This window comes from Cetorhinus maximus, chromosome 33 (genome assembly GCF_964194155.1).
Source record: "Cetorhinus maximus chromosome 33, sCetMax3.hap1.1, whole genome shotgun sequence".
In the NCBI taxonomy this organism is placed as follows: Eukaryota; Metazoa; Chordata; class Chondrichthyes; order Lamniformes; family Cetorhinidae; genus Cetorhinus; species Cetorhinus maximus.
Genome location: NC_135911.1, coordinates 12,517,073 through 12,640,603, shown reverse-complemented (window position 1 = coordinate 12,640,603; position 123,531 = coordinate 12,517,073). Strand labels below are relative to the sequence as shown.

At 48.3% G+C, this 123,531-nt stretch overlaps 3 protein-coding genes across 3 annotated transcripts; 1 reads left to right on the top strand and 2 right to left on the bottom strand.

Moving 5' to 3' along the window:
- Positions 1 to 1,841: 1,841 nt before the first annotated feature.
- On the bottom strand, positions 1,842 to 6,963 carry LOC144671586 (protein BTG3-like). The gene is made up of 4 exons (XM_078533545.1): positions 6,791 to 6,963; positions 4,362 to 4,499; positions 3,498 to 3,705; positions 1,842 to 2,181 (listed from the first exon to the last, which is right to left on the bottom strand). The coding sequence occupies exons 1-4, from the start codon at positions 6,961 to 6,963 to the stop codon at positions 1,978 to 1,980; spliced, it is 723 nt and encodes a 240-aa protein (XP_078389671.1). The 3' UTR covers positions 1,842 to 1,977.
- A 5,535-nt stretch (positions 6,964 to 12,498) lies between these two features.
- LOC144671565 (V-set domain-containing T-cell activation inhibitor 1-like) lies at positions 12,499 to 66,384 on the top strand. Its single transcript, XM_078533518.1, has 6 exons — positions 12,499 to 12,572; positions 24,892 to 25,277; positions 26,654 to 26,692; positions 64,190 to 64,292; positions 65,200 to 65,316; positions 65,596 to 66,384. The coding sequence occupies exons 1-6, from the start codon at positions 12,499 to 12,501 to the stop codon at positions 65,816 to 65,818; spliced, it is 942 nt and encodes a 313-aa protein (XP_078389644.1). The 3' UTR covers positions 65,819 to 66,384.
- Positions 66,385 to 74,685: 8,301 nt separating this feature from the next.
- LOC144671568 (protein BTG3-like) lies at positions 74,686 to 79,888 on the bottom strand. The gene is made up of 4 exons (XM_078533522.1): positions 79,716 to 79,888; positions 77,026 to 77,163; positions 76,162 to 76,369; positions 74,686 to 75,023 (listed from the first exon to the last, which is right to left on the bottom strand). Exons 1-4 carry the CDS (start codon positions 79,886 to 79,888, stop codon positions 74,820 to 74,822), a joined length of 723 nt encoding a protein of 240 aa, XP_078389648.1. The 3' UTR covers positions 74,686 to 74,819.
- Positions 79,889 to 123,531: the final 43,643 nt, after the last annotated feature.

The following is a 123,531-nucleotide window of genomic DNA, read 5'->3' as shown; positions in this document are numbered from 1 at the left end:
AGAGGAGCTCAGCACTCATCCAGGGACAAAGCAGCCCCGCCTGATTGGCACCCCACCCACAAATGTTCACTTTCTCCACCACCGACGCACTGTAGCAGCAGCGTGTGTACCATCTACAAGATGTACTGGAGAAACTCACCAAGGTTCCTTAGACAGCACCTTCCAAACCCACCACCACTACCATCTAGAAGGACAAGGGCAGCAGATAGTTGGGAAGACCACCACCTGGAAGTTCCCCTCTAAGCCACTCACCGTCCTGACTTGCAAATCCATCGGCCGTTCCTTCACTGTCGCTGGGTCGAAATCCTGGAGCTCCCTCCCTGACAGCACTGTGTGTGTACCTACACCACATGGACTGCAGCAGTTCAAGGAGGCAGCTCATCATCACCTTCTAAAGGGGCAATTAGGGATGGGCAATAAATGCTGGCCTGGCCAATGACGCCCACATGAATGAATTAAAAAATCCCCCTCCCCTCCCCCACCCTAACGAGTGACCAGTTTGTTCCATGAAAGTCCCAAAGTGCCTCAGCCGATGAACACATGAAGTTGTCCAAAAGGAGGAAATCAGTATTCCAATCTTTACAGAAACTCACACCACCCTGGGAATGTTGTTTGAACAAAGTGGTTTAATTTATTTTACACAAAAGAAAAAAGAAATTTAATGAGACATTCAGAATAAGCCATTTAACTCGCGCTTAACTGACGGTCAATAAATACTGAGTTTTATAAAAGTTTCTCCCATTCACCAGTTGGGGAGCAGTAACACTGTGTTGGTCGGCTGTGATTTCTCTCCAATATCTGTAAAGACCTGGAGAGACATGAACTGGGTGAGGGTCTGGGTAAGGGGCTTCCACTCACCCCACTGGGGAGCTTGTGTCCCTGGGTTACTGGGGTGGAAACACAAGTCACTGTTTGAGTGTGGGAATGGGCAATGGCAGCAGGAGAGCTGACCAGGGGTTCACTGTGTTAACACACTGCGGCCTTTGGTATGAATTAACACAGCAAGCTCATTCAGGAGGCCATTCAGAGATAGGGACCCTTACCCTAACCTGGGAGAAAGATACAGGAACATGGGAATAACTATTCCCACATTAAGGAAGAAGAGCTAAAAAATCCCAGGGATCCAGAGTTGTTCCTCAACACCTCATCCTCAGGAAACAATTCCCCAAATCCCTTTTAAACAATTTTTGGATTTAAAAAATTTAAATTGCTCAATGTATATTGCACAGAAAACACACTCTTTTGAGTGCTAGAGTTTGTCCTAATGTCTTCAGCAATCCATTCGCCAGGCACCTTCTGGAGCCTCACTCAGTGGATGTTGATGGGCTATTTGGCTATGATAAGCATCACAGCTAAGTTTCTTACCCAAGAGAGGCTCTGAGATTTCAACAGGAGCGAATGGAGAGTGATCAGCAGCAGGAAATAAAATAAAAGTGCAAAAACATTAAATATTCCACAAGCCAGATAGATGATAATTTAACAAATACATATTAACAGAGACTCTGGGGTATTTCACACACTCCCCCTGTAAACATGATAAATAACAATCACCTGTCAGGCAATGTGGACACACCTCATATTTTCAAAGATACCTGAGTTTTTAGTACAGATTAATAATACAGAGACGGCTTCAATTATATATAAAGTATACACAGACCCACAGGAGCAGCAGTGTAAACACGACAAACACACATAGGCAGTGTGGGCCTTACACACACACGTGAGTAGTGAATGTTATATACAGCAACATTTCACTCTGACTCATTCACACACACACACCTCGCTCACACATGCACACCGCGCTCACACACACACACACACACCTCGCTCACACACACACACACACCGCGCTCACACACACACAGCTCAGCCACTTGCAAACATGCCCATGGGTGTTAGAATGGAGCAGTTAAGCACAGGGTTGGCACAGCTCAGTGTGAGCGAGGTATCCGATCCCTCTGCTAGCCAGGACCTTCATCACTTGTGCCTTTTGCCGATCTTCGAGCAGTGGGCCTGCACCTGAGGCAGGAGGAAGCCTGGGGGAGGTTGCAGGGCCTTGTCCAGTCCGGGTATCAAGTAGTAGCTGATGAGGGGGACGGGTTGGTAGAATGTGGCATACTGCACCGGCTTGTGAGGGTACAGAGGCCACGCAGAAGTGCACTGGGAGAAACTTCCAGAAACCTAATGGATAAAATTATTGAATCAATTAAACATGACAAATCAAACACACAAGCTCCATTTAATCCCCAGCCCCGTCTCCACAGGCCATGTGCAAGGACTTGCATTTCTCTAGCGCCTTTCCCCACCTCAGGACGTCCCAAAGTGTTTCACAGCCAATGAAGTAATTTATTTGAAGTGTGGTCACTGTTGTAAATAGAGGAAATGTGGGCAGCCAACAATTGCACAGCCAGTTCCCACAGATAGAAAGAGAGACAGACTGTGTTCGGGAGGGAGTGAGTGAGTTTAGGGAGGGAATTCCAGAGCTTAGGGCCCCCAGGCAGCTGATGACATGGCCGCCAATGGCAGAGCGATGGGAAGCGGGGGATGGTCAAGAGGCCAGAATTGGAGGAGCGCAGAGATCTCGGAGGGTTGTAGGGGCTGGAAGAGGTTACAGAGATAGGGAGGGTTGTAGGGGCTGGAGGAGATTACGGAGATAGGGAGGGTTGTAGGGGCTGGAGGAGGTTACTGAGATAGGGTTGTAGGGGCTGGAGGAGGTTACAGAGATAGGGAGGGTTGTAGGGGCTGGAAAAGGTAAAAGGTAAAAGAGATAGGGTTGTAGGGGCTGGAGGAGATTACGGAGATAGGGCGGGTTGGGGCTGGAGGAGGTTATGGTGATAGGGAGGGTTGTAGGGGCTGGAGGAGGTTACAGAGATAGGGTTGTAGGGGCTGGAGGAGATTATGGAGATAGGGAGGGTTGGGGCTGGAGGAGGTTATGGTGATAGGGAGGGTTGTAGGGGCTGGAGGAGGTTACAGAGATAGGGTTGTAGGGGCTGGAGGAGGTTACAGAGATAGGGTTGTAGGGGCTGGTGGAGATTAAGGAGATAGGGAGGGTTAGGGCTGGAGGAGGTTATGGTGATAGGGAGGGTTGTAGGGGCTGGAGGAGGTTACAGAGATAGGGTTGTAGGGGCTGGAGGAGGTTACAGAGATAGGGTTGTAGGTGCTGGAGGAGGTTACAGAGATAGGGTTGTAGGGGCTGGTGGAGATTACGGAGATAGGGAGGGTTCCAGGGGTTTATAGAAATAGGGAGGGGTGAGGAAGGATTTGAAATAAGGATGAGATTTTTTTTTAAAAACGGAGGTGTTGCTGGACCAGGAGCCAGTGTAGGTCAGTGAGCGACAGGATAGTGATGGGTGAACGGGACTCAATGTGAGTTGGGTCTGGGGGCAGTTGAGTTTTTGATGAGTTTCCAGGGGTAGAAGGTGGGAGATCGGCCCGGAGAGTATTGGAACCATTCACTCCGACCCCTCCCAGCACTGGGTGCTCAATGTTCTCTTTACCTTGCCAGTAGCTTCAGCTGTTTTTGCTGCAGTTTCCTTCACTGTTTGACCTTTGGCATGTTCCCCTTCATCTGACGAAGTCTCCGAGTGGCAGTCAGGTGTGCTGCACTCCGAGGACGCGCTGCCTTGCTCAGAGTCTAACGACGCCGCCCTCCTGGAGTCTTGTCCAAACTGAGCGACAGTGAAAGGCAGACTCCCATCACTACACCTGCAGGAATTTCAAATGAAGATTTAGTGGGAATCGGGTCAGGCAGCAACACGCGAGACACAGCCACTAACAACCTGGTATAAACAACAAACACCCACACAAACTGGCAGAACACAGCCGAGGGAAGGTTTACCGTACAGTGAAGGAGAGACAGAGAGCACAGCAGTGAGAGAGAGAGACAGACAGACACAATTCCCCCTTTGGAAGTTCCTGTTGAATCTGCATCCACCCCCCTTTCAGGCAGCGCCTTCCAGATCACAACAACTCGCTGTGTAAAAAAAATTCTCATCTCCCCCTCTGGTTCCGATTCCCTTCAATCTGTGTCCCTCTGGTTACCGACCCTCCTGCCACTGGAAACACTTTCTCCTTATTGACTCTATCCAAACCCCCTCATGATTTTGAACATCTCGATTCAATCTCCCCCTTAACCTTCTCTGCTCTAAGGAGAACAATCCCAGCTTCTCCAGTCTCTCCACATGAACTGAAGTCCCTCTTCCCTGGCGCCATTCGAGTCAATCTCCCCCTCACCCTCCCCAAGGCCTCGCCTTCCCTCCGAAAGTGTGAGGCAGTCGGAATCGGACACAATTCTCCAGATGAGCTCCTTGTGTTTGTCTCTGCGGTGACTGTGTTGCTAAACCATCCAGGTGAAGACTTACCTGCAGCACACCTCCTGGGGATCAATCCACAACGTAATCTCTTTGGGCAGTCTCAACTGGTTATATTCCAGATCACAGTCTTGACAAGCGAGCAACAAGGATGGGTCTGCTTTATGTTTCCTGTTTATCCGAATGCATCTACCAGGGAGAGAAAAAATATACTGAAGGATCCAAGAGGACAGACATTAGACCATCCAGAACCCTACTGGCCCTTTTCCCAAGTTGTACCAAGTCCTGTTCAGCCTTCACCCCGTCACTCACTGACATACATTAGCTCCCAGTCCAACAACGCCTCCATTTTAAAACTTTCATCCTTGTTTTCAAAACTGTCCCCACAACCCTCCCTATCTCTGTAACCTCCTCCAGTCCCTACAACCCTCCCCATCTCTGTAACCTCATCCAGTCCCTACAACCCTCCCTATCTCTGTAACCTCCTCCAGTCCCTACAACTCTCCCCATCTCTGTAACCTCCTCCAGTCCCTACAACCCTCCCTATCTCTGTAACCTCCTCCAGTCCCTACAACCCTCCCTATCTCTGTAACCTCCTCCAGCCCCTACAACCCTCCCCATCTCTGTAACCTCCTCCAGTCCCTACAACCCTCCCTATCTCTGTAACCTCCTCCAGTCCCTACAACCCTCCCTATCTCAGTAACCTCCTCCAGTCCCTACAACCCTCCCTATCTCTGTAACCTCCTCCAGCTTCTATAACCCTCTCTATCCCTGTAACCTCCACCAGCCCCTACAACCCTCCTTATCTCTGTAACCTCCTCCAGTCCCTACAACCCTCCCTATCTCTGTAACTTCCTCCAAGTTTCTATAACCCTCCCTATCTCTGGAACCTCCTCCAGACCGACAACCCTCCAAAATCTCTGCCTTCCTCCAATTGCAGCCCCTTGAGCATCCCCTGATTTCCATCGCTCCACCATTGGTGGCCGTGCCTTCAGCTGCCTGGGGCCCTAAACTCTGGAATTCCCTCCCGAGACCTCTCCACCTCCATCTCCCTTCCTTTAAGATGCCCCTAAAATTTCATTGTCTCAGCTTTAAAGGGGCTTTAAGCGGTTCAGCTGCTCATCCAAATTTAAAACTGAGCAGCGGCGCCACCAGGTGGGTAAAGGGCGGTATTGCAGGGACAACTTCGAGCAACTTTCAAAACAAAGACAATCAATGAACTCTCTCCTCCATCCCCACCGCCTTTCCGATCCCCCTTTTCTCCAATAATTTATATAGATTTTTCTTTTCCCACCTATTTCCATTATTTTTAAATGTATTTCCATCAATTGTTTTATCTCTTACCTTCTAGCCTATTTCGATCCCTTCCCCCCACCCCACCCCCACTAGGGCTACCTGGTACCTTGCTCGTCCTGCTTTCTACCCTTAATGTCCCCATTAGCACATCCCTTAGATAATATCACCACTGTCACCACCTCTTTGCCCTTTAGTCTATGACATCTTTTGGTTATCTCCACCTTATCACTGGCCCTCTATCCAGCTGTACCTGTCCCACCCCCTCTTAAACCTCCTTATATTTCACCTCTTTTCTATTTTTCCTTAGTTCTGTTGAAGAATCATACGGACTCGAAACATTAACTGTTTTCCTCTCCGCAGATGCTGCCAGACCTGCTGAGTTTTTCCAGGTATTTTTGTTTTTGTTTTGGATTTCCAGCATCTGCAGTTTTTTGCTTTTTTCAAAACAAAGACTTGCATTTCTCTGGCGCCTTCACCACCCCAGGATGTCCCAAAACCTCTCACAGCCAATGAAATACTTATTCAAAAGTATGTTCACTGTGTAATGTCGGAGACATGGCGGCCAATTTGTGCACAGCAAGCTCCCACAAACATTATTGTGTTAATGACCCAGATCATCTGTTTTTTTAGTGATGTTGGTTGAGGGGTAAATATTGGCCCCAGGACCTTCCCCCTGCTCCTCTTCCAAATAGTGGCCGTGGGATCATTTACACCCACCAAGGAGGCAGACGGGAACTTTGGTTTAAAGTTTCACCTGAAGGCCAGCATCTCCTTTGGCACCGACCCTCTGACAGCGCGGCGCCCCCTCGGCACTGGCGCTGTGGAGTGTCGGCCTGGATTATGGGGCTGAAGTCTCTGGGGTGGAGACTCAAACCCAGGACTTGTTCCATCTGCTCTCGCAAGTGGATGGACAATGTCCCTCAGCACAATGCAAGAAATAGTGAGGAGGGTCCTCCCTGGTGTGCTGTCCAATATTTTATGCTCTTTCAGGGGGAAGCTGGATAAAAACATGGGGGGGCGGGGGGCAAGGAATAGAAGGATATGGTGATGGGGTGAGATGAACAGGGGGTGGGAGGAGGCTCGTGTGGAGCAGAAACACTGGCATGGAGCAGATGGGCTGAATGGCCCGTTTCTGTGCTGTAATATTCTAGCCAGTGTACTGGGCAGCTCTGCTGTTTGCTTACCTGTATGCTTGTCCTTTGCTGGGATTGGCTGGGTACCAGTGATTCTGGTATTTTCGGTACAGTATCGCAGTGAGCTTCTCCCCAAACTCCTCGATCTTTTCCTGATGTAGCCTGCTGCGATTCCTGACCATGCTGACCAGGAAGGACACTCCGGCTCCGATCTCCTCCTTCATCGTCTCCTGGTGTATCTGCGGGGGGAAGGTGGGGGTGTTTAGAGATTAACCTGTTCAGAGTGTGTTACAGTCGGGGATGTTGGGGTTGGGTGAGGGAGGGGGGTGGGGAGAAGGGTGATGGAATATAGAGATCATGGTCTGGCTGCTGGAATGACCCCTTTGTGTCAACAACATCCCACCCCCACCACCAGCAACTCTTTTACCTGCCCTCCCACAATAGTGCTGGCTGGCGAGCTATTTGACTGTGGTAGGCATTGCTGACAAGACCCTTCTGGAACACGCACCTGGATACAGACAGACTGTTTCCTCTTGTGTGTGGGGGAGACCAGAACTAGGGACCATCGATATAAGATCATCACTAATAAACCCAATGGGGAATTCAGGAGAAACCTCTTTACCCAGAGAGTGGGGAGAATGTGGAACTCGCTCCCACAGGGAGTGGTGGAGGTGAATAGTATCGATGTATTTAAGGGGGAAGCTGGATAAACACATGAGGGAGAAAGGAATGGAAGGATAGGGTGATGGGGTGAGATGGAGAGAGGGGGGTGGGTGGGAGGAGGTTCGTGTGGAGCAGAAACACCGGCACGGAGCAGATGGGCCGAATGGCCTGCTGTATATCCGGTGAAGAACTCACATTTCTGTAACGCCTTTAACCGCTGCAAGATATCCCAAGGAGCCTCACAGCCAAATGACTCCCTTCCATTTATGAAGTGGGGGTCACCATCGTAATGGGGGGAAAAGCAAAAGCCAATTTGCGCACAGCAAGATCCCACAAAGGACAATGCGATAGTCACCCAGATCCGATTTTTATTTGACAGCGATATTCATTGGGGTGAATATTAGCCCCACAACATTGAAACGGAAAACGTTATAAAGGTAAATGGGAGGACGTGGAGACAGGGACAAGGAGCCAGTCCTTACTCCAGATGTTGTTCATAGTCACACAGCAGGAGAAGGACATCCCTCTCTCGGACAGAACACTTTGCATTCAATGTCCGAGCGTAAAACAGTAAAAGTGAGAGTCAATCTCACATCCAAATTGCACTGAAGTCTGCCATCCTTCAGATTGTTAAAACTGTCCTCAGGTGAAACAGCTGATTTTTGTAAACATGTTGTTTTGTTTCTAACTGCGGTGGATTCAGAGACACAAGCTCCATGGAAGCCCTGTCGGCCCAGCAAAGTGAGTCAGTGTCTCAGTCCGTCGCACACTTACTTCTGACTCACAGGGTTGTGGGCACCAGCCTCCCAGTACAAAGACCAGGAGCTCACAATCCAGACTGACATTCGGCCAAGGGAGGCGTCGCGGGGAGATCCCACGGCCACTATTTGGAAGAAGAGCAGGGGGTGGGGTGGAGGGGGGGGGGGGGGTGGGGGTGGGGGGAGTTCTCCCCGTGGTCCTGGGGCCAATATTTATCCCTTAAACAACATCACTAAAAAAAAAACCCAGATGATCTGAGTCATTATCACATTGCTGTTTGTGGGATCTTGCTGTGCGTAAATTGTCTGCGTTTCCTACATTACAACAGTGAGCTCACACACAAAAAAAAAGGTCCTTCGTTAGCTGTGAAAGGCTTTGGGACGTCCTGAGGTGGGGAAAAGCGCTACTTTCCTTGAGTAACTCTGGTGCCACTGTCCAGGAAGGTGTCCATATCAAACATCCTCCCCCAGTGTCCATTACAGGCCCCACAGAAACCGCAACTACCCTCAGTCTTCAGGTCACACGGGGGCATTTTTGTTTTTCCAATTGCAGGGCGGAGCTAACACTTCCTGAGGGGCCGAGTAAAAGAAAACCAACTCTCTCCTGTTCCTCCCTGGGAGAAAATAACTCCCAAAAGTACAGCATCAAATAGAAGGAATTTAATAAACACACTCTCTCTCTCACACACACACATACTCTCTCACACACACACACACTCTCACTCTCTCTCACACACTCTCTCTCACACACACGCTCTCTCTCTCTCACACACTCACTCTCTCTCACACACATCTCTCTCTCTCACACACACACATACTCTCTCTCACACGTACACACGCTCTCTCTCTCTCTCACACACACACTCTCCTGGACTCAAAAATTGGGATTCCCCAAACACACACCAATATCTAACTTTCATTTCGAACTCTTCAGACCCGCGCCCCCATCCCCCGACCCCCACCCACCAGAGCTGGCAGCAACCCATCCACCCTGAGTGATCCCGAATGAATCAATCAATCACTCTTACAAACTACAAGCAACACAGTATAAACTTCAAAACTGGAAACCAAGTCCGCGTGTTCACCTAAGGGACCATCTCAAAAACATCACCTTTTCTAAAAAAAAAAGTGGGGAGGTGCTGAACCATGAACTGTGCCTTAACGAAACCCACTCCCCCACTGAGAAAGTATATCATTCCTCTAACGCGGCCATCAATTCTGCTTATGTCTCCCAACCTCCTCTCCTGGAGACAGTGCCGATTGTTCGATGGTCCCTAAAATCAACCCGTGGCGGCAGAGACAGAGAGTTTGTATTCAGCGTTGGGACACAGCACATTAAACTGACCCGCTGGCCCGAAACGTTAACTCTTGATCTCTCTCTCTCTCTCCCGCCAGAGATGTGCTCAGACTTGATGGGTTTTCCCAGCTATTTTCTGTTTTTGTTTCGTGTGCCGCTCAAAGTTCAGTTCGGAAGAAAAAGTGATTGTGGCACCTTCCATCAACAGGCACAACTTTAAAAAGCTCACCAACTAACTCTGAAAAAAGATATTTTCTCCTGCAACATGGTTTAAAAAAAAAGAGACTTACAGATGTAAGTAACCAGGTTACTTACCATTTGATAGCCAATTGCAAACCAACACTTCTCTGGCAGGAAAAAGTTTAAGGCCAACTTCTGAAAAACTTTTCTAAACTTGTTTCCTGTTGTTTTGTTCACTAATATATGTCTACATATATATATTATATATATTTAAATCTCTACTCACCAGAGATGCTTTCGCCTCCTCGATTCACGTCCAGACTTGTGGCTGCAAAACGTGTGAGAGATTTTATCAAACTGCCCTCACTCATTCCCAGAAATTTACATCAAGAAGATGATTCAAACTGTGTCCCCAGCCAACGAGAGGACGTCCCTTCCGACACACATCAATGACCATAGAAGGCAGGGGCTGACGTCAGCCGCGCCCCGCCCACTTCTTAAAGGCGCCTTCGCCACTGTTAAGCAGCAAGAATAAGTGAAAGGGGGACATGCATTTATCTAGCGCCGCTCACCGCCTCAGGGCGTCCCATCGCGCTTTATGGCCCCAAACAATGAAGTGCTTTAATTTCTGAACTCTGCTCACTGTTGTAATGCAGGGAAACCGGTAGCCAATTTGCACACAGCAAGATCCTTCATCAATCTGAGGATAACCCAGGTCATCAGTTTCTTTTTAGTGGTTTTGGTTCCAGGACATGGGGAGAACCCCCCCCCCCACCCCCCACTCTTCTTAAACATAATGCCCATGGGATCTTTTACACCCACCTGAGACGGCAGACGGGGCCCAGCTTTAATGTCTCATCTGAAAGACGGCACCTCAGGCAGTGCAGCACCCCCTCAGTACTGACCCTCCGACAGTGCAGCACGCCCTCAGTAGTGACCCTCCGACAGTGCGGCACACCCTCAGTACTGACCCTCCGACAGTGCGGCACTCCCTCAGTACTGACCCTCCGACAGTGCGGCACTCCCTCAGTACTGACCCTCCGACAGTGCAGCACCCACTCAGTACTGACCCTCCGACAGTGCAGCACCCCCTCAGTACTGACCCTCCGACAGTGCAGCAACCCCTCAGTACTGACCCTCCGTACTGCAGCACCCCGTCAGTACTGAGGGAGTGCTGCACTGTCGGAGAGTCAGTACTGAGGGAGTGCCGCACTGTCGGAGTGTCAGTACTGAGGGAGTGCCGCACTGTAGGAGGGTCAGTACTGAGGGAGTGCCGCACTGTCGGAGGGGCAGTACTGATGGAGTGCCGCACTGTCGGAGGGTCAGTACTGAGCGAGTGCTGCACTGTCGGAGGGTCAGTACTGAGGGAGTGCTGCACTGTCGGAGGGCCTGTACCAAGGAAACGCTGCCTTGTCAGATTTGTCATCTTTCAGATGAGACATTAAACCCCCGTCTGCCCTCTCAGGTGAGTGTAAAACATCCCATGGCCTCTATTTGGAAGAAGAGCAGGGGGGAGCTCTCCTGGTTTCTTGGGGGCCAATATTTATACCTCCAACAACATCAGTAAAAAAGCAGATGGTCTGGGGCCATAATCACATTGCTGTTTGTGGGATCTTGCTGTGTGCTGCTGTGTTTCTTATAACAGTGAGCTCACTGCAAAAGAAATCCTTCACTGGCTGTGAAATGCTTCGGGATGTCCTGAGGTGGGGGAAAGGCGCTAGAGAAATGCAAGTCCTTTGTTTACCATGAGTTTAGGTCAATCTTAATCCTACATGTGCATGTATACACAACCAAGGGTATCTTACACAAAGGCACAGTGTTAGTGAGGATGCTCCCTCTCTCTTCAATTCCACCTCATCCCCACACTCTCTGCCATTGCCTTATCTTGACACCATGGGCAGAGCCTGTATTGTACATTTAAAGGAATTTATTGATGTCAGCCTGGTCACTGGTTTCATTTTCTGGAAAACCTGGGGTTTGATCCCAAGGGGAACAGAATTAAAACTCGCTCCGTTACTCCTGGATAAGAGAAGGCACTTTGTACAGTGACATAGACAGGATTTGATGACACAGGATTTCATATATGCGGCACAGAAACAGGCCATTCAGCCCATCTGCTCCGTGCTGGTGTTTCTGCTCCACACGAGCCTCCTCCCATCTCACCCCATCTCACCCCATCGCCATATCCTTCTATTCCTTTCTCCCTCATGTGTTTATCCTGCTTCACCCTTAACTACATCGACACTATTCACTTCGACCACTCCATGTGGGAGCGAGTTCCACATTCCCCCCACTCTCTGGGTAAAGACGTTTCTCCGGAATTGCCCATTGGATTTATTAGTGACGATCTTATATGGATGACCCCTAGTTCTGGTCTCCCCTCCCACCAGAGGAAACACTCCCTCTGTATCCACTCCATCCAAACCTTTCTGAATTTTAAATACCTCGATGAGGTCACCCCCCTCAGCCTTCTCTTTTCTAGAGAACAAAGACCCAGCCCGTCCATCCTGTCCTCATATAAACTCATGTGAGTTTACCCTCACATTTCTGGGATCATCATTGTAAATCTTCCCTCTCCAGTATCTCGATGTCCTTTCTGTAATATGGTGACCAGAACTGCTCGTGGTAATCTGAGTGCTGTCCAAACAAGTTTTGATGCAGGCTTACCGTCACTTCCCTACTTTTCAATTCTATCCCTCCAGAAATAATCCCTAGTTTTTGGTTTGATTTTTGCCTTGCCTTGCTAACCTGCGGGGGCAACTCCCACTGTGTGGTCTTATTTGCACTCTGAAGGTGTTGGGGGAAACCTGCGCATGCAGTTAAATAACTCCTCGTGATTCAGGCTCGAGTGTATAGTCCAAATGCAAGGTTATTACTCAGGCATCAATCGTATAGTGACGATTACAGTTATCGATTCCAAACAGCCTGACTTATTGTAGGCTGGAGCTGATCCGACAAGGTGTCTGTAGATGTTGGACTCCCGACTGTACTGTGACTTCTGAGCTTAAGGGAGCTGTTCCCTGGTATATTGTCTACTTTTTCCGTGTGAGTTATATTACACGGTAACCAGGATGTACGTTGAACTGAGTTGCTTCTCATCCACCCTCCAGAGTTGACATCACCGCCGTCTTGAGGATTTAACTGTTTAAGAAGTGAACACTAGAAAGGGAACAGACCGACCGAGACAACCTCAAATCATTAAATGTTACTGGGTGGTGGGCGCTCCCGATATTCTGGCCAACCCCCAGTATTCGCACCAGATTTGGGGGCACATCCAACGTGTCTCCTGGCAGAAACAGAACGTGCTAGAAAAACTCAGGAGGTTTGTCAGTGCGCTGCGCAGAGAAAAGACAGAGTTAACATTTTAAGTCCGTATGGCTCTTCTCCAGAGCTGAAGAGATGTAGAAATGTGATGGTCAAAGGAAAGAACTGTGGATGCTGGAAATCCAAAACAAAAACAGGAATACCTGGAGAAAGTTTTTCCAGGTATTTCTGTTTTTGTTTTAGAAATGTGTTGGGTTTTTGTTGGGTTCTGCCGAAGGGTCATGAAGACTCGAAACGTTGACTGATTTCTTCTGCACCGATGCTGCCAGACCTGCCTAGTTTTTCCAGGTAATTGTGTTTTTGTTTTGGGTTTTTTTAATACTGTTTAAGAGAGTGGGGGCTGGGTGGAACAAATTAGAAGGACAGAGATAGGTGAAAACTCAGGTGAGATTTGACAAAGATGTGTTGGACACAAGACAAATGGAGTGCTAATGATTGTGTTAAAGACGAAAGCAGGTGTTAATAATGGCATGAGGTCAGACATCAGTAGGTGTTAATAGCAGAACAATGGGTCAGTGCCTCTCTGAAAGCGAAACATGGGAACAAATTGCAGACTGGCACTTGGTGGGGGTGGAGGGCGGGGGAAGGGGGGTGAAAAACCTCCTGACAGTTTCTCCTCCCATTTTTCGGGCCAATAACTGATGTTGGCAAAATTCAAACTCTGGTAATCACATTGAGATGTGATTAAATATTCGACTCGAGAGAATTCTAACAGTTGGTTAAAGAATTGGTTTCCATACATGGTTGACAGTCCCAGGTGAATGAATATTTAGCCAGAATCTGTTACAATCAGAGTCCAGTTATATTAAGAAACAATGACTGCATTTGTATAGCATTTCTAACATAGTAAAACAACCACAAAGCCTTTCACAGGAGCCTAAATGAGACAGATTTTGACATCGAGCTGCAAAAGGAGATATTAGGAATGAGCATCACCAGTCAAAGATGTACATTTTCATAAAGGATGAGAGAAACAGAGAAAGGGGCGGAGAGGTTTAGGGAGGGATTTCCAGAGCTCAGGGCCCCAGGCAGCTTTAGGCACGGCCGCAAATGGTGGAGCGATGGGAATCGGGGGATGGTCAAGAGGCCGGAATTGGAGAAGGGCAGAGATCTCGAGGTGTTGTAGGGGCTGGAGAAGGTTACAGAAATAGGGAGGGTTGTAGCGGCTGGAGGAGGTTACAGAGATAGGGAGGGTTGTAGGGGCGGAGGAGGTTACAGAGATAGGGAGGGTTGTAGGGACTGGAGGAGGTTACAGAGATATGGTAGGGGCTGGAGGTGTTTACAGAGATAGGGAGGGTTGTAGGGGTCGGAGCCTGTTAGAGATAGAGAGGGTTGTAGGGACTGGAGGATGTTACAGAGTTGGTAGGGATGTAATGGTCAGAGGTTGTTACAGAGATAGCGAGGGTTGTAGGGGCAGGAGGGGGTTACAGAGATAGGGAGCGTTGTAGGGACTGGAGGAGGTTATAGAGATAGGGAGGGTTGTAGGGGCTGGAGGAGGTTACAGAGATAGGGAGGGTGGCAGGGGCTGGAGGAGGTTATAGAGATAGGGAGGGTTGTAGAGACTGGAAGAGGTTACAGAGTTGGGAGGGTTTTAGGGCTCGGAGCTTGTTACAGAGATAGGGAGTGTTGTAGGGATTGGAGGAGGTTACAGAGGTAGGTAGGGTTGTAGGGGCTGGAGGAGTTTACAGAGATAGGGAGGGTTGTAGGGGCGGCAGAGGTTACAGAGATAAGGAGGGTTGTAGGGGCAGGAGAAGGTTAGAGATATAGGGAGTGTTGTAGGGGCGGAGGAGGTTACAGAGATAGGGAAAGTTGTAGGGGTTGGAGGAGGTAACAGAGATAGGGAGTGCTGTAGGGGCTGCGGAGTTTACGGAGATAGGGAGGGTTGTAGGGACTGGAGGAGGTTACTGAGATAAGGAGGTTTGTAGGGCCTGGAGGAGGTTACAGAGATAGGGAGGGTTGTAGGTGCAGCGGAGTTTACAGAGATAGGGAGGTTTGCAGGGACTAGAAGAGGTTACAGAGATAGGGAGGGTTGTACGGGCTGGAGAAGGTTAGAGAGATAGGGAGGTTTGTATGGGCAGCGGAGGTTACAGAGATAGGGAGGGTTGTAGGGGCTGGAGAATGTTACAGAGTTAGGGAGGGTTGTAGGGGCTGGAGGAGGCAACAGAGATAGGGAGTGTTGCAGGTGCTGGAGAAGGTTAAAGAGTTAGGGAGTGTTGTAGATACTGGAGGAGGTTACAGAGTTGGGAGGGTTGTAGGGGTCGTAGGTTGTTACAGAGATAGGGAGGGTTTTTGGGGCTTGAGGAGGTTACAGAGATAGGGAGTGTTGTTAGGTCTGGAGGGGTTTACAGAGATGGGGAGGGTTGTAGGGGTCGGAGGTTGTTATAGAGATAGGGAGGGTTGTAGGGACTAAAGGAGGTTACAGAGATAGGGAGTGTTGTAGGGTCTGGAGGAGTTTACAGAGATGGGGAGGGTTGTAGGGGTTGGAGGTTGTTATAGAGATAGGGCGGTTTGTAGGGACTAAAGGAGGTTACAGAGTTGTGAGGGTTTTAGGGGTCGGAGGTTGGTACAGCGATAGGGAGGGTTCTAGGCACTGGAATAGTGTACAGTGATTAGGAGAGTTGTATGGACTGGAGGAGGTTATTGAGATAGGGAGGGATGTAGGGACTGGAGATGGTTACATAGATAGGGAGGGTTGTAGGGGCTGGAGGAGGCAACAGAGATGGGGAGGGTTGCAGGGGCTGGAGGAGCTTTCAGAGATAGGGAGAGTTGTAGAGACTGGAGGAGGTTACAGAGATAGGGAGGGTTGCCTGGGCTGGATGAGGTTACAGAGATAGGTAGCGTTGTAGTTACTGGAGGAGGTTACAGAAATAGGGAGGGTTCTAGGGGCTTGAGGAGGTTACAGAGATTGGGAGTGTTGTAGGGTCTGGAGGAGTTTACAGAGATGGGGAGGGTTGTAGGGACTGGAGGAGTTTACCGAGATAGTGAGGGTTGTAGGGACTGGAGGAGTTTACTGAGATAGGGAGAGTTGTAGGGACTGGAGGAGGTTACAGAGATAGGGAGTGTTGTAGGGGATGGAGGATGTTACAGAGATAGGGAGGGTTGTAAGGAATGGAGGATGTTACAGAGTTGGGATGGTCGTAGGGTTCGGAGGTTGTTACAGAGATAGGGAGGGTTGTAGGGACTGGTGGAGGTTACAGAGATAGTGAGGGTTGTAGGGACTGGAGGAGTTTACTGAGATAGGGAGAGTTGTAGGGACTGGAGGAGGTTACAGAGATAGGGAGTGTTGTAGGGGATTGAGGATGTTACAGAGATAGTGAGGGTTGTCGGGAATGAAGGAGATTATAGAAATAGCGAGGGTTGCAGGGGCTGGAGGAGGTTACAGAGTTGGGAGGGTTGTAGGGGTCGGAGGTTGTTACAGAGATAGTGAGGGTTGTAGGGACTGGAGGAGTTTACTGAGATAGGGAGAGTTGTATGGACTGGAGGAGGTTCCAGAGATAGGGAGGGTTGTAGGGGCTGGTGGAGTTTACAGAGATAGTGAGGATTGTAGGGACTGGAGGAGGTTACAGAGATAGGGAGTGTTGTAGACGCTGGAGAAGGTTACAGGGATAGGGAGGGTTGTAGATGCGGCAGACATTACAGAGATAGGGTGGGTCGTAGGGGTGGAGGAGGTTACAGAGATAGGCAGGTTTGTAGGGGCTGGTGGAGGTTACAGAGATAGGGAGGGTTGTAGGGGCGGCGGAGTTTACAGAGATAGGGAGGGTTGTAGGGACTGGACGAGGTTACAGAGATTGGGAGGGTTGTAGGTGCTGGAGGAGGCAACAGAGATAGGGAGGGTTGCAGGGGCTGGAGGAGGTTACAGAGATAGAGAGTGTTGTAGAGACTGGAGGAGGTTACAGAGTTGGGAGGGTTGTAGGAGTCGGAGGTTGTTACAGAGATATGGTGGGTTGTAGGGACTGGAGGAGGTTACAGAGATAGGGATGGTTGCAGGTGCTGGAGGAGGTTACAGAGATAGGGAGGGTTGTAGAGGCTGGAGGAGGTTACAGAAATAGGGAGGGTTGTAGGTGCTGGAGTAGGTTACAGAAATAGGGAGGGTTGTAGGGGCTGGAGTTGGTTACAGAGATAGGGAGGGTTGTAGGGCCTGGAGGAGGTTACAGAGTTGGGAGGTTTGTAGGGGTCGTAGGTTGTTACAGAGATAGGGAGGGTTGTAGGGACTGGAGGTGTTTACAGAGATAGGAAGGTTGTTGGGGTCGGAGGTTGTTACAGAGATAGGGAGGGTTGTACGGACTGGAAGAGGTTACAGAGTTGGTTGGGTCGTAGGGGTCGGAGGTTGTTACAGAGATAGCGAGGGTTGAAGGGACTGGAGGAGGTTACAGAGATAGGGAAGGTTGTAGGGATTGGAGGAGAGTACAGAGATAGTGATGGCTGTAGGGACTGGAGAAGTTTGCAGAGATAGGTAGGGTTGTAGTGGCGGCGGAGGTTACAGAGATAGGGAGGGTTGTAGGGGCTGGAGGATGTTAAATATATAGGGAGGGTTGTAGGGACTGGAGGAGGTTACAGAGATAGGGAGTGTTGTAGACGCTGGAGAAGGTTACAGGGATAGGGAGGGTGGTAGGTGCGGCAGACATTACAGAGATAGGGTGGGTCGTAGGGGTGGAGGAGTTTACAGAGATAGGCAGGTTTGTAGGGGCTGGTGGATGTTACAGAGATAGGGAGTGTTGTAGCGACTGGAGCAGGTTACAAAGATAGGGAGGGTTGTAGCGGCGGCGGAGGTTACAGAGATAGGGAGGGTTGTAGTGGCTGGAGAAGGTTACAGAGATAGCGAGGGTTGTAAGGGAGGCGGAGTTTACAGAGATAGGGAGGGTTGTAGGGACTGGAGGAGGTTACAGAGATTGGGAGGGTTGTAGGTGCTGGAGGAGGCAACAGAGATATGGAGGGTTGCAGGGGCTGGAGGAAGTTACAGAGATAGGGAGCGTTGTAGAGACTGGAGGAGGTTACAGAGCTGGGAGGGTTGTAGGGGTCGGAGGTTGTTACAGAGATATGGAGGGTTGTAGGGACTGGAGGAGCTTACAGAGATAGGGATGGTTGTAGGTGCTGGAGGAGGTTACAGAGATAGGGAGGGTTGCTTGGGCTGGATGAGGTTACAGAGATAGGTGGCGTTGTAGTTACTTGAGGAGGTTCCAGAAGTAGGGAGGGTTCTTGGGGCTTGAGGAGGTTACAGAGATAGGGAGTGTTGTAGGGTCTGGAGGAGTTTACAGAGATGGGGAGGGTTGTAGGCGTCGGAGGTTGTTATAGTGATAGGGAGGGTTGTAGGGACTGGAGGAGGTTACAGAGTTGGGAGAGTTGTAGGGGTCGGAGGTTGGTACAGAGATAGGGAGGCTTGTAGGGACTGGAGGAGGTTACAGAGATAGGGACGGTTGTTGGGACTGGAGGAGGTTATAGAGATAACCTGTTTCATTTTCTGGAAAACCTGGGGTTTGATCCCAAGGGGAACAGAATTAAAACTAGCTCCGTTACCCCTCCAACAACATCAGTAAAAAAGCAGATGGTCTGGGGCCATAATCACATTGCTGTTTGTGGGATCTTGCTGTGTGCTTCTGTGTTTCTTATAACAGAGAGCTCACTGCAAAAGAAATCCTTCATTGGCTGTGAAATGCTTCGGGATGTCCTGAGGTGGGGGAAAGACGCTAGAGAAATGCAAGTCCTTTGTTTACCATGAGTTTAGGTCAATCTTAATCCTACATATGCATGTATACACAACCAAGGGAGAAAGTTTTTCCAGGTATTTCTCTTTTTGTTTTAGAAATGTGTTGGGTTTTTTTAATACTGTTTAAGAGAGTGGGGGCTGGGTGGAACAAAATAGAAGGACAGAGATAGGTGAGAGATCAGGTGAGATTTGACAAAGATGTGTTGGACACAAGAGAAATGGAGTGCTAATGATTGTGTTAAAGACGAAAGCAGGTGTTAATAATGGCATGAAGGTCAGACATCAGTAGGTGTTAATAGCAGAACAAGGGGTCAGTGCCTCTCTGAAAGCAAAACATGGGAACAAATTGCAGACTGGCACTTGGTGGGGTTAGAGGGCGGGGGAAGGGGGGGGGAAAAACCTCCTGACAGTTTCTCCTCCCATTGTTCTGGCCAATAACTGATGTTGGCAAAATTCAAACTCTGGTAATCACATTGAGATGTGATTAAATATTCGACCCGAGAGAATTCTAACAGTTGGTTAAAGAATTGGTTTCCATACATGGTTGACAGTCCCAGGTGAATGAATATTTAGCCAGAATCTGTTACAATCAGAGTCCAGTTATATTAAGAAACAATGACTGCATTTGTATAGCATTTCTAACATAGTAAAACAACCACAAAGCGTTTCACAGGAGCCTAAAAGAGACAGATTTTGACATCGAGCTGCAAAAGGAGATATTAGGACTGAGCATCACCAGTCAAAGACGTACATTTTCATAAAAGATGAGAGAAAGAGAGAAAGGGGCGGAGAGGTTTAGGGAGAGAATTCCAGAGCTCAGGGCCGCAGGCAGCTGAAGGCACGGCCGCCAATGGTGGAGCGATGGGAATCGGGGGATGGTCAAGAGGCCGGAATTGGAGAAGGGCAGAGATCTCGGAGTGTTGTAGGGGCTTGAGGAGGTTACAGAGATAGGGAGGGTTGTAGGGGCTGGAGGAGGTTACAGAGATAGGGAGGGTTGTAGGGGCTGGAGGAGGTAACAGAGATATGGAGTGTTGTAGGGGCTGGAGGAGGTTACAGATATAGGGAGTTTTGTAGGGGCGGAGGAGGTTACAGAGATAGGGAGGGTTAAAGGGGCTGGAGGAGGTTACAGAGATAGGTAGGGTTGTAGGGGCTTGAGGAGGTTACGGAGGTAGGGAGGGTTGTAGGGATGGCGGAGTTTACAGAGATAGGGAGGGTTTTAGGGGCTGGAGAAGTTTACAGAGATAGGGAGTGTTGTAGGGGTGGAGGAGGTTACAGAGATAGGGAGGGTTGTAGGGGTTGGAGGAGGTAACAGAGATAGGGAGGGTTGTAGGGGCTGGAGGAGGTTACAGAGATACGGAGTGTTGTAGGGGCTGGAGGAGGTTACAGATATAGGGAGTGTTGTAGGGGTGGAGGAGGTTACAGAGATAGGGAGGGTTGTAGGGGCTGGAGGAGGTTACAGAGATAGGTAGGGTTGTAGGTGCTGAAGGACATTACAGAGATAGGGAGGGTTGTAGGGGTGGCGGAGGTTACAGAGATAGGGAGGGTTTTAGGGGCTTGAGAAGGTTACAGAGATAGGGAGTGTTGTAGTGGTGGAGGAGGTTACAGAGATAGGGAGGGTTGTAGGGGTTGGAGGAGGTAACAGAGATAGGGAGGGTTGTAGGGGCTTGAGGAGGTTACAGAGATAGGGAGGGTTGTAGGGACTGGAGGAGGTTACAGAGATAGGCAGGATTGTAGTGGTCGGAGGTTGTTTGAGATAGAGAGGGTTGTAGGGCCTGGAGGATGTAACAGAGTTGGGAGGGACGTAATGGTCGGTAGTTGTTACAGAGATATGGAGGGTTGTAGGGACTGGTGGAGGTTACAGAGATAGTGAGGGTTGTAGGGACTGGAGGAGGTTACAGAGATAGGGAGTGTTGTAGGGGATGGAGGTTTTTACAGATATAGGGAGGGTTGTAGTGTCTGGAGGAGGTTACAGAGATAGGGAGTGTTGTAGGGACTGGAGGAGGTTACAGAGATACGAAGTGTTGTAGTGGCTGGAGCAGGTTACAGAGATAGGAATAGTTCTGGGGACTGGAGGAGGTTGCAGAGATAGGGAGGGTTGTAGGGGCTGGAGGAGGTTACAGAGATAGGGAGTGTTGTACGGGCTGGAGGAGGTTGCAGAGATAGGGAGGGTTGTAGGGGCTGGTGGAGGTTACAGAGATAGGGTGGGTTGTAGGGTCTGGAGGAGGTTACAGAGATAGGGAGGGTTGTAGGAGTTGGAGGTTTTTACAGATATAGGGAGGGTTGTAAGGACTGGAGGAGATTACAGAGTTGGGATGGTCATTGGGGTCGGCGGTTGTTACAGAGATAGGGAGGGTTGTAGGGACTGGTGGAGGTTACAGAGAACGTGAGGGTTGTAGGGACTGGAGGAGTTTACTGAGATAGGGAGACTTGTAGGGACTGGATCAGGTTATAGAGATAGCGGGGGCTGTAGGGACTGGAGGAGGTTACAGAGATAGTGAGGTTTTCGGGACAAGAGGAGGGTACAGAGATAGGGAGGGTTGTAGGGACTGGTGGAGGTTACAGAGATAGGGAGTGTTATAGGGGCTGGAGGATGTTACAGAGATAGGGAGGGTTGTAGCGACTGGAGGAGGGTACATAGATAGTTGTGGTATGGACTGGAGGTGTTTACAGAGATAGGGAGAGTTGTAGGGATTGGAGAAGTTTATAACGATGGAGCGGGTTGTCGGGACTGGAGGAGGTTGCAGAGATAGTAAGGGTTGTAGGGACAGGATGAGGTTACATAGATAGGGAGGTTTGTAGGGAATTGAGGATGTTACAGAGATAGGGAGGGTTGTTGGGACAGGAGGAGTTTACAGAAATAGTGAGTGTTGTAGGGACCGGTGGAAGGTACAGAAATAGCGAAGGTTTTAATGGCTGGAGGAGATTACAGAGATAGGGAGGGTTGTAGGTAGTGGAGGAGGTTACAGAGATATGGAGGGATGTCGGGAATGAAGGAGGTTATAGAGATAGCGAGGGTTGTAGGGGCTGCAGGAGGTTACACAGAATAGGATGGTTGTAGCGTCTGGAGGAGGTTACAGAGATAGGGAGGGTTGAAGGTTCTGGAGGAGGTTACAGAGATAGGGAGGGTTGTATGGCCTGGAGGAGGTGACAGAGATAGGGAGGGTTGTAGGGTCTGGAGGAGGTTACAGAGATAGAGAGGGTTGTAGGGACTGGAGGAGATTATGGAGATAGGGAAAGTTGTAGGGGCTGGAGGAGGTTACAGAGATAGCGAGGGTTGTAGGGACTGGAGGAGGTTACAGAGATAGAGAGGGTTGTAGGGACTGGAGGAGATTATGGAGATAGGGAAAGTTGTAGGGGCTGGAGGAGGTTACAGAGATAGCGAGGGTTGTAGGGACTGGAGGAGGTTACAGAGATAGGGAGGGTTTTAGGGGCTGGAGGATGTTACGGAGATAGGAAGGGTTTTAGGGGCTTGAGGAGGTTACAGAGATAGGGAGTGTTGTAGGGTCTGGAGGAGTTTACAGATATGGGGAGGGTTGTAGGTGTCGGAGGTTGTTATAGAGATTGGGAGGGTTGTAGGGACTAAAGGAGGTTACAGAATTGGGAGGGTTGTAGGGGTCGGAGGTTGGTACAGCGATAGGGAGGGTTGCAGGTACTGGAATAGTTTACAGAGATTGGGAGAGTTGTATGGACTGAAGGAGGTTATTGAGATAGGGAGGGTTGCAGGGGCTGGAGGAGGTTTCAGAGATAGGGAGGGTTGTAGAGACTGGAGGAGGTTTCATAGATAGGGAGGTTTGAAGGTTCTGCAGGAGGTTACAGAGTTAGGAGTGTTGTACGGGTCGGAGGTTGGTACAGATATAGGGAGGGTTGTAGGGGCTGGAGGAGGTTACAGAGTTAGGGAGGGTTGTAGCGGCTTGAGGAGGTTACAGAGATAGGGAGGTTTGTAGGGGCTGGAGGATGTTACAGAGATGGGGAGGGTTCTAGGGGTCGGAGGTTGTTATTGATATAGGGAGGGTTGTAGGGACTGGAGGAGGTTACAGAGATAGGGAGTGTTGTAGGGGCTGGAGGATGTTACAGAGATAGGGAGGGTTGTAGGGGCTGGAGGAGGTTACAGAAATAGTGAGGGTTGTAGGGGCTGGAGTTGGTTACAGAGATAGGGAGGGTTGTAGAGACTGGAGGAGGTTATAGAGATGGCGAGGGTTGTAGGGGTCAGAGGTTGTTATTGAGATAGGGATGGTTGTAGGGACTGGAGGAGGTTACAGAGATAGGGAGGGTTGTAGGGGCTGGAGGAGGTTACAGAGATAGTGTAGTTTGAAGGGGCTGGAGGTGGTTACAGAGATAGAGAGGGTTGTAGGGACTGGAGGAGGTTATAGGGATAGTGAGGGTTGTAGGCACTGGAGGAGTTTACAGAGATAGGGAGGGTTGTAGGCACTGGAGGTGTTTACAGAGATAGGGAGGGTTGTAGTGGTCGGAGGTTGTTACAGAGATAGGGTGGGTTGTAGGGACTGGAGGAGGCTACAGAGTTCTTTGGTTCGTAGGGGTCGGAGGTTGTTACAGAGATAGCGAGGGTTGAAGGGACTGGAGGAGGTTACAGAGATAGGGAAGGTTGTAGGGATTGGAGGAGGGTACAGAGGTGGTGATAGCTGTATGGACTGGAGGAGTTTTCAGAGATAGGTAGGGTTGTAGGGGCTCTAGGGGGTTACATAGATAGGGAGGGTTGTAGGGTCTGGAGGAGGTTACAGAGATAGGGAGGGTTGTAGGGGCGGCGGAGGTTACCGAGATAGGGAATGTTGTAGGGGCTGGAGGAGGTTACAGAGATAGGGAAGGTTGTAGGGACTGGAGGAGGTAACAGAGATAGGGAGGGTTGTAGGGGCAGCGGAGGTTACAGAGATGGGGAAGGTTGTCGGGGCGGCGGAGGTTACAGTGATAGGGAAGGCTGTATGGGCTGGAGGAGGTTACAGAGATAGGGAGTGTTGTAGGGGCTGGAGGAGGTTACAGAGATAGGGAGGGTTGTAGGGGCGGCGGAGTTTACGGAGATAGAGAGGGTTGTACGGACTGGAGCAGGTTACCGAGATTGGGAGCGTTGTAGGGACTGGAGGAGTTTACAGAGATAGTGACGGTTGTAGGGACTGGAGGAGGTTACAGAGATGGGGAGGGTTGTAGGGGCTGGAGGAGCTTACAGAGATGGGGAGGGTTGTAGGGGTCGGAGGCTGCTACAGAGATAGGGAGTGTTGTAGGCACTTGTGGAGGTTACAGAGTTGGGAGGGTCATAGGGGTCGGAGGTTGTTACAGAGATAGCGAGGGTTTGTCGGGACGAGGAGGTTACAGAGATAGGGAGGGTTGTAGGGGCTGGAGGAGGTTACAGAGATAGGGTAGGTTCTAGAGCCGGAGGAGGTTACAGAGATAGGGAGGGTTGTATGGGTTTCGAGGAGGTTACAGAGATCGGGAGGGTTGTAGGGACTGGAGGAGGTTACAGAGATCGGGAGGTTTGCAGGGACTGGAGGGGGTGACAGAGTTGTATCACGGTGGGATTGAGGTATCTCAAGTGGAACATTATGTCAAATTTGAATTTCATTGCTCTTTGCGTAATGACCATTTTGAAATGATTTGGAATGTTCATTCAGAAATGTTTCTCCAAAACTATAGTTTATTCATTAAATAATGATCATGAGAGCTGAAAGGAAGGCAGTTAATGTCTTCAGATTAACCCCTGTGATGTGAACAATGGGATTTGTTCACTGAGCAACACTCGGTGACACTGGGATGGGTGACTGGGATCCCGTGGGACTGGGATAGGGTCCTCAGCACTGGGATCAGGAGTCTGCGACATTCCTGGGATCAAATAGAACTGGGAATGTCCAAGAACATGGGGAGTAGAGTCATCAGGACTTGGGATTCCAAACTTACATTTCAGGGTCAGTTTTCTGTTCCTGAGTTCCACCTCACATTGTGCACCCCCAGTCTGTGATTTTTCTCCCAAGGGGAGGTGACCAATATCCTGATGTGTTCTCCCAGCATGTGTACGAATGAAAAACATGTGATTCAAAGTGCTGTCCAGCTGCTCTGTGCTTACAAATCTCCAGCACAAGCTGAGTTTAGTTGAAGGCCCTTAATGCCTGAGCTTTAACCTTCTCACAGAAATGAAAGCAGTGAGTTACTGATCAGTGTTTCTTGTAAATCGAGCATCGCAGTGTAACCATGTGAAGCTTGGGATGTAATGTACCAGCAGGGAGGTTATATCTGTGGATAAATACTTTCAATCTCTTCCAGGTGACTCGTCTGTCCCAGTTTCTGGGTTCCTTGGGGAGCAGGTTGTGCTGCCCTGTACCTACAAAGGGAATGTCCCAGTCTCAGATTTACTGGCAGTCTGGGTTACAGCCAAGAGTGAAATTTTACACAAGTTCATCGCTGGGAACGACGATTTGACAGAACAAGATCCACGATTCAGAAACAGAACAAACCTGTTCAAAGATCAACTGGGACAAGGCAACTGGTCAGTTCTGATCTCTGACCTCAAGGAGACAGACCAGAACCAGTATATATGTCACATCTACAAGAGAATAGCTGCAGCTTTTGTAAGGGAGCAAACTGATATCATCCATCTTTCTGTAACAGGTGAGAGGTTTCTGTTTCTGACATTCTGTATTTAATCTCTGTATGGGTTCGGTAATTCAGTGGTTATGTTACTAGACTAGTAATACAGAGGCCTGGACTAACAATCCAGAGGATGAGAGTTCAAATCCCAGCATGGCACTTCCAGAATTTAAATTCAGTTTATTAAATAAAAATCTGGAAATATAAAGTTATTTGCAATAAAAGTGACCATGAAGCTGTTGGATTGTTGTAAAACCCCAACTGGTTGACGAATGTCCCTTTAGGGAAGGAAACCTGCTGTCCTTACCCAGTCTGGTCTCCGTGACTCCAGTCCCACAGTAACCTGGTTGGTTAAGCTGGCCGAGGAGGTCAGAGGGCAGATCAAAATGAATTGATATCAAACCATTGGAAAGAAATAATAGAATAAAACTAAATCATCACTGGCTTCATCCCAGGCATCGAAACAGGAAACAATACAGACAAATCCAGGCCAGTCGACATTGCAAAGTCCCCTCACTAACATCTGGGGACTGGTGTCCAAGTTGGGAAAGCTGTCTGGCAGAGTCATACTCACAGAATTAACCCTGAATCCCAGTCTCCTCTATCACCGTCCCTGGGTATATTCTGTCCCACTGGCAGGACAGACCCACCAGAGTTGTGGTATACAGTCCGGAGGGAGTAGTCCCGGGAATCCTCAACATTGACTCTGAACCCCATGAAGTCTCACAGCTTCAGGTCAAACATGGACCTGGAAACCTTCTGCTGATTATCACCTACTGCCCTCCCTCAGCTGATGAATCAGTACTCCTCCATGTTGAACACCACTTGGAGGAAGCAGTGAGAGTGGCTCGGACACTGAATGTGCTGAGTGGAGACAACACTGTCCATCACCAAGGGTGGGTCAGTAATACCATCACTGACCAAGCTGATGGAGCCCTGAAGGACAGAGCTGTCAAACTGGGTGATGGAAGGAGTTAATGGAGCTATCAAGCTGCACTCACTCTCCAGCAAAAAGCTCCATCTGTCTCCAGATTTTGGGGTGCAGGAGGTGGGGCATATCACACCTCTCAGGCAGCCTTTACAAGACCCAGTGCACTTACTGTGAAAGTGTATCCCAGTAGACCCAGGATCCTGGGGGGATTCCCTCCACAGGGGGATGTAGGCTGCTGGGAATGATCCTGCTCAGGGTAACTCTGGAAAACTTCCATTCTACCCCCCACAGTTAATGCAATCCTGTTGGATTTTTCACTCTGCCGACCATGCTCCCGACCTTTTCCGATCATATTGACCTGAGTCTCGTTCCTCCCAGGATGTGTTTCCCTAAAGCCTGTTAGAGTCTTTGAACATTTCTGCAGTTTGTTTCACACGCAATACTAAACACATGATGTTTTCTTTAGAGCGAGTTCGTACACCTGTACCGAACACACCTGTACCGAGTACACCTGTACCGAGTACACCTGTACCGAACACACCTGTACCGAACACACCTGTACTGAACACACCTGTACTGAACACACCTGTACCGAGTCCACCTGTCCCAAACACACCTGTACCGAACACACCTGTACCGAACACACCTGTACCGAACACACCTGTACCGAGTACACCTGTACTGAGTACACCTGTACCGAACACACCTGTACCGAACACACCTGTACCGAGTACACCTGTACCGAACACACCTGTACCAAACACACCTGTACCGAGTACATCTGTACCGAACACACCTGTACTGAACACACCTGTACCAAGCACACCTGTACCAGGTAAATCTGTTTCTAAACTGCTGCATGTGTTTTCAGCTCTTACATTTGATCATGCTGGATAGACAGGTAGTAACATTGGAAGGTTTGAAATGCTGTGTGATATTTCACCATAGAATGAGTCTGTGAGAATGAGCCCCTTCCAGTCCCTTCCTCCCCATTGCAGTGTTCAGTTTGTTCCCAGGAACAGGAGTCACTCATTCAGACACTGGAGTCTGTGCGGTTCCCTCTCCAACAATCTGCTGCTGTTCACGACTGGTCCTGTAAATCCGTGTGATCCTGGATCCACACAGAAAACAGTTAAAACCGTTTAACTGTCTCAATTCCCACTCCATAAATACTCAGTGCGTAAATCCTAGTGTTCCCAGAAAACACCACATCCCTACTGTGGGAGTGCTGCACTGTCTGAGGCTCAGTACTGAGGGAGTGCTGCACTGTCTGAGGCTCAGTACTGAGGGAGCGCTGCACTGTCTGAGCCTCAGTACTGAGGGAGCGCTGCACTGTCTGAGGCTCAGTACTGAGGGAGCGCTGCACTGTCTGAGCCTCAGTACTGAGGGAGCGCTGCACTGTCTGAGGCTCAGTACTGAGGGGGCGCTGCACTGTCTGAGGCTCAGTACTGAGGGAGCGCTGCACTGTTGGAGGGTCAGTACTGAGGGAGCGCTGCACTGTCGGAGGGTCGGTATTGGAGGAGGAGGGGAGGGGTGGGGTGAAGTGACCAAATGTACCATGTGGGGAAGATTTGGTAGTGCTGTGGTTCTCTTACCAGACTAAGGCTCCGGAGAATGAGAGTTCAAATCCCAACATAGCACTTAAAGAATTTAAATTGAGTTTATTAAATAAAAATCTGGAAATTTGAAGTTAGTTGCAATAAAAGTGACCGTGAAGCTATTGGATTGTTGTAAAATCCCAATTGGTTCATTGATGTCTCTTTAGGGATGGAAACCCTGCCATCCTTACCCAGTCTGGCCGAGATGTGACTCCAGATGTGGGGGTACTGCGCTGGCGCTCTCCCCTGATTTTCCAATCAAAAATAAAACTTAATTTCTACTTCACCCGACCTGTACGTTACAGCTTTCCTCTGAAGACACTGAACCACACTTTTCCCTGTCATTTTTGATTGACCTGCTCTCTTGCTGAATCCCTGACGAGTTCCCCTCCGCTTGTGTAGTAGCGTCCATCCGCCAGCAGAGGGTGGGGTTGTATCACTTTAACCACAAGATCGAGAAACGGGTTTGAGGAAGAGACACTTTGTCCCTTTTGAAATTCATTCACCCAGAGACAAATGATCTCTCGCTGCATCAGCCAGCGGCTTCTGAAATGACTTTATCACTCGCAAGGCCAAATCAGTTCTTCAAATTTTGTTTTCTCCCTGTAATTATCCTTCCCTTTGATAATTCATCCAATTTCCTTTTGAAAGTTAATTTTGACAGCAGCAGCTGATTCACAGAATGTGTGAGGGGGGAGTACAGGATAATGTACCTGTACAGATATCACAGTATCTTTACAGTGCAGAAAGAGGTCATTTGGCCCATTGTGTCTGCACTGGCTATCTGAAAGAGCAATCTGCCTAGTCTCAGTCCACTGCCTTATCCCCGTAACCTTGCACATTCTCTCTTTTCAGGGAGCAATCTGATTCCCTTTAGAATACCTGGATCGAACCTGCCTCCACCACCCTCTCAGGGAGTTTGTTCCAGACTCCAACCACCCTCTGGGTGAAAAAATCTTTCCCCATATCACATTTACTCCTTTTACCAATTATTTTGTATCTGTACCCTCTAGTTCTTGATGTTCTCCTGGGTGGGAACAGTTTCTCACTATTTACCCTGTCCTTACCCCTCAGGATCTCGAATTCCTCTATCAAGTCTCCTCTCAGCCTTCTTTTCTCCAAGGAAATCAGTCCCAACCTCTCCAATGTATCGTCATAGCTACAGTTCATCATCCCAGGAATTATCCTTGTGAATCTCCTCTGTATTCTCTCCAATACCTTCCCATCCTTCCTCAAGTATGGCACCCAGAACTGGACGCAGTACTCCAGATGAGGCCTAACTAGTGTCTTATTTGTTTAACATGACCTCCTTACTCTTGTACTCAATGCACCTATTAATAAACCCTAAGATACTATATGCTTTATTAACTGCACTCTGGACATGCCCAGTCATCTTCAATGACCAATGTACATATGCACCGAGGTCCCTCTGATCCTGCACCTTCTTTAGAAGATCTCCCTTTATTGTATACTGTCAGTTGTTCACCGATCAACTGGAACAAGGCAACTGGTCAGTTCTAATCTCTGACCTCAGGAAGTCAGACCAGAACCAGGATCAGTGTCAGATTTACAAGAGAACAGGTGCAGGGTTACACTGGGAGCACACTGATCACATCCATCTCTCTGTAAGAGGTGAGAGGTTTCTGTTTCAGGTGTTCTGTATTTAATCTCTGAGTTATGGGTTTGGTAGTGCAGTGATTATGTTACTAGACAAGTGATCCAGAGGCCTGGACTAATCACCCAGACAATGTGAATTCAGACCCTCTATGGGGAACTTCAATTAATAATGAATTTAAATTTAAAATCTGGGAAATATAAAGTTGGTCCAATAAAAGTGACCCTGAAGCTGTTGGATTGTTGTAAAACCCCAACTGGTTCACAAATGTCCCTTTAGGGAAGGAAACCTGCCGTCCTTACCCAGTCTGGTCTCCATGTGACTCCAGTCCCACATTAACCTGGTTGACTTTTAACTGTCCCCTGACTTACTCGGCCAATTCAATCAGTTTGTATCAAACCATGAGACAGAAAAAACAGACTAAAACTGAACGGATCACTGGTTGTGACCCAGTTATCGAATCAGGAAACAACAAAGACACACCCAGCCCCGTCAACTCTGCAAAGTCCCTTCACTAACATCTGGGGACTAGTGTCCAAGTTGGGAGAGCTGTGTGATATAGTCATACTCACATAATCAACCCTACATCTCAGACTCCTCTATCACCATCCCTGGGCATGTCCTGTCCCACCAGCAGGACAGACCCAACAGAGGTGTGGGCACAGTGGTATACAGTCGGGAGGGAGTGACCCCGGGAATCGTCAACATTGAATTCAGTGGAGAATCATATTGATCTGGGTGCAAACAGGTGACCCATCCAACCTCATGGCATTCCCAGCCAAAGAAGAAGTTATTTTTTGAAATTCCTCTTCTCTGTTTCAGCAGGTTGTTGGCTTTAATCAAAGGGGGGCTGCTGCTGGTCAGTGTCCAGTTATCTCTATTGGAAAGCATGTATCGATCACATTGTGGTACAGTGTGTGCATGCACGGAGCTGTGGGGTGGCCTGGTGTGTGTGTGATTATTGGTATCTAACCTCCCACATCCCTCCAGGACTAGAATTAACCAGGGATCTGTTTGTACTGGGGTTGGTTCTGAAACACTAGGTGCTGAAGGTCTCTGCTGTTAGTTTTGTTAGTGTGTCCCAGTCTGTTAATGTCTTAATTCTGTCTCTAGGTCCTGTACTTTGTACAGGAGCACGGCCTGGATTTGGATTTGGAATTGGATTTGGAATTGGAGTTGCTGTTGGTTTTTTTGTTGGAGTTTTGCTTTCTGGAATTGTGGTTTGCGTATTCCAAAGGCGACAAAAATGGTGAGTTGAAGAATGTTTCATTGTTTCCATTTTAATCCTGTTTTTGTTTTAGAATGTTTTCTTAAATGTTGCTGACATCTAAAACTATCCATTTACTGAGCTGTGAGGATGCTTCAATCCACCCTATCATTGAGTAGCATTATCCAGTCACTTCCAGCTTGTCATCCTGTAGCTGCTGAACATTCCCCATGGATTGAAAAGGAACAAATATTATCCCCCTGGGGGAACCAGTGGATGAGGAATATATTTGGAATTTCAGAAGGAATTTGATCAGGTGCCACACAACAGGCTGTTCCACAAGATTAGGGCTCACAATGTAACTAGTGCTGAACCATCAGTTATTCACAATCTAGATCAATGACTTAGGTGAGGGGATAGAGTGTAATATGTCCAATTTTGCTGATGATACAAAGCTCAATGGGAAAGTAAACTGAGGAGGATACAAAGAGGCTGCAAAGAGATATAGGCCGGTGAAGTAATTGGGCAAAAATGGAGGCAGATGGAGTATAATGTGGGAATTGTGAACATTTGGAAAATGGAAAAGTAGAATATTTTTCCAAGGCAGGAGATCAGTTAAAGACATTTGGAAGGATTTATACACAAATCACCAAGTTAACATGTGGATGATTTGGAAGGCAGATAGGATGTTAGCCTTTATTGCAAGTGTTTGGAGTAGAAGAGTAAGGAAGATTCACTGCACTTTATATAGGGCATGGATAGAACCAAACCCGGAGGACTGTGTATAGTTTTGGTGTGCTTCTCCAAGGCAGGTTATATGTGACTTGGAGGCATTGTAACAAAGGTTCACTGGGCTTAGTCCTGTGATCAATGGTGCTCGGCGAGCTGTGGACTTGGGTACAGGTGCCCAGAGAGCTGTGGACTTGGGTACAGGTGCCCAGTGAGCTGTGGACTTGGGTACCGGTGCCCAGTGAGCTGTGGACTTGGGTACCAGTGCCCAGTGAGCTGTGGACTTGGGTGCTGGTGCCCGGTGAGCTGTGGACTTGGGTACCGGTGCCCAGTGAGCTGTGGACTTGGGTACTGGTGCCCAGAGAGCTGTGGACTTGGGTACTGGTGCCCAGCGAGCTGTGGACTTGGGTACCGGTGCCCAGTGAGCTGTGGACTTGGGTACCAGTGCCCAGTGAGCTGTGGACTTGGGTGCTGGTGCCCGGTGAGCTGTGGACTTGGGTACCGGTGCCCAGTGAGCTGTGGACTTGGGTACTGGTGCCCAGAGAGCTGTGGACTTGGGTACTGGTGCCCAGCGAGCTGTGGACTTGGGTACCGGTGCCTGGTGGCTGGCTCTCTGCCCGGCCGTGGGACAGCGCAGAGACTGAGTGCCACTTTCCAGGCCGTAACTCCAGGGTGGGAAGCCAGATTGGTTCACTTTAAACAGCAGATGGAAGGGATCTGGGAGCTGCAGAGCCCGGTGTCAATGCCCCATCACTGGCTCTCTCTATGGGGCTGAACAGAGACCGAGTACTGCTTTCCAGGCCATAACTCCGGGCTGGACGATCGGATTGGCTCGCTCAAGCGGTGAGTACAAGTGCTGACCGAGCTGCGCAGTCCGGTGCGAGTGCCCTGCCGTTGGCTCTCTGCCTGGCTGTGGGGTGGCACAGAGACCGAGTACTGCTTTCTGGGCCATAGCTCCAGGCCAGACATAGTCAACAGCTGCTTGTGGGGCTTTTGTTATGAGGAGAGGTTGAGTAGGTTGGGCCTGTACACATTGGAATTTAGAAGAATGAGAGGCAACCATATTTGAACATTAAAGATTCTTCGGGGTCTTGACAGGGTAGATGCTGAGAGGTTGTTTCCCCTTGTGGGAGAGTCTAGGACCAGAGGGCATAATCTCAGAGCAAGGGGTCGCCCATTTAATACAGAGATGAGGAGGAATTTCTTCTCTGAGGGTAGTGAATCTGCAGAGGGCTGTAGAGGCTGGGTCGTTAAGTATATTTAAGGCTGAGATAGATTTTTAATCAGAAAGGGAATCGGGGGTTATGGGGAAAAGGCAGGAAAGTGGAGTTGAGGATTATCAGATCAGCCATGATCTCATTGAGTGGCAGAGCAGATTCGATGGGCTGAATGGCCTATTTCTGCCCCTGCATCTTATGGTCTTATGGCTTGGCCGGCTATGGAAAACGGTAGCTGTGCGCTGCCCACAGCACATTGCCTGGCCGAGCTAGAGCCCAGAGACCGGAGAGCGGTTTCGGTGAATAATTTTGGCGACCTGTGTCTGGACATTTTGCTGCATCGGAAGGTGCTGGTGGGGCACAAGCGGCGTCAAACGCTGCCAAAACCAGGGGAGGCTTATATTATAAGGCTTATAATCCTTATAACGGGATTTTTCACGCCTGTGGTCTGAAGTCTTTTCCTCCAAAACCACATGTGTGATCGTGGTCAGGCTTGTTGGAAAGAGCAGAGCCCCCAGTGGTACTATATTGGGTCACCGACACCAACCGAGCCCGGGAAAATGGTGAAACCTGCCGATGAACACCGGGCCTCCTCTCCTCTACACTCTGTGCTCCATCACCGTGCAGCTCCTGTGACCCACTTTCCAGCTGCTATTGGTACCCAGGATGTTGAGTGTAATTTAATCGGTCTGTGCTCCTGAACGGCTCCTTTCCACACTTGTCCAAAGTGTTGGATTCTTTTAATGTCACCTGAACTCTGCTGGTTTTTCTCTCCTAGGAATCGACACTCGAACAATCGAAATGAAGCATCTAAGGATGTCCCTTTGACAGGGGTGACCTGTCCAGATGAAACACGGGGCCTTGTGACAACAGCACCTGAGCATCAGGATGGAGCAGCTGGAGAACAAAACCTTCTGGGGAACGGGACTGTCCAGCACCGACTGAGTTTCCCCAGCACTGAGCCTGTGTCAGGGAGGGGAAAATCAGCCCAGAATGGATGATTGTTACATATGAACATATAACCCTCTGCGCTGTGGAGGCTCCCCCCCCAACACCACCACTGCCCTGCGGGGCCCAGCCCTCCCCCCATCTCTCTCTCTCCCCCCCCCACAATGAGGTACCGTGGACTACGTGCTGAGGGATGTATTAGAGTCTGGGGGCAGCCGCCACAAAGGCGCAATGGGGAAAGGTCGCTGTCTAAGACCTTTCAGCTACAGTGCACCGAGGGGCTGGGAATTGTATAGACCCCTCGGGCTGTACGACTCAGACGGAAAGTGTACAGTGAACACTAAATATATCATCGTTGTATTGAAGCACCTCAGAGTATTAACATGATGAGGGGAGCCCCCTTAGTACTGACCCTCCGACAGCACGGAGCCCCCTCAGTACTGACCCTCCGACAGCGCGGCGCCCCCTCAGTACTGACCCTCCGATAGCGCGGCACCCCCTCAGTACTGACCCTCCGACAGCGCGGAGCCCCCTCAATACTGACCCTCCGACAGCGCGGAGCCCCCTCAGTACTGACCCTCCGACAGCACTGACCCCCTCAGTACTGACCCTCCGACAGCGCGGAGCCCTCTCAGTAATGACCCTCCGACAGCGCGGAGCACCCTCAGTGTCGACCCTCCGACAGCGCGGAGTCCCCTCAGTACTGACCCTCCGACAGCGCGGAGCCCCCTCAGTACTGGCCCGCCGACAGCGCGGAGTCCCCTCAGTGTCGACCCTCCGACAGCGCGGAGCCCCCTCAGTACTGACCCTCCGACAGCGCGGAGCCCCCTCAGTACTGACCCTCCGACAGCGCGGAGCCCCCTCACTGTCGACCCTCCGACAGCGCGGAGCCCCCTCAGTACTGACCCTCCGACAGCGCGGAGCCCCCTCAGTACTGACCCTCCGACAGCGCGGAGCCCCCTCAGTGTCGACCCTCCGACAGCGCGGAGCCCCCTCAGTACTGACCCTCCGACAGGAGAATGTGTTAATAGCAGAACGAGGGTTTCCAGTCGGTGAAAGAACAACATGGAAGAAGTGACAGATGGTCCTTTGGGGTGGGGAGAGGGGACATTGGAAGCGAGAAGGATAGCAAGTGGGATAAAAAAGGGGATAAATCAATGAATAAAAATGAGCTATAACAATAAAAGCACTTTCATGACTGGAAGTTGTTGAACTCCATGTTAAGTCTGCTGTTTCTCCAGTTTGCTGTTCTGCTTTGGTGGCTCGGGTCAATTCTTCCACAAGTCCTTCAACCCTGGAATTGGGGAGAAATTGGTGCCTTCTCTCCACCCAGAAACTGAACTGGACTAGCCATATAAACACTGTGGCTACAAGAGCTGGCCAGGGGCTGGGAATCCTGCGGTGAGTAACTCACCTCCTGACTCCCCAAAGCCTGTCCACCATCTACAAGGTGCAAGTCAGGAGTGTGATGGAATACTCCCCACTTGCCCTGGATGAGTGCAGCTCCCACAACACCCAAGAAGCTCAACACCATCCAGGACAAAGCAGCCCCGCTTGATTGGCACCCCATCCACAAACGTTCACTTTCTCCACCACCGACGCACTGTAGCAGCAGCGTGTGTACCATCTACAAGATGCACTGGAGAAACTCACCAAGGTTCCTTAGACAGCACCTTCCAAACCCACCACCACTACCATCTAGAAGGACAAGGGCAGCAGATAGTTGGGAAGACCACCACCTGGAAGTTCCCCTCTAAGCCACTCACCGTCCTGACTTGCAAATCCATCGGCCGTTCCATCACTGTCGCTGGGTCAAAATCCTGGAGCTCCCTCCCTGACAGCACTGTGGGTGTACCTACACCACATGGACTGCAGCAGTTCAAGGAGGCAGCTCATCACCACCTTCTAAAGGGGCAATTAGGGATGGGCAATAAATGCTGGCCCGGCCAATGACGCCCACATGAATGAATTAAAAAATCCCACTCCCTCCCCCACCCTAACGAGTGACCAGTATTGTTCCATGAAAGTCCCAAAGTGCCTCAGCTGATGAACACATGAAGTTGTCCAAAAGGAGGAAATCAGTATTCCAATCTTTACAGAAACTCACACCACCCTGGGAATGTTGTTTGAACAAAGTGGTTTAATTTATTTTACACAAAAGAAAAAAGAAATTTAATGAGACATTCAGAATAAGCCATTTAACTCGCGCTTAACTGACGGTCAATAAATACTGAGTTTTATAAAAGTTTCTCCCATTCACCAGTTGGGGAGCAGTAACACTGTGTTGGTCCGCTGTGATTTTTCTCCAATATCTGTAAAGACTTGGAGAGACATGAACTGGGTGAGGGTCTGGGTAAGGGGCTTCCACTCACCCCACTGGGGAGCTTGTGTCCCTGGGTTACTGGGGTGGAAACACAAGTCACTGTTTGAGGGTGGGAATGGGCAATGGCAGCAGGACAGCAGACCAGAGGATCACTGTGTTAACACACTGCGGCCTTTGGTGTGAATTAACACAGCAAGCTGTTTCAGGAGGCCATTCAGAGATAGGGACCCTTCCCCTAACCTGGGAGAAAGATACAGGAACATGGGAATAACTATTCCCACATTAAGGAAGAAGAGCTAAAAAATCCCAGGGATCCAGAGTTGTTCCTCAACACCTCATCCTCAGGAAACAATTCCCCAAATCCCTTTTAAACAATTTTTGGATTTAAAAAATTTAAATTGCTCAATGTATATTGCACAGAAAACACACTCTTTTGAGTGCTAGAGTTTGTCCTAATGTCTTCAGCAATCCATTCGCTAGGCACCTTCTGGAGCCTCACTCAGTGGATGTTGATGGGCTATTTGGCTATGATAAGCATCACAGCTAAGTTTCTTACCCAAGAGAGGCTCTGAGATTTCAAAAGGAGCAAATGGAGAGTGATCAGCAGCAGGAAATAAAATAAAAGTGCAAAAACATTAAATATTCCACAAGCCAGATAGATGATAATTTAACAAATACATATTAACAGAGACTCTGGGGTATTTCACACACTCCCCCTGTAAACATGATAAATAACAATTACCTGTCAGGCAATGTGGACACACCTCATATTTTCAAAGATACCTGAGTTTTTAGTACAGATTTATAATACAGAGACGGCTTCAATTATATATAAAGTATACACAGACACACAGGAGCAGCAGTGTAAACCCACAAACACACATAGGCAGTGTGGGCCTTACACACACAGGTGAGTAGTGAATGTTATATACAGCAACATTTCTCTCTGACTCATTCACACACACACACCTCGCTCACACACACACTGCGCTCACACACACACACACACCGCGCTCACACACACACACACACACACCGCGCTCACACACACACACAGCTCAGCCACTTGCAAACATGCCCATGGGTGTTAGAATGGAGCAGTTAAGCACAGGGTTGGCACAGCTCAGTGTGAGCGAGGTATCCGATCCCTATGCTAGCCAGGACCTTCATCACTTGTGCCTTTTGCCGATCTTCGAGCAGTGGGCCTGCACCTGAGGCAGGAGGAAGCCTGGGGGAGGTTGCAGGGCCTTGTCCAGTCCGGGTATCAAGTAGTAGCTGATGAGGGGGACGGGTTGGTAGAATCTGGCATACTGCACCGGCTTGTGAGGGTACAGAGGCCACGCAGAAGTGCACTGGGAGAAACTTCCAGAAACCTAAGGGATAAAATTATTTAATCAATTAAACATGACAAATCAAACACACAAGCTCCATTTAATCCCCAGCCCCGTCTCCACAGGCCATGTGCAAGGACTTGCATTTCTCTAGCGCCTTTCCCCACCTCAGGACGTCCCAAAGTGTTTCACAGCCAATGAAGTAATTTATTTGAAGTGTGGTCACTGTTGTAAATAGAGGAAATGTGGGCAGCCAACAATTGCACAGCCAGTTCCCACAGATAGAAAGAGAGACAGACTGTGTTCGGGAGGGAGTGAGTGAGTTTAGGGAGGGAATTCCAGAGCTTAGGGCCCCCAGGCAGCTGAAGACATGGCCGCCAATGGCAGAGCGATGGGAAGCGGGGGATGGTCAAGAGGCCAGAATTGGAGGAGCGCAGAGATCTCGGAGGGTTGTAGGGGCTGGAAGAGGTTACAGAGATAGGGAGGGTTGTAGGGGCTGGAGGAGATTACGGAGATAGGGAGGGTTGTAGGGGCTGGAGGAGGTTACTGAGATAGGGTTGTAGGGGCTGGAGGAGGTTACAGAGATAGGGAGGGTTGTAGGGGCTGGAAAAGGTAAAAGAGATAGGGTTGTAGGGGCTGGAGGAGATTACGGAGATAGGGCGGGTTGGGGCTGGAGGAGGTTATGGTGATAGGGAGGGTTGTAGGGGCTGGAGGAGGTTACAGAGATAGGGTTGTAGGGGCTGGAGGAGATTATGGAGATAGGGAGGGTTGGGGCTGGAGGAGGTTATGGTGATAGGGAGGGTTGTAGGGGCTGGAGGAGGTTACAGAGATAGGGTTGTAGGGGCTGGTGGAGGTTACAGAGATAGGGTTGTAGGGGCTGGTGGAGATTACGGAGATAGGGAGGGTTCCAGGGGTTTATAGAAATAGGGAGGGGTGAGGAAGGATTTGAAATAAGGATGAGATTTTTTTTTAAAAACGGAGGTGTTGCTGGACCAGGAGCCAGTGTAGGTCAGTGAGCGACAGGATAGTGATGGGTGAACGGGACTCAATGTGAGTTAGGGTCTGGGGTCAGTTGAATTTTTGATGAGCTTCCAGGGGTAGAAGGTGGGAGATCGGCCCGGAGAGTATTGGAACCATTCACTCCGACCCCTCCCAGCACTGGGTGCTCAATGTTCTCTTTACCTTGCCAGTAGCTTCAGCTGTTTTTGCTGCAGTTTCCTTCACTGTTTGACCTTTGGCATGTTCCCCTTCATCTGACGAAGTCTCCGAGTGGCAGTCAGGTGTGCTGCACTCCGAGGACGCGCTGCCTTGCTCAGAGTCTAACGATGCCGCCCTCCTGTAGTCTTGTCCAAACTGAGCGACAGTGAAAGGCAGACTCCCATCACTACACCTGCAGGAATTTCAAATGAAGATTTAGTGGGAATCGGGTCAGGCAGCAACACGCGAGACACAGCCACTAACAACCTGGTATAAACAACAAACACCCACACAAACTGGCAGAACACAGCCGAGGGAAGGTTTACCGTACAGTGAAGGAGAGACAGAGAGCACAGCAGTGAGAGAGAGAGACAGACAGACACAATTCCCCCTTTGGAAGTTCCTGTTGAATCTGCATCCACCCCCCTTTCAGGCAGCGCCTTCCAGATCACAACAACTGGCTGTGTAAAAAAAATTCTCATCTCCCCCTCTGGTTCCGATTCCCTTCAATCTGTGTCCCTCTGGTTACCGACCCTCCTGCCACTGGAAACACTTTCTCCTTATTGACTCTATCCAAACCCCCTCATGATTTTGAACGTCTCGATTCAATCTCCCCCTTAACCTTCTCTGCTCTAAGGAGAACAATCCCAGCTTCCCCAGTCTCTCCACATGAACTGAAGTCCCTCTTCCCTGGCGCCATTTGAGTCAATCTCCCCCTCACCCTCCCCAAGGCCTCGCTTTCCCTCCTAAAGTGTGAGGCAGTCGGAATCGGACACAATTCTCCAGATGAGCTCCTTGTGTTTGTCTCTGCGGTGACTGTGTTGCTAAACCGTCCAGGTGAAGACTTACCTGCAGCACACCTCCTGGGGATCAATCCACAACGTAATCTCTTTGGGCAGTCTCAACTGGTTATATTCCAGATCACAGTCTTGACAAGCGAGCAACAAGGATGGGTCTGCTTTATGTTTCCTGTTTATCCGAATGCATCTACCAGGGAGAGAAAAAATATACTGAAGGATCCAAGAGGACAGACATTAGACCATCCAGAACCCTACTGGCCCTTTTCCCAAGTTGTACCAAGTCCTGTTCAGCCTTCACCCCGTCACTCACTGACATACATTAGCTCCCAGTCCAACAACGCCTCCATTTTAAAACTTTCATCCTTGTTTTCAAAACTGTCCCCACAACCCTCCCTATCTCTGTAACCTCCTCCAGTCCCTACAACCCTCCCCATCTCTGTAAACTCCTCCAGTCCCTACAACCCTCCCTATCTCTGTAACCTCCTCCAGTCCCTACAACCCTCCCTATCTCTGTAACCTCCTCCAGTCCCCACAACTCTCCCTATCTCTGTAACCTCCTCCAGTCCCTACAACACTCCCTATCTCTGTAACCTCCTCCAGTCCCTACAACCCTCCCTATCTCTGTAACCTCCTCCAGTCCCCACAACCCTCCCCATCTCTGTAACCTCCTCCAGCCCCTACAACTCTCCCTATCTCTGTAACCTCCTCCAGTCCCTACAACCCTCCCTATCTCTGTAACCTCCTCCAGTCCCTACAACCCTCCCCATCTCTGTAACCTCCTCCAGTCCCTACAACCCTCCCTATCTCTGTAACCTCCTCCAGCTTCTATAACCCTCTCTATCCCTGTAACCTCCACCAGCCCCTACAACCCTCCTTATCTCTGTAACCTCCTCAAGTCCCTACAACCTTCCCTATCTCTGTAACCTCCTCCAGTCCCTACAACCCTCCCTATCTCTGTAACCTCCTCCAGTCCCTACTACCCTCCCTATCTCTGTAACCTCCTCCAGTCCCTACAACCCTCCCTATCTCTGTAACCTCCTCCAGCCCCTACAACCCTCCCCATCTCTGTAACCTCCTCCAGCCCCCACAACCCTCCATATCTCTGTAACCTCCTCCACCCCTTACAACCCTCCCTATCTCAATAACCTCCTCCAGCCCCTACAACCCTCCCTAACTCTGTAACCTCCTCCAGCCCCTACAACCCTCCCTATCTCTGTAACCTCCTCCAGCCCCTACAACCCTCCCTATCTCTGTAATCTCCTCCAAGTTTCTATAACCCTCCCTATCTCTGTAACCTCCTCCAGCCTGACAACCCTCCCTATCTCTGTAACCTCCTCCAGCCCCTACAACCCTCCCTATCTCTGTTTAACTCCTCCAGCCCCTACAACCCTCCCTATCTCTGTAACCTCCTCCAGCCCCTACAACCCTATCTATCTCTCTAACTTCCTCCAAGTTTCTATAACCCTCCCTATCTCTGTAACCTCCTCCAGCCCCTACAACCCTCCCTATCTCTGTAACTTCCTCCAAGTTTCTATAACCCTCCCTATCTCTGTAACCTCCTCCAGGCCGACAACCCTCCAAAATCTCTGCCTTCCTCCAATTGCAGCCCCTTGAGCATCCCCTGATTTCCATCGCTCCACCATTGGTGGCCGTGCCTTCAGCTGCCTGGGGCCCTAAACTCTGGAATTCCCTCCCGAGACCTCTCCACCTCTATCTCCCTTCCTTTAAGATGCCCCTAAAATTTCATTGTCTCAGCTTTAAAGGGGCTTTAAGCGGTTCAGCTGCTCATCCAAATTTAAAACTGAGCAGCGGCGCCCCCAGGTGGGGAAAGGGCGGTATTGCAGGGACAACTTCGAGCAACTTTCAAAACAAAGACAATCAATGAACTCTCTCCCCCATCCCCACCGCCTTTCCGATCCCCCTTTTCTCCAATAATTTATATAGATTTTTCTTTTCCCACTATTTCCATTATTTTTAAGTTTATTTCCATCAATTGTTTTATCTCTTACCTTCTAGCCTATTTCGATCCCTTCCCCCCACCCCACCCCCACTAGGGCTACCTGGTACCTTGCTCGTCCTGCTTTCTACCCTTAATGTCCCCATTAGCACATTCCTAAAATAATACCACCACCGTCACCACCTCTTTGCCCTTTAGTCCATGACATCTTTTGGTTATCTCCACCTTATCACTGGCCCTCTATCCAGCTGTACCTGTCCCACCCCCTCTTAAACCAACATATATTTCACCTCTTTTCTATTTTTCCTTAGTTCTGTTGAAGAATCATACGGACTCGAAACGTTAACTGTTTTCCTCTCCGCAGATGCTGCCAGACCTGCTGAGTTTTTCCAGGTATTTTTGTTTTTGTTTTGGATTTCCAGCATCTGCAGTTTTTTTGCTTTTTTCAAAACAAAGACTTGCATTTCTCTGGCGCCTTCACCACCCCAGGATGTCCCAAAACCTTTCACAGCCAATGAAATACTTATTCAAAAGTATGTTCACTGTGTAATGTCGGAGACGTGGCGGCCAATTTGTGCACAGCAAGCTCCCACAAACATTAATGTGGTAATGACCCAGATCATCTGTTTTTTTAGTGATGTTGGTTGAGGGGTAAATATTGGCCCCAGGACCTTCCCCCTGCTCGTCTTCCAAATAGTGGCCGTGGGATCGTTTACACCCACCAAGGAGGCAGATGGGAACTTTGGTTTAAAGTTTCACCTGAAGGCCAGCATCTCCCTTTGGCACCGACCCTCTGACAGCGCGGCGCCCCCTCGGCACTGGCGCTGTGGAGTGTCGGCCTGGATTATGGGGCTGAAGTCTCTGGGGTGGAGACTCAAACCCAGGACTTGTTCCATCTGCTCTCACAAGTGGATGGACAATGTCCCTCAGCGCAATGCAAGAAATAATGAGGAGGGTCCTCCCTGGCCAATATTTTATACTCTTTCAGGGGGAAGCTGGATAAAAACATGGGGCGGGCGGGGGGCAAGGAATAGAAGGATATGGTGATGGGGTGAGATGAACAGGGGTGGGAGGAGGCTTGTGTGGAGCAGAAACACTGGCACGGAGCAGATGGGCTGAATGGCCCGTTTCTGTGCTGTAATATTCTAGCCATTGTACTGGGCGGCTCTGCTGTTTGCTTACCTGTATGCTTGTCCTTTGCTGGGATTGGCTGGGTACCAGTGATTCTGGTATTTTCTGTACAGTATCGCAGTGAGCTTCTCCCCAAACTCCTCAATCTTTTCCTGATGTAGCCTGCTGCGATTCCTGACCATGCTGACCAGGAAGGACACTCCGGCTCCGATCTCCTCCTTCATCGTCTCCTGGTGTATCTGCGGGGGAACGGTGGGGGTGTTTAGAGATTAACCTGTTCAGAGTGTGTTACAGTCGGGGATGTTGGAGTTGGGTGAGGGAGGGGGGTGGGGAGAAGGGTGATGGAATATAGAGATCATGGTCTGGCTGCTGGAATGACCCCTTTGTGTCAACAACATCCCACCCCCACCACCAGCAACTCTTTTACCTGCCCCCCCCACAATAGTGATGGCTGGCGAGCTATTTGACTGTGGTAGGCATTGCTGACAAGACCCTTCTGGAACACGCACCTGGATACAGACAGACTGATTCCTCTTGTGTGTGGGGGAGACCAGAACTAGGGACCATCGATATAAGATCATCACTAATAAACCCAATGGGGAATTCAGGAGAAACCTCTTTACCCAGAGAGTGGGGAGAATGTGGGACTCGCTCCCACAGGGAGTGGTGGAGGTGAATAGTATCGATGTGTTTTAGGGGGAAGCTGGATAAACACATGAGGGAGAAAGGAATGGAAGGATAGGGTGATGGGGTGAGATGGAAAGAGGGGGGTGGGTGGGAGGAGGTTCGTGTGGAGCAGAAACACCGGCACGGAGCAGATGGGCCGAATGGCCTGCTGTATATCCGGTGAAGAACTCACATTTCTGTAACGCCTTTAACCGCTGCAAGATATCCCAAGGAGCCTCACAGCCAAATGACTCCCTTCCATTTATGAAGTGGGGGTCACCATCGTAATGGGGGGAAAGCAAAAGCCAATTTGCGCACAGCAAGATCCCATAAAGGACAATGCGATAGTGACCCAGATCCGATTTTTATTTGACAGCGATATTCATTGGGGTGGGAGGGGGGTGGGTGAATATTAGCCCCACAACATTAAAACGGAAAACGTTATAAAGGTAAATGGGAGGACGTGGAGACAGGGACAAGGAGCCAGTCATTACTCCAGATGTTGTTCATAGTCACACAGCAGGAGAAGGACATCCCTCTCTCGGACAGAACACTTTGCATTCAATGTCCGAGCGTAAAACAGTAAAAGTGAGAGTCAATCTCACATCCAAATTGCACTGAAGTCTGCAATCCTTCAGATTGTTAAAACTGTCCTCAGGTGAAACAGCTGATTTTTGTAAACATGTTGTTTTGTTTCTAACTGCGGTGGATTCAGAGACACAAGCTCCATGGAAGCCCTGTCGGCCCAGCAAAGTGAGTCAGTGTCTCAGTCCGTCGCACACTTACTTCTGGCTCACAGGGTTGTGGGCACCAGCCTCCCAGTACAAAGACCAGGAGCTCACAATCCAGACTGACATTCGGCCAAGGGAGGCGTCGCGGCGAGATCCCACGGCCACTATTTGGAAGAAGAGCAGGGGGTGGGGGGGGTGGGGGGGTGGGGGGAGTTCTCCCCGTGGTCCTGGGGCCAATATTTATCCCTTAAACAACATCACTAAAAAAAAACCCAGATGATCTGAGTCATTATCACATTGCTGTTTGTGGGATCTTGCTGTGCGTAAATTGTCTGCGTTTCCTACATTACAACAGTGAGCTCACACACAAAAAAAAGGTCCTTCGTTAGCTGTGAAAGGCTTTGGGACGTCCTGAGGTGGGGAAAAGCGCTACTTTCCCTGAGTAACTCTGGTGCCACTGTCCAGGAAGGTGTCCATATCAAACATCCTCCCCCAGTGTCCATTACAGGCCCCACAGAAACCGCAACTACCCTCAGTCTTCAGGTCACACGGGGGCATTTTTGTTTTTCCAATTGCAGGGCGGAGCTAACACTTCCTGAGGGGCCGAGTAAAAGAAAACCAAATCTCTCCTGTTCCTCCCTGGGAGAAAATAACTCCAAAAACTACAGCATCAAATAGAAGAAATTTAATAAACACACTCTCTCTCTCACACACACACTCTCTCTCTCACACACACACACATACTCTCTCACACACACATACTCTCTCACACACACATATTCACACTCTCACTCTCTCACACACACGCTCTCTCTCTCACACACATCTCTCTCACACACATACACACTCTCTCACACACACACATAGCCTCTCCCACACACTCTCTCTCACACACATACACACTCTCTCACACGTACACACTCTCTCTCTCACACACACACACGCTCTCTCTCACACACACACATACTCTCTCTCACACGTACACACGCTCTCTCCCTCACACACACTCTCTCTCTCACACACACACGCTCTCTCTCACACACATACACTCTCACACACACACGCTCCCTCTCTCACACACATCTCTCTCACACACACACACGCTCTCTCTCTCACACACACATACTCTCTCACACACATACACACTCTCTCTCTCACACACATCTCTCTCTCACACACACTCTCTCTCTCACACACACACGCTCTCTCTCTCTCACACACACTCTCTCACACACTCTCTCACACACATCTCTCTCACACACACGCTCTCTCTCTCTCTCACACACATTCTCTCTCTCACACACACACACGCTCTCTCTCTCACACACACATACTCTCTCACACACACACACGCTTTCTCTCTCTCACACTCTCCTGGACTCAAAAATTGGGATTCCCCAAACACACACCAATATCTAACTTTCATTTCGAACTCTTCAGACCCGCGCCCCCATCCCCCGACCCCCACCCACCAGAGCTGGCAGCAACCCATCCACCCTGAGTGATCCCGAATGAATCAATCAATCATTCTTACAAACTACAAGCAGCACAGTTATAAACTTCAAAACTGGAAACCAAATCCACGTGTTCACCTAAAAGACCATCTCAAAAACATCACCTTTTCTAAAAAAAAAAGTGGGGAGGTGCTGAACCATGAACTGTGCCTTAACGAAACCCACTCCCCCACTGAGAAAGTATATCATTCCTCTAACGCGGCCATCAATTCTGCTTATGTCCCCCAACCTCCTCTCCTGGAGACAGCGCCGATTGTTCGATGGTCCCTAAAATCAACCCTTGGCGGCAGAGACAGAGAGTTTGTATTCAGCGTTGGGACACAGCACATTAAACTGACCCGCTGGCTCGAAACGTTAACTCTTGATCTCTCTCTCTCTCTCTCGCCAGAGATGTGCTCAGACTTGATGGGTTTTCCCGGCTATTTTCTGTTTTTGTTTCGTGTGCAGCTCAAAGTTCAGTTCGGAAGAAAAAGTGATTGTGGCACCTTCCATCAACAGGCACAACTTTAAAAAGCTTACCAACTAACTCTGAAAAAAGATATTTTCTCCTGCAACATGGTTTAAAAAAAAAGAGACTTACAGATGTAAGTAACCAGGTTGCTTACCATTTGATAGCCAATTGCAAACAAACACTTCTCTGGCAGGAAAAAGTTTAAGGCCAACTTCTGAAAAACTTTTCTAAACTTGTTTCCTGTTGTTTTGTTCACTAATATATGTCTACATATATATATTATATATATTTAAATCTCTACTCACCAGAGATGCTTTCGCCTCCTCGATTCACGTCCAGACTTGTGGCTGCAAAATGTGTGAGAGATTTTATCAAACTGCTCTCACTCATTCCCAGAAATTTACATCAAGAAGATGATTCAAACTGTGTCCCCAGCCAACGAGAGGACGTCCCTTCCGACACACATCAATGACCATACAAGGCAGGGGTTGACGTCAGCCGCGCCCCGCCCACTTCTTAAAGGCGCCTTCGCCACTGTTAAGCAGCAAGAATAAGTGAAAGGGGGACATGCATTTATCTAGCGCCGCTCACCGCCTCAGGGCGTCCCATCGCGCTTTATGGCCCCAAACAATGAAGTGCTTTAATTTCTGAACTCTGCTCACTGTTGTAATGCAGGGAAGCCGGTAGCCAATTTGCACACAGCAAGATCCTTCATCAATCTGAGGATAACCCAGGTCATCAGTTTCTTTTTAGTGGTTTTGGTGTCAGGACATGGGGAGAAACCCCCCCCGCCCCCCACTCTTCTTAAACATAATGCCCATGGGATCTTTTACACCCACCTGAGACGGCAGACGGGGCCCAGCTTTAATGTCTCATCTGAAAGACGGCACCTCAGGCAGTGCAGCACCCCCTCAGTACTGACCCTCCGACAGTGCAGCACTCCCTCAGTACTGACCCTCCGACAGTGCGGCACACCCTCAGTACTGACCCTCCGACAGTGCGGCACACCCTCAGTACTGACCCTCCGACAGTGCGGCACTCCCTCAGTACTGACCCTCCGACAGTGCAGCACCCACTCAGTACTGACCCTCCGACAGTGCAGCACCCCCTCAATACTGACCCTCCGACAGTGCAGCACCCCCTCAGTACTGACCCTCCGTACTGCAGCACCCCGTCAGTACTGAGGGAGTGCTGCACTGTCGGAGGGTCAGTACTGAGCGAGTGCTGCACTGTCGGAGGGTCAGTACTGAGGGAGTGCTGCACTGTCGGAGGGCCTGTACCAAGGAAACGCTGCCTTGTCAGATTTGTCATCTTTCAGATGAGACATTAAACCCCCGTCTGCCCTCTCAGGTGAGTGTAAAACATCCCATGGCCTCTATTTGGAAGAAGAGCAGGGGGGAGCTCTCCTGGTTTCCTGGGGGCCAATATTTACACCTCCAACAACATCAGTAAAAAAGCAGATGGTCTGGGGCCATAATCACATTGCTGTTTGTGGGATCTTGCTGTGTGCTGCTGTGTTTCTTATAACAGTGAGCTCACTGCAAAAGAAATCCTTCATTGGCTGTGAAATGCTTCGGGATGTCCTGAGGTGGGGGAAAGGCGCTAGAGAAATGCAAGTCCTTTGTTTACCATGAGTTTAGGTCAATCTTAATCCTACATATGCATGTGTACACAACCAAGGGTATCTTACACAAAGGCACAGTGTAAGTGAGGAGGCTCCCTCTCTCTTCAATTCCACCTCATCCCCACACTCTCTGCCATTGCCTTATCTTGACACCATGGGCAGAGCCTGTATTGTACATTTAAAGGAATTTATTGATGTCAGCCTGGTCACTGGTTTCATTTTGTGGAAAACCTGGGGTTTGATCCCAAGGGGAACAGAACTAAAACTAGCTCCGTTACTCCTGGATAAGAGAAGGCACTTTGTACAGTGACATAGACAGGATTTGATGACACAGGATTTCATATATGCGGCACAGAAACAGGCCATTCAGCCCATCTGCTCCGTGCTGGTGTTTCTGCTCCACACGAGCCTCCTCCCATCTCACCCCATCGCCATATCCTTCTATTCCTTTCTCCCTCATGTGTTTATCCAGCTTCCCCCTTAACTACATCGACACTATTCACTTCGACCACTCCCTGTGGGAGCGAGTTCCACATTCCCCCCCACTCTCTGGGTAAAGACGTTTCTCCGGAATTCCCCATTGGATTTATTAGTGAGGATCTTATATCGATGACCCCTAGTTCTGGTCTCCCCTCCCACCAGAGGAAACACTCCCTCTGTATCCACTCCATCGAAACCTTTCTGAATTTTAAATACCTCGATGAGGTCACCCCCCTCAGCCTTCTCTTTTCTAGAGAACAAAGACCCAGCCTGTCCATCCTGTCCTCATATAAACTCATGTGAGTTTACCCTCACATTTCTGGGATCACCATTGTAAATCTTCCCTCTCCAGTATCTCGATGTCCTTTCTGTAATATGGTGACCAGAACTGCTCGTGGTAATCTCAGTGCAGTGCAACCAAGTTTTGATGCAGGCTTACCGTCACTTCCCTACTTTTCAATTCTATCCCTCCAGAAATAATCCCTAGTTTTTGGTTTGATTTTTGCCTTGCCTTGCTAACCTGCGGGGGCAACTCCCACTGTGTGGTCTTATTTGCACTCTGAAGGTGTTGGTGGAAATCTGCGCACGCAGTTAAATAACTCCCCGTCATTCAGGCTCGAGTGTATAGTCCAAATGCAAGGTTATTACTCAGGCATCAATCGTATAGTGACGATTACAGTTATCGATTCAGACAGCCTGGCTTATTGTAGGCTGGAGCTGATCCGACAAGGTTTCTGTAGATGTTGGACTCCCGACTGTCCTGTGACTTCTGAGCTTAAGGGAGCTGTTCACTGGTATATTGTCTACCTTTTCCGTGTGAGTTATATTACACGGTACCCAGGATGTACGTTGAACTGAGTTGCTTCTCATCCACCCTCCAGAGTTGACATCACCGCTGTCTTGAGGATTTAACTGTTTAAGAAGTGAACACTAGAAAGGGAACAGACCGACCGAGACAACCTCAAATCATTAAATGTTACTGGGTGGGGGGCGCTCCCGATATTCTGGCCAACCCCCAGTATTCGCACCAGATTTGGGGGCACATCCAACGTGTCTCCTGGCAGAAACAGAACGTGCTAGAAAAACTCAGCAGGTTTGTCAGTGCCCTGCGCAGAGAAAAGACAGAGTTAACATTTTAAGTCCGTATGGCTCTTCTCCAGAGCTGAAGAGATGTAGAAATGTGATGGTCAAAGGAAAGAACTGTGGATGCTGGAAATCCAAAACAAAAACAGGAATACCTGGAGAAAGTTTTTCCAGGTAATTGTTTTTGTTTTAGAAATGTGTTGGGTTTTTGTTTGGTTCTGCCGAAGGGTCATGAAGACTCGAAACGTTGACTGATTTCTTCTGCACCGATGCTGCCAGACCTGCTGAGTTTTTCCAGGTAATTCTGTTTTTGTTTTGGTTTTTTTTAATACTGTTTAAGAGAGTGGGGGCTGGGTGGAACAAATTAGAAGGACAGAGATAGGTGAAAACTCAGGTGACATTTGACAAAGATGCGTTGGACACAAGAGAAATGGAGTGCTAATGATTGTGTTAAAGACGAAAGCAGGTGTTAATAATGGCATGAAGGTCAGACATCGGTAGGTGTTAATAGCAGAACAATGGGTCAGTGCCTCTCTGAAAGCAAAACATGGGAACAAATTGCAGACTGGCACTTGGTGGTGGTGGAGGGTGGGGGAAGGGGGGAAAAAATACCTCCTGACAGTTTCTCCTCCCATTGTTCTGGCCAATAACTGATGTTGGCGAAATTCAAACTCTGGAAATCACATTGAGATCTGATTAAATATTGGACCCGAGAGAATTCTAACAATTGGTTAAAGAATTGGTTTCCATACATGGTTGACAGTCCCAGGTGAATGAATATTTAGCCAGAATCTGTTACAATCAGAGTCCAGTTATATTAAGAAACAATGACTGCATTTGTATAGCATTTCTAACATAGTAAAACATCCACAAAGCGCTTCACAGGAGCCTAAATGAGATAGATTTTGACATCGAGCTGCAAAAGGAGATATTAGGACTAAACATCAAGATTCAAAGACATACATTTTCATAAAAGATGAGAGAAAGAGAGAAAGGGGCGGAGTGGTTTAGGGAGGGAATTCCAGAGCTCAGGGTCCCAGGCAGCTGAAGGCACGGCCGCCAATGGTGGAGTGATGGGAATCGGGGGATGGTCAAGAGGCCGGAATTGGAGAAGCGCAGAGATCTCGGAGTGTTGTAGGGGCTGGAGGAGGTTACAGAGATAGGGAGTGTTGTAGGGGCTGGAGGAGGTTACAGAGAGAGGGAGTGTTGTAGGGGCTGGAGGAGTTTACAGAGATAAGGAGTGTTGTAGGGGCTGGAGGAGGTTACAGCGATAGGGAGGGTTGTAGGGGTGGCGGAGGTTACAGAGATAGGGAGGGTTGCAGGGGCGGCGGAGGTTACAGAGATAGGGAGGGTTGTAGGGGCTGGAGGAGGTTACAGAGATAGGGAGTGTTGTAGGGGCTGGAGGAGGTTACAGAGATAGGGAGGGTTGTAGGGGCTGGAGGAAGTTACAGAGATAGGGTGGATTGTAGGGGCTGGAGGAGGTTACAGAGATAGGGTGGGTTATAGGGGCTGGAGGAGGTTACAGAGATAGGGAAGGTTGTAGGGGCTGGAGGAGGTTACAGAGATAGGGAGGGTTGTAGCGGCGGCGGAGGTTACAGAGATAGGGAGGATTGTAGGGGCTGGAGAAGGTTACAGAGATGGGAGTGTTGTAGGGGCGGAGGAGGTTACAGAGATCGGGAGGATTGTAGGGTTTGGAGGAGGTAACAGAGATTGGGAGCGTTGTAGGGGCTGGAGGAGGTTACAGACATAGGGAGGGTTGCAGGGACTGGAGGAGGTTACAGAGATAGGGAGGGTTGTAGTGGCTGGAGGTGTTTACAGGGATAGGGAGTGTTGTAGGGGTCGGATCTTGTTAGAGATAGAGAGGTTTGTAGGGACTGGAGGATGTTACAAAGTTGGTAGGGATGTAATGGTCGGAGGTTGTTACAGAGATAGCGAGGGTTGTAGGGGCAGGAGGGGGTTACAGAGATCGGGAGGGTTGTAGGGACTGGAGGAGGTTATAGAGATAGGGAGGGTTGTAGGGGCTGGAGAAGGTTACAGAAATAGGGGGGGTGGCAGGGGCTGGAGGAGGTTATAGAGATAGGGAGGGTTGTAGAGACTGGAAGAGGTTACAGAGTTGGGAGGGTTTTAGGGCTCTGAGCTTGTTACAGAGATAGGGAGTGTTGTAGGGACTGGAGGAGGTTACAGAGATAGGGAGGGTTGTAGGGGCTGGAGGAGGTTACAGAGATAGGGAGTTTTGTAGGGGCGGAGGGGGTTACAGAGATCGGGAGGGTTCTAGGGCCTGGAGGAGTCAACAGAGATATTGAGGGTAGCAGGGGCTGGAGGAGGTTACAGATATAGGGAGGGTTGTACGGACTGGAGGAGGTTACAGAGATTGGGAGCGTTGTAGGGACTGGAGGAGGTTACAGAGATAGTGACGGTTGTAGGGACTGGAGGAGGTTACAGCGATGGGGAGGGTTGTAGGGGCTGGAGGAGGTTACAGAGATAGGGAGGGTTGTAGGGGTCGGAGGTTGTTACAAAGATAGGGATGGTTGTAGGGACTTGAGGAGGTTACAGAGTTGGGATGGTCGTAGGGATCGGAGGTTATTACAGAGATAGGGAGGGTTTGTCGGGACGAGGAGGTTACAGAGATAGGGAGGTTTGTACGGACTGGAGGTTGGTACAAAGATAGTGAGTGTTGTAGCGACTGGAGGAGGTTACAGAGATAGGGACGGTTGTAGGGGCTGGAGGAAGTTACAGAGATAGTGAGGGTTGTAGGGACTGGAGGAGGTTACCGAGATAGGGAGGATTGCAGGGACTGGAGGAGGTTACAGAGATAGGGAGGGTTGTTGGGGCTGGAGGAGGTTGCAGAGATAGGGAGGGTTGTAAAGCCTGGAGGAGGTTACAGAGATAGGGAGGATTGTAGGGGTTTCGAGGAGGTTACAGAGATCGGGAGGGTTGTAGGGACTGGAGTGGTTTACAGAGATCGGGAGGTTTGCAGGGACTGGAGGGTGTGACAGTGTTGTATCACGGTTGGATTGAGGTATCTCAAGTACAACATTATGTCAAATTTGAATTTCATTGCTCTTTGCGTAATGACCATTTTGAAATGATTTGGAATGTTCATTCAGATTTCTTTCTCTAAAACTATAGTTTATTCATAAAATAATGATCTTGAGAGCTGAAAGGAAGGCAGTTAATGTCTTCAGATTAACTCCTGTGATGTGAACAATGGGATTTGGACACTGAGCAACACTCGGTGAAACTCGGATGGGTGGCTGGGATCCCCTGGGACTGGGATGGGTTCCTCAGCACTGGGATCAGGAGTCTGTGACATTCCTGGGATCAAATAGAACTGGGAATGTCCAAGAACATGGGGAGTAGAGTCATCAGGACTTGGGATTCCAAACTTACATTTCAGGGTCAGTTTTCTGTTCCTGAGTTCCACCTCACATTGTGCACCCCCAGTCTGTGATTTTTCTCCCAAGGGGAGGTGACCAATATCCTGATGTGTTCTCCCAGCATGTGTATGAATGAAAAACATGTGATTCAAAGTGCTGTCCAGCTGCTCTGTGCTTACAAATCTCCAGCACAAGCTGGGTTTAGTTGAAGGCCCTTAATGCCTGAGCTTTAACCTTCTCACAGAAATGAAAGCAGTGAGTTACTGATCAGTGTTTCTTGTAAATCGAGCATCGCAGTGTAACCATGTGAAGCTTGGGATGTAATGTACCAGCAGGGAGGTTATATCTGTGGATAAATACTTTCAATCTTTTCCAGGTAGACTCGTCTGTCCCAGTTTCTGGGTTCCTTGGGGAGCAGGTTGTGCTGCCCTGTACCTACAAAGGGAATGTCCCAGTCTCAGATTTACTGGCATTCTGGGATACAGCCAAGAGTGAAATTTTACACAAGTTCATCGCTAGGAACGACGATTTGACAGAACAAGATCCACGATTCAGAAACAGAACAAACCTGTTCAAAGATCAACTGGGACAAGGCAACTGGTCAGTTCTGATCTCTGACCTCAAGGAGACAGACCAGAACCAGTATATATGTCACATCTACAAGAGAATATCTGCAGATTTTGTAAGGGAGCAAACTGATGTCATCCATCTTTCTGTAACAGGTGAGAGGTTTCTGTTTCAGACATTCTGTATTTAATCTCTGTATGGGTTCGGTAATTCAGTGGTTATGTTACTAGACTAGTAATACAGAGGCCTGGACTAACAATCCAGAGGATGAGAGTTCAAATCCCAGCATGGCACTTCCAGAATTTAAATTCAGTTTATTAAATAAAAATCTGGAAATATAAAGTTAATTGCAATTAAAGTGACCCTGAAGCTGTTGGATTGTTGAAACCCCAACTGGTTGACGAATGGTTCTTTAGGGAAGGAAACCTACTGTCCTTACCCAGTCTGGTCTCTATGTGACTCCAGTCCCACGTTAACCTGGTTGGTTTAGCTGGCCGAGGAGGTCAGAGGGCAGTTCAAAATGAATTGATATCAAACCATTGGAAAGAAATAATAGAATAAAACTGAATCATCACTGGCTTCATCCCAGGCATCGAAACAGGAAACAACACAGACAAATCCAGGCCAGTCGACACAGCAAAGTCCCATCACTAACATCTGAGGACCGGTGTCCAAGTTGGGAGAGCTATCTGGCAGAGTCATACTCACAGAATTAACCCTGAATCCCAGTCTCCTCTATCACCATCCCTGGGTATGTTCTGGCCCACTGGCAGGACAGACCCACCAGATGTGTCGTATACAGCCCAGATGGAGTAGTCCCGGGAATCCTCAACATTGACTCTGAACCCCATGAAGTCTCACAGCTTCAGGTCAAACATGGACCTGGAAACCTCCTGCTGATTATCACCTACTGCCCTCCCTCAGCTGATGAATCAGTACTCCTCCATGCTGAACACCACTTGGAGGAAGCAATGAGGGTGGCAAGGACACAGAATGTACTGAGTGGGGACTTCACTGTCCATCACCAAGGGTGGGTCAGTAATACCATCACTGACCAAGCTGATGGAGCCCTGAAGGACAGAGCTGTCAAACTGGGTGATGGAAGGAGTTAACGGAGCTATCAAGCTGCACTCACTCTCCAGCAACAGGGCTCTGCCGGCTACAGAGAACGGCAGCTGTGCCCCGCCGGCCCAGCTACAGCCCAGTCAACCAGAAACCGGTTTTCGGTGAATAATTTCGGCATGCTGTGCCCGAATACTTCGCTGCACAGGAGGCTGCTAGACAGCCGAGCAGGCAGTTTAACATCTCAGCTGAAAGACAGCACTTCACACAGTTCAGCACTCACTCACTCATTTTGGTATCTCCCCCCACTTCCCCCCACTACCCAGTCGTTTGGGGGGTCCCCGTGCCACAAGGGTTTGATTGTAAATCTGCTGCTGTTCATCCTTGAATTTATTTAGGATTGAGATAGACCGATTTTAACATTCTCATCCTTTTATCAAACATTCTGTGGCCTCACTCCTCCCCATGTGTAACCTCCTTCAGCCCCACAACCCTCAGATCTCTGCACTCCTCCAATTCTGGTGTCTTCAGAATCCCTGATTTTCCATCGCTGCATCATTGGTGGCTGAGCCTTTAGCTGCCTGGGCCCGAACTCTGGAATTCCCTCCCTCAACCTCTGCCTGTCTGTGTCTGTCTCTCTTCCTTACCTCCCAACAACACCATTTGCTCTTTAAAGCCTACTCCACTGCCTGAACCCTTGTGTAGCTTGGTGTCAAATTTTGTTCCATAAGCCCTTGGGTATGTTCTGTTGAAGGTTCTATATAAATGCAACTTGTTGCTGTTCAGTCTCCTCCTACACTTTTCAAACCACCACCCTTTAACCCAGACATTAGATGATTCAGTCACTGGGAAGGCCATCTCGGATTCCCTTCACTCACTCAATATCCACATCTCCGTGCACACCACCTGTCCCCATCTACACCCCTCACAGTGGGAGGAGGGACTATTGCAGGGTTCTCTAACTCTGTCCTCTGGCCCTCCCTCTGTCGGTCAGCACAGCTCCTTTGGAGTGTCCAGCTCTTGACCATTGCCTCCCCTATAAGCCTCCTCTCCTCTACACTCTGTGCTCCATCACCGTTCAGCTCCTGTGACCCATTTTCCAGCTGTCATTGGTACCCAGGATGTTGAGTGTAATTTAATCGGTCTGTGCTCCTGAACGGCTCCTTTACACACTTGTCCAAAGTGGTTGGATTCTTTTAATGTCACCTGAACTCTGCTGGATTTTCTGTCCTAGGAAACAAAATAGACACCAGATCACTCAAAATGGAGCATCTTAAGTTGTCACAGAGGTGATCTGTTCAGATGGATCATGGGGCCTTGTGACAACAGCACCTGAGCATCAGGATGGAGCGGCTGGAGAACTAAACCTTCTGGGGAATGGGACTTTCCAGCACTAACTGAGTTTCCCCAGCACTGAGCCTAAGTCCGGTATATTTTAGTTTTGTCTTTTGTAGATGTTTTTTGCGCCAAACAGTGAGTGGTCATATTTGTCAAAGTTTGTATAAAACTTCTAATGTAAATATTTTCTGAATGTGTCTATACGTTTCTGTCAGGTGTATTTTTTACTTTTCTGCATATTGTTGTTGATGCAAGGTCTAATTAAAGATAAGCTGATGCTGAAATGAGTGGATCTACAGTCTGATGTTTAATGACTCTGGTAGTCACTGCCTGAACAGAGGTCATGCTGTCTGCAGGCAGTAAGTCTCCCGATGTGAGAAGTGAATGAGATTGGCTGAAGACTGGTATCTGTGACTGTGGGAACTTCCGGAGGCCAGGAATGATCATCCAGTCAGCCTTTCTGGTGATTGGGCATTAGGGGAAGGGGAGGTGTGGGGAGAGGGATTGGGAGGGAGGGAGTGTGTGATCTCCCTTCACCTTTCCTGGTGTGGAAGTGGTTTTGGCATGAACAAGCAGAGCAATTCAACTTCTTCAAGGGTGGAGACCCTTACATAGAAACGGAGAGAAAATGCTGGAACATAAATAGTATTCACACTTCGAGATAGCAACTGAATAATGACAGGAATCCAGACTTGTTCCTGAACCTCGTCATGAACAAGTTATATTTTATAATGTTAAAGGTGTTTTATAAATGTCCCAAGGTGTTTCACAGGAACATGCTAAAAGAGAATTTGATACCAAGCCACATCTGGAGATATGAAGTCAGAGGAGGAAAATGAGATCAGTTTTCCAGACCTTGGGACCCAGACAACTGAATTGCAGACACCTTTTAAGGAAAAATTCTCTTTTAATATAAATGTAGTTACATTGCAGCCCCCAAAAACACATATTCTCTTTGGCTGCCAGTTTCTCCTCCAATCTCCATCCTTCTCCACCTGGCTGAACTTGTTCACTGAACCCCTTTAATACAGGAACCAGACTCTGGGTTTATCTGACTGAACCCCTTTAATACAGGAACCAGACTCTGGGTTTATCTGACTGAACCCCTTTAATACAGGAACCAGACTCTGGGTTTATCTGACTGAACCCCTTTAATACAGGAACCAGACTCTGGGTATATCTGACTGAACTCTCTGTTTTTATCTGCTTGTGATTTATCCACCCGCTCTTGGTTGCTACAGGAGGGGATTTTCAGTCCCGAGTCACTGTGGGATTGTTTATTTGGTATATAATTTAGCTGAAAGCCACATATCTCTGGCTGCTCGGATATTTCAGTCTTTGCTGCGGTTTTCTCACTGCAGCGGGTGTTTTTCCTGGTTTATTCAGTGGAGCGGCTGCGCCCAGAAAGAGAGAATGAAACAAACGAGTTGTGGTTAAAGGGAGGGACTGAACGCTCTGTAGTTTTACGTTGTCTCAATTGAGACAGTCACTGAGTCTTTGTCTTTTGTACACTTGCTATTGGCTGATGTATAAACCCAGTGTCCAATCCCCAATCAGAATGGAATGACGACTGAACCGCCTCTTTTGCTGTGATTGGTTAATTCATTTGCTGTTGTTTGTGCCAAGAAACCGAGGGAGGTTCCCGCCCACTGGAGCTGAAACCACCATCTGACGTCAACAGCAGCCTGGACTGTCCCATTGTCACAGTGAGTTAGGGGGGGGGAGTGAGGAATAATGACCCAGCCTCTGTCAGGAAAAGCCAGGGTAAAAGCTGCTTTTATCCTGTGGTGATTGGATTAATTCTACGATCCCGGTGCCGGCTCCCGGGAAACTGTTCACTTCAGCCCCGGGGGGAGAGGGAGGAGAGTCTGGGAATGATCCCTCCCCCCCTGTCTGAATGGAGCCGGACACAGGCCCCGCCTCTTTCCCATTCGGCCCGGTGGATGTGTCGCTCCTGTTGTCCCCCTGTCCCCGGTTCTGAGCGGATCCCTCTCTCGGGGAATGGATGGAAAGGAGCTGCAGGTCCTGTCAGTGTCTCACACCCGGGGGGGGGGGGGGGGAGGGAGGGGGATCCGGGGGGAAACTTTCCTTTATCTTCACCGGGATTTAACTCTTTATCCGGGGGGGGGTGGGAAATGGATGGAAAAGGAGCTGCGGGTCCCTCAGTGAAAACCGGAGCGGGGACCGGGAGTGGGAGCCGGGACCGGGAGTGGGAGCGGGGACCGGGCGGTTCCTCCTGCTGATACCGGATTAAACTGTCAGGTTTGCAGCGGGAACAGGATCAGCAAAAAAACGACATCGAGAGAAAATGGCCGCAGCAAATGTGGAGATTCTGATTGACAGGGCATCCCGGCAGCTGATTGGATCTGGATTGTGTTGGGCGGGGTGAACTCTGATTGACATGGCGGCGTAGCAGCTGATTGGATCCCGATGTGTTGGGCGGGGTTAACGCTGATTGACCGGGCGACGTGGCAGCAGATTGGATCCTGATTTGTGCTGGGCGGGGTGAACGCTGATTGACAGGGCGGCGTATCAGCTGATTGGATCCTGATTTGTGCTGGGCGGGGTTAACGCTGATTGACAGAGCGACATAGCAGCTGGTGAAAAAGCCACAGTCATGAGGATGTTCAGTGCGTCTCGGACACTGAACCAAGACCAACTGCAACTAAATGGAGTCATGAATGTGTTTTTGCTACTGAAGTAAACTCAATCACAACAATGAGGATGTTCCAGTTTATCTTGAAGTGTGGGTGCCATTAAGTCTTGTGTCATGAGGCCACACAGACAGTGAAACATGTTCTGAATCATAGCGACACGAGGAGAGACCCCCAACCAGCAGTTCAATGTATCTCAGACAGGTAAGTTCCAGTTTCAGTTTTCTCCCATCACTTCAAGATGATTCCAACATTAAAGACAGACCTGTGTTTATATTGCATCTTTCCTGGTAATCTACAGCTCTGCTAGGGATGTTGGTTGATGGCCAAATAAACCAGGAGGAAGTCACCTATTCCACTTCCAGTACTGGCTGTAGGATCACTTACATCCATGGGAGAGGGCAAAAGGAACCCTCAGTTTAATGTCTCGACTAAAAGACAGAACTTCCAATAGTGCAGCACTCCCTCAGTGCCACAGTGGGAATGTCAGCATTTTTTTGAGCTCAGGTCTGTGGTGTGGGTTTTGAACCTCACTGTTCAGGGACAGGGACGTGCTGTCTTTTGGACAGGACGTTGAACCATAGGATCATATATGTTTCAGTCAAGTTGTGTCTCAGTCTAAAATCCAGCAGATACATGCCTAATGTGTCCAGCTTTTCCTCATAAGACAACCAATACATTCCAGGTATTAGTCTGGTAAACCTTCTCTGAACTGCTTCCAACACATTTACATCCTTCCTTAAACTGGAGCATAACCTCCCTATTATATTCAGTTCACCTCACTTTGTCTTCGCTTTCCTAATTACTTGCTGTACCTGCATACTAGCCTTTTGTGATTCATGCACTAGGACACTCAGATCCCTCCATCTAAGCTCTGCAATCTCTCACTACTTAGATAATATGCTTTTTCCTTTTTCCAGCCAAAATGGACAGTTCACATTTGCCCACATTATACTCCATTTGCCAGATCTTTGCTCAATCACTTAAGCTATCTATGTCCCCTTCACAACTTACTTCATCAGCAAATTTAGCAGCCATACCTCCTGTCTCTTCATCCAAGTCATTTATATAAATTGTGAAAAGTTGAGGCCCCAGCACTAATCCCTGTGGCACACCACTTGTTTCATCCCACCCATTTATTAATGTGGCAATCACCTTGATAAAAACAATTGCTAGTTAAACAGGTGATGGCCATTGATTATCCCATCTAAATAGAATAGAAAGATACGGCTGGAACACTGTGTGGTAGCATTGAGGAGTTATCTTGAAAAATAAACCAGCTTGAACTAAAGGGCCACAGCCTGGATTAATTCCATCAGGCCCCAAGGATTTGTCAGCCCACAACTCTTAACAATTTTTTCACTACCGTTTCATTGGTGATTGTAATTTTCCTGAGTTCCTCTCTCCCTTTTCCTGATTTACAGCTATTTCTGGGATGTTACTTGTATCCCCCGTAGTGAAGACTGATACAAAATCTGTTCAATTCATCTGCCATCTCCTTACTTCCCATTATTAATTCCCCAGACTCGTTTTCTATAGGACCAATGCTCACTCTGTTAATTCTTTTCTTATTTAGGTATCTATAGGAACTCTGGCTATCTCTATTCATATTTCTAACTAGCTTTCTCTCAGACTCTAATTTTTCCTTCCTTATTAACCTGTTTGTCATTCTTTGTTCTCTATATTCTGCCCAATCTTCTGAGCTGCCACCCATCTTTGCGCAATTATGATTTTTCTTGAAGTTTGATACTGTCTTTAACTCTTTTAGTTATCCATGTGTGGTGTGTCCTCCCCTCGGAATTTTTCTTTCTCATTGGAATGTATTTATTTTGTGTATTCTGAAATGTCCCTTCAAATATGTGCCACTGCATCTCTACTGACCTATCCCTTAGCCTTATTTTCCAGTTCACTTTAACTAGCTCTGTTTTCATTCCCAAATAACTGCCCGTATTTAAGTTTAAAATACTAGCCTTGGACCCACTCTTCTCTCCCTCAAACTGAATGTAAACTTCAATCATATTATGATCACTGCCACCTAAGGGTGTCTTCACTATGAGGATATCAATTTATCCTATCTTGTTGCACAATACCAGGTCTAATATAGCCTGCTCTGTGGTTGGCTCCGGAACATGCTGTTCTCAGAAACTATCCCAAAAACGTTCTATGAACTCCTCATCTAGGCTACCTTTGCCCATCTGATTTTCTTTCCAGTCTATATGTGGATTAAAATGTCCCCATGTGCCTTTCTGACAAGCTCCCATTATTTCCTCCTTTAAATTCCATCCTACTGTGTGGTCACTGTTAGGGAGCCTGTACACCACTCCCACAAATGACTTCTTGCCTTTATCATTTCTCATCTCGACCCACACCGTTTCTACATCCTGGTTTCCTGAATTTAGCACAATAGTGAGGGATGACCTATTACTGCAATTAATTAACAGAGCCACCCCTCCACCTTTTCCTAGCTTCCTGTCCATCTTAAATTTCATGAGCCCTTTAATATTCAGGTCCCAATCTGTCATCCTGCAGCTATGTCTCTAACGTGGTCATGTGATCAGACCTGGAGGAGTACATCCAACCAGAGCTGGTGTTCCAGCTGCCCTTTAGTGTGATGTTACCCACGCTCACTATTTGAGTAAATAAATGGATGACTGCCTTTAGATCTACAGTGTGAGTGGTGACTGAAAATCGTGCAACATAGGAGTTCATTCAGCCCATCGTGCTGCCTCTGAGGAAGAGCTACTCAATTAATCCCAGTCCCCTTCTCTTTTCCCACAGTTCTGCAGATTTCTTTCCCCATTCAGGTGTTTATCCAACTTTCAAAAACTTTAATTGAAAGAGCATTTTTAGCCTTGTTAAATCTCAACTTTGGAGCTTCATAAAACCAGATTTGGCCCTGAGCCACATTAGGAACAGGTGACCAAAAGCTCAGTCAGAGGTCGGTTTTAAGGCTCATCTTCAACAAGGACAGACAGCGTCGAAGAGGTTTAGAGAGGGAGTCCCAGAGCTTAGCGCCCAGGCAGCTGAAGGCACGGCCGCCATTAGTGGAGCGATGGAAAACGGGGGATGCTCCAGGGGCTTGAATTGGAGGAGCGCAGAGATCTCAGAGGGTTGTAGTGAAGGTTGCAGGTTACAATGACAGGGAGGGGCTGGAAGACAGTGGAGAGATGGGGAGGATTTGAGGGGTTGGAGAAAGTTAGAGATAAGGATGGTCGGAGGGACAAGAGGTTACAGAGATAGGGAGGCAATGAAAGGATTAGTAAGCAAGGATGAGAATATTAAAATTGAGACATTACTGGACCGGAGGCTAATGTATGTCAGTGAGCAACATGGGGGTGATGTGTGAAAGGGACTTGGTGTGGGTGTTAGGATATGATGGCAGCAGAGTTTTGGATGGGCTGGAGATTAGAGGGTGGAATGTGGGACACTGCCCAGGAGAACATTGGAATAGTTGAGTCTGGAAGTAATAAACGCAGACATGAGGGCTTCAGCAGTAGATTAGCTGAATGGGGGGAGATGCTTAAGTTAAATAGTGGATCTAATTCGCATTTGAGCTGTAACGTTTTCTATTCCAGTTTGTCGAACCCCAGACCCAAGTGTAACTCCTGCAGTTGATCATCATAACCAACACAACACAACCGAAGGTAATACCGTGTGAAATTTTATAATGTTAGATGAGGGGTCAGCTGTGGTTCAGTGGCTTCAACATTCACCTGAGTCAGGTGGTCATGGGGCCAAATCCCCCTCCAATAGACATGGGGAAAATTGAGCACAACACCTCCTAGGGTAGTGCCAGAGGGCGCGGTGCCACTCCCTCTGGCTTCTCCCTGAGGGGCCATCTTTTTTATGGGATGAGAAACCCAGGTTGCCATTTGCCTTCTCTGGTGGATGTACATGATCCCAAATCTCTAGCACAAGCTGGGTTTAGTTGAAGGCCCTTAATGCCTGAGCTTTAACCTTCCCACAGAAATGAAAGCAGTGGTTTACTGGTCAGTGCTTCTTGTAAATCAAGCATCGCAGTGTAACCATGTGAAGCTTGGGATGTAATGTACCAGCAGGGAGGTTATATCTGTGGATAAATACTTTCAATCTTTCCCTGGTGACTCGCCTGTGCCAGTTTCTGGGCTCCTTGGGGAGCAGCTTGTGCTGCCCTGTACCTACAAACGCAATGTCCCAGTCTCAGATTTACTGGTAATTTGGGGGACATCTCAGCATGAACATTTACACAAGTTCATCACTGGGAATGACGATTTGACAGGACAAGACCCATGGTTCAGAAACAGAACAAAACTGTTCAAAGATCAACTGGAACTGGGCAGCTGGTTGGTTCTGATCTCTGACCTCAGGAAGTCTGACATGAACCAGTATCAGTGTCAGATTTACAGGAACACGAGTGTGGGCTATTGTTGGGAGCAAACTGATCTTGGTCATCTCTCTAAGAGGTGAGAGGTTTCTGTTTCAGGTATTCTGTATTTAATCTCTGTATGGGTTCGGTCGTTCAGTGGTTATGTTACTAGACTAGTAATACAGAGGCCTGGACTAATAATCCAGAGGATGAGAGTTCAAATCCCTCCATGGCACTTCCAGAATTTAAATTCAGTTTATTAAATAAAAATCTGGAAATATAAAGTTGGTTCCAATAAAAGTGACCCTGAAGCTGTTGGATTGTTGTAAAACCCCCACTGGTTGACGAATGTCCCTTTGGGAAGGAAACCTGCTATCCTTACCCAGTCTGGTCTCTATGTGACTCCAGTCCCACAGTAACCTGGTTGACTTTTAACTGTCCTCTGACTTGCTCGGCCACTTCAATCAGAATCAAACCATGAGAAAAAAAGAGACTAAAATTGAACAGATCACTGGATGTGACCCAGTTATGGAATCAGGAAACAACCAAGACCCACCCAGCCCAGTGGACTCTGCAATATCCCCTCACTAACATCTGGGGACTATCTGGTGTCCATGCTGGGAGAGCTGGGTGATATAGTCATACTCACTGATGGAAGGAGTTAACAGTGTTATCAAGCTGCCCTCCCTCAGCTGATGAATCAGTACTCCTGCATGTTGAATGCCACTTGGAGGAAGCACTGAGGGTAGCGAGGACACAGAATGTACTGAGTGGGGACTTCACTGTCCATCACCAAGGGTGGGTCAGTAATACCATCACTGACCAAGCTGATGGAGCCCTGAAGGACAGAGCTGTCAAACTGGGTGATGGAAGGAGTTAACGGAGCTATCAAGCTGCACTCACTCTCCAGCAAAGAGCTCTATCCATCTCCAGATGTTGGGGAGGTGGGGCCCATCACACCTCTCAGGCAGCCTTTACAAGACCCAGTGCACTTGCCTTGAAAGTGTATCCCACTAGACCCAGGATCCTGGGGGGATTCTCTCCACAGGGGGATGTAGGCTGCTGGGAATGATCCTGCTCAGGGTAACTCTGGAAAACTTCCATTCTAACCCCCCCCACACTTAATGCAATCCTGTTGGATTTTTCACTTTGCCGACCCTGTTCCTGATCCTTCCCGATCAGTTTGACCCAAATCCCGTTCCTCCCAGGATGTGTTTCCCTAAAGCCCGATAGAGTCTTTGAACATTTCTGCAGTTTGTTTCACACACAATACTAAACACATGTTGTTTTCTTTAGAACACACACAGGTACCAGGTAAATCTGTTTCTAAACTACTGCATGTGTTTTCAGCTCTTACATTTGAACATGCTGCAGAGACAGGTAGTAACATTAGAATGTTTGAAATGCTGTGTGATATTTCACCATAGAATGATTCTGTGAGAGTGAGTGGTGTGGGTCACTGTTACCTGTAACTGGCCCTTAAACTACTTGGAATTGTTATTTCTGTTTTTTGAATCTCACCTTCCTGTCCCTCAGATACAGAACTGAGGATTCCTGCTTCTCACTAGCATTAGTGTCTCTGGAATCCTGTGTGGAAAGTCTTGGTACAATTTTAACCGAACCCTCCTATTGGGAAACTGACGGGATTGTGTGTAACACTGGTTGAAGTCAATGGGGAGTAATATTGACCTGGGTGTAAATCAGTGTTCCACCCAATCCCGTGGCTTTCCTTTCCTGATTTAATTAAAATTCCCGCTCTATTTCAGCGGACTGTTGGGTTTAACTGGAGGGAGGTTGCTGCTGGTCAGTGTCCAGTTATGTCGATTGGAAAGCATGTATCCACCACATTGTGGGACAGTGTGTGTGTGCACGGAGCTGTGGGGTGGCCTGGTGTGTGTGTGATTATTGGTATCTAACCTCCCACGTCCCCCCAGGACTAGAATTAACCAGGGATCTGTTTGTACTGTGGTTGGTTCTGAAACACTAGGTGCTGAAGGTCTCTGCTGTTAGTTTTCTTAGTGTGTCCCAGTCTGTTAATGTCTTCATTCTGTCCATAGATTCTGGACTCTGTACTAGAGCAAGAGTGGGATTGGGAATCGGAATTCCTGTTCTTCTTGTTGCTGTAATTGTGGTTTGGATATTCCAAACACGGCAAAGATGGTGAGTTCTAGAATGTTCCACGGCTCCCATTGTTAATTCCAGTTTAGTTTTATTACATTTAGTGTTGTGGAAATGTTGTATACAGCGATACACTTTGAGCTGTGTGGGATGTTTCAATGCTGCATTATCCAGTCACTTCCAGCTTGTTATCACCCTATAGCTGCTGAACTGATGGTGAAGAGCAGAAATGTGCGGCTCCCTCTATCACACAGTTAATAGACACTCGCCGAATCTCTGTACCAAACAACTCACCAACTGACATCCAAAATCCCCTTGTCCCTTCTCCTCTGACTTTTCTCCACCCTCTGATCCTTGCTCTGTTCCCCAGTCACTGACTCCATCCCCTCCCTGTCCATTGAAGCTGAACCAGATCTGAATTTCTGACCCCATATCCTCTGCATCACTAAGACCACCTCCCTCCAGCTCTGTGACATCCCCTGTCTCTGACCCTGTATCAGCTCATCTGCCGCTCACACCCTGCACCATGTCATTGTTAGCACCCACATTGACTACTCCAATGCTCCCTGAGCCAGATACCCATCATGGACCCTCTGTCAACTTCAGCTCATCGAAAACTCTGCTGCTCCATATCCTGTTCACCCACCACACCCTCTGCTCACTCACCTACATTCATCTTCATCCCCCTGTTCAAATTCCTCTATGGCCTCAGCCCCTCCCTACCCCTTTTAACTCCTCCTGTGCCGACAGACTTTGAGCTGCCTGTGCTCATCTATCTGGCCTCTTGACCATCCCCTGATTTCCATCACTGCACCAGACTCTCTAACTCTGTCCTCTGACTCTCCATCGCGATATTTCTGTGTCTGTTAACCTGTTTGGTCACTGCTGGATTGGGCTTGAGCACGTCAAGGAATATCCTGTCCATCTGTGGCTCCTCTCAATCCTTCAGGATCAGTCTGGAGAGTCCGGACACTCCCAACCTCCTCGTGTCTGATCTGATCCCCATCATCTTCAGCTCAGTGTTAACCGAGATCCTCATCAATTCTTCTTCTTCTCCAATATTGAGGTGAGCTGGCATTTTTCTATTTGTCTGGTGCCTCGGTCAGCACAGCTCCTGTGGAGTGTCCAGCTCTTGACCATTGCCTCCCCTATGAGCCTCCTCTCCTCTACACTCTGTGCTCCATCACCGTGCAGCTCCTGTGACCCATTTTCCAGCTGCTATTGGTACCCAGGATGTTGAGTGTAATTTAATCGGTCTGTGCTCCTGAACGGCTCCTTTACACACTTGTCCAAAGTGTTGGATTCTTTTAATGTCACCTGAACTCTGCTGGTTTTTCTCTCCTAGGAATCGACACTCGAACAATCGAAATGAAGCATCTAAGGATGTCCCTTTGACAGAGGTGACCTGTCCAGATGAAACACGGGGCCTTGTGACAACAGCACCTGAGCATCAGGATGGAGCAGCTGGAGAACAAAACCTTCTGGGGAACAGGACTGTCCAGCACCGACTGAGTTTCCCCAGCACTGAGCCTGTGTCAGGGAGGGGAAAATCAGCCCAGAATGGATGATTGTTACATATGAACGTATAGACCTCTGCGCTGTGGAGGCTCCCCCCCCAACACCACCACTGCCCTGCGGGTGCCAGCCCTCCCACCCCATCACTCTCTCTCCCCCCACCCACAATGAGGCACCATGGACTACGTGCTGAGGGATGTATTAGAGCTTGGGGGCAGCCGCCACAAAGGCGCAATGGGGAAAGGTCACCGTCTAAGACCTTTCAGCTACAGTGCACCGAGGGGCTGGGGATTGTATAGACCCCTCGGGCTGTACGATTCAGACGGAAAGTATACAGTGAACACTAAATATATCATCATTGTATTGAAGCACCTCAGAGTGTTAACATGATGTATGTCGATAAAGTGAATAGCTTTGCACTGTCTGACTCTCTGTAATGACCATATTGAGATGTCTGTAATATTGACTCCATTGAAATACCTCATGTCCTGTGTGGAAAAGTGGAATATGATTGCATTTTTTGTGATGGCCATTTCGAAATGCCTTGTAATGTTTTTTCAAATATTTTATGAAAGTATATTGTTCCAAATAAAAATTTTGTATTTTATACCTTCAAAATGAAGTCAAAACAGGTCTGTGGGTCTGGATTTTTAATTTCATATGTTTCCCAGTTGGAGGAGATTCTGATCCTCCAGACAACCCTCAGAGAGAAATTTCTCATTTCTGTCTTAAATGGGCAACCTCTTATTTTTAAACCATGAGCCCCAAGTTCTAGATTCTCCCACAAGAGGAAACATCCTCTCCACATCCACCCTGTCAAGACCCCTCAGGATCTTACTCTTCGAGTCTGTCCAACCCACCCATTCCAGGTATTGGTCTGGTAAACCTTCTCTGAACTGCTTCCAACGCATTTACGTCCTTTCTTAAATAAGGAGACCATTCAGTGCTTCCTTGTGGAAATCATAGTTCAGGATTGAAATCAGAATCACTTCCCACTGACCGTGAGTCCTTGTCAGCAACTTGTCATCAGTGAGTCTGAGATGATAATTTCAGAATGTCCAAATCAACAGGAGATCAGGAAAAGGAATTGACCAATTTGGTATTTTAGGGACATTTATTTATTACACTCAATGAGTTCAATAATGTATTGGTACTTACAATTATATTTTGGACACTATTAAGTTTATACAAAAGTTCCCTGCCTTCCATGATCTTTACTGTCATCAGTGTAGAACATGATCTTGGAGAGTTTCCCAATGCAGCTGCAGTTGGTGGCTTTGGCTTGGTGGGTGCGGGGGGTGGGATTATGAGGTTCGGGACTCTCCCTGGATGAACATCCTGTGTCACCAGCTGCTCTCCTTTGGTGGCTCAGGTCAATTCTTCCACAGGACCTCCACGCCTAGAATCGGGGAGAGATTGGTGCCTTCTCTCCACCCAGAAACTGAACTGGACTAGCCATATAAACACTGTGGCTTCAAGAGCAGGACAGGGGTTGGGAATCCTGCGGCAAGTAACTCACCTCCTGACTCCCCAAAGTCTGTCCACCATCTACAAGGCACAAGTCAGGAGTCTCTGATGGAAACTCTCCACTTGCCCTGGATGAGTGTAGCTCCCACAACACTCAAGAAGCTTGACACCATCCAGGACAAAGCAGCCCGCTTGATGGCACCCCTTTTACAAATATTCACTCTCTCCACCACCGACACACATTTGCAGCAGTATGTACCATCTACAAGATGCACTGGAGAAACTCTGTAACCTCTTCCAACCCCGTATAACCCTCCCTATCCTTGTAACCTCCTGCAGCCCCTACAACTGTCCCTATCCCTTTAACCTCCTCCAGCCCTACAAACCTCCCTATCTCTTTAACCTCTTCCAACCCCCTATAACTCTCCCTATCTCTGTAAACTCTTCCAACCCCTATAACCCTTCCTATCTCTATAACCTCCTCCAGCCCCTGCAACCCTCCCTATCTTTGTAACCTCCTCCAGCCCCTACAACGTCCCTATCTCTGTAACCTCCTCCAGCCCCTACAACTGTCCCTATCCCTTTAACCTCCTCCAGCCCATACAAACCTCCCTATCTCTTTAACCTCTGCCAACCCCCTATAACCCTCCCTATCTCAGTAAACTCTTCCAACCCTTATAACCCTCTCTATCTCTGTAACTTCCTCCAGCTTCTGTAACCCTCCCTATCTCTGTAACCTCTTCCAGCCCCAACAACCCTCCAAAATCTCTGCGCTCCTTTCAGCCCCTTGAGCATCCCCCGATTTCCATCGCTCCAACATTGGCGGCCGTGCCTTCAGCTGCCTGAGGCCCTAAACTCTGGAATTCCCTTCCTAATCCTCTATCTCCCTTCCTTTAAGATGCCCCTTAAAAACTTCATTGTCTAAGCTTTTAGCCCCTAGTATCTGCTTAGGTGGCTCTGGATCAACTTTTGACTCATTTACAAAACCCTGATGTGCATAGGGGCACTTTTTTGCAGTATTAATGGCGCTATATAAATGCAAGTTGTTTTTTGTTGTTGTTCCTGTATTAAAGGAGTTCAGTCATTAGATGGCGCTGCTCATCCAAATTTAAAACTGAGCAGCGGCGCCACCAGGTGGGCAAAGGGCGGTATTGCAGAGACAACTTCAGCAACTTTCAAAACAGAGACTTGCATTTCTCTGGCGCCTTCACCTTCCCAGGATGGCTAAAGCTTTTCACAGCCAATTAAATACTTTTCCAAAAGTATGTTCGCTGTAGTAATGTAGGAAACGTGGCGGCCAATTTTCGGACAGCAAGCTCCCACAAACATCAATGTGATAATGACCCAGATCATGTTTTTTTAGTGATGTTGGTTGAGGGCTAAATATTGGCCCCAGGACACAGGGGAGACCTTCCCCCTGCTCTTCTTCCAAATAGTGGCTGTGGGATCTTTTACACGCACTAAGGAGGCAGATTGGGATCTTGGTTTAAAATTTCACCTGAAGGCCAGCATCTCCTTTGGCACCGACCCTCCGATAGCGCGGCACCCCCTCAGTGTTGATGGGGGGGAAGCGGGTTTGGAGAGGGACCGGGAGGTAGGGGGCTGGTTGGAGAGGAGCCAGGGTCATGGGGTGGGGAGAGGAAGCAAGGGCAGATGGCGGGGGAGAAGAGAAGGAGTGGGTGGAGGGGAGAGAGGGAGTAGGGGGGGGGTGAGAGGGAATGGGGGGGGAAAGAGGGAGTGGGGGGGGAAGGGAGGGAGTGGGGGAGAAGAGAGGGAGTTGGGGAAAGGGAGGGAGTTGGGGGAAGAGAGGGAGTTGGGGAAAGGTGGGAGTTGGGGGAAGAGAGGGAGTTGGGGTGAAGTGAGGGAGTGGGGGGAAGAGAGGGAGTGGGGGGGCAGAGGGAGTGGGGGGGGAAGAGAGGGAGTGGGGGGGAAGAGAGGGAGTGGGGGGAAGAAAGGGGATGAGGGTGAAGAGAGGGAGTGGGGGGGAAGAGAGGGAGTTGGGGGAAGAGAAGGAGTGGAGGAAGAGGGGGAGTGAGGGAAGAAGGGTTGTGGGGGTGAAGAGAGGGAGTGGGGGGGAAGAGAGGGAGTTGGGGGAAGAGAGGGAGTGGAGGAAGAGGGGGAGTGGGGGAAGACGGCTGTGGGGGTGAAGAGAGGGAGTGGGGGGGGAAGAGAGGGAGTGGGGGGGAAGGGAGGGAGTTGGGGGAAGAGACGGAGTTGGGGGAAGAGAGGGAGTGGGGCGGAGAGAGGGAGTGGGGGGAAGAGAGGGAGTGGGGGGTAAGTGAGGGAGTGGGGGGGGAAGAGAGGGAGTGGGGGTGAAGAGAGGGAGTGGGGGGGAAGAGAGGGAGTGGGGGGAAGAGACGGAGTGGGGGGAAGAGAGGGAGTGGGGGTGAAGAGAGGGAGTGGGGGGGAAGAGAGGGAGTGGGGGGAAGAGAGGGAGTGGGGGTGAAGAGAGGGAGTGGGGGGGAAGAGAGGGAGTGGAGGAAGAGGGGGAGTGGGGGAAGAGAGGGAGTGGGGGAAGAGAGGGAGTGGGGGGGAAGAGAGGGAGTGGGGGGAAGGGAGGGTGTTGGGGGAAGAGAGGGAGTTGGGGGAAGAGAGGGAGTGGGGGAGAAGAGATGGAGTTTGAGGGGAAGAGAGGGAGTTGGGGGAAGAGATGGAGCGGAGGAAGAGGGGGAGTGAGGGAAGAGGGGCTGTGGGGGTGAAGAGAGGGAGTGGGGGGGAAGAGAGGGAGTGGGGGGAAGAGACGGAGTGGGGGGGTAGAGAGGGAGTTGGGGGAAGAGAGGGAGTGGAGGAAGAGGGGGAGTGGGGGAAGACGGGCTGTGGGGGTGAAGAGAGGGAGTGGGGGGGGAAGAGAGGGAGTGGGGGGGAAGGGAGGGAGTTGGGGGAAGAGACGGAGTTGGGGGAAGAGAGGGAGTGGGGCGGAGAGAGGGAGTGGGGGGAAGAGAGGGAGTGGGGGGGAAGTGAGGGAGTGGGGGGGGAAGAGAGGGAGTGGGGGTGAAGAGAGGGAGTGGGGGGGAAGAGAGGGAGTGGGGGGAAGAGACGGAGTGGGGGGAAGAGAGGGAGTGGGGGTGAAGAGAGGGAGTGGGGGGGAAGAGAGGGAGTGGGGGGAAGAGATGGAGCGGAGGAAGAGGGGGAGTGAGGGAAGAGGGGCTGTGGGGGTGAAGAGAGGGAGTGGGGGGGAAGAGAGGGAGTGGGGGGAAGAGACGGAGTGGGGGGAAGAGAGGGAGTGGGGGTGAAGAGAGGGAGTGGGGGGGAAGAGAGGGAGTGGGGGGAAGAGAGGGAGTGGGGGGGAAGTGAGGGAGTGGGGGGGGACGAGAGGGAGTTGGGGTGAAGAGAGGGAGTGGGGGGGAAGAGAGGGAGTGGGGGGAAGAGAGGGAGTGGGAGGAAGAGACGGAGTGGGGGTAAGAGAGGGAGTGGGGGTAAGAGAGGGCGTGGGGGGGGAAGAGAGGGAGTGGGGGGGAAGGGAGGGAGTGGGGGGGAAGGGAGAGAGTGGGGGGGAAGAGAGGGAGTGGGGGGGAAGAGAGGGAGTGAGGGGGGGAAAGAGGGAGTGGGGGGTGAAGAGAGGGAGTGGGGGGGAAGAGAGGGAGTGGGGGGGGGAAAGAGGGAGTTGGGGGGAAGAGAGGGAGTGGGGGTAAGAGAGGGCGTGGGGGGGGAAGAGAGGGAGTGGGGGGGAAGGGAGGGAGTGGGGGGGAAGGGAGAGAGTGGGGGGGAAGAGAGGGAGTGGGGGGGAAGAGAGGGAGTGAGGGGGGGAAAGAGGGAGTGGGGGGTGAAGAGAGGGAGTGGGGGGGAAGAGAGGGAGTGGGGGGGGGGAAAGAGGGAGTTGGGGGGAAGAGAGGGAGTGGGGGTAAGAGAGGGAGTGGGGGGGGAAGAGAGGGAGTGGGGGGGAAGTGAGGGAGTGGGTTGGAAGGGAGGGAGTGGGGGGATGAGAGGGAGTGGGGGGAAGAGAGGGAGTGGGGGGGAAGAGAGGGAGTGGGGGGGTGAAGAGAGGGAGTGGGGGAAGAGGGGGAGTAGGGGGGAAGAGAGGGAGTGGGGGGGAAGAGGGGGATTGGGGTGAAGAGCGGGAGTGGGGGGGAAGAGAAGGAGTGGGGGGAAGAGAGTGAGTGGGGGGGAGAGAGGGAGTGGGGGGGAAGAGGGGGAGTGGAGACTCTCTGTAATGACCATATTGAGATGTCTGTAATATTGATTCCATTGAAATACCTCATGACCTTTTTGGAAAAGTGGAATATGATTGGCCATCACAAAACATGCATTTTGAAATGCCCCCTCAGTACTGACCCTCCGACAGCACGGAGCCCCCTCAGTACTGACCCTCCGACAGCGCGGAGCCCCCTCAGTACTGACCCTCCGACAGCGCGGAGCCCCCTCAGTGTCGACCCTCCGACAGCGCGGAGCCCCCTCAGTACTGACCCTCCGACAGCGCAGAGCCCCCTCAGTACTGACCCTCCGACAGCGCGGAGCCCCCTCAGTACTGACCCTCCGACAGCGCGGAGCCCCCTCAGTGTCGACCCTCCGACAGCGTGTAGCCCCCTCAGTACTGACCCTCCGACAGCGCGGAGCCCCCTCAGTACTGACCCTCCGACAGCGCGGAGCCCCCTCAGTACTGACCCTCCGACAGCGCGGAGCCCCCTCAGTGTCGACCCTCCGACAATGCCGAGCCCCCCCAGTGTCGACCCTCCGACAGCGCGGAGCCCCCTCAGTGTCGACCCTCCGACAGAGCGGAGCCCCCTCACTGTCGACCCTCCGACAGCGCGGAGCCCCCTCAGTGTCGACCCTCCGACAGCGCGGAGCCCCCTCAGTGTCGACCCTCCGACAGCGCGGAGCCCCCTCAGTGTCGACCCTCCGACAGAGCGGAGCCCCCTCACTGTCGACCCTCCGACAGCGCGGAGCCCCCTCAGTGTCGACCCTCCGACAGCGCGGAGCCCCCTCAGTGTCGACCCTCCGACAGCGCGGAACCCCCTCAGTACTGACCCTCCGACAGCGCGGAGCCCGCTCAGTACTGAACCTCCGACAGGAGAATGTGTTAATAGCAGAACGAGGGTTTGCAGTCGGTGAAAGAACAACATGGAAGAAGTGACAGATGATCCTTTGGGGTGGGGCGAGGGGACAATGGAAGCAAGAAGGATAGCAAGTGGGGTAAAAAAGGGGATAAATCAATGAATAAAAATGAGCTAAAACAATAAAAGCACTTTCATGACTGGAAGTTGTTGAAGTCCATGTTAAGTCTGCTGTTTCTCCAGTTTGCTGTTCTGCTTTGGTGGCTCGGGTCAATTCTTCCACAAGTCCTCCAACCCTGGAATTGGGGAGAAATTGGTGCCTTCTCTCCACCCAGAAACTGAACTGGAATAGCATATAAACACTGTGGCTACAAGAGCAGGCCAGGGGCTGGGAATCCTGCGGTGAGTAACTCACCTCCTGACTCCTCAAAGCCTGTCCACCATCTTCAAGGCACAAGTCAGGAGTCTCTGATGGAATATTCCCCACTTGCCCTGGATGAGTGCAGCTCCCACAACACTCAAGAAGCTCAACACAATCCAGGACAAAGCAGCCCTGCTTGATTGGCACCCCATCCACAAATGTTCACATTCTCCACCACCGACGCACTGTAGCAGCAGTGTGTGTACCATCTACAAGATGTACTGGAGAAACTCACCAAGGCTCCTTAGACAGCACCTTCCAAACCCACCACCACTACCATCTAGAAGGACAAGGACAGCAGATAGTTGGGAACACCACCACCTGGAAGTTCCCCTCTAAGCCACTCACCGTCCTGACTTGCAAATCCATCGGCCGTTCCTTCACTGTCGCTGGGTTAAAATCCTGGAGCTCCCTCCCTGACAGCGCTGTGGGTGTTCCTACACCACATGGACTGCAGCAGTTCAAGGAGGCAGCTCATCACCACCTTCTAAAGGGGCAATTAGGGATGGGCAATAAATGCTGGCCCGGCCAATGACGCCCACATGAATGAATTAAAAAATCCCACTCCCTCCCCCACCCTAACGAGTGACCAGTTTGTTCCATGAAAGTCCCAAAGTGCCTCAGCTGATGAACACATGAAGTTGTCCAAAAGGAGGAAATCAGTATTCCAATCTTTACAGAAACTCACACCACCCTGGGAATGTTGTTTGAACAAAGTGGTTTAATTTATTTTACACAAAAGAAAAAAGAAATTTAATGAGACATTCAGAATAAGCCATTTAACTCGCGCTTAACTGACGGTCAATAAATACTGAGTTTTATAAAAGTTTCTCCCATTCACCAGTTGGGGAGCAGTAACACTGTGTTGGTCCGCTGTGATTTCTCTCCAATATCTGTAAAGACTTGGAGAGACATGAACTGGGTGAGGGTCTGGGTAAGGGGCTTCCACTCACCCCACTGGGGAGCTTGTGTCCCTGGGTTACTGGGGTGGAAACACAAGTCACTGTTTGAGTGTGGGAATGGGCAATGGCAGCAGGACAGCAGACCAGGGGTTCACTGTGTTAACACACTGCGGCCTTTGGTATGAATCAACACAGCAAGCTGATTCAGGAGGCCATTCAGAGATAGGGACCCTTCCCCTAACCTGGGAGAAAGATACAGGAACACTATTCCCACATTAAGGAAGAAGAGCTAAAAAATCCCAGGGATCCAGAGTTGTTCCTCAACACCTCATCCTCAGGAAACAATTCCCCAAATCCCTTTTAAACAATTTTTGGATTTAAAAAATTTAAATTGCCCAATGTATATTGCACAGAAAACACACTCTTTTGAGTGCTAGAGTTTGTCCTAATGTCTTCAGCAATCCATTCGCCAGGCACCTTCTGGAGCCTCACTCAGTGGATGTTGATGGGCTATTTGGCTATGATAAGCATCACAGCTAAGTTTCTTACCCAAGAGAGGCTCTGAGATTTCAACAGGAGCGAATGGAGAGTGATCAGCAGCAGGAAATAAAATAAAAGTGCAAAAACATTAAATATTCCACAAGCCAGATAGATGATAATTTAACAAATACATATTAACAGAGACTCTGGGGTATTTCACACACTCCCCCTGTAAACATGATAAATAACAATCACCTGTCAGGCAATGTGGACACACCTCATATTTTCAAAGATACCTGAGTTTTTAGTACAGATTAATAATACAGAGACGGCTTCAATTATATATAAAGTATACACAGACCCACAGGAGCAGCAGTGTAAACCCACAAACACACATAGGCAGTGTGGGCCTTACACACACACGTGAGTAGTGAATGTTATATACAGCAACATTTCTCTCTGACTCATTCACACTCACACACCTCGCTCACACACACACTGCGCTCACACACACACACACACCGCGCTCACACACACACACACACACACCGCGCTCACACACACACCTCGCTCACAGTCACACACACACACACACACACACACACCGCGCTCACACACACACCACGCTCACAGACACACACACTCCGCGCTCACACACACACCGCGCTCACACACACACAGCTCAGCCACTTGCAAACATGCCCATGGGTGTTAGAATGGAGCAGTTAAGCACAGGGTTGGCACAGCTCAGTGTGAGCGAGGTATCCGATCCCTCTGCTAGCCAGGACCTTCATCACTTGTGCCTTTTGCCGATCTTCGAGCAGTGGGCCTGCACCTGAGGCAGGAGGAAGCCTGGGGGAGGTTGCAGGGCCTTGTCCAGTCCGGGTATCAAGTAGTAGCTGATGAGGGGGACGGGTTGGTAGAATGTGGCATACTGCACCGGCTTGTGAGGGTACAGAGGCCACGCAGCAGTGCACTGGGAGAAACTTCCAGAAACCTAAGGGATAAAATTATTGAATCAATTAAACATGACAAATCAAACACACAAGCTCCATTTAATCCCCAGCCCCGTCTCCACAGGCCATGTGCAAGGACTTGCATTTCTCTAGCGCCTTTCCCCACCTCAGGACGTCCCAAAGTGTTTCACAGCCAATGAAGTAATTTATTTGAAGTGTGGTCACTGTTGTAAATAGAGGAAATGTGGGCAGCCAACAATTGCACAGCCAGTTCCCACAGATAGAAAGAGAGACAGACTGTGTTCGGGAGGGAGTGAGTGAGTTTAGGGAGGGAATTCCAGAGTTTAGGGCCCCCAGGCAGCTGAAGACATGGCCGTCAATGGCAGAGCGATGGGAAGCGGGGATGGTCAAGAGGCCAGAATTGGAGGAGCGCAGAGATCTCAGAGGGTTGTAGGGGCTGGAAGAGGTTACAGAGATAGGGAGGGTTGTAGGGGCTGGAGGAGATTACGGAGATAGGGAGGGTTGTAGGGGCTGGAGGAGGTTACAGAGATAGGGTTGTAGGGGCTGGAGGAGGTTACAGAGATAGGGAGGGTTGTAGGGGCTGGAAAAGGTAAAAGAGATAGGGTTGTAGGGGCTGGAGGAGATTACGGAGATAGGGCGGGTTGGGGCTGGAGGAGGTTATGGTGATAGGGAGGGTTGTAGTGGCTGGAGGAGGTTACAGAGATAGGGTTGTAGGGGCTGCAGGAGATTATGGAGATAGGGAGGGTTGGGGCTGGAGGAGGTTATGGTGATAGGGAGGGTTGTAGGGGCTGGAGGAGGTTACAGAGATAGGGTTGTAGGGGCTGGTGGAGGTTACAGAGATAGGGTTGTAGGGGCTGGAGGAGGTTACGGAGATAGGGAGGGTTCCAGGGGTTTATAGAAATAGGGAGGGGTGAGGAAGGATTTGAAATAAGGATGAGATTTTTTTTTAAAAACGGAGGTGTTGCTGGACCAGGAGCCAGTGTAGGTCAGTGAGCGACAGGATAGTGATGGGTGAACGGGACTCAATGTGAGTTGGGTCTGGGGTCAGTTGAGTTTTTGATGAGTTTCCAGGGGTAGAAGGTGGGAGATCGGCCCGGAGAGTATTGGAACCATTCACTCCGACCCCTCCCAGCACTGGGTGCTCAATGTTCTCTTTACCTTGCCAGTAGCTTCAGCTGTTTTTGCTGCAGTTTCCTTCACTGTTTGACCTTTGGCATGTTCCCCTTCATCTGACGAAGTCTCCGAGTGGCAGTCAGGTGTGCTGCACTCCGAGGACGCGCTGCCTTGCTCAGAGTCTAACGATGCCGCCCTCCTGGAGTCTTGTCCAAACTGAGCGACAGTGAAAGGCAGACTCCCATCACTACACCTGCAGGAATTTCAAATGAAGATTTAGTGGGAATCGGGTCAGGCAGCAACACGCGAGACACAGCCACTAACAACCTGGTATAAACAACAAACACCCACACAAACTGGCAGAACACAGCCTAGGGAAGGTTTACCGTACAGAGAAGGAGAGACAGAGAGCACAGCAGTGAGAGAGAGAGACAGACAGACACAATTCCCCCTTTGGAAGTTCCTGTTGAATCTGCATCCACCCCCCTTTCAGGCAGCGCCTTCCAGATCACAACAACTCACTGTGTAAAAAAAATTCTCATCTCCCCCTCTGGTTCCGATTCCCTTCAATCTGTGTCCCTCTGGTTACCGACCCTCCTGCCACTGGAAACACTTTCTCCTTATTGACTCTATCCAAACCCCCTCATGATTTTGAACATCTCGATTCAATCTCCCCCTTAACCTTCTCTGCTCTAAGGAGAACAATCCCAGCTTCCCCAGTCTCTCCACATGAACTGAAGTCCCTCTTCCCTGGCGCCATTCGAGTAAATCTCCCCCTCACCCTCCCCAAGGCCTCGCCTTCCCTCCTAAAGTGTGAGGCAGTCGGAATCGGACACAATTCTCCAGATGAGCTCCTTGTGTTTGTCTCTGTGGTGACTGTGTTGCTAAACCATCCAGGTGAAGACTTACCTGCAGCACACCTCCTGGGGATCAATCCACAACGTAATCTCTTTGGGCAGTCTCAACTGGTTATATTCCAGATCACAGTCTTGACAAGCGAGCAACAAGGATGGGTCTGCTTTATGTTTCCTGTTTATCCGAATGCATCTACCAGGGAGAGAAAAAATATACTGAAGGATCCCAGAGGACAGACATTAGACCATCCAGAACCCTACTGGCCCTTTTCCCAAGTTGTACCAAGTCCTGTTCAGCCTTCACCCCGTCACTCACTGACATACATTAGGTCCCAGTCCAACAACGCCTCCATTTTAAAACTTTCATCCTTGTTTTCAAAACTGTCCCCACAACACTCCCTATCTCTGTAACTTCCTCCAGTCCCTACAACCCTCCCTATCTCTGTAACCTCCTCCAGTCCCTACAACCCTCCCTATCTCTGTAACCTCCTCCAGTCCCTACAACCCTCCCTATCTCTGTAACCTCCTCCAGTCCCTACAACCCTCCCTATCTCTGTAACCTCCTCCAGTCCCTACAACCCTCCCTATCTCTGTAACCTCCCCCAGCCCCTACAACCCTCCCTATCTCTGTAACCTCCTCCAGTCCCTACAACACTCCCTATCTCTGTAACCTCCTCCAGTCCCTACAACCCTCCCTATCTCTGTAACCTCCTCCAGTCCCTACAACCCTCCCTATCCCTGTAACCTCCTCCAGTCCCTACAACCCTCCCTATCCCTGTAACCTCCTCCAGTCCCTACAACCCTCCCTATCCCTGTAACCTCCTCCAGTCCCTACAACCCTCCCTATCTCTGTAACCTCCTCCAGCCCCTACAACCCTCCCTATCTCTGTAACCTCCTCCAGCCCCTACAACCCTCCCTATCTCTGTAACCTCCTCTAGCCCCTAAAACCCTCCTTATCTCTGTAACCTCCGCCAGCTTCTATAACCCTCCCTATCTCTGTAACCTCCTCCAGCCTCTACAACCCTCCCTACCTCTGTAACCTCCTCCAGCCTCTACAACCCTCCCTATCTCTGTAACCTCCTCCAGCCTCTACAACCCTCCCTACCTCTGTAACCACCTCCAGCCCCTAAAACCCTCCCTATCTCTGGAACCTCCTCCAGACCGACAACCCTCCAAAATCTCTGCCTTCCTCCAATTGCAGCCCCTTGAGCATCCCCTGATTTCCATCGCTCCACCATTGGTGGCCGTGCCTTCATCTGCCTGGGGCCCTAAACTCTGGAATTCCCTCCCGAGACCTCTCCACCTCCATCTCCCTTCCTTTAAGATGCCCCTAAAATTTCATTGTCTCAGCTTTAAAGGGGCTTTAAGCGGTTCAGCTGCTCATCCAAATTTAAAACTGAGCAGCGGCGCCCCCAGGTGGGAAAAGGCCGGTATTGCAGGGACAACTTCGAGCAACTTTCAAAACAAAGACAATCAATGAACTCTCTCCCCCATCCCCACCGCCTTTCCGATCCCCCTTTTCTCCAATAATTTATATAGATTTTTCTTTTCCCACCTATTTCCATTATTTTTAAATGTATTTCCATCAATTGTTTTATCTCTTACCTTCTAGCCTATTTCGATCCCTTCCCCCCCCACCCCACCCCCACTAGGGCTACCTGGTATCTTGCTCGTCCTGCTTTCTACCCTTAATGTCCCCATTTGCACATCCCTTAGATAATATCACCACCGTCACCACCTCTTTGCCCTTTAGTCTATGACATCTTTTGGCTATCTCCACCTCATCACTGGCCCTCTATCCAGCTGTACCTGTCCCACCCCCTCTTAAACCTCCTTATATTTCACCTCTTTTCTATTTTTCCTTAGTTCTGTTGAAGAATCATACGGACTCGAAACGTTAACTGTTTTCCTCTCCGCAGATGCTGCCAGACCTGCTGAGTTATTCCAGGTATTTTTGTTTTTGTTTTGGATTTCCAGCATCTGCAGTTTTTTGTTTTTTTTCAAAACAAAGACTTGCATTTCTCTGGCGCCTTCACCACCCCAGGATGTCCCAAAACCTTTCACAGCCAATGAAATACTTATTCAAAAGTATGTTCACTGTGTAATGTCGGAGACGTGGCGGCCAATTTGTGCACAGCAAGCTCCCACAAACATTAAGGTGATAATGACCCAGATCATCTGTTTTTTTAGTGATGTTGGTTGAGGGGTAAATATTGGCCCCAGGACCTTCCCCCTGCTCCTCTTCCAAATAGTGGCCGTGGGATCGTTTACACCCACCAAGGAGGCAGACGGGAACTTTGGTTTAAAGTTTCACCTGAAGGCCAGCATCTCCTTTGGCACCGACCCTCTGACAGCGCGGCGCCCCCTCGGCACTGGCACTGTGGAGTGTCGGCCTGGATTATGGGGCTGAAGTCTCTGGGGTGGAGACTCAATCCCAGGACTTGTTCCATCTGCTCTCGCAAGTGGATGGACAATGTCCCTCAGCGCAATGCAAGAAATAGTGAGGAGGGTCCTCCCTGGTGTGCTGTCCAATATTTTATGCTCTTTCAGGGGGAAGCTGGATAAAAACATGGGGGGGCGGGGGGCAAGGAATAGAAGGATATGGTGATGGGGTGAGATGAACAGGGGGTGGGAGGAGGCTCGTGTGGAGCAGAAACACTGGCACGGAGCAGATGGGCTGAATGGCCCATTTCTGTGCTGTAATATTCTAGCCATTGTACTGGGCGGCTCTGCTGTTTGCTTACCTGTATGCTTGTCCTTTGCTGGGATTGGCTGGGTACCAGTGATTCTGGTATTTTCGGTACAGTATCGCAGTGAGCTTCTCCCCAAACTCCTCGATCTTTTCCTGATGTAGCCTGCTGCGATTCCTGACCATGCTGACCAGGAAGGACACTCCGGCTCCGATCTCCTCCTTCATCGTCTCCTGGTGTATCTGCGGGGGGAAGGTGGGGGTGTTTAGAGATTAACCTGTTCAGAGTGTGTTACAGTCGGGGATGTTGGAGTTGGGTGAGGGAGGGGGGTGGGGAGAAGGGTGATGGAATATAGAGATCATGGTCTGGCTGCTGGAATGACCCCTTTGTGTCAACAACATCCCACCCCCACCACCAGCAACTCTTTTACCTGCCCCCCCCACAATAGTGCTGGCTGGCGAGCTATTTGACTGTGGTAGGCATTGCTGACAAGACCCTTCTGGAACACGCACCTGGATACAGACAGACTGTTTCCTCTTGTGTGTGGGGGAGACCAGAACTAGGGACCATCGATATAAGATCATCACCGATAAACCCAATGGGGAATTCAGGAGAAACCACTTTACCCAGAGAGTGGGGAGAATGTGGAACTCGCTCCCACAGGGAGTGGTGGAGGTGAATAGTATCGATGTGTTTTAGGGGGAAGCTGGATAAACACATGAGGGAGAAAGGAATGGAAGGATAGGGTGATGGGGTGAGATGGAGAGAGGGGGGTGGGTGGGAGGAGGTTCGTGTGGAGCAGAAACACCGGCACGGAGCAGATGGGCCGAATGGCCTACTGTATATCCGGTGAAGAACTCACATTTCTGTAACGCCTTTAACCGCTGCAAGATATCCCAAAGAGCCTCACAGCCAAATGACTCCCTTCCATTTATGAAGTGGGGGTCACCATCGTAATGGGGGGAAAAGCAAAAGCCAATTTGCGCACAGCAAGATCCCACAAAGGACAATGCGATAGTGACCCAGATCCGATTTTTATTTGACAGCGATATTCATTGGGGTGGGAGGGGGGTGGGTGAATATTAGCCCCACAACATTAAAACGGAAAACGTTATAAAGGTAAATGGGAGGACGTGGAGACAGGGACAAGGAGCCAGTCCTTACTCCAGATGTTGTTCATAGTCACACAGCAGGAGAAGGACATCCCTCTCTCGGACAGAACACTTTGCATTCAATGTCCGAGCGTAAAACAGTAAAAGTGAGAGTCAATCTCACATCCAAATTGCACTGAAGTCTGCCATCCTTCAGATTGTTAAAACTGTCCTCAGGTGAAACAGCTGATTTTTGTAAACATGTTGTTTTGTTTCTAACTGCGGTGGATTCAGAGACACAAGCTCCATGGAAGCCCTGTCGGCCCAGCAAAGTGAGTCAGTGTCTCAGTCCGTCGCACACTTACTTCTGACTCACAGGGTTGTGGGCACCAGCCCCCCCAGTACAAAGACCAGGAGCTCACAATCCAGACTGACATTCGGCCAAGGGAGGCGTCGCGGGGAGATCCCACCGCCACTATTTGGAAGAAGAGCAGGGGGTGGGGTGGTGGTGGGGGGTGGGGGGAGTTCTCCCCGTGGTCCTGGGGCCAATATTTATCCCTTAAACAACATCACTAAAAAAAAAACCCAGATGATCTGATCATTATCACATTGCTGTTTGTGGGATCTTGCTGTGCGTAAATTGTCTGCGGTTCCTACATTACAACAGTGAGCTCACACACAAAAAAAAGGTCCTTCGTTGGCTGTGAAAGGCTTTGGGACGTCCTGAGGTGGGGAAAAGCGCTACTTTCCCTGAGTAACTCTGGTGCCACTGTCCAGGAAGGTGTCCATATCAAACATCCTCCCCCAGTGTCCATTACAGGCCCCACAGAAACCGCAACTACCCTCAGTCTTCAGGTCACACGGGGGCATTTTTGTTTTTCCAATTGCAGGGCGGAGCTAACACTTCCTGAGGGGCCGAGTAACAGAAAACCAAATCTCTCCTGTTCCTCCCTGGGAGAAAATAACTCCAAAAACTACAGCATCAAATAGAAGGAATTTAATAAACACACTCTCTCTCACACATACACTCTCTCACACACACACATAGCCTCTCCCACACACTCTCTCTCACACACATACACACTCTCTCACACGTACACACTCTCTCTCTCACACACACACACGCTCTCTCTCTCACACACACATACTCTCTCTCACACGTACACACGCTCTCTCCCTCACACACACTCTCTCTCTCACACACACACGCTCTCTCACACACATACACTCTCACACACACACGCTCCCTCTCTCACACACATCTCTCTCTCACACACACACGCTCTCTCTCACACACACATCTCTCTCTCACACACACACATCTCTCTCTCACACACACACATACTCTCTCTCTCACACACATCTCTCTCTCACACACACACGCTCTCTCTCTCTCTCACACACATTCTCTCTCACACACACACACGCTCTCTCTCTCTCACACACACATACTCTCTCACACACATCTCTCTCACACACACACACGCTCTCTCTCTCTCTCACACACACACTCTCCTGGACTCAAAAATTGGGATTCCCCAAACACACACCAATATCTAACTTTCATTTCGAACTCTTCAGACCCGCGCCCCCATCCCCCGACCCCCACCCACCAGAGCTGGCAGCAACCCATCCACCCTGAGTGATCCCGAATGAACCAATCAATCACTCTTACAAACTACAAGCAGCACAGTTATAAACTTCAAAACTGGAAACCAAATCCACGTGTTCACCTAAGGGACCATCTCAAAAACATCACCTTTTCTAAAAAAAAAGTGGGGAGGTGCTGAACCATGAACTGTGCCTTAACGAAACCCACTCCCCCACTGAGAAAGTATATCATTCCTCTAACGCGGCCATCAATTCTGCTTATGTCCCCCAACCTCCTCTCCTGGAGACAGTGCCGATTGTTCGATGGTCCCTAAAATCAACCCTTGGCGGCAGAGACAGAGAGTTTGTATTCAGCGTTGGGACACAGCACATTAAACTGACCCGCTGGCTCGAAACGTTAACTCTTGATCTCTCTCTCTCGCCAGAGATGTGCTCAGACTTGTTGGGTTTTCCCAGCTATTTTCTGTTTTTGTTTCGTGTGCAGCTCAAAGTTCAGTTCGGAAGAAAAAGTGATTGTGGCACCTTCCATCAACAGGCACAACTTTAAAAAGCTCACCAACTAACTCTGAAAAAAGATATTTTCTCCCGCAAAATGGTTTAAAAAAAAAGAGACTTACAGATGTAAGTAACCAGGTTACTTACCATTTGATAGCCAATTGCAAACCAACACTTCTCTGGCAGGAAAAAGTTTAAGGCCAACTTCTGAAAAACTTTTCTAAACTTTTTTCCTGTTGTTTTGTTCACTAATATATGTCTACATATATATATTATATATATTTAAATCTCTACTCACCAGAGATGCTTTCGCCTCCTCGATTCACGTCCAGACTTGTGGCTGCAAAATGTGTGAGAGATTTTATCAAACTGCTCTCACTCATTCCCAGAAATTTACATCAAGAAGATGATTCAAACTGTGTCCCCAGCCAACGAGAGGACGTCCCTTCCGACACACATCAATGACCATACAAGGCAGGGGTTGACGTCAGCCGCGCCCCGCCCACTTCTTAAAGGCGCCTTCGCCACTGTTAAGCAGCAAGAATAAGTGAAAGGGGGACATGCATTTATCTAGCGCCGCTCACCGCCTCAGGGCGTCCCATCGCGCTTTATGGCCCCAAACAATGAAGTGCTTTAATTTCTGAACTCTGCTCACTGTTGTAATGCAGGGAAGCCGGTAGCCAATTTGCACACAGCAAGATCCTTCATCAATCTGAGGATAACCCAGGTCATCAGTTTCTTTTTAGTGGTTTTGGTTCCAGGACATGGGGAGAACCCCCACCCCACTCTTCTTAAATATAGTACCCATGGGATCTTTTACACCCACCTGAGACGGCAGACGGGGCCCAGCTTTAATGTCTCATCTGAAAGACGGCACCTCAGGCAGTGCAGCACCCCCTCAGTACTGACCCTCCGACAGTGCAGCACCCCCTCAGTACTGACCCTCCGACAGTGCAGCACCCCCTCAGTACTGACCCTCCGACAGTGCAGCACCCCCTCAGTCCTGACCCTCTGACGGTGCAGCACTCCCTCAGTACTGACCCTCCGACAATGCAGCACCCCCTCAGTACTGACCCTCCGACAGTGCAGCACCCCCTCAGTACTGACCCTCTGACGGTACAGCACTCCGTCATACATTGACACACCCTCGGTTCTGGCAGTGGAGTGTTGGCTTTGATTTTTGTACTCAAGGCTCTGGGGTGGGACTTTAAACCTACAATCATCTGATTCAGAGATGAGATGTTAGCTGCAGATCCACAGCTAGCACACTTCAGCCTATATAAAGCCCACACCTGGACTCACTGTGAGATGATCTGGGCTCCACACCTTAGGAAGGATATACTGACCTCGGAGGGAGCGCAGTGTTGATTTACCAGAATGAGACCGGGACTCCAAGGGTTAAATTACAAGGAGAGATTAAACACAAACTCAGCTTGTATCCCCTGGAATTTAGAGGGTTAAGGGGGGCTGGATTTGATCAAAGTTTTGAGATATTAAGGGGATCAGAGCGGGGTCGATAGAGAGAAACTATTTCTCCTGGTTGGGGGGAGTCTGGGACTCAGGGGCAGAGTCTAAAAATGAGAGGCCGACCTTTCAGGAGTGAAATTAGGAAACATTCCTACACACAAAGGGTGGGGGAAGTTTGGAATTCTCTTCCACAAATGATGCTGGATCAAATTGTTAATTATGAACCTGACACTGATAGGTTTTTGCGAAGAAAAGATATTAAGGGATGTGGGTCAAAGGCAGTTTATAAGGAGTTAGGTCACATATCAGCTATGATCTCATTGAATGGCGGAGCAGGCTTGAGGGGCTGAATGGCCTCCTCCTGTTCTGACAGTTGCTAAGGAGGGATTCAGGGCTTAGCTGTCAATAGGAAACCTGAAGGCCTGGATCCAAAGGGAACAGGGGGAGGAGTCGGTGTGTGTGTTGGGGGGCTGAGGGAAATCTGAGCTGTGGGGGTGTATGGGCGGCTTTAGTTAATGAGGGGAACTTTGAGAAACAGGGCTTTTCCCTCTCCAGGACTCGGAATCTCCTGCAACCCTGGACTAGGAAGTGAAATTGGGAATTGACTGTGCTGCCTGGCCTAGTCAATAACTGAGGGTGAACTGGAATCTCTCACAGTCACCAACCATCAGAGTTCTCTGAGTTTTGTTTCTTCCTACTCTCTTCTCGAATTTATTCAACAACATCCAGGCTTAGGCTGACCTGTGTTAAGTAACATTCGTGTCACACAAGTGCCAGGCAACCACCATCTCCAACAAGAGAGAGACTCTAACCATCTTCCCTTGACATTCAATGGCATGACCGTCATTGAATCCCCCACGATCAGCATCCCGGGGGTTACCATTGACCAGAAACTGAACTGGACTAGCCATATAAATACTGTGGCCACAAGAGCAGGTCAGAGGCTGGGAATCCTGTGATGAGTAACTCCTCTCCTGATTCCCCAAAGCCTGTCCATCATCTACAAGGCACAAGTCAGGTGTGTGATGGAATACTCCCCACTTGCCTGGATGAGTGCAGCTCCCATTACACTCAAGAATTGAGCTTCCAGGACAAAGCAGCCCGGCTTGATTGGCACCCCATCCACAAACATTCACTCCCTCCACCACCGACGCACAGTAGCAGCAGTGTGTGTACCATCTACAAGATGCACTGCGGGAATTCATCCTTCGACAGCACCTTCCAAACCCACGACCACTACCATCTAGAAGGCCTAGGGAGGCAGACACATGGGAACACCACCACCTGGAAGTTCCCCTCCAAGCCACTCACCATCCCGACATGGAAATAAGTCGGGCGTTCCTTCACTGTCACTGGGTTAAAATCCTGGAACTCCCTCCCTAACAGCACTGTGGGTGTACCTGCACCACATGGGCTGCAGCGGTTCAAGACGGGAGCTCACCACCACCTTCTCAAGGGGCAATTAAGGATGGGCCATAAACGCTGACTTTGTCGGTGAGACTCACATCTCAAGGACAGATAAAGTTTGTCTGAGGAAACAGCAGATGCTAACTTATTTACAATCCAGGGTCACTGTCTAGATTCTCACGGCTACCTTGGGCCCAATGTGTTGAGAACATTCATTCAAACAGACATGAATTACACATCCTAAACCTCCAAGAGAAGTGACACAGCAAAGTTGGCTAAACCGTACCCTGACTAGTTAAAAAATCCATCCTGGGATGAACAACCTACGCCATCTGATTATTGTTCACATCGAAACTACCAGATATTTATAAAGAAAAAAGCTTAATCATAGCGTCAGCTGTGGCAGTGAGTAGCACTCCCGCCTCTGGATCAGAAACTTGTTGTGGGTTCAAATCTCACGCCAGACAGATGAGCAGAAAACTCTTGGCAATACTCCCCTGTGTCAGTACTGAGGGAGTGCTGCACTGTTGGAGGGTGAGTACTGAGGGAGTGCCGCACTGTCGGAGGGTCAGTACTGAGGGAGTGCCGCACTGTCGGAGGGTCAGTACTGAGGGAGTGCCGCACTGTCAGAGGGTCAGTACAGAGGGAGTGCCGCACTGTCGGAGGGTCAGTACTGAGGGAGTGTCGCACTGTCGGAGGGTCAGTACTGAGGGAGTGCTGCACTGTTGGAGGGTCGGTACTGAGGGAGTGCTGCACTGTCGGAGGGCCTGTACCAAGGAAACGCTGCCTTGTCAGATTTGTCATCTTTCAGATGAGACATTAAACCCCCGTCAGCCCTCTCAGGTGGGTGTAAAACATCCCATGGCCTCTATTTGGAAGAAGAGCAGGGGGGAGTTCTCCTGGTTTCCTGGGGCCAATATTTACACCTCCAACAACATCAGTAAAAAAGCAGATGCTCTGGGGCCATAATCACATTGCTGTTTGTGGGATCTTGCTGTGTGCTGCTGTGTTTCTTATAACAGTGAGCTCACTGCAAAAGAAATCCTTCATTGGCTGTGAAATGCTCCGGGATGTCCTGAGGTGGGGGAAAGGCGCTAGAGAAATGCAAGTCCTTTGTTTACCATGAGTTTAGGTTAATCTTAATCCTACATATGCATGTGTACACAACCAAGGGTATCTTACACAAAGGCACAGTGTTAGTGAGGAGGCTCCCTCTCTCTTCAATTCCACCTCATCCCCACACTCTCTGCCATTGCCTTATCTTGACACCATGGGCAGAGCCTGTATTGTACATTTAAAGGAATTTATTGATGTCAGCCTGGTCACTGGTTTCATTTTGTGGAAAACCTGGGGTTTGATCCCAAGGGGAACAGAATTAAATCTCGCTCCGTTACTCCTGGATAAGAGAAGGCACTTTGTACAGTGACATAGACAGGATTTGTTGACACAGGATTTCATATATGCGGCACAGAAACGGGCCATTCAGCCCATCTGCTCCGTGCTGGTGTTTCTGCTCCACACGAGCCTCATCCCGCCCCCCCACTCCATCTCACCCCCATCGCCATATCCTTCTATTCCTTTCTCCCTCATGTGTTTATCCAGCTTCCCCCTTAAACACATCGACACTATTCACTTCGACCACTCCTTGAGGGAGCGAGTTCCACATTCCCCCCCACTCTCTGGGTAAAGACGTTTCTCCGGAATTCCCCATTGGATTTATTAGTGACGATCTTATATGGATGACCCCTAGTTCTGGTCTCCCCTCCCACCAGAGGAAACACTCCCTCTGTATCCACTCCATCGAAACCTTTCTGAATTTTAAATACCTCGATGAGGTCACCCCCCTCAGCCTTCTCTTTTCTAGAGAACAAAGACCCAGCCCGTCCATCCTGTCCTCATATAAACTCATGTGAGTTTACCCTCACATTTCTGGGATCATCATTGTAAATCTTCCCTCTCCAGTATCTCGATGTCCTTTCTGTAATATGGTGACCAGAACTGCTCGCGGTAATCTCAGTGCTGTGCAACCAAGTTTTGATGCAGGCTTAATGTCACTTCCCTACTTTTCAATTCTATCCCTCCAGAAATAATCCCTAGTTTTTGGTTTGATTTTTGCCTTGCCTTGCTAACCTGCGGGGGAAACTTCCTCTGTGTGGTCTTATTTGCACTCTGAAGGTGTTGGGGGAAACCTGCGCACGCAGTTAAATAACTCCCCGTGATTCAGGCTCGAGTGTATAGTCCAAATGCAAGGTTATTACTCAGGCATCAATCGTATAGTGACGATTACAGTTATCGATTCAGACAGCCTGGTTTATTGTAGGCTGGAGCTGATCCGACAAGGTGTCTGTAGATGTTGGACTCCCGACTGTCCTGTGACTTCTGAGCTTAAGGGAGCTGTTCCCTGGTATATTGTCTACCTTTTCCGTGTGAGTTATATTACACGGTACCCAGGATGTACGTTGAACTGAGTTGCTTCTCATCCACCCTCCAGAGTTGACATCACCGCTGTCTTGAGGATTTAACTGTTTAAGAAGTGAACACTAGAAAGGGAACAGACCGACCGAGACAACCTCAAATCATTAAATGTTACTGGGTGGGGTCGCTCCCGATATTCTGGCCAACTCCCAGTATTCGCACCAGATTTGGGGGCACATCCAACGTGTCTCCTGGCAGAAACAGAACGTGCTAGAAAAACTCAGGAGGTTTGTCAGTGCCCTGCGCAGAGAAAAGACAGAGTTAACATTTTAAGTCCGTATGGCTCTTCTCCAGAGCTGAAGAGATGTAGAAATGTGATGGTCAAAGGAAAGAACTGTGGATGCTGGAAATCCAAAACAAAAACAGGAATACCTGGAGAAAGTTTTTCCAGGTAATTGTGTTTTTGTTTTGGGTTTTTTTAATACTGTTTAAGAGAGTGGGGGCTGGGTGGAACAAAATAGAAGGACAGAGATAGGTGAGAGATCAGGTGAGATTTGACAAAGATGTGTTGGACACAAGAGAAATGGAGTGCTAATGATTGTGTTAAAGACGAAAGCAGGTGTTAATAATGGCATGAGGTCAGACATCAGTAGGTGTTAATAGCAGAACAATGGGTCAGTGCCTCTCTGAAAGCAAAACATGGGAACAAATTGCAGACTGGCACTTGGTGGGGTTAGAGGGCGGGGGAAGGTGGGGTGGGAAAAAACCTCCTGACAGCTTCTCCTCCCATTGTTCTGGCCAATAACTGATGTTGGCAAAATTCAAACTCTGGTAATCACATTGAGATGTGATTAAATATTGGACCCGAGAGAATTCTAACAGTTGGTTAAAGAATTGGTTTCCATACATGGTTGACAGTCCCAGGTGAATGAATATTTAGCCAGAATCTGTTACAATCAGAGTCCAGTTATATTAAGAAACAATGACTGCATTTGTATAGCATTTCTAACATAGTAAAACAACCACAAAGCGTTTCACAGGAGCCTAAAAGAGACAGATTTTGACATCGAGCTGCAAAAGGAGATATTAGGACTGAGCATCACCAGTCAAAGACGTACATTTTCATAAAAGATGAGAGAAAGAGAGAAAGGGGCGGAGAGGTTTAGGGAGGGAATTCCAGAGCTCAGGGCCGCAGGCAGCTGAAGGCACGGCCGCCAATGGTGGAGCGATGGGAATCGGGGGATGGTCAAGAGGCCGGAATTGGAGAAGGGCAGAGATCTCGGAGTGTTGTAGGGGCTTGAGGAGGTTACAGAAATAGGGAGGGTTGTAGGGGCGGAGGAGGTTACAGATATAGGGAGGGTTATAGGGGCTGGAGGAGGTTACAGAGATAGGGAGGGTTGTAGGGGCTGGAGGAGGTTACAGAGATAGGGAGGGATGTAGGGGCTGGAGGAGGTTACAGAGATGCGGAGTGTTGTAGGGGTTGGAGGAGGTTGCAGATATAGGGAGTGTTGTAGGGGCGGAGGAGGTTACAGAGATAGGGAGGGTTATGGGGCTGGAGGAGGTTACAGAGATAGGTAGGGTTGTAGGGGCTGGAGGAGGTTACAGAGATAGGGAGGGTTGTTGGGGCGGAGGAGGTTACAGAGATAGGGAGGGTTATAGGGGCTGGAGGAGGTTACAGAGATAGGGAGGGTTGTAGGGGCTGGAGGAGGTTACAGAGATAGGGAGGGTTGTTGGGGCGGAGGAGGTTACAGAGATAGGGAGGGTTATAGGGGCTGGAGGAGGTTACAGAGATAGGGAGGGTTGTAGGGGCTGGAGGAGGTTACAGAGATAGGGAGGGTTGCAGGGGCTGGAGGAGGTTACAGAGATACGGAGTGTTGTAGGGGCTGGAGGAGGTTACAGATATAGGGAGTGTTGTAGGGGCGGAGGAGGTTACAGAGATAGGGAGGGTGATAGGGGCTGGAGGAGGTTACAGAGATAGGTAGGGTTGTAGGGGCTTGAGGAGGTTACAGAGATAGGGAGGGTTGTAGGGGTTGGAGGAGGTAACAGAGATAGGGAGGGTTGTAGGGGCTGGAGGAGGTTACAGAGATAGGGAGGGTTGTAGGGACTGGAGGAGGTTACAGAGATAGGGAGGGTTGTAGGGGCTGGAGGAGGTTACAGAGATACGGAGTGTTGTAGGGGCTGGAGGAGGTTACATATATAGGGAGTGTTGTAGGGGCGGAGGAGGTTACAGAGATAGGGAGGGTTGTAGGGGCTGGAGGAGGTTACAGAGATAGGTAGGGTTGTAGGTGCTGAAGGACATTACAAAGATATGGAGGGTTGTAGGGGTGGCGGAGGTTACAGAGATAGGGAGGGTTTTAGGGGCTTGAGAAGGTTACAGAGATAGGGAGTGTTGTAGGGGTGGAGGAGGTTACAGAGATAGGGAGGGTTGTAGGGGTTGGAGGAGGTAACAGAGATAGGGAGGATTGTAGGGGCTTGAGGAGGTTACAGAGATACCGAAGGTTGTAGGGACTGGAGGAGGTTACAGAGATAGGGAGGGTTGTAGGGGCTGGAGGTGCTAACAGAGATAGGGATGGTTGTAGGGTCTGGAGGAGGTTACAGAGATAGGGAGGGTTGTAGGATTCGGAGTTTGTTAGAGATAGAGAGGGTTGTAGGGCCTGGAGGATGTTACAGAGTTGGGAGGGATGTAATGGTCGGTAGTTGTTACAGAGATAGGGAGGGTTGTAGGGACTGGAGGAGGTTACAGAGATAGGGAGGGTTGTAGGGGATGGAGGAGGTTACAGAGATAGGGAGAGTTGTAGGGTCTGGAGGTGTTTACAGAGATAGGGAGGGCTGTAGGAGTTGGAGGTTGTTACAGATATAGGGAGGGTTGTAAGGACTGGAGGAGGTTACAGAGTTGGGATGGTCGTAGGGTTCGGAGGTTGTTACAGAGATAGGGAGGGTTGTAGGGACTGGTGGAGGTTACAGAGATAGTGAGGGTTGTAGGGACTGGAGGAGTTTACTGAGATAGGGAGAGTTGTAGGGACTGGAGGAGGTTACAGAGATAGGGAGTGTTGTAGGTGATGGAGGATGTTACAGAGATAGGGAGGGTTGTCGGGAATGAAGGAGATTATAGAGATAGCGAGGGTTGCAGGGACTGGAGGAGGTTACAGAGTTGGGAGGGTTGTAGGGGTCAGAGGTTGTTACAGAGATAGGGAGAGTTGTATGGACTGGAGGAGGTTACAGAGATAGGGAGTGTTGTAGACGCTGGAGAAGGTTACAGGGATAGGGAGGGTTGTAGGTGCGGCAGACATTACAGAGATAGGGTGGGTCGTAGGGGTGGAGGAGGTTACAGAGATAGGCAGGTTTGTAGGAGCTGGTGGAGGTTACAGAGATAGGGAGTGTTGTAGCGACTGGAGCAGGTTACAAAGATAGGGAGGGTTGTAGGGGCGGCGGAGGTTACAGAGATAGGGAGGGTTGTAGTGGCTGGAGAAGGTTACAGAGATAGGGAGGGTTGTAGGGGAGGTGGAGTTTACAGAGATAGGGAGGGTTGTAGGGACTGGAGGAGGTTACAGAGATTGGGAGGGTTGTAGGTGCTGGAGGAGGCAACAGAGATAGGGAGGGTTGCAGGGGCTGGAGGAGGTTACAGAGATAGGGAGCGTTGTAGAGACTGGAGGAGGTTACAGAGCTGGGAGGGTTGTAGGGGTCGGAGGTTGATACAGAGATATGGAGGGTTGTAGGGACTGGAGGAGCTTACAGAGATAGGGATGGTTGTAGGTGCTGGAGGAGGTTACAGAGATAGGGAGGGTTGCTTGGGCTGGATGAGGTTACAGAGATACGTGGCGTTGTAGTTACTGGAGGAGGTTCCAGAAATAGGGAGGGTTCATGGGGCTTGAGGAGGTTACAGAGATAGGGAGTGTTGTAGGGTCTGGAGGAGTTTACAGAGATGGGGAGGGTTGTAGGGTTCAGAGGTTGTTATAGTGATAGGGAGGGTTGTAGTGACTGGAGGAGGTTACAGAGTTGGGAGAGTTGTAGGGGTCGGAGGTTGGTACAGAGATAGGGAGGCTTGTAGGGACTGGTGGAGGTTACAGAGATAGGGACGGTTGTTGGGACTGGAGGAGGTTATAGAGATAACCTGTTTCATTTTCTGGAAAACCTGGGGTTTGATCCCAAGGGGAACAGAATTAAAACTAGCTCCGTTACCCCTCCAACAACATCAGTAAAAAAGCAGATGGTCTGGGGCCATAATCACATTGCTGTTTGTGGGATCTTGCTGTGTGCTTCTGTGTTTCTTATAACAGTGAGCTCACTGCAAAAGAAATCCTTCATTGGCTGTGAAATGCTTCGGGATGTCCTGAGGTGGGGGAAAGGCGCTAGAGAAATGCAAGTCCTTTGTTTACCATGAGTTTAGGTTAATCTTAATCCTACATATGCATGTATACACAACCAAGGGTATCTTACACAAAGGCACAGTGTTAGTGAGGAGGCTCCCTCTCTCTTCAATTCCACCTCATCCCCACACTCTCTGCCATTGCCTTATCTTGACACCATGGGCAGAGCCTGTATTGTACATTTAAAGGAATTTATTGATGTCAGCCTGGTCACTGGTTTCATTTTGTGGAAAACCTGGGGTTTGATCCCAAGGGGAACAGAATTAAAACTAGCTCCGTTACTCCTGGATAAGAGAAGGCACTTTGTACAGTGACATAGACAGGATTTGATGACACAGGATTTCATATATGCGGCACAGAAACGGGCCATTCAGCCCATCTGATCCGTGCTGGTGTTTCTGCTCCACACGAGCCTCCTCCCATCTCACCCCATCTCACCCCATCGCCATATCCTTCTATTCCTTTCTCCCTCATGTGTTTATCCAGCTTCCCCCTTAACTATTCACTTCCACCACTCCCTGTGGGAGCGAGTTCCACATTCCCCCCACTCTCTGGGTAAAGACGTTTCTCCGGAATTCCCCATTGGATTTATTAGTGACGATCTTATATGGATGACCCCTAGTTCTGGTCTCCCCTCCCACCAGAGGAAACACTCCCTCTGTATCCACTCCATCAAAACCTTTCTGAATTTTAAATACCTCGATGAGGTCACCCCCCTCAGCCTTCTCTTTTCTAGAGAACAAAGACCCAGCCCGTCCATCCTGTCCTCATATAAACTCATGTGAGTTTACCCTCACATTTCTGGGATCACCATTGTAAATCTTCCCTCTCCAGTATCTCGATGTCCTTTCTGTAATATGGTGACCAGAACTGCTCGTGGTAATCTCAGTGCTTTGCAACCAAGTTTTGATGCAGGCTTAATGTCACTTCCCTACTTTTCAATTCTATCCCTCCAGAAATAATCCCTAGTTTTTGGTTTGATTTTTGCCTTGCCTTGCTAACCTGCGGGGGCAACTTCCTCTGTGTGGTCTTATTTGCACTCTGAAGGTGTTGGGGGAAACCTGCGCACGCAGTTAAATAACTCCCCGTGATTCAGGCTCGAGTGTATAGTCCAAATGCAAGGTTATTACTCAGGCATCAATCGTATAGTGACGATTACAGTTATCGATTCAGACAGCCTGGTTTATTGTAGGCTGGAGCTGATCCGACAAGGTGTCTGTAGATGTTGGACTCCCGACTGTCCTGTGACTTCTGAGCTTAAGGGAGCTGTTCCCTGGTATATTGTCTACCTTTTCCGTGTGAGTTATATTACACGGTACCCAGGATGTACGTTGAACTGAGTTGCTTCTCATCCACCCTCCAGAGTTGACATCACCGCTGTCTTGAGGATTTAACTGTTTAAGAAGTGAACACTAGAAAGGGAACAGACCGACCGAGACAACCTCAAATCATTAAATGTTACTGGGTGGGGGGCGCTCCCGATATTCTGGCCAACTCCCAGTATTCGCACCAGATTTGGGGGCACATCCAACGTGTCTCCTGGCAGAAACAGAACGTGCTAGAAAAACTCAGGAGGTTTGTCAGTGCCCTGCGCAGAGAAAAGACAGAGTTAACATTTTAAGTCCGTATGGCTCTTCTCCAGAGCTGAAGAGATGTAGAAATGTGATGGTCAAAGGAAAGAACTGTGGATGCTGGAAATCCAAAACAAAAACAGGAATACCTGGAGAAAGTTTTTCCAGGTATTTGTTTTTGTTTTAGAAATGTGTTGGGTTTTTGTTGGGTTCTGCCGAAGGGTCATGAAGACTCGAAACGTTGACTGATTTCTTCTGCACCGATGCTGCCTGACCTGCCTAGTTTTTCCAGGTAATTGTGTTTTTGTTTTGGGTTTTTTTAATACTGTTTAAGAGAGTGGGGGCTGGGTGGAACAAATTAGAAGGACAGAGATAGGTGAAAACTCAGGTGAGATTTGACAAAGATGTGTTGGACACAAGAGAAATGGAGTGCTAATGATTGTGTTAAAGACGAAAGCAGGTGTTAATAATGGCATGAGGTCAGACATCAGTAGGTGTTAATAGCAGAACAAGGGGTCAGTGCCTCTCTGAAAGCAAAACATGGGAACAAATTGCAGACTGGCACTTGGTGGGGGTGGAGGGTGGGGGAAGGGGGGAAAAAATACCTCCTGACAGTTTCTCCTCCCATTGTTCTGGCCAATAACTGATGTTGGCAAAATTCAAACTCTGGAAATCACATTGAGATGTGATTAAATATTGGACCCGAGAGAATTCTAACAGTTGGTTAAAGAATTGGTTTCCATACATGGTTGACAGTCCCAGGTGAATGAATATTTAGCCAGAATCTGTTACAATCAGAGTCCAGTTATATTAAGAAACAATGACTGCATTTGTATAGCATTTCTAACATAGTAAAACATCCACAAAGCGTTTCACAGGAGCCTAAATGAGACAGATTTTGACATCGAGCTGCAAAAGGAGATATTAGGACTGAACATCAAGAGTCAAAGACATACATTTTCATAAAAGTTGAGAGAAAGAGAGAAAGGGGCGGAGTGGTTTAGGGAGGGAATTCCAGAGCTCAGGGCCGCAGGCAGCTGAAGGCACGGCCGCCAATGGTGGAGCGATGGGAATCGGGGGATGGTCAAGAGGCCGGAATTGGAGAAGCGCAGAGATCTCGGAGTGTTGTAGGGGCTGGAGGAGGTTACAGAGATAGGGAGTGTTGTAGGGGCTGGAGGAGGTTACATAGATAAGGAGTGTTGTAGGGGCTGGAGGAGGTTACAGAGAGAGGGAGTGTTGTAGGGGCTGGAGGAGTTTACAGAGATAAGGAGTGTTGTAGGTGCTGGAGGAGGTTACAGCGATAGGGAGGGTTGTAGGGGTGGCGGAGGTTACAGAGATAGGGAGGGTTGTAGGGGCGGCGGAGGTTACAGAGATAGGGAGGGTTGTAGGGGCTGAAGAAGGTTACAGAGATAGGGTGGGTTATAGGGGCTGGAGGAGGTTACAGAGATAGGGAAGGTTGTAGGGGCTGGAGGAGGTTACAGAGATAGGGAGGGTTGTAGGGGCTGGAGGAGGTTACAGAGATAGGGAAGGTTGTACGTGCTGGAGGAGGTTACAGAGATAGGGAGGGTTGTAGGGGCTGGAGGAGGTTACAGAGATAGGGTGGGTTATAGGGGCTGGAGGAGGTTACAGAGATAGGGAAGGTTGTAGGGGCTGGAGGAGGTTACAGAGATAGGGAGGGTTGTAGGGGCGGCGGAGGTTACAGAGATAGGGAGGATTGTAGGGGCTGGAGAAGGTTACAGAGATTGGAGTGTTGTAGGGGCGGAGGAGGTTACAGAGATCGGGAGGATTGTAGGGTTTGGAGGAGGTAACAGAGATAGGGAGCGTTGTAGGGGCTGGATGAGGTTACAGAGATAGGGAGGGTTGCAGGGACTGGAGGTGGTTACAGAGATAGGGAGGGTTGTAGGGGCTGGAGGTGTTTACAGGGATAGGGAGTGTTGTAGGGGTCGGATCTTGTTAGAGATAGAGAGGTTTGTAGGGACTGGAGGATGTTACAGAGTTGGTAGGGATGTAATGGTCGGAGGTTGTTACAGAGATAGCGAGGGTTGTAGGGGCAGGAGGGGGTTACAGAGATAGGGAGGGTTGTAGGGACTGGAGGAGGTTATAGAGATAGGGAGGGTTGTAGGGGCTGGAGGAGGTTACAGAAATAGGGAGGGTGGCAGGGGCTGGAGGAGGTTATAGAGATAGGGAGGGTTGTAGAGACTGGAAGAGGTTACAGAATTGGGAGGGTTTTAGGGCTCTGAGCTTGTTACAGAGATAGGGAGGGTTGTAGGGACTGGAGGAGGTTACAGAGATAGGGAGGGTTGTTGGGGCTGGAGGAGGTTACAGAGATAGGGAGTGTTGTAGGGGCGGAGGGGGTTACAGAGATAGGGAGGGTTCTAGGGCCTGGAGGAGTCAACAGAGAGATTGAGGGTTGCAGGGGCTGGAGGAGGTTACAGATATAGGGAGGGTTGTACGGACTGGAAAGGTTACAGAGATTGGGAGCGTTGTAGGGACTGGAGGAGGTTACAGAGATAGTGACGGTTGTAGGGACTGGAGGAGGTTACAGCGATGGGGAGGGTTGTAGGGGCTGTAGGAGGTTACAGAGATAGGGAGGGTTGTAGGGGTCGGAGGTTGTTACAAAGATAGGGATGGTTGTAGGGACTTGAGGAGGTTACAGAGTTGGGAGGGTCGTAGGGATCGGAGGTTATTACAGAGATAGAGATGGTTTGTCGGGACGAGGAGGTTACAGAGATAGGGAGGTTTGTACGGACTGGAGGTTGGTACAAAGATAGTGATTGTTGTAGCGACTGGAGGAGGTTACAGAGATAGGGACGGTTGTAGGGGCTGGAGAAGGATACAGTGATAGGGAGGGTTGAAGGGGCTGGAGGAAGTTACAGAGATAGTGAGGGTTGTAGGGACTGGAGGAGGTTACAGAGATAGGGAGGGTTGTTGGGGCTGGAGGAGGTTGCAGAGATAGGGAGGTTTGTAAAGCCTGGAGGAGGTTACAGAGATAGGGAGGATTGTAGGGGTTTCGAGGAGGTTACAGAGATCGGGAGGGTTGTAGGGACTGGAGGAGTTTACAGAGATCGGGAGGTTTGCAGGGACTGGAGGGTGTGACAGTGTTGTATCACGGTTAGATTGAGGTATCTCAAGTACAACATTATGTCAAATTTGAATTTCATTGCTCTTTGCGTAATGACCATTTTGAAATGATTTGGAATGTTCATTCAGATTTCTTTCTCTAAAACTATAGTTTATTCATAAAATAATGATCTTGAGAGCTGAAAGGAAGGCAGTTAATGTCTTCAGATTAACCCCTGTGATGTGAACAACGGGATTTGGACACTGAGCAACACTCGGTGAAACTCGGATTGGTGGCTGGGATCCCCTGGGACTGCGATGGGGTCCTCAGCACTGGGATCAGGAGTCTGTGACATTCCTGGGATCAAATAGAACTGGGAATGTCCAAGAACATGGGGAGTAGAGTCATCAGGACTTGGGATTCCAAACTTACATTTCAGGGTCAGTTTTCTGTTCCTGAGTTCCACCTCACATTGTGCAACCCCAGTCTGTGATTTTTCTCCCAAGGGGAGGTGACCAATATCCTGATGTGTTCTCCCAGCATGTGTACGAATGAAAAACATGTGATTCAAAGTGCTGTCCAGCTGCTCTGTGCTTACAAATCTCCAGCACAAGCTGGGTTTAGTTGAAGGCCCTTAATGCCTGAGCTTTAACCTTCTCACAGAAATGAAAGCAGTGAGTTACTGATCAGTGTTTCTTGTAAATCGAGCATCGCAGTGTAACCATGTGAAGCTTGGGATGTAATGTACCAGCAGGGAGGTTATATCTGTGGATAAATACTTTCAATCTTTTCCAGGTAGACTCGTCTGTCCCAGTTTCTGGGTTCCTTGGGGAGCAGGTTGTGCTGCCCTGTACCTACAAAGGGAATGTCCCAGTCTCAGATTTACTGGCATTCTGGGATACAGCCAAGAGTGAAATTTTACACAAGTTCATCGCTAGGAACGACGATTTGACAGAACAAGATCCACGATTCAGAAACAGAACAAACCTGTCCAAAGATCAACTGGGACAAGGCAACTGGTCAGTTCTGATCTCTGACCTCAAGGAGACAGACCAGAACCAGTATATATGTCACATCTACAAGAGAATAGCTGCAGATTTTGTAAGGGAGCAAACTGATATCATCCATCTTTCTGTAACAGGTGAGAATTTTCTGTTTCAGACATTCTGTATTTAATCTCTGTATGGGTTCGGTAATTCAGTGGTTATGTTACTAGACTAGTAATACAGAGGCCTGGACTAACAATCCAGATGATGAGAGTTCAAATCCCAGCATGGCACTTCCAGAATTTAAATTCAGTTTATTAAATAAAAATCTGGAAATATAAAGTTAGTTGCAATAAAAGTGACCCTGAAGCTGTTGGATTGTTGAAACCCCAGCTGGTTGACGAATGGTTCTTTAGGGAAGGAAACCTACTGTCCTTACCCAGTCTGGTCTCTATGTGACTCCAGTCCCACGTTAACCTGGTTGGTTTAGCTGGCCGAGGAGGTCAGAGGGCAGTTCAAAATGAATTGATATCAAACCATTGGAAAGAAATAATAGAATAAAACTAAATCATCACCGGCTTCATCCCAGGCATCGAAACAGGAAACAACACAGACAAATCCAGGCCAGTCGACACAGCAAAGTCCCCTCACTAACATCTGGGGACCGGTGTCCAAGTTGGGAGAGCTGTCTGGCAGAGTCATACTCACAGAATTAACCCTGAATCCCAGTCTCCTCTATCACCATCCCTGGGTATGTTCTGTCCCACTGGCAGGACAGACCCACCAGAGATGTGGTATACAGCCCGGAGGGAGTAGTCCCGGGAATCCTCAACATTGACTCTGAACCCCATGAAGTCTCACAGCTTCAGGTCAAACATGGACCTGGAAACCTCCTGCTGATTATCACCTACTGCCCTCCCTCAGCTGATGAATCAGTACTCCTCCATGCTGAACACCACTTGGAGGAAGCAGTGAGAGTGGCAAGGACACAGAATGTACTGAGTGGGGACTTCACTGTCCATCACCAAGGGTGGGTCAGTAATACCATCACTGACCAAGCTGATGGAGCCGTGAAGGACAGAGCTGTCAAACTGGGTGATGGAAGGAGTTAACGGAGCTATCAAGCTGCACTCACTCTCCAGTTTCAGGGCTCTGCCGGCTACAGAGAACGGCAGCTGTGCCCCGCCGGCCCAGCTACAGCCCAGTCAACCAGAAACCGGTTTTCGGTGAATAATTTCGGCGTGCTGAGCCCGAACACTTCACTGCACAGGAGGCTGCTAGACAGCCGAGCAGGCAGTTTAACATCTCAGCTGAAAGACAGCACTTCACACAGTTCCGCACTCACTCACTCATTTTGGTATCTCTACCCCCCACCCCCCCGCCCTTCCCCCCACTCCCCTGTTGTTTGGGGGGTCCCCGTGCCACAAGGGTTTGATTGTAAATCTGCTGCTGTTCATCCTTGAATTTATTTAGGACTGAGATAGACCGATTTTAACATTCTCATCCTTTTATCAAACATTCTGTGGCCTCACTCCTCCCCATGTGTAACCTCCTTCAGCCCCACAACCCTCAGATCTTTGCACTCCTCCAATTCTGGTGTCTTCAGAATCCCTGATTTTCCATCGCTGCATCATTGGTGGCTGAACCTTTAGCTGCCTGGGCCCGAACTCTGGAACTCCCTCCCTCAGCCTCTGCCTGTCTGTGTCTGTCTCTCTTCCTTACCTCCCAACAACACCATTTGCTCCTTAAAGCCTACCCCACTGCCTGAACCCTTGTGTAGCTTGGTGTCAAATTTTGTTCCATAAGCCCTTGGGGTATGTTCTGTTGAAGGTTCTATATAAATGCAACTTGTTGCTGTTCAGTCTCCTCCTACACTTTTCAAACCACCACCCTTTAACCCAGACATTAGATGATTCAGTCACTGGGAAGGCCATCTCGGATTCCCTTCACTCACTCAATATCCACATCTCCGTGCACACCACCTGTCCCCATCAACACCCCTCACAGTGGGAGGAGGGACTATTGCAGGGTTCTCTAACTCTGTCCTCTGGCCCTCCCTCTGTCGGTCAGCACAGCTCCTGTGGAGTGTCCAGCTCTTGACCATTGCCTCCCCTATAAGCCTCCTCTCCTCTACACTCTGTGCTCCATCACCGTTCAGCTCCTGTGACCCATTTTCCAGCTGTCATTGGTACCCAGGATGTTGAGTGTAATTTAATCGGTCTGTGCTCCTGAACGGCTCCTTTACACACTTGTCCAAAGTGTTTGGATTCTTTTAATGTCACCTGAACTCTGCTGGATTTTCTGTCCTAGGAAACAAAATAGACACTAGATCATTCAAAATGGAGCATCTTACGTTGTCACAGAGGTGACCTGTTCAGATGGAGCACGGGGCCTTGTGACAACAGCACCTGAGCATCAGGATGGAGCGGCTGGAGAACTAAACCTTCTGGGGAACGGGACTGTCCAGCACAAACTGAGTTTCCCCAGCACTGAGCCTAAGTCCGGTATATTTTAATTTTGTCTTTTTTAGATGTTTTTTGCGCCAAACAGTGAGTGGTCATATTTGTCAAAGTTTGTATAAAACTTCTAATGTAAATATTTTCTGAATGTGTCTATACGTTTCTGTCAGGTGTATTTTTTTTACTTTTCTGCATATTGTTGTTGATGCAAGGTCTAATTAAAGATAAGCTGATGCTGAAATGAGTGGATCTACAGTCTGATGTTTAATGACTCTGGTAGTCACTGCCTGAACAGAGGTCATGCTGTCTGCAGGCAGTGAGTCTCCCGATGTGAGAAGTGAATGAGATTGGCTGAAGACTGGTATCTGTGACTGTGGGAACTTCCGGAGGCCAGGAATGACCATCCAGTCAGCCTTTCTGGTGATTGGGCATTAGGGGAAGGGGAGGTGTGGGGAGAGGGATTGGGAGGGAGGGAGTGTGTGATCTCCCTTCACCTTTCCTGGGGTGGAAGTGGTTTTGGCATGAACAAGCAGAGCAATTCAACTTCTTCGAGGGTGGAGACCCTGACACGGACACGGAGAGACAATGCTGGAACATAGAAATAGTATTCACACATCGAGATAGCAACTGAATAATGACAGGAATCCAGACTTGTTCCTGAACCTCGTCATGAACAAGTTATATTTTATAATGTTAAAGGTGTTTTATAAATGTCCCAAGGTGTTTCACAGGAACATGCTAAAAGAGAATATGATACCAAGCCACATCTGGAGATATGCAGTCAGAGGAGGAAAATGAGATCAGTTTTCCAGACCTTGGGGCCCAGACAACTGAATTGCAGACACCTTTTAAGGAAAAATTCTCTTTTAATATAAATGTAGTTACATTGCAGTCCCCAAAAACACATATTCTCTTTGGCTGCCAGTTTCTCCTCCAATCTCCATCCTTCTCCACCTGGCTGAACTTGTTCACTGAACCCCATTAATACAGGAATCAGACTCTTGGTTTATCTGATTGAACCCCTTGAATACAGGAACCAGACACTGGGTTTATCTGACTGAACCCCTTTAATACAGGAACGAGACTCTGGGTTTATCTGTCTGAACCCCTTTAATAAAGGAACAAGATTCTGGTTTTATCTGACTGAACCTCTTTAATAGAGGAACCAGACTCTGGGTTTATAATCACTGAACCCCTTTAATACACGAACCAATCTCTTGGTTTTACTGCCTGAACCCCATTAATACAGGAACCGGACTCAGGGTTTATCTGTCTGAACCCCTTTAATACAGGAACCAGGCTCTGGGTATATCTGACTGAACCCCTTTAATACAGGAACCAGACTCTAGGTTTATTCTCGCTGAACCCCTTTAAGACAGGTACAAGACTCTGGGTATATCTGACTGAACCCCTTTTATACAGGAACCAGACTGTGGGTTTATCTGACTGAACACTTTTAACACAGGAATTAGACTCTGGGTTTGTCTGACTGAACACCTTTAATACAGGAACCAGACTCGTGGTTTAATCTCACTGAACGCCTTTAAAACAAAAACCAGGCTCTGGGTATATCTGACTGAACCCCTTTAATACACGAACCAGACTCTGGATTTATTCTCACTGAACCCCTTTAATACAGGAACCAGACTCTGGGTTTATCTGTCTGAACCTCTTTAATACAGGAACCAGACTCTGGGTATATCTGACTGAACCCCTTTAATACAGGAATCAGACTCTGAGTTTATCTGACTGAACCTCATTAATAGAGGAATCAGACTCTGGGTTTATCTGACTGAACCCCTTTAGTACAGGAATCGGACTCTGGGATTATCTGACTGAACCCCTTTAATACAGGAACCAGACTGTGGGTTTATCTGACTGAACCCCTTTAATACAGTACCCAGACTCTGGGTTTATATGATTGATCCCCTCTAATACAGGAACCAGACTCTGGGTGTACCTGACTGAACCCCTTGAATACAGGAACTAGACTCTGGGTTTATCTGACCTAACCCCTTTAATGCAGGAACCAGACTCTGAGTTTATTCTCACGGAACCCCTTTAATACAGGAACAAGACTTTGGGTTTATCTGGCTGAACCCCTTTAATACTGGAACCAGATTCTGGGACTATCTGACTGAACCCCTTTAATACAGGAACCATGACTCTGGGTTTATCTGACTGAACCACTTTAATACAGGACCCAGACTCTGGGTTTATCTGACTGAACGCCTTTAATACAGGAACCATACTCTGGGTTTATCTGTCTGAACCCCTTTAATACAGAAACCAGGCTCTGGGTTTACTCTCACTGAACCCCTTTAAGACAGGAACCAGGCACTGGGTTTATCTGACTGAACCCCATTAATACAGGAATCTGACTCTGGGTTTATCTGACTGAAACCCTTGAATACAGGAACCAGACATTGGGTTTATCTGAATGAACCCCGTTAATACAGGAACAAGACTCTGGGTTTATCTGACTGAACCCCTTTAATACAGGAACCAGGCTCTGGGTATATATGACTGAACCCCTTTAATACTGGAACCAGGCTCTGGGTTTATCTGTCTGAACCCCTTTAATACAGGAACCAGGCTCTGGGTATATCTGACTGAACCCCTTTAATACTGGAACCAGGCTCTGGGTTTACATGTCTGAACCCCTTTAATACAGGAACTAGGCTCTGGGTATATCAGACTGAACCCCATAAATACAGGAACCAGACTCTGGGTTTATTCTCACTGAACCCTTTTAATACAGGATCCAGACTCTGGGTTTATACTCACTGAACCCCTTTAAGACAGGAACAAGATTCTGGGTTTACCTGACTGAACCCCTTTAATACAGGAATCAGACTCTGGTTTTATCTGACTGAACCCCTTTATACAGGAATCAGACTCTGGGTTTATCTGACTGAACCCCTTTAATAAAGGAATTAGACTCTGGGATTATCTGACTGAACCCCTTTAATACAGGAACCACACTGTGGGTTTATCTGACTGAACCCCTTTAATACAGGACCCAGACTCTGGGTTGATCTGATTTAACCCCTCTAATACAGGAACCAGACTCTGGGTGTATCTGACTGAAACTCATGAATACAGGAACTAGACAATGGGTTTATCTGACTAAACCCCTTTAATGCAGGAACCAGACTCTGAGTTTATTCTCACTGAACCCCTTTAATACAGGAACAAGACTCTGGGTTTATCTGGCTGAACACCTTTAATACAGGAACCAGACTCTGGGACTATCTGACTGAACCCCTTTAATACAGGAACCATGACTCTGGGTTTATCTGACTGAACCACTTTAATACAGAACCCAGACTCTGGGTTTATCCGATTGAACCCCTTTAATACAGGAACCAGACTGTGGGTTTATCTGACTGAACACCTTTAATACAGGAATTAGACTCTGGGATTATCTGACTGAACCCCATTAATACTGGAACCAGACTCCGGGTTGATCTGTCTGAACCCCTTTAATACAGGAAGCGGGCACTGGGTCTATCTGACTGAACCCCATTAATACAGGAATCAGACTCTTGGTTTATCTGATTGAACCCCTTGAATACAGGAACCAGACACTGGGTTTATCTGACTGAACCCCTTTAATACAGGAACAAGACTCTGGGTTTATCTGTCTGAACCCCTTTAATAAAGGAACAAGATTCTGGTTTTATCTGACTGAACCCCTTTAATATTGGAACCAGACTCTGGGTTTATCTGACTGAACCTCTTTAATAGAGGAACCAGACTCTGGGTTTAATCTCACTGAATCCCTTTAATACACGAACCAATCTCTTGGTTTTTCTGACTGAACCCCTTTAATACAGGAACCGGACTCTGTGTTTATCTGTCTGAACCCCTTTAATACAGGAACCAGGCTCTGGGTATATCTGACTGAACCCCTTTAATACAGGAACCAGACTCTAGGTTTATTCTCGCTGAACCAATTTAAGACAGGTACAAGAATCTGGGTTTATCTGACTGAACCCCTTTTATACAGAAACCAGACTGTGGGTTTATCTGACTGAACCCCTTTAATACAGGAATTAGACTCAGGGTTTGTCTGAAAGAACCCCTTTAATACAGGAACCAGACTCGTGGTTTAATCTCAATGAACGCCTTTAATACAAAAACGAGGCTCTGGGTATATCTGACTGAACCCCTTTCATACAGGAACCAGACTCTGGATTTATTCTCACTGAACCTCTTTAATACAGGAACCAGACTCTGGGTTTATCTGTCTGAACCCCTTTAATACAGGAACCAGACTCTGGGTATATCTGACTGAACCTCTTTAATAGAGGAATCAGATTCTGGGTTTATCTGATTGAACCCCTTTAGTACAGGAATCGGACTCTGGGATTATCTGACTGAACCCCTTTAATGCAGGAACCAGACTGTGGGTTTATCTGACTGAACCCCTTTAATACAGTACCCAGACTCTGGGTTTATCTGATTGAACCCCTCTAATACAGGAACCAGACTCTGGGTGTATCTGACTGAACCCCTTGAATACAGGAACTAGACTCTGGGTTTATCTGACCTAAACCCTTTAATGCAGGAACCAGACTCTGAGTTTATTCTCACTGAACCCCTTTAATACAGGAACAAGACTTTGGGTTTATCTGGCTGAACCCCTTTAATACTGGAACCAGACTCTGGGACTATCTGACTGAACCCCTTTAATACAGGAACCATGACTCTGGGTTTATCTGACTGAACCACTTTAATACAGGACCCAGGCTCTGGGTTTATCTGACTGAACGCCTTTAATACAGGAACCAGACTCTGGGTTTATCTGTCCGAACCCCTTTAATACAGAAACCAGGCTCTGGGTTTACTCTCACTGAACCCCTTTAAGACAGGAACCAGGAACTGGGTTTATCTGACTGAACCCCATTAATACAGGAATCTGACTCTGGGTTTATCTGACTGAACCCCTTGAATACAGGAACCAGACTCTGAGTTTATCTGAATGAACCCCGTTAATACAGGAACAAGACTTGGGTTTACCTGTCTGAACCCCTTTAATACAGGAACTAGGCTCTGGGTATATCAGACTGAACCCCATAAATACAGGAACCAGACTCTGGGTTTATTCTCACTGAAAGCCTTTAATACAGGATCCAGACTCTGGGTTTATTCTCACTGAACCCCTTTAAGACAGGAACAAGATTCTGGGTTTACCTGACTGAACCACTTTAATACAGCAATCAGACTCTGGTTTTATCTGACTGAACCATTTTAGTACAGGAATCAGACTCTGGGTTTATCTGACTGAACCCCTTTAATAAAGGAAGTAGACTCTGGGATTATCTGACTGAACCCCTTTAATAAAGGAACCACACTGTGGGTTTATCTGACTGAACCCCTTTAACACAGGGCCAAGACTCTGGGTTGATCTGATTTATCCCCTCTAATACAGGAACCAGACTCTGGGTGTATCTGACTGAACCCCTTTAATACAGGAACCATGACTCTGGGTTAATCTGACTTAACCCCTTTAATACAGGAACAAGACTCTGGGTTTACCTGATTGAACCCCTTTAATACAGGAACCAGACTCTCGGTTTTTCCGATTGAACCCCTTTAATACAGGAACCAGACTGTGGGTTTATCTGACTGAACCCCTTTAATACAGGAATTAGACTCTGGGATTATCTGACTGAACCCCATTAATACTGGAACCAGACTCCGGGTTGATCTTTCTGAACCGCTTTAATACAGGAATCGGGCACTGGGTCTATCTGACTGAACCCCATTAATACAGGAATCAGACTCTGGGTTTATCTGTCTGAACCCCTTTAATAAAGGAACAAGATTCTGGTTTTATCTGACTGAACCCCTTTAATACAGTAACCAGACTCTGGGTTTATCTGACTGAACCTCTTTAATAGAGGAACCAGACTCTGGGTTTATTCTCACTGAACCCCTTTAATACAGGAACCAATCTCTTGGTTTTTCTGACTGAACCCCTTTAATACAGGAACCGGACTCTGGGTTTATCTGTCTGAACCCCTTTAATACAGGAACCAGGCTCTGGGTATATCTGACTGAACCCCTTTAATACAGGAACCAGACTCTAGGTTTATTCTCGCTGAACCAATTTAAGACAGGTACAAGAATCTGGGTTTATCTGACTGAACCCCTTTTATACAGAAACCAGACTGTGGGTTTATCTGACTGAACCCCTTTAATACAGGAATTAGACTCAGGGTTTGTCTGAAAGAACCCCTTTAATACAGGAACCAGACTCGTGGTTTAATCTCACTGAACGCCTTTAATACAAAAACCAGGCTCTGGGTATATCTGACTGAACCCCTTTAATACAGGAACCAGACTCTGGATTTATTCTCACTGAACCCCTTTAATACAGGAACCAGACTCTGGGTTTATCTGTCTGAACCCCTTTAATACAGGAACCAGACTCTGGGTATATCTGACTGAAACCCTTTAATACAGGAACCAGACTCTGAGTTTATCTGACTGAACCTCTTTAATAGAGGAATCAGATTCTGGGTTTATCTGATTGAACGCCTTTAGTACAGGAATCGGACTCTGGGATTATCTGACTGAACCCCTTTAATACAGGAACCAGACTGTGGGTTTATCTGACTGAACCCCTTTAATACAGTACCCAGACTCTGGGTTTATCTGATTGAACCCCTCTAATACAGGAACCAGACTCTGGGTGTATCTGACTGAACCCCTTGAATACAGGAACTAGACTCTGGGTTTATCTGACCTAAACCCTTTAATGAAGGAACCAGACTCTGAGTTTATTCTCACTGAACCCCTTTAATACAGGAACAAGACTTTGGGCTTATCTGGCTGAACCCCTTTAATACTGGAACCAGACTCTGGGACTATCTGACTGAACCCCTTTAATACAGGAACCATGACTCTGGGTTTATCTGACTGAACCACTTTAATACAGGACCCAGGCTCTGGGTTTATCTGACTGAACGCCTTTAATACAGGAACCAGACTCTGGGTTTATCTGTCCGAACCCCTTTAATACAGAAACCAGGCTCTGGGTTTACTCTCACTGAACCCCTTTAAGACAGGAACCAGGAACTGGGTTTATCTGACTGAACCCCATTAATACAGGAATCTGACTCTGGGTTTATCTGACTGAACCCCTTGAATACAGGAACCAGACTCTGAGTTTATCTGAATGAACCCCGTTAATACAGGAACAAGACTTTGGGTTTACCTGTCTGAACCCCTTTAATACAGGAACTAGGCTCTGGGTATATCAGACTGAACCCCATAAATACAGGAACCAGACTCTGGGTTTATTCTCACTGAAAGCCTTTAATACAGGATCCAGACTCTGGGTTTATTCTCACTGAACCCCTTTAAGACAGGAACAAGATTCTGGGTTTACCTGACTGAACCACTTTAATACAGGAATCAGACTCTGGTTTTATCTGACTGAACCCCTTTAGTACAGGAATCAGACTCTGGGTTTATCTGACTGAACCCCTTTAATAAAGGAAGTAGACTCTGGGATTATCTGACTGAACCCCTTTAATAAAGGAACCACACTGTGGGTTTATCTGACTGAACCCCTTTAACACAGGAATCTGACTCTGGGTTTATCTGACTGAACCCCTTGAATATAGGAACCAGACACTGGGTTTATCTGAATGAACCCCGTTAAAACAGGAACAAGACTCTGGGTTTATCTGACTGAACCCCATTAATACAGGAATCTGACTCTGGGTTTATCTGACTGAACCCCTTGAATATAGGAACCAGACACTGGGTTTATCTGAATGAACCCCGTTAAAACAGGAACAAGACTCTGGGTTTATCTGACTGAACCCCTTTAATACAGGAACCAGACTCTGGGTTTATCTGACTGAAACCCTTTAATACAGGAACCAGACTCTGGGTTTATCTGACTGAACCCCTTCAATGCAGGAACCAGACTCATGGGTTTATCTGACTGAACCCCTTTAATACTGGACCCAGACTCTGGGTTTAGCTGATTGAACCCCTTTAATACAGGAACCCGACTCTCGGTTTATCTGATTGAACCCCTTTAATACTGGAACCAGACTGTGGCTTTATCTGACTGAACCCCATTAATACAGGAACCAGACTCTGGGTTTATCTGTCTGAACCCCTTTAATACAGGAACCGGGCTCTGGGTATATATGACTGAACCCCTTTAATACTGGAACCAGGCTCAAGGTTTATCATTCTGAACCCCTTTAGTACAGTAACCAGGCTCTCGGTATGTCTGACTGAACCCCTTTAATACGGGAACCAGACTCTGGGTTTATTCTCACTGAACCCCTTTAAGACAGGAACCAGGCTCTGGGTACATATGACTGAACCCCTTTAATACTGGAACCAGGCTCTGGGTTTATCTGTCTGAACCCCTTTAATACAGTAACCAGGCTCTCGGTATATCTGACTGAACCCCTTTAATACGGGAACCAGACTCTGGGTTTATCTGACTGAACCCCTTTAATACAGGACCCAGACTCTGGGTTTAGCTGATTGAACCCCATTAATACAGGACCCAGGCTCTGGGTTTAGCTGATTGAACCCCTTTAATACAGGAACCTGACTCTCGGTTTATCTGATTGAACCCCTTTATTACAGGAACTAGACTGTGGCTTTATCTGATTGAACCCCATTAATACAGGAATTAGACTCTGGGATTATCTGATTGAACCCCTTTAATATAGGAACCTGGCTCTGGGATTATCTGATGGAAGCCCTTTAATACAGGAACCAGATTGTGGGTTTATCTGACTGAAACCCTTTAATACAGGAATTAGACTCTGGGATTATCTGACTGAACCCCATTAATACAGGAACCAGACTCTGGGTTGATCTGTCTGAACCCCTTTAATACAGGAACCAGACTCTGGGTTTATCTGACTGAACCCCCTTAATACAGGAACCAGGCACTGGGTTTATCTGACTGAACCCCATTAATACAGGAATCAGACTCTGGGTTTATCTGACTGAACCCCTTGAATACAGGAACCAGACACTGGGTTTATCTGACTGAACCCCTTTAATACAGGAACCATTCTCTGGGTTTATTCTCACTGAACCCCTTTAATACAGGAACCAATCTCTTGGTTTTTCTGACTGAACCCCTTTAATACAGGAACCAGGCTCTGGCTATATCTGACTGAACCCCTTTAATACAGGAACCAGACTCTAGGTTTATTCTTGCTGAACCCCTTTAAGACAGGTACAAGACTCTGGGTTTATCTGACAGAACCCCTTTTATTCAGGAACCAGACAGTGGGTTTATCTGACTGAACCCCTTTAATACAGGAATTAGACTCTTGGATTATCTGACTGAACCCATTTAATACAGGAACCAGACTCCGGGTTTATTCTCACTGAACGCCTTTAATTCAAAAACCAGGCTCTGGGTATATCTGACTGAACTCCTTTAATACAGGAACCAGACTCTGGATTTATTCTCACTGAACCCCTTTAATACAGGAATCTGACTCTGGGTTTATCTGTCTGAACCTCTTTAATACAGGAAACAGACTCTGGGTATATCTGACTGAACCCCTTTAATACAGGAACCAGACTCTGAGTTTATCTGACTGAACCTCTTTAATACAGGAACCAGACTGTGGGTTTATCTGACTGAACCCCTTTAATACAGGAACCAGACTCTGCGTCGATCTGACTGAACCCCTTTAATAAAGGAATTAGACACTGGGATTATCTGACTGAACCCCTTTAATACAGGAACCAGACTGTGGGTTTATCTGACTGAACCCCTTTAATACAGGAACCAGACTCTGGGTTTATCTGATTGAACCCCGCTAATCCAGGAACCAGACTCTGGGTTTACTCTCACTGAACCCCTTTTACACAGGATACAGGCACTGGGATTATCTGACTGAACCCCATTAATACAGGAATCTGTCTTTCGGTTTATCTGACGGAACCCCATTAATACAGGAATCTGACTTTCGGTTTATCTGACTGAACCCCTTGAATACAGGAACTAGACTCTGGGTTTATCTGACTAAACCCATTTAATGCAGGAACCAGACTCTGAGTTTATTCTCACTGAACCCCTTTAATACAGGAACAAGACTATGGGTTTATCTGGCTGAACCCCTTTAATACAGGAACCAGACTCTGGGACTATCTGACTGAACCTCTTTAATACAGGAACCATGACTCTGAGTATATCTGACTGAATCACTTTAATACAGGACCCAGACTCTGGGTTTATCTGACTGAACACATTTAATAGAGGAACCAGACTCTGGGTTTATATGACTAAACCCCTTTAATACAGGAAACAGACTCTGGGTTTATCTGTCTGAACCCCTTTAATACAGAAACCAGGCTCTGGGTATATCTGACTGAACCCCTTTAATACTGGAACCAGACTCTGGGTTTATCTGTCTGAACCCCTTTAATACAGGAACCAGGCTCAGGGTATATCTGACTGAACCCCTTTAATACAGGAACCAGACTCTAGGTTTATTCTCGCGGAACCCCTTTAAGACAGGTACAAGACTCTGGGTTTATCTGACTGATCCCGTTTTATACAGGAATTAGACTCTGGGTTTATCTGACTGAACCCCTTTAATACAGAAACCAGGCTCTGGGTTTAACTGACTGAACGCCTTTAATACGGGAACCAGACTCTGGGTTTATTCTCACTGAACCCCTTTAATACAGGAACCAGACTCGGGTTTATTCTCACTGAAACCCTTTAAGACAGGAACAAGACTCTGGGTTTATCTGACTGAACCCCTTTAATAAAGGAACCAGACTCTGGGTTTATCTGTCTGAACCCCTTTAATACAGGAACCAGACTCTGGGTATATCTGGCTGAACCCCTTTAATACAGGAACCAGACTCTGAGTTTTTATGACTGAACCCCTTTAATACAGGAACCAGAATGTGGGTTTATCTGACTAAACCCCTTTAATACAGGAATCAGTCTCTGGGTTTTTCTGACTAGACCCCTTTAAGACAGGACCCTGACTCTGGGTTAATCTGATTGAACCCCTCTAATACAGGAACCAGACTCAGGGTGTATCTGACTGAAACCCTTCAACACAGGAACCAGGCACTGGGTTTATCTGACTGAACCCCATTAATACAGGAATCTGACTCTGGGTTTATCTGACTGAACCCCTTGAATACAGGAACCAGACACTGGGTTGATCTGACTGAACCCCATTAATACAGGAACAAGACTCTGTGTTTATCTGTCTGAACCCCTTTAATACAGGAAGAAGATTCTGGTTTTATCTGACTGAACCCCTTTAATACAGGAACCAGACTCTGGGTTTATCTGACTGTACGCCTTTAATACAGAAACCAGACTCTGGGTTTATCTGACTGAACCCCTTTAATAAAGGAAGCAGTCTCTGGGTTTATCTGTCTGAACCCCTTTAATACAGGAACCAGGCTCTGGGTATACCTGAATGAACCCCTTTAATACTGGAACCAGGCTCTGGGTTTATCTGTCTGAACCCCATTAATACAGGAACAAGGCTCTTGGTATATCTGACTGAACAAATTTAATACAGGAACCAGAATGTGGGTTTATCTGACTGAACCCCTTTAATACAGGAATCAGACTCTGGGTTTATCTGACTGAACCCCTTTAGTACAGGAATAAGACTCAGGGTTTATCTGACTGAACACATTTAATAAAGGAATTAGACTCTGGGATTATCTGACTGAACCCCATTAATACAGGAACCAGACTGTGAGTTTATCTGACTGAACCCCTTTAATACTGGAACCAGACTCTGGGTTTATCTGTCTGAACCCCTTTAATACAGGATACAGGCTCTGGGTATATCTGACTGAACCCCTTTAATACTGGAACCAGACTCTGGGTTTATATGTCTGAACCCCTTTAATACATGATCCAGGCTCTGGGTTTATCTGGCTGAATCCCTTTAATACAGGAACCAGACTCTCGGTTTATTCTTACTGAATCCCTTTAACACAGGAACCAGACTCTGGGTTTATTCTCACTGAACGCCTTTAAGAAAGGGACAAGACTCTGGGTTTATCTGACTGAACCCTTTTAATACAGGAACCAGACTCTGGGTTAATCTGTCTGAACCCCTTTATTACAGGAACCAGGCTCTGGGTGTATCTGATTGAACCACTTTAATACAGGAAACAGAATCTGAGTTTATTTGACTGAACCGCTTTAATACAGGAACCAGACTGTGGGTTTATCTGACTCTACAACCTTTATACAGGAACCAGACTCTGGGTTGATCTGACTGAACCCCTTTAATACAGGAATCAGACTCTGGGTTTATCTGACTGAACCCCTTTGGTACAGGAACCAGACTCTGGGTTTATCTGACTAAACCCCTTTAATAAAGGAATTAGACTCTGGGATTATCTGACTGAACCCCTTTAATACAGGAACCAGACTCTGGGTTTATCTGATTGAAACCCTTTAATACAGGAACCAGACTCTGGGTGTAGCTGACTGAACCTCTTTAATACAGGAACCAGATTCTGGGTTTATCTGACTAAACCCCTTTAATACAGGAACCAGACTCAGTTTAGTCTCACTGAACCCCTTTAATACTGGAACAAGGCTCTGGGTTTATCTGGATGAACCCCTTTAATACAGGAACCAGACTCTGGGTTTATCTTACTGAACGCCATTACTACAGGAACCAGACTCTGGGTTTAACTGACTAATCCCCTTTAATACAGGAACCAGACTCAGGGTTTATCTGTCTGAACCCCATTAATACAGAAACCTGGCTCTGGGTATATCTGACTGAACCCCTTTAATATAGGAACCAAACTCTGGGTTTATTCTCACTGAACCCCTTTAACACTGGAACCAGGCACTGGGTTTATCTGTCTGAACCCCATTAATACAGGAATCTGATTCTGGGTTTATCTTCTGAACGCCTTTAATACAGGAAAAAGATTCTGGTTTTATCTGACTGAACCCCTTTAATACAGGAACCAGACTCTGGGTTCAATCTCACTGAACCCCTTTAATACAGGAACAAGACTATGGGTTTATCTGTCTGAACCCCTTTAATACAGAAACCAAGCTCTGGGTATATCTGGCTGAACCCCTTTAATACAGGAACCAGACTCTGGGTTTACTCTCACTGAACCCCTTTAACACAGGAACCAGGCACTGGGTTTATCTGACTGAACCCCATTAATACAGGAATCTGACTCTGGGTTTATCTGACTGAACCCCTTGAATAAAGGAACCAGACACTGGGTTTATCTGACTGAACCCCTTTAATACAGGAACCAGACTCTGGGTTTAGCTGTCTGAACCCCTTTAATACAGGAACCAGGCTCTGGGTATATCTGACTGAACCCCTTGAATACAGGAACCAGACTCATGGGTTTATCTGACTGAACCCCTTTAATACTGGACCCAGACTCTGGGTATAGCTGATTGAACCCCTTTAATACAGGAACCCGACTCTCGGTTTATCTGATTGAACCCCTTTAATACTGGAACCAGACTGTGGCTTTATCTGACTGAACCCCATTAATACAGGAACCAGACTCTGGGTTTATCTGTCTGAATCCCTTTAATACAGGAACCGGGCTCTGGGTATATATGACTGAATCCCTTTAATACAGGAACCAGGCTCAGGGTTTATCTTTCTGAACCCCTTTAATACAGTAACCAGGCTCTCGGTATGTCTGACTGAACCCCTTTAATACGGGAACCAGACTCTGGGTTTATTCTCACTGAACCCCTTTAAGACAGGAACCAGGCTCTGGGTACATATGACTGAACCCCTTTAATACTGAACCAGGCTCTGGGTTTATCTGTCTGAACCCCTTTAATACAGTAACCAGGCTCTCGGTATATCTGACTGAACCCCTTTAATACGGGAACCAGACTCTGGGTTTATCTGACTGAACCACTTTAATACAAAAAACACACTCTGGGTTTATCTATCTGAACCCCTTTAATACAGGACCCAGAATCTGGGTTTAGCTGATTGAACCCCTTTAATACAGGAACCAGACTCTCGGTTTATCTGATAGAACCCCTTTAATACAGGAACCAGACTGTGGGTTTATCTGATTGAACCCCTTTAATACAGGAACCAGACTCTGCGTCGATCTGACTGAACCCCTTTAATAAAGGAATTAGAAACTGGGATTATCTGACTGAACCCCTTTAATACAGGAACCAGACTGTGGGTTTATCTGACTGAACCCCTTTAATACAGGAACCAGACTCTGGGTTTATCTGATTGAACCCCGCTAATCCAGGAACCAGACTCTGGGTTTACTCTCACTGAACCCCTTTAACACAGGAAACAGGCACTGGGTTTATCTGACTGAACCCCATTAATACAGGAATCTGACTTCCGGTTTATCTGACGGAACCCCATTAATACAGGAATCTGACTTTCGGTTTATCTGACTGAACCCCTTGATTACAGGAACTAGACTCTGGGTTTATCTGACTAAACCCATTTAATGCAGGAACCAGACTCTGAGTTTATTCTCACTGAACCCCTTTAATACAGGAACAAGAATATGGGTTTATCTGGCTGAACCCCTTTAATACAGGAACCAGACTCTGGGATTATCTGACTGAACTCCTTTAATACAGGAACCATGACTCTGAGTATATCTGACTGAATCACTTTAATACAGGACCCAGACTCTGGGTTTATCTGACTGAACACATTTAATAGAGGAACCAGACTCTGGGTTTATATGACTAAACCCCTTTAATACAGGAAACAGACTCTGGGTTTATCTGTTTGAACCCCTTTAATACAGAAACCAGGCTCTGGGTATATCTGGCTGAACCCCTTTAATACAGGAACCAGACTCTGGGTATACTCTCACTGAACCCCTTTAACACAGGAACCAGGCACTGGGTTTATCTGACTGAACCCCATTAATACAGGAATCTGACTCTGGGTTTATCTGACTGAACCCCTTGAATACAGGAACCAGACACTGGGTTTATCTGAATGAACCCCTTTAATACAGGAACCAGACTGTGGGTTGATCTGTCTGAACCCCTTTAATACAGGAACCAGGCTCTGGGTATATCTGACTGAACCCCATTGATACAGGAACCAGACTCTGAGTTTATCTGAATGAACCCCTTCAATGCAGGAACCAGACTCATGGGTTTATCTGACTGAACCCCTTTAATACTGGACCCAGACTCTGGGTTTAGCTGATTGAACCCCTTTAATACAGGAACCCGACTCTCGGTTTATCTGATTGAACCCCTTTAATACTGGAACCAGACTGTGGCTTTATCTGACTGAACCCCATTAATACAGGAACCAGACTCTGGGTTTATCTGTCTGAACCCCTTTAATACAGGAACCGGGCTCTGGGTATATATGACTGAACCCCTTTAATACTGGAACCAGGCTCAAGGTTTATCTTTCTGAACCCCTTTAATACAGTAACCAGGCTCTCGGTATGTCTGACTGAACCCCTTTAATACGGGAACCAGACTCTGGGTTTATTCTCACTGAACCCCTTTAAGACAGGAACCAGGCTCTGGGTACATATGACTGAACCCCTTTAGTACTGGAACCAGGCTCTGGGTTTATCTGTCTGAACCCCTTTAATACAGTAACCAGGCTCTCGGTATATCTGACTGAACCCCTTTAATACGGGAACCAGACTCTGGGTTTATCTGACTGAACCCCTTTAATACAGGACCCAGACTCTGGGTTTAGCTGATTGAACCCCATTAATACAGGACCCAGACTCTGGGTTTAGCTGATTGAACCCCTTTAATACAGGAACCAGACTCTCGGTTTATCTGATTGAACCCCTTTAATACAGGAACTAGACTGTGGCTTTATCTGATTGAACCCCATTAATACAGGAATTAGACTCTGGGATTATCTGACTGAACCCCTTTAATATAGGAACCTGGCTCTGGGATTATCTGATTGAACCCCTTTAATACAGGAACCAGACTGTGGGTTTATCTGACTGAACCCCTTTAATACAGGAATCAGACTCTGGGTTTATCTGACTGAACCCCTTGAATACAGGAACCAGACACTGGGTTTATCTGACTGAAACCCTTTAATACAGGAACCAGGCTCTCGGTATATCTGATAGAACCCCTTTAATACGGGAACCAGACTCTGGGTTTATTCTCACTGAACCCCTTTAAGACAGGAACCAGGCTCTGGGTACATATGACTGAACCCCTTTAATACTGAACCAGGCTCTGGGTTTATCTGTCTGAACCCCTTTAATACAGTAACCAGGCTCTCGGTATATCTGACTGAACCCCTTTAATACGGGAACCAGACTCTGGGTTTATCTGACTGAACCACTTTAATACAAAAAACACACTCTGGGTTTATCTATCTGAACCCCTTTAATACAGGACCCAGAATCTGGGTTTAGCTGATTGAACCCCTTTAATACAGGAACCAGACTCTCGGTTTATCTGATAGAACCCCTTTAATACAGGAACCAGACTGTGGGTTTATCTGATTGAACCCCTTTAATACAGGAACCAGACTCTGCGTCGATCTGACTGAACCCCTTTAATAAAGGAATTAGAAACTGGGATTATCTGACTGAACCCCTTTAATACAGGAACCAGACTGTGGGTTTATCTGACTGAACCCCTTTAATACAGGAACCAGACTTTGGGTTAATCTGATTGAACCCCGCTAATCCAGGAACCAGACTCTGGGTTTACTCTCACTGAACCCCTTTAACACAGGAAACAGGCACTGGGTTTATCTGACTGAACCCCATTAATACAGGAATCTGACTTCCGGTTTATCTGACGGAACCCCATTAATACAGGAATCTGACTTTCGGTTTATCTGACTGAACCCCTTGATTACAGGAAGTAGACTCTGGGTTTATCTGACTAAACCCATTTAATGCAGGAACCAGACTCTGAGTTTATTCTCACTGAACCCCTTTAATACAGGAACAAGAATATGGGTTTATCTGGCTGAACCCCTTTAATACAGGAACCAGACTCTGGGATTATCTGACTGAACTCCTTTAATACAGGAACCATGACTCTGAGTATATCTGACTGAATCACTTTAATACAGGACCCAGACTCTGGGTTTATCTGACTGAACACATTTAATAGAGGAACCAGACTCTGGGTTTATATGACTAAACCCCTTTAATACAGGAAACAGACTCTGGGTTTATCTGTTTGAACCCCTTTAATACAGAAACCAGGCTCTGGGTATATCTGGCTGAACCCCTTTAATACAGGAACCAGACTCTGGGTATACTCTCACTGAACCCCTTTAACACAGGAACCAGGCACTGGGTTTATCTGACTGAACCCCATTAATACAGGAATCTGACTCTGGGTTTATCTGACTGAACCCCTTGAATACAGGAACCAGACACTGGGTTTATCTGAATGAACCCCGTTAAAACAGGAACAAGACTCTGGGTTTATCTGACTGAACCCCTTTAATACAGGAACCAGACTCTGGGTTGATCTGTCTGAACCCCTTTAATACAGGAACCAGGCTCTGGGTATATCTGACTGAACCCCTTTAATACAGGAACCAGACTCTGGGTTTATCTGTCTGAACCCCTTTAATACACGAACCAGGCTCTGGGTATATCTGACTGAACCCCTTTAATACTGGACCCAGACTCTGGGTTTAGCTGATTGAACCCCTTTAATACAGGAACCCGACTCTCGGTTTATCTGATTGAACCCCTTTAATACTGGAACCAGACTGTGGCTTTATCTGACTGAACCCTTTTAATACAGGAACCAGACTCTGGGTTTATCTGTCTGAACCCCTTTAATACAGGAACCGGGCTCTGGGTATATATGACTGAACCCCTTTAATACTGGAACCAGGCTCAAGGTTTATCTTTCTGAACCCCTTTAATACAGTAACCAGGCTCTCGGTATGTCTGACTGAACCCCTTTAATACGGGAACCAGACTCTGGGTTTATTCTCACTGAACCCCTTTAAGACAGGAACCAGGCTCTGGGTACATATGACTGAACCCCTTTAGTACTGGAACCAGGCTCTGGGTTTATCTGTCTGAACCCCTTTAATACAGTAACCAGGCTCTCGGTATATCTGACTGAACCCCTTTAATACGGGAACCAGACTCTGGGTTTATCTGACTGAACCCCTTTAATACAGGACCCAGACTCTGGGTTTAGCTGATTGAACCCCATTAATACAGGACCCAGACTCTGGGTTTAGCTGATTGAACCCCTTTAATACAGGAACCAGACTCTCGGTTTATCTGATTGAACCCCTTTAATACAGGAACTAGACTGTGGCTTTATCTGATTGAACCCCATTAATACAGGAATTAGACTCTGGGATTATCTGACTGAACCCCTTTAATATAGGAACCTGGCTCTGGGATTATCTGATTGAACCCCTTTAATACAGGAACCAGACTGTGGGTTTAACTGACTGAACCCCTTTAATACAGGAATCAGACTCTGGGTTTATCTGACTGAACCCCTTGAATACAGGAACCAGACACTGGGTTTATCTGACTGAACCCCTTTAATACAGGAACAAGACTCTGGGTTCACCTGTCTGAACCCCTTTAATACCGGAACAAGACTCTGGTTTTATCTGACTGAACCCCTTTAATACAGGAACCAGACTCTGGGTTTATCTGAATGAACCCCTTTAATACAGGAACAAGACTCTGGGTTTATTCTCACTGAACCCCTTTAATACAGGAACCAATCACTTGGTTTATCTGACTGAACCCCTTTAATACAGGAAACGGACTCTGGGCTTATCTGTCTGAACCCCGTTAATACAGGAACCAGACTCAGTGTATATCTGACTGAACCCCATTAATACAGGAACCAGACTCTAGATGTATTCTCGCTGAACCCCTTTAAGACAGGTACAAGACTCTGGGTTTATCCGACTGAACCCCTTTTATACAGGAACCAGACTGTGGGTCTATCTGACTGAACCCCATTAATACAGGAATCTGACTCAGGGTTTATCTGACTGAACCCCATTAATACAGGAACCAGACTCTGGATTTATTCTCACTGAAACCCTTAAAAACTGGAACCAGGCACTGGGTTTATCTGACTGAACCCCATTAATACAGGAATCTGACTCAGGGTTTATCTGACTGAACCCCTTGAACACAGGAACCAGACACTGGGTTTATCTGACTGAACCCCGTTAATACAGGAACAAGACTCAGGGTTTATCTGTCTGAACCCCTTTAATACAAGAACAAGATTCTGGTTTTATCTGACTGAACCCCTTTAATACAGGAACCAGACACTGGGTTTAACTGACTGAACCCCTTTAATACATAAACCACAAGCTGGGTTTATTCTCACTGAACCCCCTTAATACTGGAACCAGACTCTGGGTTTATCTGACTGAACCCCATTAATACAGGAACCAGTCTCTGGGTTTATTTGACTGAACCCCTTTAATACAGGAACCAGACTCTGGGTTTATCTGTCTGAACCCTTTTAATACAGGAAACAGGCTCTGGGTATATCTGACTGAACCCCTTTAATACTGGAATCAGACAGTGGGTTTATCTGACTGAACGCCTGTAGTACAGGAATCAGACTCTGGGATTATCTGACTGAACCCCTTCAATACAGGAACCAGACTGTGGGTTTATCTGACTGAACCCCTTTAATACAGGACCCAGACTCTGGATTTATCTGATTGAACACCTTTAATACAGGAACCAGACTCTGGCTTTATCTGAAAAAATCCCTTTAACACAGGAACCAGACTCTGAGTTTATTCTCACTGAACACCTTTAATACAGGAACCAGACTCTGGGTTTATCTGTCTGAACCCTTTTAATACAGGAAACAGGCTCTGGGTATATCTGACTGAACCCCTTTAATACTGGAACCAGGCACTGGGTTTATCTGTCTGAACCCCATTAATACAGGAATCTGACTCTGGGTTAATCTGACTGAACCCCTTTAATACAGGAACAAGATTCTGGTTTTATCTGACTGAACCCCTTTAATACAGTAACCAGGCTCTCGGTATGTCTGACTGAACCCCTTTAATACGGGAACCAGACTCTGGGTTTATTCTCACTGAACCCCTTTAAGACAGGAACCAGGCTCTGGGTACATATGACTGAACCCCTTTAATACTGAACCAGGCTCTGGGTTTATCTGTCTGAACCCCTTTAATACAGTAACCAGGCTCTCGGTATATCTGACTGAACCCCTTTAATACGGGAACCAGACTCTGGGTTTATCTGACTGAACCACTTTAATACATAAAACAGACTCTGGGTTTATCTATCTGAACCCCTTTAATACAGGACCCAGAATCTGGGTTTAGCTGATTGAACCCCTTTAATACAGGAACCAGACTCTCGGTTTATCTGATAGAACCCCTTTAATACAGGAACCAGACTGTGGGTTTATCTGATTGAACCCCTTTAATACAGGAACCAGACTCTGCGTCGATCTGACTGAACCCCTTTAATAAAGGAATTAGAAACTGGGATTATCTGACTGAACCCCTTTAATACAGGAACCAGACTGTGGGTTTATCTGACTGAACCCCTTTAATACAGGAACCAGACTCTGGGTTTATCTGATTGAACCCCGCTAATCCAGGAACCAGACTCTGGGTTTACTCTCACTGAACCCCTTTAACACAGGAAACAGGCACTGGGTTTATCTGACTGAACCCCATTAATACAGGAATCTGACTTCCGGTTTATCTGACGGAACCCCATTAATACAGGAATCTGACTTTCGGTTTATCTGACTGAACCCCTTGATTACAGGAACTAGACTCTGGGTTTATCTGACTAAACCCATTTAATGCAGGAACCAGACTCTGAGTTTATTCTCACTGAACCCCTTTAATACAGGAACAAGAATATGGGTTTATCTGGCTGAACCCCTTTAATACAGGAACCAGACTCTGGGATTATCTGACTGAACTCCTTTAATACAGGAACCATGACTCTGAGTATATCTGACTGAATCACTTTAATACAGGACCCAGACTCTGGGTTTATCTGACTGAACACATTTAATAGAGGAACCAGACTCTGGGTTTATATGACTAAACCCCTTTAATACAGGAAACAGACTCTGGGTTTATCTGTTTGAACCCCTTTAATACAGAAACCAGGCTCTGGGTATATCTGACTGAACCCCTTTAATACAGGAACCAGACTCTGGGTTTATCTGTCTGAACCCCTTTAATACAGGAACCAGGCTCTGGGTATATCTGACTGAACCCCTTTAATACTGGACCCAGACTCTGGGTTTAGCTGATTGAACCCCTTTAATACAGGAACCCGACTCTCGGTTTATCTGATTGAACCCCTTTAATACTGGAACCAGACTGTGGCTTTATCTGACTGAACCCTTTTAATACAGGAACCAGACTCTGGGTTTATCTGTCTGAACCCCTTTAATACAGGAACCGGGCTCTGGGTATATATGACTGAACCCCTTTAATACTGGAACCAGGCTCAAGGTTTATCTTTCTGAACCCCTTTAATACAGTAACCAGGCTCTCGGTATGTCTGACTGAACCCCTTTAATACGGGAACCAGACTCTGGGTTTATTCTCACTGAACCCCTTTAAGACAGGAACCAGGCTCTGGGTACATATGACTGAACCCCTTTAGTACTGGAACCAGGCTCTGGGTTTATCTGTCTGAACCCCTTTAATACAGTAACCAGGCTCTCGGTATATCTGACTGAACCCCTTTAATACGGGAACCAGACTCTGGGTTTATCTGACTGAACCCCTTTAATACAGGACCCAGACTCTGGGTTTAGCTGATTGAACCCCATTAATACAGGACCCAGACTCTGGGTTTAGCTGATTGAACCCCTTTAATACAGGAACCAGACTCTCGGTTTATCTGATTGAACCCCTTTAATACAGGAACTAGACTGTGGCTTTATCTGATTGAACCCCATTAATACAGGAATTAGACTCTGGGATTATCTGACTGAATCCCTTTAATATAGGAACCTGGCTCTGGGATTATCTGATTGAACCCCTTTAATACAGGAACCAGACTGTGGGTTTAACTGACTGAACCCCTTTAATACAGGAATCAGACTCTGGGTTTATCTGACTGAACCCCTTGAATACAGGAACCAGACACTGGGTTTATCTGACTGAACCCCTTTAATACAGGAACAAGACTCTGGGTTCACCTGTCTGAACCCCTTTAATACCGGAACAAGACTCTGGTTTTATCTGACTGAACCCCTTTAATACAGGAACCAGACTCTGGGTTTATCTGAATGAACCCCTTTAATACAGGAACAAGACTCTGGGTTTATTCTCACTGAACCCCTTTAATACAGGAACCAATCACTTGGTTTATCTGACTGAACCCCTTTAATACAGGAAACGGACTCTGGGCTTATCTGTCTGAACCCCGTTAATACAGGAACCAGACTCAGTGTATATCTGACTGAACCCCATTAATACAGGAACCAGACTCTAGATGTATTCTCGCTGAACCCCTTTAAGACAGGTACAAGACTCTGGGTTTATCCGACTGAACCCCTTTTATACAGGAACCAGACTGTGGGTCTATCTGACTGAACCCCATTAATACAGGAATCTGACTCAGGGTTTATCTGACTGAACCCCATTAATACAGGAACCAGACTCTGGATTTATTCTCACTGAAACCCTTAAAAACTGGAACCAGGCACTGGGTTTATCTGACTGAACCCCATTAATACAGGAATCTGACTCAGGGTTTATCTGACTGAACCCCTTGAACACAGGAACCAGACACTGGGTTTATCTGACTGAACCCCGTTAATACAGGAACAAGACTCAGGGTTTATCTGTCTGAACCCCTTTAATACAAGAACAAGATTCTGGTTTTATCTGACTGAACCCCTTTAATACAGGAACCAGACACTGGGTTTAACTGACTGAACCCCTTTAATA

What these genes read in the sequence shown, in the direction of transcription:
- LOC144671568 (XM_078533522.1), bottom strand. Translation starts at nt 79,888, where the DNA reads ATGAAGGAGGAGATCGGAGCCGGAGTGTCCTTCCTGGTCAGCATGGTC. An exon ending in AGCAAAGGACAAGCATACAG is followed by an intron (nt 77,164 to 79,715) that starts GTAAGCAAACAG and finishes TCTCCCTGGTAG; the next exon opens with ATGCATTCGGATAAACAGGA. An exon ending in CAGCTGAAGCTACTGGCAAG is followed by an intron (nt 75,024 to 76,161) that starts GTAAAGAGAACA and finishes TTTATCCCTTAG; the next exon opens with GTTTCTGGAAGTTTCTCCCA.
- LOC144671565 (XM_078533518.1), top strand. Translation starts at nt 12,499, where the DNA reads ATGCAAGGTTATTACTCAGGCATCAATCGTATAGTGACGATTACAGTT. An exon ending in CATCCATCTTTCTGTAACAG is followed by an intron (nt 25,278 to 26,653) that starts GTGAGAGGTTTC and finishes TGTTTTCTTTAG; the next exon opens with AGCGAGTTCGTACACCTGTA. An exon ending in ACCGAACACACCTGTACCGA is followed by an intron (nt 26,693 to 64,189) that starts GTACACCTGTAC and finishes TTCTGTCCATAG; the next exon opens with ATTCTGGACTCTGTACTAGA.
- LOC144671586 (XM_078533545.1), bottom strand. Translation starts at nt 6,963, where the DNA reads ATGAAGGAGGAGATCGGAGCCGGAGTGTCCTTCCTGGTCAGCATGGTC. An exon ending in CCCCAGGAGGTGTGCTGCAG is followed by an intron (nt 3,706 to 4,361) that starts GTAAGTCTTCAC and finishes AAATTCCTGCAG; the next exon opens with GTGTAGTGATGGGAGTCTGC. An exon ending in CAGCTGAAGCTACTGGCAAG is followed by an intron (nt 2,182 to 3,497) that starts GTAAAGAGAACA and finishes TTTATCCATTAG; the next exon opens with GTTTCTGGAAGTTTCTCCCA.